General features: G+C 43.0%; 8 protein-coding genes across 13 annotated transcripts in view; 4 read left to right on the top strand and 4 right to left on the bottom strand.

The window, feature by feature from the left end:
- The window catches only part of sik1 (salt-inducible kinase 1), an 11,563-nt gene extending 8,808 nt beyond the window's left edge, over window positions 1–2,755 (bottom strand). Inside the window, exons 1-3 of one of the 2 annotated variants that reach the window (XM_086123902.1) lie at window positions 2,651–2,755; window positions 1,238–1,434; window positions 1,024–1,140 (exon numbers count right to left, since the gene is read on the bottom strand). In XM_086123902.1, coding sequence (XP_085980028.1) covers window positions 1,024–1,140; window positions 1,238–1,393 — 273 coding nt within the window. In that variant the 5' untranslated portion in view covers window positions 1,394–1,434; window positions 2,651–2,755. Of the gene's footprint in view, window positions 1–1,023; window positions 1,141–1,237; window positions 1,435–2,348; window positions 2,592–2,650 lie in introns of those variants that run through there. The other variant, XM_086123901.1, reaches the window with a different exon arrangement.
- An 18,931-nt stretch (window positions 2,756–21,686) lies between these two features.
- Window positions 21,687–38,275, top strand: ankrd10b (ankyrin repeat domain 10b). 4 transcript variants are annotated; one of them, XM_086123383.1, is made up of 6 exons: window positions 21,695–22,049; window positions 23,026–23,178; window positions 25,207–25,298; window positions 33,939–34,204; window positions 35,311–35,412; window positions 37,847–38,275. In XM_086123383.1, the coding sequence occupies exons 1-6, from the start codon at window positions 21,852–21,854 to the stop codon at window positions 38,026–38,028; spliced, it is 993 nt and encodes a 330-aa protein (XP_085979509.1). In that variant the 5' UTR covers window positions 21,695–21,851; the 3' UTR covers window positions 38,029–38,275. The 4 variants fall into 4 exon arrangements, with proteins under 4 accessions (XP_085979511.1, XP_085979510.1, XP_085979508.1 ...); XM_086123385.1 differs by lacking the exon at window positions 37,847–38,275 and having other exon boundaries at window positions 21,687–22,049; window positions 33,891–34,204; window positions 35,311–37,442; XM_086123382.1 differs by lacking the exon at window positions 37,847–38,275 and having other exon boundaries at window positions 21,689–22,049; window positions 35,311–37,442.
- A 1,237-nt stretch (window positions 38,276–39,512) lies between these two features.
- Window positions 39,513–42,453, top strand: ube2al (ubiquitin conjugating enzyme E2 A, like). Its single transcript, XM_086123655.1, has 6 exons — window positions 39,513–39,691; window positions 40,282–40,362; window positions 40,947–40,972; window positions 41,074–41,163; window positions 41,707–41,795; window positions 41,881–42,453. Exons 1-6 carry the CDS (start codon window positions 39,648–39,650, stop codon window positions 42,007–42,009), a joined length of 459 nt encoding a protein of 152 aa, XP_085979781.1. The 5' UTR covers window positions 39,513–39,647; the 3' UTR covers window positions 42,010–42,453.
- Window positions 42,454–43,164: 711 nt separating this feature from the next.
- Window positions 43,165–48,211, bottom strand: ing1 (inhibitor of growth family, member 1). The gene is made up of 4 exons (XM_086123654.1): window positions 48,066–48,211; window positions 44,755–44,922; window positions 44,378–44,526; window positions 43,165–44,178 (listed from the first exon to the last, which is right to left on the bottom strand). Exons 2-4 carry the CDS (start codon window positions 44,888–44,890, stop codon window positions 43,540–43,542), a joined length of 924 nt encoding a protein of 307 aa, XP_085979780.1. The 5' UTR covers window positions 44,891–44,922; window positions 48,066–48,211; the 3' UTR covers window positions 43,165–43,539.
- A 167-nt stretch (window positions 48,212–48,378) lies between these two features.
- naxd (NAD(P)HX dehydratase) lies at window positions 48,379–55,264 on the bottom strand. The gene is made up of 11 exons (XM_086124064.1): window positions 54,243–55,264; window positions 52,459–52,866; window positions 51,900–52,050; window positions 51,766–51,811; window positions 51,601–51,689; window positions 50,694–50,802; window positions 50,054–50,104; window positions 49,861–49,965; window positions 49,661–49,781; window positions 49,440–49,563; window positions 48,379–48,811 (listed from the first exon to the last, which is right to left on the bottom strand). Exons 1-11 carry the CDS (start codon window positions 54,757–54,759, stop codon window positions 48,661–48,663), a joined length of 1,872 nt encoding a protein of 623 aa, XP_085980190.1. The 5' UTR covers window positions 54,760–55,264; the 3' UTR covers window positions 48,379–48,660.
- A 1,872-nt stretch (window positions 55,265–57,136) lies between these two features.
- rab20 (RAB20, member RAS oncogene family) lies at window positions 57,137–62,877 on the top strand. The gene is made up of 3 exons (XM_086124065.1): window positions 57,137–57,282; window positions 57,689–57,915; window positions 61,854–62,877. Exons 1-3 carry the CDS (start codon window positions 57,137–57,139, stop codon window positions 62,441–62,443), a joined length of 963 nt encoding a protein of 320 aa, XP_085980191.1. The 3' UTR covers window positions 62,444–62,877.
- A 30-nt stretch (window positions 62,878–62,907) lies between these two features.
- On the bottom strand, window positions 62,908–108,272 carry col4a2 (collagen, type IV, alpha 2). The gene is made up of 48 exons (XM_086124061.1): window positions 107,946–108,272; window positions 107,737–107,830; window positions 107,605–107,656; window positions 91,741–91,821; window positions 76,798–76,932; window positions 76,661–76,705; window positions 76,476–76,592; window positions 76,330–76,398; window positions 76,195–76,230; window positions 75,071–75,124; window positions 74,897–74,932; window positions 74,772–74,810; window positions 74,570–74,641; window positions 74,439–74,483; window positions 74,303–74,350; window positions 74,185–74,220; window positions 74,075–74,119; window positions 73,492–73,552; window positions 73,058–73,171; window positions 72,709–72,858; window positions 72,551–72,622; window positions 72,307–72,458; window positions 72,172–72,244; window positions 71,538–71,644; window positions 71,270–71,453; window positions 70,856–70,900; window positions 70,491–70,565; window positions 70,304–70,402; window positions 69,994–70,215; window positions 69,478–69,639; window positions 69,238–69,408; window positions 69,003–69,146; window positions 68,769–68,894; window positions 68,503–68,684; window positions 68,338–68,401; window positions 68,180–68,254; window positions 67,973–68,080; window positions 67,774–67,881; window positions 67,611–67,682; window positions 67,349–67,474; window positions 67,136–67,252; window positions 66,722–66,883; window positions 66,503–66,601; window positions 66,270–66,416; window positions 65,976–66,092; window positions 65,483–65,674; window positions 65,115–65,401; window positions 62,908–64,181 (listed from the first exon to the last, which is right to left on the bottom strand). The coding sequence occupies exons 2-48, from the start codon at window positions 107,772–107,774 to the stop codon at window positions 63,927–63,929; spliced, it is 5,016 nt and encodes a 1,671-aa protein (XP_085980187.1). The 5' UTR covers window positions 107,775–107,830; window positions 107,946–108,272; the 3' UTR covers window positions 62,908–63,926.
- A 34-nt stretch (window positions 108,273–108,306) lies between these two features.
- Window positions 108,307–141,380, top strand: col4a1 (collagen, type IV, alpha 1). 2 transcript variants are annotated; one of them, XM_086124062.1, is made up of 52 exons: window positions 108,307–108,441; window positions 124,269–124,322; window positions 125,935–126,024; window positions 126,147–126,191; window positions 126,280–126,324; window positions 126,417–126,479; window positions 126,779–126,832; window positions 126,927–126,953; window positions 127,057–127,131; window positions 127,204–127,266; window positions 127,358–127,393; window positions 127,499–127,537; window positions 128,197–128,286; window positions 128,400–128,435; window positions 128,555–128,614; window positions 128,774–128,809; window positions 129,402–129,446; window positions 129,537–129,569; window positions 129,948–130,008; window positions 130,139–130,174; window positions 130,294–130,440; window positions 130,553–130,636; window positions 130,727–130,810; window positions 131,246–131,316; window positions 131,395–131,586; window positions 131,663–131,831; window positions 131,947–132,039; window positions 132,173–132,277; window positions 132,359–132,456; window positions 132,627–132,777; window positions 132,872–132,985; window positions 133,094–133,261; window positions 133,625–133,714; window positions 134,139–134,291; window positions 134,392–134,490; window positions 134,627–134,716; window positions 134,807–134,946; window positions 135,195–135,321; window positions 135,409–135,489; window positions 135,560–135,658; window positions 135,798–135,848; window positions 135,938–136,123; window positions 136,230–136,363; window positions 136,452–136,524; window positions 136,611–136,682; window positions 136,868–136,996; window positions 137,177–137,275; window positions 137,352–137,564; window positions 137,651–137,828; window positions 137,920–138,034; window positions 138,771–138,943; window positions 139,824–141,380. In XM_086124062.1, exons 1-52 carry the CDS (start codon window positions 108,367–108,369, stop codon window positions 139,903–139,905), a joined length of 4,923 nt encoding a protein of 1,640 aa, XP_085980188.1. In that variant the 5' UTR covers window positions 108,307–108,366; the 3' UTR covers window positions 139,906–141,380. The 2 variants fall into 2 exon arrangements, with proteins under 2 accessions (XP_085980188.1, XP_085980189.1); XM_086124063.1 differs by lacking the exon at window positions 108,307–108,441 and adding an exon at window positions 119,340–119,578.
- The last annotated feature ends 959 nt before the right edge of the window (window positions 141,381–142,339 follow it).

Genomic DNA, 142,339 nt, shown 5'->3' with positions numbered 1-142,339 from the left:
AACGTAGCTGCGATGTTGTTAAAAACATCAAAATAGGCCAAAGCCGTTTATTTCGCCGTACAAATATGACAATAACCAATGTGCAACACGATTTTTACAGAATAAAGTCCGTAATACAGTCTGTATTTTTATTTTACAATTAGAGCTTTTATGATATTTTATTTAACCCTTTGGGGCCTGTTCGCAAGCGGCAAGAAATAGACAAAAAAGAAGTCTGAAGAAAAAAGTCACCCCAACTTGATAATATTTCGCTTGAACACTTGGTAATTCCCCTCCCTGAAAGGACATCCACTTTTTTTTTTTTAAATCTGCCGTTACATTTTTTTTAATTGAATGGACTGTAGAAATCACATTGCTGAGATCGTGAGCATTTCGACATCCATTCTGACCCCGCAAAGCATGTGAAATTGTCATGTGACCCACAAAAAAAACATCCGAATATGATTCCTTGGCCAATAAAACACGACAAAATAACAAAAACAACTAATCACAGTCGATCAAATTATTAACAAACCAGGTACTGTATTGTTCAGACGCTTATAACTGGAGCTTTAATTAATAATCCTCCAAATTCGGTGTGGGGGGAAACCCCAGCTTGCTGGGACAAAAGGCAAAAAGGAAAACAAAGAACGTTTGTTTACATGCTGGTACGTTGCGTTACTCCCGCGCATGTCACACAAAGCCAGCTGAGAGGATTCTCTCTCCTTTAATTCTTCAATTTAATTAGCGAGGGAAGGCCTTCACGTGACGCACAGACACATTGCACTGAGTTGCAGAGGACGCTAATTGGACTAAACGCTCAGCGCCGTCAGCCAATGTGACTCTCCCGTTCCTATGAGCATGATGACTGCATAAAAAAAAATAAAAAATAACATATGAGCCACACATTGTTCCACTAGTTCACATTTGGCAGGTGAAGATCAAGCCACTTCCTGCACTTCAAAGACTTTTTTTCATCAAGTGGACAATAAATATTGTGAAACGGTAACCTTACACCCACACGTGACGCAGCGGCAAACACACCTGATAGAGTTTGATGATGTGCGGGTGGTTGAGCAACTTCATAATCTGCACTTCCCTGTAGATTTTCTCCAAATTGGACGGGTTCAGTCGGGTCTTGTCAATAATCTTGATGGCCACCTGAGCAAATGGTTCACAGTTAAATTTGGATTTATTTGACAAACAAAACAATACAAAATATGCGCAAGTGCATGTCTAAGAAGAATACTCTGCCAACCTGGGTTTTGGTGACTTTATGCTTTGCCAGTTTCACCACAGCAAAATTGCCTTTGCCCAGCGTGCGGATGATCTCGTAGAAGCCCACCTGCAGGGGCCGTCCCTGGGGCCCTGGGCTGGGCTGGGGCACCCGGATGTTGTCTGACATGATCACCATGGTGCAGCAATGCAGGCGGGGGACAGGATGAGGCTAGCGAGCTAAGATATGATAGTTCAGTATTACTTGGATGTCAGTCAACATTCTCACACCATGCTTTGTTCACTCCCTGAATGGCTTAACAGGTTAAATGGGGGCAAGCAGTATAGCAAATGGATGAAATGGATTTCCAATATCGTGCCCAGAAAAGACATAAAAAGCTAATAGATTCCACAGTGGAGATGATCAACGAACACACACACAAGCAAACAATGTATGTAATGCAATGTATACACACTACATACATATTTGAATTAAACAATGTACATTCTTGGAGAAAAGCTATCATAATTTTTTTTTCTTCACCTCGCAGCAGCCATTTTACCATGACGAAAGGATAAGTAGTAGTAGCAGACACTGATAGGATTTTGTTATGAATCCATTTTGTTAACTTGTCTTTTGATGGCGGCGCGGACACCCGCAGCGGTTCCTCTTGTTTTATGTTGAGAGGGAAGAAATTTCATCTGTGCTGTATGTTGCACATACGTACAGCACATTTGACAATAAAGTTGTATTCATTTCAATTCAATTTAGTTGGATCGAAAACATGCTCACTGGGCCATATTACGTGAATGAAAAATATGCGCATTTGTGGTCTTTTTAAAAGAGTGTGCCTTATGTGGCCAATGAGCTGCACAACTCTGCACTAAATACGCACAATTTTCATGAAATTTAAAATGTAATAGACTGTCCAATATTATGCACTTACAGAGATGCAAAGTCAGCATCTCTGGCCCAAGATAGAACCGCACATACAGTAATGTAATTCATTATGTTCTGTTCCAAGTGACTGCAACTGAGTGAGCCTGGAGAACTTTATTTAGCGCGACTTACATGAAACCTATCGTGAGTAAAAGGCAAGTGGAAAATGAGGACTCCTAACTCAGTGACAAATACTGTACTGCATTGCCCTTACCTTACAGCGTGTACATAAATCTCCTCCTCGGGTTCTTCTCGAAAGAAGAAAGCGAAAAAAATAACATCACACTTTCGCAGCGACGTTTAAAAAAATACTGAGCGGGAGCAACTTTGACTCCTCGCCCGTGTAAGGTGACTCGGTTCGGGTCTGTGCGACCGCTGTGTGACGGTGCTTTCCGCCGGAATGTGCCTGAGTGGCTCTGTCGGTACTCGCACGGGGAGGAGGGAAGTCCTCCTCTCCGTACTCGGTCACCTCCCCTTCCTCCACCCCCCTCTCCACCATGACAAATTGATACCTACCTTACTAACGTCACACCAGCGTCAGAGATCCGAGCCGAGTGCAAGGCAAGGCCGGGCACCAGCGCAAGGCGCGGGTTGCCGTGCAACGGAGCGACTCGGTCTCCCGGTGACGTTGGCGCTGATGGAGGGGTTGCTGGGTGATGAGCGTGGTGACGTCAGTAGTGGAGATGTGTCACACGTGATGTTTGAGCGGTAGCGAGCGAGTGAGAGAGAGAGAGACAGAGAGAGCGAGAGCGAGAGGAAGTGGTGACGAACAGTTCACTTTCGCTTTTGTCATATTTCAACTACATATTGAACTATACTGCACATTAAAAATCCCAAAATTATATGTATTATAGTTGTTGCTACTGTTTAAGTCCGGAGTGGCCAAAGTATGATACGGCTCACTGTTGTCATTATAATTCCTGTAAGGTTTTTCAAGACCCACAGGATATTGTGTATATATATCGAAGGGGCAATTCTAGAGAGATTGGGGGTGGCGGGGGTGGGGGGAGGGACATTATGACCTAGTCATAAATTTACGAAATATTCAACATACAAGCATAGATGTGGTATCCGGGAATAAAGGAAACCGATGGAACAATTGCGTGCCAACTTTTGAGTGAGGACCGTTTCCTCATTCCAGTGCTGTGCGTGCAACCTGCTGTCATTACAGTCTCACACTCGTGTCATGAGACATCATCCACATCTTTTCATCTGCAGATAGTGTATCATCACTATGCATGGAATGCTGCAAAGTGCTGAGTAACACTAACAGTCCACATTCTTGCTGCAAATACGTGCCGAAAAGGAGCGCATCATATTGGTCATTGATGGTTAGCTTTGTGCGACATTGATTGAAATCATGGAGTCGTGCGCCGCAATGAGTCACGTGTCTTCAATCAAAAGTCGCTTGGAGTGCTGTCAAACTTTTCTGCAAACAGTAGGAATTTGTATGGCGGGATGTAGCGTGACTCATGCCTTTTGCCAGCGGTGTTGCCTCCATTATTATTTACTGGCACTTACGTGTACCCATTGACAATGAAAAGAGCACAAAGGAAGGCATTGAGCGTGGGGATCTGTTAATCTGCTGGTCTGCAGGCATACTTAAATCGAAATGTCCCGGAAGGGCGCCATCAAGGTCAAGATCACGAGATGCATGATGGCAAAAACAAGATGCATCCATCAGCGGCGGAGAATTGGCACACTTTTGACAGCTTGAGCCACAGGCATAAAATAGCCTATACGGTGAAAACATTTGGTCCCATTCTGATAATTACACTAAGTACAAGCAATGTTTCGCGTGACATTTTAACACACCAAACGGTTGTCAATGTTGTCAAAATAAGCGAACTGCTGCTGCGCTGCACTAACATAACCTTAAATATGTTTTCCTTCATCTCTGGGATCCTTTGTGCAAATGTTACATGAAACCAATGTCAAATACAAGATGTTAAATGATGACGTAGTTTTTGCTTGAGCAAGTGATGTCAATTGCAATTTAATGCCCTAGGGACAATATAAAACTCAAGATTTCCTCTAGATCTAGATCAAGAACACCTTTAGGAGTGTGGGGAGGACGACCGAAATCAAATAGCCTTGACAAGGAGCATGGACTGTATCCAGTATTACTCACCAAACACTGTACCCCCGAACAATACAAGGAAACGAAATAAAACACTCGAGATGATGTTTTAGCGCATCAGCAGAGCTGATTGGTCAGAGCAGTGGCCTGTAGCTCAAAATTGACAGGATGCGGGTGAAACAAACACTCACATATGGGGAGCGAGATTTGAAAACACCAAAATTCAACCTGGCATTTGACCAAAGTACTGCATTTGTGTGATTTGCTTTATGAGACAAGTTTAGTCAAAGAAATGGATTCTACTTTTTTGTCCATTCATCTCGAAAAAGCATTTGTGGGGTCACAGTCTTACAATCTCCAGTGTAATACATCCCAAAGCTGTTTTCCAGTCTAGTTCTTTCACATCAAATTCATCCAAGCATGCCTTTATGGACCTCGATTTGCACATTGAGATCAGGAAAGGACCTTCCCGACAAAAAAAAAAAGGTTCAGGGTGTCCCCCGCCTACTGCCAGAAGACAGCTAGGATAGGTTCCAGCACCCGCCTGTGACCCTTGTGAGGATAAAGTGGATTGGAAAATGAATGAAAGAATTTTCCATAATATGGCCCCTGAGTCACTCAACTAAGAGTATCTCTTTATGATTTTTTTCCCCATCAGACTGGTTTGGAAAAGGCATGATCTCACAGTTGCTGCAGAAAAGCTCATGTGAGTTATTTGATTAAACGCGACGAATCATCTGCAGTAGTCACATCTCATTCCAACAAAACACCTGCAGGAGATTATTTTGGGATGACGCAAGCAATCAATTAGCATCAGCAAAATACAAAGATGGCGTTCACTGTTCCAGAGCACAGCTTCCACAAACCCTTGCGGTTGGATTTTCCCTCCATCGATTACCCACAGTTCCAACAGAAGACTCAGTAAGTTTGGCCGAATAGTCAATGATCTCACTGCAGTGAAAACACAGTGTGAAAAGTATCTCTGCCTCGGCATTTGCTTGCTGTCATTGTGTCACGAAGACACAAGGGGCTCCATTCTTCACCCCTAATTTGCGCCACCGCCATGTCCGCTCTCTGGCACCAGCACGTGAGCCCTTGCGAGCTTGTGCGTCCCAACAAAATCATCACGTTGAGGGCCCTGAGCGTGCTTCCATGTACTTTGTGTACTTTTAAGACTGAACATTCTGTTTTGTTTACATCAGGAAGTCAATGGAAATGTGACAAATTTTTGCTTGATGGTTTTATTTGAAGATGAAAAGCGACCCAATCGCTTCAGGGGAAAAGACGAATCGACACAATGTACTTCAATAGAAGCTGGTCCCCCTTAACACCCACATTAGGTACACCTGTACAATCTACTCTACTGCAATAAGATGCATCCATTCATATTCTATACCACTTTGTCTCCATACGTTGACGGCCTGATGAGCAACTTCAGGGATGGAAGCGTGGTACCCCGCTGGTTGTTAGTCTTTCGAAAGGCCCGTACAGACAAAACACCTTTCCCACTCACATTCACACTTATGACCACAATTTGGGAATTTTTTTTATTGACTCTTCTGAGCTCATTAGATTGACATAACAACTGATATTGCCATTTTTTGGGGGGCAAAACCGGCTTTCAATTTTTGGACAGCAAGTTTATCCTAACAGTTAACCACTGAGAATTATCTTTCCCACCCAATACTATAAAGGCATACGTTCAAATTGAAGAAATAAATAAAGAAATGGACTTCAATCCGTTCTGTGCTTCTGACATACGACACTTATCTGCTTCTATGATCACTTTCTACCAGCGCATTGAAAACAACTTTTTCAGCAAAAGAATGCAACGTCGTGTGCTATCAGCACAACGCATGCTGATAAAATAATCCTGTGGCGTCAGTTACTTATCTTGTGATGTAAATACCTTCCTGCGACTCATGTATGCACACAAGGCAAGACAGAGCCTTTGTGAATGCTTGTGTGCGCAAAAGTCCCTCTGGAGACCAAAGCCACGTGCGTCATAACATGGATCAGTCTATTATCCTAGCTTGGTGGTGGCGGGGGTAGCGGTAGGGGGTGGCGGGGGTGCTGCAGTGGAAGTCTTGTGGGGTACCTTGGAGGTGATGGTGAGAAATATCTGAAATATGAGGATGTCAGCAGACAACGCATGCATGTAAAATGTCAAAAAAAGGAAGGTTAATCTTGCTTACATCGTATTGAGAGAATAGTGCTCCAAGATACTGTAGCTCTATCTTGTGTCAGTCAGATTAGAATGGAAATTATAATGGAAATCAAGTTGCACGAAAAACACCTTTTGCAAAATCAAAACCTAGTCAAGAGTACAAAGTAGTCTAGAGTTCTGCTGACTTCTCTTGCACGCACACACGCACACACGCACACACACACACACACTCACACACACAATCTAAACCAACAGGGGATTTACAAAATTGAGCTGCTTATATTGAAATGGTTTTAATATATTGCTCAGTGGGGGGGGGGGAAAAAAGACTGGCTCACATCTAAAACAAATCAGGCTGTGGAAGCTCCACAAAGTCAGAAGGGTCAAACATTTCGACAGCCTACAATAGAGAACCAGAATGAAATAAAAATAAGAATAACCAAAATAGTTTTATTGAAATATAAACAGTGGTAATCCTTTTGGTATGTAACATTGTCACACATTTATATATATATATTTTTTTTAAACCTAATGGACTTTGGTTAAAATTAGGGTAAAGGGCACTCCGTGGTGTCAGATGCATGATCATCAGGTGTGAAGTTATCCCGTTGAAGATGTAGGATATAAGTAGCATGTGATCTGGATACTGTACTAGTGCAGTGCCGCTGCTCCCTACGCCCATTGTCCGCGGGGTTGGGGTGGGGGCTTAATTTGGCCGAGAGGCTGCATTGCGACATTAACAAATGAGCATGCCGTTGTTGAATGCTGCAACATGCACTTGACATGTCCAAAATTCTGTCAGCACCCACCGGCGACAAATTATTATCGTTATTGTTGCATAAAAGCCCCCACTTGCCTCTGGCCATGAAAAAACAGGAAACGTTTACTGTAGCTCGTGGGGGCAGCCCTGCGAAAGAGCCCTTTGCAGTCCTTTTAACCTGGCTTCAAATCTGGGTTTAGGGTGCTCTTTCCCAGATGTTTCATGGTGTCAAAAACGAGATGGTTCCATTGTGTTACTACTGTTGTGTACATAATCGTCTTGTTAAGGCTAGTTCACCCGGGTTTGAATCTGGAACATTTGTGGTGTCAGAGTCAGGATCACCTGGTGTGAGGCTTCCTGGTTGGTCGGACTGGCTGATTAAAATGGTACACTTGTGTGGGACACTCAGGAAAGATGCTGAAGTGTGTGCTGCACTGCAGTTGTGTACAGTATGTAACATGGCAATCACGCCAGAGAGCCTTTGGCCTTTCTCAACGCAACTGACTCGGTTTCAAAGCATGGGCAGATAGTATCACAGTGTAACCTAATAATCTGTAATGCCCCACCCCCCCAAAAAAACCAAGAGACTTCCACAGAGGCATGCCAAATTCGCATCACTTTTTAATAGGCGTCATTTCCGTCGCTCAAACAGCATGTGGCTATTAGCACTGGCGCTAGTGAATTAAATGTCATTTATCAATGAGGTTCATTTGCGCAGTGGGCAAATTCTCCACCAAATATATGCATATTACTTCACTGAAATACCACCGGCGCACTAAGACACATTCTGCTTGGTATCTCAGTTCGTGACACATTTCACCCTTTGCGCGTGCTTTGTGGATTAGACGCTGTTTGCTCAGTTTTTACCGGTTAGCACCACACAAAAGCCAGGGTTCAAAATCAGTGATGTTACACCTCCTCAGTCTTTCTTGACAACTGCATGGTCATCGTAGAAGTTTGCTGACCCAAAAGGTCCATTTTTCAAGTCCATGTTCGGGGCAGTCCACTTCAAATGTCTTTGGCTTCAGAAGCGAAATAATCAGTTGGGAGGCTACCCAACTGGAAGGGCTCTTAAGATGAGGATATGCGTTGGCTGCAGCTTTTGGCCTTACTAAACTCAAATCCAGTTTACGGTCACCCGTCTCTGATGTCAGAAACAGGGCTGTTGGGTGTAAGGCTATCTATAGTGGACGCAGTTAGAAGAACTCTGCGGAGGTGGTTTCCTCTTTATGGGCGAGGTGCTTGCTTGGTTGGAACAGGCCGTCTCCAGAATGGGGAGGCAATGTGACGGAGTACGGCATATGCCTGAGTATGCAAACTGCACTGAGGTGTCAGAAGTGGGATTGTCTGATTGCGCATAAATGTCGACTACACGCCGGTAGCGTTAACCAATTCCAAGGACAAAGCAAGAGATAGCACTGAAAGTTTACGCTGCAAGAGTCCAGACGGAAAGAAAGTTTTATCCTTCCAGGTGTTGAAGCTTCTGTTCCTCGAGCTTGCCACTCAGCGTCCATCTGGTCTGTCAGCCGGCCCCTTTAAAGCCGGATAAAACTCTAAGCGGCAGAGACAAGGGAAGAAGCAGTACAGGCTGAAAGTAGAAAAAGTGCCTCTTTTTTTTTTTTTGCATCACATTCCAAAGTGATTTTTTATACCCCCAAATGCTGCACTTTTTTTTAACCTTATTTATCGCTTAATTCCCTTGGCATCACCTTTCACATTTCTTCATAGAGGAGGGCAGCAGAGCAACGCGTGCTTTTGATTTGGCAACAGAGAGGCCAGAGAAACGTCTGCCAGAGGAAAGAACAGCTAAGCGAGGATTAGGAGGTCTAATCTGAGTAAAGGAGGGTGTCCGAAAGCCCGAGATGACACTTGGGACATCTGTGTGGCCGCTTGCTCCAGCCATGTGAGCGCTCAGCGCTGGACTGAAGCAGGAAAAAAAAAAAAAAGAGGAGGAGCCCATGGGGATTGTTGTCTATACGCCAAGGCCGAAAAAGGAAAGCAAAACACTGTGGATCAAAGAGGTTGATCCCCCCCCATGTGTTGTGTGTGGGATGAGTCGTACACTAGTAAGATATAAATAAGATATTAAAAGTACAATGATTAAATAAATAAATAAATAAATAAAGCTGTCATAGTCCATTTTTATAGTTTGCAAATCTTCATGCAATAAATCAGCCCAACACAAGCTGATGCGTTGACAAGGCGTTCATGACCGCTTGATCTATCTTCTACACGTAACCACTTGTGCAATCACTCCAGGAGAATGTGCAAATAAGCACACACACCCACAAAGACGTACACACAGTCACTGGGTGCAGCACATACTGTTCTCCTTTCTCATATGTCAGTGATTTGAAAAGTCCTGGAACAATAAATCCAGAGATTGTGCTCAGTTTTCTTTGTCTCCACCCCCCCCCCCCCCCCCCCCCCCCCCCCTTCAACTTTGAAGTGATGATTCGAAGCACAGTCTTGCCCAGTTCGTTCCTGGACTGCTGCTCAACTTTTTGAGCAGCATTGCTTATATTTTCGAAGACATTTTTCCAAGAACAAATCATGGAAACGATCTCTTCGAGTCAAAATGCGAGTCATGATAGTATGACGGTACAGGCAATCTTTTGGGAAACATTTTGCAAAAGTTAGGATGTATGTATGTATGTATGTATGTATGTATGTATGTATGTATGTATGTATGTATGTATGTATGTATGTCTGTATGTCTGTATGTCTGTATGTCTGTATGTCTGTCTGTCTGTCTGTCTGTCTGTCTGTCTGTCTGTCTGTCTGTCTGTCTGTCTGTCTGTCTGTCTGTCTGTCTGTCTGTCTGTCTGTCTGTCTGTCTGTCTGTCTGTCTTGTCCTGTCCTGTCCTGTCCTGTCCAAGTATAGTATCGAGCTACAAAATGTAAAAACAACAAAACATCTTCCTTAGAAGTAAATAAGGCTGGGCTCTTTTTGAATATGGATCCGTCTGCTCTTTGTCACTCCCGCGTATAGTTCCTGTAAGGAGGAAATTCTGTTTCCTAATGTCCAGCCAAGGTTTTGGAACTCTGACCACCTTGTACTGACTTTTTGTAAAAAAATTCTTTAATTCTCTAATTTGTGGGAGTGGTCAGAAAACAGACTCTTAATGGTTCCAGTAGTTTTGTTGGAACGGTTAGGAAAAAAAGGCCATGCGTCAGATACCTTCTTTGTTCTTCAGGGCCAACTGGGCAAACTCGGACCACCCACCTTTAACCACTAACCTGTGAAACAAAGACCCAGCTTGTTTCCATCGCCTTATTGCCTATTGCCTTATCTAGTGACATTATCAACTCTGCAGATAAGTGTGTGTCACATCGGGCAGAGTAATAAAATGTCAGAATAAATACAAAAAAATAAAAATAAATAATCAGGCAATCTACGTTTTCTAAGACTTATAAGTCATGTGCCAAAGATAGGAGGGTTGAAGGTTGGAATCATGGATGGAAAAAAAAAATCTGGACATCGGGACTGGTTATTGAAGCGACGTCATGGCTGATCATCACGCTTCTGACACTGCTTCGGAACCAACTTCTCACCCACATTTGAACATGATTTGACCCAGCCTTACAGTACAAACCCCCAAACTTCTCATTGTTGAACTGTTCTACTTTTCCAGGTCTAACAAAAAGAACAGAAACTTGTATGTTCCCTCTCTGTAAAAGTTAAAAGAGCCTGTTGAGTGAATTCAGAGGTTTGTTTTGAAATACTTCATACATGTTTGCAGATAATTGCTTCAAATGTGATTGTATCATTGGCTACCCGACGCAATTGTGACATGTAGTTCGCTTGCCCATGACGAAAATGCGTCTTTCTTTCGGACAGTCTGCTGAAGTGGCCGCTTTACTCGACGGCTGTGAATGGCTGCGCGCCAAGGAGAGAAAGTTGAAAGACAAAGGAGGGCGGAGAAGTCAGACTAAAGTTGTGATCTACTTTTTTTTTTTTTTTTCACGAACAGAGTCACAATTAATTAGTCACACTGTGTCACGTTTGCGCCTTATACTAAAAAGGACAGCAGACGCAAGACGACACTCTCTTTGACCTCCAACTTTTAAAATCTCCAGCTGCAGCACTACCGTAACATTAAAGATGTCAGCTTGATTGCATCTCTCTCTCTCGCTCTCTCTCGCCCCCTCCATGATGAAGCATCCCTCTGGCTTCCTCACAGTATCCATGCACCCCATGCTATGAGTCAAATATCGTTTTCCCAGCGTGATACACTTTCTTCTGAGTGATTAAAATCAGCACCCCTAATTAGACTAATATGAAAACGGAGGTGTGGGAATAATTATCCTCCTGTAGTGACAGTATAATAGGTTGGTGACAGGGTGGGTGACTGCTGTATTTTTAAAATCGAACGTTTCTCCCCATGATATGACTCCCATTTTCTTTTCAGTCTGCTTGACCTCGCACACCGGGCGTCATAGCGGGGAGCAAATCCACCTCCTTTGCTGCGTGGTCGTGAGCAGCGAGCAGGCAGCTCAGTCCAAAGGAGCAATGATGTCAGCAGCTTGCGTCAAAGTCTCAAGGGGGCACGTTTTACAATCCCCAGAGCCTGACTGAGCCGTCCATTGAAATCACACTTTGCACTCATCAAATCTGCACCACCAGCCTACGGGGTGGGTCTTCAGCATGAACTTGAGTGACATCCGCTGACCAGTTCAAATCCTTTTAATACACAGAGGGAAACCAGTATGCATTATGCGGAATGGACCTCAGTCACACAGTAGCTAAATGCTAAAAGGAGATTATCCAAACTATTTCTTCAGAAAACAAACACTGTACTGTGATTTGCTGCTTTCAAATACACCTCCAAACATCAATTCGCTTAGTGACACGTTCGTTTTATAATCACAATGATTTGTCAGATATTGTATTTGTTGTAGTGTGGAACATTAACTCAGACTGAATTGCTACAGATTTTATTATAATCGAATTGCTTTTAGGCTAAAGCCTCAAATTAATGAAAACAGCAAGTCTCATAAGGTCCATTCAATATTGGCAATTGTTCATTGCTGACTCTGGTGAGCATGTGGCAGTTGAAGTAGTTTTTAAAAAATCCTGCAAACAGTCAAAACAATCTAGATGCATAATTCACTGACGAATATGGTCAAATAAAGACAAAATTGTCATTGAAAGTGACCACAAAAAAAAAAAACACGGACACACACAAAAACAGTTCCTTTTTGATCATCCCACAAATTTAAATAAAGTCATTATTACGTCACTCTTCCAACAAAGCACAATCTAACCTAATTTAGATTAGAACCAAAATTAGAACATAAAAAATTGCCCCCCCAAAAAAATTGTCATTACAAATATCCATTCATTTGTTATGTTCAAACATATTTATTGTCTCAGTGAATCATGCAGACTTCTTAGATGCATGAACAACCAAAAGGAGTAAACATTCCCAAAATGTGTGGACATTGCCAAAATAGTCATTGCATAGTAACAAATGTGTGCTTTACACCTCCCAGTTGAGGGAAGTGAGAACAGCCAAGACATAAACAGCATCCACTGTGTCCTATGTGTTGTGTTGTGTTATTTTTGTTATTTTGACTTCAAAATGGCGCCGATTGAGTGGCTGCCTTTCCAGCAGCTCCTATATTTTGTTGTTCTACTTCCTTTCATAACTTTGCTGCTGTGAATCGGGAATTTCTCCATTGCGAGACTAATAAAGGTTTTCTTATCTTATCACACTTGGCTTGCAGAGTATGTCCTTGAAGTGGTTCAATACAGTGGTGACTGTTCAATGGAGGTGACCAATATCATTTCTGAGCACTGATCGATCATCCCCCTCATCGGCTTATTGCAAAGGCTCGACTTTACTGGCTTGTGCACCTGGCCCAAGATGAATTGCTTACTGACGCTCGCATGCATGGTTGCACACATGCACACACACACAGTACACAGACTTTAAATGAGTCAGCTGGCTCATGTTTCACATTCATACTTGGTTGCATCACAGACATGCACAAAATGTAACAGCGCGTTTGCTTTCACAATGGATATCCACAGGAAAGAACATCCACCCATAAAATCATAGAGTCATTATTCTGGGAAGTCTTAAGCAAATAAAATCCCCATCAAAGAACTTGCGATATTTATGAGGAATGGGTGCGTGGGTGTGCGGTAACGGTTGGATCGCGGGAGGTTGGTTGCTTGAAATGTAGAGCTTTGGTCAAAAAAAGGTTGGACATCATAAAGATGTCATTTCTTTGGGTACATGTTAAATATTTCAATAGCATATACAGTATATTGCCAGATGCAATACACATTGCATGTTTTTCCCATCTTAAGTGACCCTACTTAAAAACCATTACATTTATAATGTGTGGCTTCTTTGTATTTCATTTCAGTATCCCGAGGTCAGGCTGAGTTTCAAAGCAAGTTAAAATAGGGTTACCCTTTGTCTATGGTTACTTGACTTGTTTCACATCGCACAGACAGTGCACCGTTGTTTCCAACAAGTTCACGTCAGGCTGGTTCACATACACTACATGGGCGCTGCTGCCGAAGCGAGTTAGCGTGGCGGGATTGAAGGGAGTGTGAGCTAACCCATTAACCGGTTGGAACTGCGAACACACAAACACTGCGTCTGTATGGTATTTACGTCAGTGCGGTTCTCCCCTCCTGAACACCGCCTGCAATACTAGGAGAGTCAGCCAGACAGGAATCTTGACTGGGAAAAGAAAAACACACGCCACAGAGGATGCACATACAAACAAGGCATACAAATGAGATTACAACGGTGGCCTTTGCACTCAGGTGACAGGGCTAAGATTCATACAAAGCTGCCACAATCCACAACATGACATCTGCTATAATCCTCCTTGGCATTAAGAGCGCAAGCACAGCTGAGCGATGATAACAGGTGTCACGTCATGTTCAAGGCCGGATTAGCCTGCATGTGTCTTGCAAACATGTGCAAAAGGACTCCGAATATTTTTTTTAATTGAGCAATTTCAGGAATGATGTCTACTGTTCGGGATTTCAACCTACCCCTGCTGGAACTTGAAACCTCCGAGTGGATGAAACCTGCAAAAACCAACACATGAAAGCATATCGACCAGATTTAAATGGTTATTTCTGCATGATCTCAGAGATTTGTCCGGTGGTGGGTGAATTTGGAACATGCGTTTATTGCAATTGGTTTGTGCGCAAAGGAAAACGTGTTGACTGACATAGTCAAAGTGTGAAATTAGAGCGTCTTCAGGCTTTGACAGAATCAAGGCTGACTCACAATTGGAGCTCTGTAATGGTGGAGTGCCCTTTTCCCATTAAATGAGGTTGAATGGGGATGGATTAGGATCACAAACAAAAAAATGTGGAGACATTTAGCGGGGGGTTTTCTCCCGGTCGCAATTGCTTTAGAAGTTTTTGTGTGGTAATAAAGATTTCACATTTCTTTGATCTGGGTGAAATTAAGGGAGGAATGTACGGGGCCCAACTCATTTATTACCATGACCTTACGAAGACAAGTGATAGAGAAAGTGGATGGATTGAAGGATGCATGAATCCATGAACAGTTAAAAAAAAAAGATATTTGGCGATAGTGGGCCTTGAGCATGGTAATAGACCATCTTCATAAAACATTTATTGTAACTAAAAACACTTGTTTTGTGGTTATGTTTTATTTTATTGTTTATTTTGCCTTGTCAGCGCCCGCTGGTCCAGTGGTTAGCGTGTCGACCTCACAGTGCAGAGGTACCGGGTTCGATTCCAGCTCCGGCCTCCCTGTGTGGAGTTTGCATGTTCTCCCCGGGCCTGCGTGGGTTTTCTCCGGGTACTCCGGTTTCCTTCCACATTCCAAAAATATGCATGGCAGGCTGATTAAACACTCTAAATTGTCCCTACGTGTGAGTGTGAGCACGGATGGTCGTTCGTCCCTGTGTGCCGTGCGATTGGTTGGCAACCAGTTCAGGGTGTCCCCCACCTACTGCCCGAAGACGGCTGGGATAGGCTGCAGCACCCCCTTGTGAGGATAAAGCGGATCGGAAAATGGATGGATAGATTTTGCATTGTATTGATGTTGTTGTTTATGTCTTTTGTTTAACAAAAAAGGACAGAAAACAAATACCCCCCAACCCAACCCCCCCCCCCCCCCCCAAATGAATCAATCAATCAATCAACCAATCAATAAATAGATAAATAAATAATAACACTCCCGACATCTTGGAGAAAGTTTTCCAAAAAAAATTGGAATTTTGCCCAGCTCAACCCAGACTCGGAGAAGACGCATGGCTAAAGTATGTTCATAGGAATAAGTTACATCACACTGTGTCTACAAAGGCCATACTTGTTAGCTATCTGCCATCATGGAGACTCTGTCGACACAGGATGATCATTTCCATGTTCCGTACAAGGCCCCCCATTGTGTACTGTATGCTGTGCAAAGTAATGTAGGGTTGAATTACGTAACAGTGCAAAAGCCTTAGCTACATGGCCACGACCGATTGACATGGAAACCCCCAAGTGTGGATGTGTTTTTGTTGGGACGCAATTGTAATGCTTTAACCTTTCAGCACATATTTTTCTTTGGCCTTTTCTTTGGTTGTTCGTCTCTGTGTGCCCTGCGATTGGCTGGCAACCAGTTCAGGGTGTCCCCTGCCTACTGCCCGAAGACACACCCCGTGACCCTTCTGAGGATAAAGAGGATCAGAAAATGGATGGATGGAACAGAGTCAACAAACTCTTCTAAGAGAAGATGAAACAAGGGGGAGTTGCGTGGGAGTTGCCATGAGAGAAAATGAAACCACAGGTATTTGATTTTCGTCATATTAAAGTCAACCTAAAAAAATCTCCATCAGTTTTTCAATTCTTACCATACTTAAAATTTGATTAAAATTTATTCACTCCCAAAGACATATTCACACGTCTTTTTAGACTCCACATGGGGGGGGGGGGGGTCAGAAGAAGAAGTCAGAAGAAGAAGAGCATCTGTATATTAAAAAAACAAAACAAAACAGAAAACACATTCTTACTTCCAAACAACGGGAAGGAGTAGGGGTGTAACTGTTCATACGGTTTTCTGATTTTCTGTATGGAATATTACACAGGAGGAACGGGGAGTGGAACTGTCTTGTGATCTACTCACACATCTATTCCGCAAACAAATACAATGCGGCTCAGCCTCTGACTAGCTGAAGTCCGGCTCACGGCATGCCTTTGACAGTATCTCCAAAATTAGAATTTTAATTGTCATTCAATTTGTTCTCTTTCCCACAAGAGATGAGCTCTTTCACATTTTTGTCCTACCCAACTCTGATGTATAATAAACAGAACCGTGATTTTATTTTAGCCTAACGTTAGGCCCCCCCCCCCTTGCAATACTGTACAGACAAATTAAACAAAATTGTGTGATGAGACAGTGCTTGTGTGTAAAACTCATTAAATACAACAACGTCACGCAAACAAACTCTATGGAGGGGGGAAAAAAAAGCTTTTAATCATAATCTCTTGGCATAAGCGTTAGTGCTGTGCTGGCGTCAGAGCCAACTGATGTCAGCCCCAAAGCTGCAGCAGCCCCTCCTCCAACCGTTCTCAGGAACACTGCAGGCTGATGATTGCACTATATATAAACGACCTTGGGGCTACTTGTATATCCCCAACTGTATTGCACGGCTACGTTTGATATGAGGTCATTCGATGACGGCGGCGGAAAAAGGAAAATGAACGTGGCGAAACACAGGACGTGGCGAGGCGGCGCAAGTAGAACAACAGATGGCAAGACAATGTGTGTACGCATGTGGCAGCAGAGCGCGCTTCCTGTCTTCGACGTTGCACACAGTCACACACAAAAGCACAAATGGTGCGGCACATGTTCCTCAAAGCTGCCTAATCCAAAACTTGGCCGTTGGCTGTGTGAGGCATGGAGGGGGAGGTAAGACCTGTCAAAGGGGAGGCAAATCCTTCATATAGTTTGGGAGAACGTGTCATTTGTCCATTTTGTTCTATGCAAAGTGTGGAGAAAAAGGACATAAACAAGAAAAAAAACAACAGTCTGTACCTTTCCTTCCTTGAACCAGTTGGAGTTGTATTCTTCCGACACAGGCCTCGAAGCCGCTGTCGTCACAACTCAAAACCAGTGATAAATGCCTTTTCCCGTCACATGTACCCCTCTCAGAAATCCCGTGACTATTTAGACATAAACAACTTAACTACAAGGGACAAGAAATCTTTACAAGCAGAAACCTTTTGTTTATGTTTTGGTTCATTTGTTCCAGATGAAAGGATGGAAATGAAGTTAAAGCATTGCCATTATAAAACCTTTAACAGCGCAGAGGAAATGCATAATGTTTCAAGTGCGCTTCAAGTTGAAAAAAATAAGATCAAAATTGTTCCAAAAATGCTTGGGTCGGAACAGGGTCAATTGTCTGTTTGCCAGTAGTAGCTTCAAACTACATGCATGCAAATGGAGAGTGATACGACAATGGAAATGCCCCTAAACGCATACCGTCATGAACTGAAAAGCTCTTGTTTGTTTAAAAATGAATTGAGGTCACCGGTAGAACCTTTTCCGTTCCCAAAAAATGTCTAAGGTACAGATGAAATTACATTTCTATCAATTTTAAAGCATTTCCATTGTAAAGGGTCCCAACGAAATGTACAGTGTCATGTATACATGTCAGTTGCTATCACCTCGATGTTATCATCTTTATTGTGTCATATAGGATTGGCTGATGTCTTTCAGTATTGAAGCTTGAGTTGTTCAGTCACACGTTGTCCGAACGTCGTGTTTTCTTCCATGCCTTCTGAATCCAGTCCTGCTCTTTGTTGTTACTTTGGATTTTTGCATTTAAAAGACTTTTTTTATTTTGCCACATCTGTGTCCTAGCTGCTTCTGGGTCCAAATGCTGTTCCTCATATGACATCATCAATACTTTTCTGGTGGTCACATTTCGGAGTGGTACGCTACGCTTCATTTCGCATTTTGGTGGAGCTAAACAATTTGCTGTCCATTGATTGCTTGACAAAAGAATTGCACGCCTTATTCATTGGGGCGATGAATGAAGAGAATAGGAAGATATTGCCACGCTGTCTGCACCCCATCTCTGAAAAGCGAAAGCGGGGTCAGGTACACACAATCTGATAAAGTTAGCTCAGCTCTACTGTACTGAATGAAATATTATTGACATCATTGATCCTACAACTTTGATTCAGCTTTCCTTATATGATAGTGGACGACAAAAAAGATTGTCCATCAATCACTACTGACAACTAACAGTTAGCCTAGCTTCGATTTTTATTTTTACTATTACTACCCTTACTTCCTCTTTGTGTTTTCCGGCATTATGGATGGGCAGTGGCACCATGCTGCCTTTTAAAGTTTGTTATTAGCTTATTATTTCTCCCATTAAACCAAAAGTTATGGCGTTAAAGAATGCTGAATTTAAGCCTAGTCAAGATTTACTGATCAAAATTGTGGAAACGTGGCTTTAAGAAGGTACCACCCCAGTGATAATTAAGCCATTGTACCCCTAAAAATACAATGCTGTCATTTTCTGAGAGAGATTAATGTGTGTATCGACACTCATACTGTAGATTAATTTTTTTCTAAAAAATCAACAGCTTTACATAAGGAAGACATATGATTGAATGAGACAACCTCAGAGGGCCAATCTGCCTGCGAGTCACGTCCTACTCTACATACAAGGTCACGCCATTATGAGGATTACATCACTGTGGACGTTCATCTTTCACAGCTGTCATGTGCGGCACAGCCACACTCCACCTCAAAACCTTTAAGCCCCAAAGTATCCACTCCACCTCCAGAAGTAACAGAGGCATTTACTATGTTGGCTTTAAGTGTAACATATTTTGACTGACAGTTTACACTGTAGAATATAAAATCCTGTACCTGCTCTGGTATGTTTAAGTAGTTTATGCCTGCTGGATAACACATTTGAACGTGACAGTACACACGGCTGACATCACTGGCATCAGCACTCAGCACGGCACAGCATAAAGCAAGGGTAGATAAAAAGGCTCTTTTAATTCTACATCCTGTCTCATTCATCACATGATGTTTTTTTTCAGTCAGGCAGGGAAACATGTTGAAAAGCAAAGAACAATGTCGTCTGTTCTGCAAGAAGATTTATAACAAGAGGGAGGAGGAATTTGTACCGTTGGCCCACACAAAAAAAAAGGCAAAAGCTATTATATATCCCGGGGTTTGTTTATTAGGGTTACACAATAAATTATTTCCATCAAACTTAGTGGGGACGTGGCACATGTCCAGATACTGCAGGTATACTGTAGATATAATCATTGATTGTTTGCAGTCCATTTGCTTTTGAACCAAGGAGTGCAGTGACCAACCAGATCCAGCAGAGGGAATTGCACTTACAAACCTGAAGTGGACAAAAAAAATTAACTTTGTGATATTTGACATCCATCCATCCATCCATTTTCCGAACCGCTTGATCCTCACTAGGGTCGCGGGGGGTGCTGGAGCCTATCCCAGCCATCTCCGGGCAGTAGGCGGGGGACACCCTGAATCAGTTGCCAGCCAATCGCAGGGCACACAGAGACGAACAACCATCCACGCCCACACTCACACCTAGGGACAATTTAGAGCGTCCAATCAGCCTGACATGCATGTTTTTTTGGAATGTGGGAGGAAACCGGAGCACCCGGAGAAAACCCACGCAGGCCCGGGGAGAACATGCAAACTCCACACAGGGAGGCCGGAGCTGGAATTGAACCCGGTACCTCTGCACTGTGAAGCTGACGTGCTAACCACTGGACTACCGGGTGGACATTTTTATTTGCTCCTATATTAAAACAATATGAATTTTTCTTTTTCAAGCAAAAAACTAATTTTTTAGAAGAAAATAAAAACAATTTCTGCACATAAGAGTTACTGGACAAATTTTAATCATTCATGGAAAGAGAAAGAGAAGATTTTTTGAAACAAAATGCATAGAAACATGGTGGGGACAAGCTCTATTTTTTTGCACCACACAGACGAGCCCTCACTGACTATTATGCACAAATGTCTTTGTTATTTACCAAACACCTTTGCGTCACTTCGATTTTGCCTGCGTAGCGTTGACTCAGCGATGTGTTATCGAAACTAAGCAAATAATCCTTTGTAGACCTTCAACACACATCTGATTAAAGGCTGGGGAACAGGAGTTTTAATGAGGTTTGGTGCACTAGGAGGTGGAGGGGGGAGATGCATGGGGAGATTTGAACTGCAGTCTTGTTTTTAACAAACAGATGTATATCGATGCAGGCTCATAAAATACCAGAATGCATTCATGTGTGGGACGGAGGATCAAGGTCAGATTTGAGTAAAGAAGAACATCAACTCAGATTAGAGTGATGGGACGACAAAATAAATAAATAAGCAAGTGGTGTTTGATGATGAAATATTTACCTCGGAGTCTTGAGTGTAATATCTATAAAGTGGTATTTGAACACGAGTGCTCAGTTTTCTGAGATTTTTACCCCTTGCTTTGCTGTGGCGGGGCGGAGCATGGGCCAAGAAAATAATATGATCAGAGCTCTGGAACAAAGTGCAAGTCCAGGATTTTTAACCTATTCAAGGACCTTGAAGAACAATTTCCTCAATTGCTCAGTGAACGGTGAATGAATCTTAATGACAAAATTCAGACGTACCCTAGAAGTGTCTATGAATTTGTCACCTCAATTACTTTTCCATTGGCAGAGGTCCTTTGGAGTAACACAGTTAAATTCAACTTGGCTCTTTAGGAGTGTCAAATGTAATTTTAATAATAAAAATACTGTAGGCCTGCTACCTGCACATCAGTCCAGCACATGAAAAGTTTGTCCTGAGTCTTCCTTTGTGAAGTGTGCATGTTCACCTCGTGTTTCCGTGATTCGGTCCACATGCCCAAAACAGGCATGCTCGGTTCACTGAAGATTCATTTTTGCTATTTTAATGTATTAATTAATGTGTATGGCCACTTGTTTTGCAATTGGCTGGCGATCAGTCCAAGGTCTACCCAGCCTCAAGCCAAATGTCAGCTGGGATAGGGTCCAAAGGAAGAGAAGTGCAAAAAAAAAAGGATTGATGGACTACGTCAAGCATTGATTCCTAAATCCCACGGAAAAGACATGCACTATCAGACACACACTTCCCTCGAAAGAGTGATCTTATGTTATATGTTGTGTGCTGCCATCGCGTGGCAGAGAAGAAAAAAAACGATAGTGCTTTAACTGAAGACGTTGTAAACATGACCTCATCCTGATTTATTTGCCGATCAACCATCCATTAATTTCTATTTCATAGAATATACTAAAATATACTGACAGTTTTAAGAAAAAAAATACATATATTGTATAATAACTGTAAAATAACTGCGTGTGCGTGTGTAGTCCGATCGCCACCCGGGGAGTAGCGCTGTGGTCAATAGTTCAGTTTTTCTAGCTACATAAATTATTAGAAGAAGAAGACAAATTCCAGGAGAAGTTCACTCCTTGTTTTTACATGAGTCCATCTTTTCCGGGTTCAGTCAGCTCCATTCCGCGTGTTGATTTTCCATGCCACGTTTTATATCTCGTTCGGGGTCTCTCAAGTTTCACTCGACAGTGTGCTTTGTGTTGTCAGGCAGAAAGACATACACTAGACAACCGGAGTGCCGTGGGACCTGCTCGCACACTCACTTCATTTTTTACCTTTCCTTCCGTCCGTCGTTTGTACACTTAGACGTTTTCTTAACTATGTCGGTGGGGTGCGAGTCTGGATTCTCGAGCGAGGAGGTTTTAAACAGCCGCTTCCCTCTCCACCGGGCGTGCAGAGATGGAGATGTCGGCGCCTTGTGCTCCTTCCTTCAGGCAACCACGAACCCGGCTGACCTCACCGTGGAGGACACCTTCTACGGCTGGACGCCCATACACTGGGCAGCTCATTTCGGAAAGGTATCTTGACAATTTTGAGGGGCACCTTAATTGACATTTCCCCCCCCATTTCCATTTCATTTCTCCCGAGCGCGCCAAGCCGTCTCGGCCATTTCTTGCTGTTAGCCTCCTGGTTTGTTAGCTCATGAAGAACATAAGCCGCCATCGTTAATTTATTTTACTTGAGTTAAATCGTAATTAAGTCTCTCGCTGCAATTAATATAATCGGATATAACCAAATAGTACAAAGCTACCGTGTGCGAAATGATCATAAAGACTAGTAATGGGGGGGGGGGGGGGTGTATCCCTGTGTGTTTGTGTGGGACAAACGGCGACCGCGCTCTTTTCACTCAAATTATCAGCTTCCAGTTAATTAAATCTCTTAAGCCAGAGTAACACTGGTCTAATGTTCATATCCGTTGCGACATCTTTACCAGTTTTAATATGTCACATGTAAATAATTCCAGCTTTGACGTAACGTTTAGCTCATGGTTTGAAAATAAACCCATTGTTTTAACTGATGGAAAGGGCTAGTGAATAATTAGAATTTATTTGGAAACAAATAACAAGCATTTTTACAATTTGACGAACATTCACGACTGGAGGATGATTCCATCTGTCATCGGCAGGCAGAGGCCTCTCTAACACACTCAACAATGTGTCATATTCTATCCCAAAAGACTGAGTTGTGTGCGTGCATCTAGCATAGACGATACTTGCATGTTTCAACTCACTCCAACACTCAGACGAGAGGTTTTTATTTAGCCCGTGTGTGCATGTACTAATGAAACTTGTTTTAGCGCATCCCGAACAGTCAATTCAATGCTCTAAAAAGACCTGGTAATCATTCTCTGCAAGGAATTTGAAGACAAGCCAAAAGTAGACTGGGACTCCCATGCAAATTAACTACAGATCAGTGACCCAACGAGCTTTTCAAATCGTCTCTCTGTGTCATTAATTACATAATTATGCCAATCAACCCTGTGTCTCTTTCCAGCTGGAGTGCATGATGCGTCTGGTACAAGTAGGCTGCGGCGTCAACATTGTGACCTCCAAGTTTGCCCAGACGCCAACTCACATTTCAGCATTTGGAGGCCATCCCCATTGCTTGTTATGGCTCCTACAAGCTGGCGCAGACATTAATAGACAGGTGTGTGCGTGATCAGATGAGTATGAATTAGATGCTGGAGAGATAATGAAAAGTAAAACTTTTTAACTTCATGAAGAAGTTAAAAAAAACAAACAAACAAACAAGCATTGCTTTCGTGACAAAGAAGCCAATTGAAGCCATTCTGCTAGTGTTCCTGCATGAGCTAAATACAACCTGAATTTGTGTGTTACTCGGAATATGTTGTAGTTTATCACTAAACCCAGTTGAGGCTTAATTTACAGTAGATTAAAAAACAACTCCAGACCATAGACAGAAAACGTGACAATGGAAAAAAAAAGGTGGTGTAGTTGGTACTGACAGTGCCTTGTAATGCCACATGCAAACATTCCACACAATTCATAACCTTGAAACCTAGTATGCTGGGATCATCCTAAAGTGAGGACCGCATCTATTTCATTGGCTTACCAGCATAATTGCTTCAGTCATTCTTGAATATTTTTGGTAAGCAAAACGAACGAACAAATGTAACTAATCAGAAGAGTCCAATTGCCGAGCTTTAACGTTTGGGTATTACTTTGACATGGATGTCTTCTGCATCTACACAGACAGATTTTTCACAAGCACATTGGTATTTTTTGATATTGTGTTGGTAAGTTAAAAATGACATTGACCATTATGCTGTAAGGCTAACAATGCATTCAACTGAAAAAGCATCCTGCGTGTGTGTGATACTCTGCTGCAGCGAAGATCAGCACTGTTGACTGAATCCCCACTCGGCTGTGGTCTAAATAAGAACATGTCAGCGATGCAATTGGTGACATTTATGTGTCTACTGGTAGTTATTTGCTGCGTGTCCTTCAAAACACTTCCCTAAGTCACAGGTAACACGCTGAACATTTTAATGAGCTTTAAAGATGCCATCCCAAAGTTAATTTAAGTGGGGAACCGAAAAAAAACCCGGTTTCCATCTACTCTGATACATATGCATGTTATATTTAATTAATTATATGTATTATAGATAATATAGTATTATTTGAAATTAGTTCAGCCTGTCTCGGCATTGAGTGAAATAAGCAGTGTTGTGACAGCTTGAGCTCAGCCTGATCCCATCAAGAAGGATCACTTAATGACGACGAGCTCCGCAGACCGCTATTGCCTCCGTAGTCCCCTTTCTTATTTCGTCTTCTGTCAAAATGGAGTCGCACTGGTTTTCATTTTTTTCCCAGCATCTTTGTTCTCTTTTTATGTAGATAAACTCAGGCAGAGGGATTATGTGTGATGCTCTGCTGCACTACTTGGAGAAATGAGATTAGTGATTAGTGTTATGTAGATGACATAACACGCTAATGTCATCATGACACAGAGCGTGCAGACTTTTTTTATTTCGAATAAACTGGTCATTCTCTCCTTTTGTGGGCTAACCAGCCAGCTTAAAGTGGAGGATTTGTGTCATTTCCTGTCTACTGAACAGTTGCAATAGACTGCCGGCAGCCTGCATGGTCTGTTATTTGATCATGACTCATTTGGGTGGTGTGTGTGTGTGTGTCTGCGCGCGCACGCGTGTACACGCTCGTTTCCCGCTCTGTTGCATTCTTAATATTAATCATCTACACAAGGGCGGTGTTGAAGTCTGGGTGAAAAGTTCACGCATTGCCTGCAGACTTTCACCCTCTTCTCATGAGTACATTACTCGCACATTGGAAATGGAAAAGTAATGCACTGACTTAAAACCTAATGTGTGTATAATAGCTGGTTACTTTGGAATAAAAACAAAAACACAATTCATCGTCTTGACCCAGTTTAGTCTTTGGTAGTGTTTAAAATTGCTAAAAAGTATGTGCTTGGTAGATGTTAAGACATGTTAAAAATGCGGTGTTTGTTTTCAGTCGTTAAAAAGGCAAATTAAGAGAATGTCTTGTTATAAAGTCAAACTAGTCAAAAAGTTAAGTTCAGACAGTGAAGATACTTGGCATTGGGGACGAGAAATGTCGAGGCGCTCACTCTTGTCCGAGCCAGTCCAAACATGTGTTTCTATGTTTAACTGTGAGCTCGTCTCTTATCTCTCAGGACTATGTGGGCGAGACGCCCATCCACAAGGCTGCACGTGCGGGCAGTCTGGAGTGCATCAACGCTCTCCTGGTGCAGGGAGCAAAAGCTGAGTAAGTCCTGTGGTCTTAATGTTGCAAACTCATCTCTTCCCCTCCCCCACCCTCTCTTCTTTTCCAACTCTGGACGTGACGCCTTTACAAGGGCTCGCCACCAAAAGTTGAATCGGAACAGTGATGATGTTTACAGAGTAATGTTTATGAATTCTGCTGTGATAAAAAGTTAAACTGCTCTGTCGAGCCAGCTGCACACAGAGCGACACGGCTGAATGTAACCAGCCTCGGGGGGGGGGGGGGGGGGGGGACCCCCCAAAAAACAACACTTGGCGATTTCTTGCCGGAGGCCAAAGCAATTAAGCACCGCACACTTACCGATGCGCTGCAAGGAAAAAGCAGCGATCTTTTATCAAATTATGATGTTCCACAATACATTCAGTCTACTGTACTGTATTTTTGTTTGTATTTATTTATTTATTTAAATCGAACCACCAAAAATGCGATTGTCAAGGAAAAAGCCGATATCCACAAAGACAGAAAACAGGCATTAATAAACAAGAGTAAAGATGTTTTAAGGTTGTGCGCAATGATTGATCACCCCCATTCACTTCCTGCACTTTTGCTTTTTGATGATAGATTCTCACATATGAAATGTTACACCTGCGACATTGCAACCCCATTTACCAGCAACTCAAAATTTTTATGTGCAGCAAAACCCCCGTTCGACAGTCACCCACTCATAAAAACTAGTTGCCTAACCCCGCGACCATGTCACTGTATCAAATATAAAGGCATTATTTTCAGACAAAAATTGCCACTGCTATGTCGATGTTATTTCTCATTATATTACCTCTGATTGCGCAATGTACAATTTGGTGGTGTGCCCTTGAAAAGGTGATTCATTTTTGTTCATCTTTGAAATTGTTGTTTATCATTGTGACAATTCTCATCAAATTGCCCCTTGTGTATCTCCCGAGATTGAACATTTACGATCGTTTTTTTGTTTGAACACAATTGACCCTGTATGAATTTAGCTAGCTATTCATAAAAGTTGATTATTAACGGCTCTTCACGGCTTTGAGCTCAAGTACTTTTTTTCCGGTCAACTGGAACACAAGGACAGCTTGATGAAAATGTTGATAAACTGTGATTAACTCAGTAAGCCATGTTGCATGATGTTTGTCATCTCTAGAGTGTGTTTTTATTTCACGTTTGTTTTGGTTCATGTCTTATATACAGTTTTAACGATATGACCAAATGCACATTGCACTTCACTAGGAAGGTTTTTACCAACCAAAGCGGCATTGCATTGTATGGAACTGCATAAATACAACATAGCTGACAATGTGTTAAAAGCTACGCGATCCGTTTTGTCTCTACTTTTTGTGCCGCTACTTTCGACAAATACAATTGTTGGTACCCCTCTGTGAATGAAAGACAACCCTACACTGGTTAAACAAATAACAAAATAATAAATACAAATGTAATTAAAATTAAACAGTGAAAATCCAACGTTGCTTTTTAATTGTGTTTCAACAGGATTATTTTAAAAACGGGCCTGGACAAAAAATGATGGTACCACTAACGTACTATCCCCACCGCCCTTCTGCACCTCTCAGGAATTTTGGCTCACTCTTTCTAAGCAAACTGTTCCAGCTTGTCTCAGTTTGAAAAGTGCTTTCTCCAGTCTGCCTGTTTCAGCTCATTGCACAGATCTTCAATCGGATTTAGGTCGGAGCTCGTAGAAGGTCACAGAATAGTCCAATGTTTTGTTCTTTGTCTTTCAAGAGCCCATGACCTGTAACTGGGACCAAGCTTTCTGACACTGGCCAGCACATTTCTCTCTAAAACACCTTAATCGTCATGAGATTTCTTTGTAGCCTGCATAGATCTAAGACACCCTGTGTCAGATGCAATAAAGCAGCCCAAGAACATAAGAGCCTCCTCCCTGTTTCACAGTAGGGGCAATGTTCTTTTCTTGATATGCTTCATTTTTGTGTCTGTGGACAGAGAGCACCGTGGGCTTTGCAAAAAAGTTCCAGTTTTGTTTTCCATCCACAAGACATTCTCCCAGAAACATTGTGGATTCTCAGCATGCAGTTTGGCAAATTACAGTCTCCATTATTTTTTCATTTATTTTCAACAGTGGTGTCCTCCGTAGTTGTCTTTTCTGACCTCTGACGGATGGTGCCATCCGACACTCATGTGCTTTCACTTTGGGGTTCATCTTAAACTTCTTTGGAAGTTGTTTTTGGCTCTTTTGTTACCATTTATATTGTCTGTCTCTTTCGTTTATCATCAATTTTCCTCCTGCAGCCACACCCAGAGAGGTTGGCTGCAGTCCCTTGTAATTTAAATACCTTACTAATATGTGCAACTGTTGTCACAATAACATCAAGTTGCTTGGAGATGGTCTATCCTCTAACTTGCTTCTCTATCTTTTTTCTTTCTGATCACCTGAGACAACCTTCTCCTTCACTTTCTCTGGTCCATGTTTAGTGTGGTACACACAATCTCACCAAACAGTACAGTGACTACTTTTCACTCTTTTAATAGGCCGACTGAGTGGTTACAAGTTTGAAGACACTTGGGATACTATTTAGAGGGCACACCTTGGTTGAACATGTCCCCTTGGTTGAAATCTTTCCGGTCTTGTCTAAGAGTATCATCATTTTTGTCCAGGCCTGTTTCATGAGTTTTTAGACAATGATTCTGTTGATTGTCGATGTCGATTCAAAAGTATTTTATTGGTTAATTTTAATATTTTTTAAAAAATGTATTACTTTATTTAATATGTATATTTATATATATATTTTTAATTGCTTTATTTTGTCCCCGTGTGTATTAAAGTCAGGAGCTAGCCAGAAGTTTACTGTGACCTCAAGAAGTATACTGTTGTATACTGTACAACTGCATACTGTATACTTAATGTTTCCTTGTCCAGAAATGAAAATAATCATACAACTGGTTGAGGATGTTTATTTTCATACGTCTTGCTATTCAGATAGTCGTGATTCAGTTTTATTAATAAAAAAATGTTTATTCCTGGCTCAAAGACTATGTAAAGTACAGAAATAAGATATTAAAACACAACACCATAAGGAACTTTGATGTTAAGGTGATTTTTAAAATGCCTAAGGATGAAATATCATGAGAATTTAATTATTACTTCTAAATGTCATGCTTTACAAATTTAAAATAGATTTGACTGCTAACAATAACAATGTAATGGTAGTTTTTCAGGCTAACCCCATCTGTTGCTGTGCGATTTTACTATTGTTTGCTCGGAATATTCTCGTCACTTCCAACACAAATAGCAATATCTCACCTGATATTTCCAGTTTATTTCCCTCCTTGTCTTATATTTGACTTGCAGTTTCATACTTTGCATCTGGCTGTGTGGCTGATTGTTGTTATGCCATTTTGACTTTGTCCTTGGATCCAGAGCTTCCAGGGAGCTTTCAGATGTTGATTTTTCAGATTGCTTTATTTTTTTGTTTTTGAAAAAAAATTATTGTTTTAAATGACATGTTTGAGCAAAAAATGTTTTTAATCTTCTGTACTAGAACTGAAAAAAACTTTTCATTTATTACAGATGAGCCATCATTTATGTTGTCGAAATGATAGAGAAGAAAATCATTTACTTTGATAAAGTAACTCAAAACGAATTCCATCCAATAATAACTTTAAAAAAACACACATTTAATTCTGATCTAGTTTTCACAAGGCTTTTTACTCTGCATTGAAATGTGACTTTTCATAGCACATGAGAACCCCTGGTCGTTTTGGCTTCACCAAAATTCATCAATGCTTCATTTCTTGTGATGTGCATTTGGTCATTACCTGATGAGTAAATGTATAAGTGATGAAAATGATGTTATTTTTTTCCCCTTTTAGATCACAGATTGTGTCTTTAGTCTCTACTATAAAGGTCATTATTTGAAGTAGTGGGGAATTTTGGGGGGAGATTTATTGAAATCGGAGGCAAGCAAGTTAGGTGGGAATGAGGCTCATGACAAACCAATTCAAGTCTTAATTTCAGACTAAATACTATTGTACTTAGACACATGCATAAAATGTCTTAACGATGCACTTTAAATAAAAGAATGGTAGGTCGTTATAGAACGGCAAAAACACTGAATAAACCAACCTGGTATTTGCAAATAATTACCTCTACTTTTATATGAAAATGTTTTGCAACAGCAAACAAATAGCTTCGTCAGTAAGAAGATGTCAGTCAGCACTTCACTTTACAAAGTGCAGATCCAATGAAAAATGGACTTGCTCTTATAATAAATATGAAATACCACAAACAAAATTGAACTGCTCACACCATTCAGAGCCTTTATTTACCTTTGAGTTTGACTCGAAATACATTGCCACGGATATAATTGATCATTTCCGCTTCTTGAGAAGAATGTCAGTCCTAACTCTTACTCAAGATTTCTGTCTATCCTGCATTGCCAAAAGCCATCCTCTTGAACTCACAGAAACATGATGTCAAGAGGTAGACCGAAATGGCAGAGAAAGAAAAACAAAACAAAACATTTTCTTAATGGAAGCCGTGAAATACAGTGCAACATCAACTGCTTTGTTACCACACCCGACCAGAAGAATATGTCTGTGCTTCTCTTGGAGGTGCTCATCTTGGACAAAATAGGCCAAATGCGGACAAATAGGCTTACATTTGCACTGACTTGTTTGGGATGGATTGGATTTTGAGGTCTTGGCTTTCGGGCCCGCCTTGTGCTCCGCTTAGCCACTTCTTTGGATCCAGATTCCAAATGCTTGCACTTGATGGCCCTGATCCAGGACAGGACAGGTTTGACGAGTGGATGACTCATTTCCCCGTACTATCCGGCGTCAAAACTGAAGACCCAGGACACGCTGGAGTGACTATGTCACCCAGCTGGCCTGGGAACGCCTCGGGATCCCCCGGGGAGAGCTGGAAGAAGTAGCTAGGGAGAGGGAAGTCTGGGCTTCCCTGCTAAAGCTGTTGCCCCCGCGACCCGGCCCCGGATAAGCGGTAGAAGATGGATGGATGGATGGATTTCTTTCAACCCTTTTATGTTTACGCACTTAAAATAACAATTTATCGACATTTAAAGTCATGAGAGAACGCTACGTCAATGTAAACCTGACCACGGACCAATTTTTGGTCCAGATTTCAATTTTTCAGATTCAACAGTACATTTGTAATGCGGGAAAAAAAAATCTCTATGCATTATTATATCGACTATATTTTCTCTGTTATGGCTAACTTTATAACTTCACAATACTGACTGACCGCTGCCGCCCCTCCTTTAATCCCGAAGAGACTAATGTTCATATTCTTCCAATTTCTTAATTTGTCATGAGCCTTGGGAAGTGGAAAAGCAGCCCGTTAGTCAGTTAGCAGGAGACCGAATGCTGTGAGGGAGTGCAGACACCGAATATTACGACAGCTGAGCGATTGGGAGTTGCTAGTGTTGCTAAGCACCATTTACTCACCTGTTAACAGTGTAATGGTAACAATCATCCTGTGCAATGGTTATTCATTTCTTCACTGTTATGTCACTGTGTCGAATATTTTAACGTCATGCCAAGAAATGTCTTAATTTTGTTCTGTCACACTATTAACCTGATACGATATCCTGTAATCCTTTGTCACCTTTTCCTTCATGAAAGTGACAATACGTGACAAGAAAAAAGACAAACGTTTGCTCACCTGCTAAAACAGAACCGTACATCTTAATTGTTTTGCAGCCATTGAGTTGGAAATGACTTGGTTTTTTCAAGTAATCCTAGAAAGGGGGAGAATAGACACTGCTGAGTCTGCCCCGTTCCCTGGGATAGCCGCACTGTTGTGGCATTGAGTGTTCTCACTATCGCTTCCTATCTACACACTGGCAAACTGTTGAGGTATTTCTTGCGGTGATTGGTTTTAATGCTAGGTTTTGATGTCAATGAATCACAACTGATTTATTATTATTATTATTATTATTATTATTTTCTAGACCTGCATGCTTTGCTTATTACCCATGATTGTTCTTATATCTAGCTTTTGTCTTTATTTTTGTAGCTTATTTGTTTTTATTCAATCTTTATTTTTGTCAACTAACCATTAGGAGCCGTTTATATGGACAGGTTTAATCACGTGAGTCCCATGTCAAAAGCACTAGCATGACTATAGGCTGCCTCTGGGAGGTTAGACGATTAGTTAGCGAAAGACATACAATATGTACATAGGACTGAAAAGCAAAGCATACCAGGCATTTATAAAGAATTAACGCTTCCTTTTGAAAACTTATTCCAAAGAAGTGGACCCTGAAGATGTCATGTCTCACGAAAGGAATACTTACTTGTCTTGTTTTTTTCCGAGATTTTAAATGGCGTTTTGATAGGTGGGTATATTTTGCCTGCATTGAAAGACACCAACAGTAAACGTTCAAATTTGATTCTAGTCTTTGTTGGGGTTGCACTTTACTTCCCACCTTTTAAAAATACATCATGCGTTAGGATGAAATTGAGAGATGCCATACGTAAACGAATGTTAGACAACACAACAATCAAAAAGGCCCCTTTGCCAAGAAGTCGTATGTATGCTCGATGATTCGTAGAATAATAATAAAAGACCACAGCATACTCACTTTTACTCCTGCCACTCAATAAAATGTTACCATTGTGACCTCTGTTAGTAAAACCTCCCTTTGCAAGTATATGTGGATTGTTGACGAATGCGCAACTACTGACAGATAGTGTCTGAAGTCAACATTTGGCAGAACATCTTTGGAGTTTTTGTTTTGTTTGGATTCTCACGGATAAATCAACAGAACAACTCCACTCCTTGTAGGGAGCGCTGGAGCAGTGCGTTTAAGGTCACACTGCTGGAATTGGAGCTGAGGGCCTTAGTTGGAAATGAGTGCAATTATGAGCTTCCGTCATAACACGTTTTAGAACCGCTGCCCTTTCAGCCATTTGTAAAGGATCGAATGATGGTTTATTCCATAGTGTGGATATCTGAGCCTTTATACCACCTATACGCAGTTGTATAATATATACAGTGTAGATAAAAAATAATTTAAAAAAATTGGAATTGTATTCCTTGGCGTGAGACAAGTACATTTACATGAGCACAAAATTTAATACAAATGATCTGATTTGATTAACGTGTTGGAAGCGTTAATTTGAATGGGGGGGGGCGGATGATGTGCAACAAGTTATTGTGTGATTTTTAGTAATATTTTTTGACAATGTTAAGATCCTTAATGTGCACCACTTCTCTAAAGGTTTTTAATGACACGAGTTGATTGAAATGGCTGGAAGTTGTCACACTGTGGAACCCGATGGCACTTGCTTACAGTAAAACTATGCAGGGAACCGTTTGATTTTAAACATGCTTTGGCACAAGTAAAATTGATGGCCTTTTCCAACTTCTGTGGGGTGATATAATTCCTACTGTACATGCAATGGTGCCTCTGACACAGAGCTGCACCCTGGCTCTTTTCCAGAACCTCCATTTAGTTGACAAAGACCTTTCTGTTTGCGCTGAGAACACCATTATGCACTGTGATGACATTCACACAAACAAGTGCAGTATTGTTTTGCAAATGGAGAATTCCGTTCATTAAGCTAAAAGAGTTCCATCCCTCAGCTGTATTTTCTCCCCCCCTGTCAATTAAGGGAAACAAATCTTTGTCGACGACAACTATATTCCATTGGCACTGCATCATTTTGCAATAATGATGGATAAATGGTTTTACTGTCAAGTAACATTGATTCCACAAAAGGTGATGCTCCAGACCCAACACTGTTTGCTCGATCTTTTCTCGCATGATGAAAGTCTGCTGCAAAGAGGCGTGATTAATACAAGTGTGAACAATGCACACACGCACGCACACACACACACACACACACACACATACACACACACACGAGCACGGACGCGTATACTTGCATTCTTTCTGTCAATCTTAAGGCCCGACTTTTGACTTGAAAATCCAGATTCATTTTGTCCAAGACACTTTCGTTGGACAATTGCTTTCAACGGACTTACCCATGTCTTTGGTACTTGCCTCATCCTCAGGATCTTGCACTTATCATGGAGCATTTTGGAAACCCTACCTTGTCTTTTTTGGACGCATCATTATCATTTTTAGCAACTTTCCTTGGAACAGGTATGTTTTTGACTTGGTACTTGAAAACCAGACTTCAAACTTCGCATATTCTTGTCTTCTGGTGCACTCCATACTCGAATCCTTGCACGCATTTGGATTTGGAGTTGATCTTCTGCTTTTTCGCATTAGCTTGTCTTGTATTTCAAGAACATTGGACACCAAGTCTTTTCTGGATCATCCGCTCTCATGTCGGATCATTTCAGGTACACTTAAAAATATTACACATTGCTTCCATTGTTTTAATCCTGTCTCTTGTGCAGCAGACGTATTTTTCTTCTGAATATTTGGAACCACTCAAAAAATGATGCAAACGATCCAAAAGGGTCCATCATCATCTGTCATGATGATGACAAAGGCAATTTATTTCATCGTTGTACATGTCTGTATGTGAGTGTTTGCCTGATAAGTCTGTCAGTTTGTGTGTGTATGTGTGTGTGAGAGAGAGAGTGTATGTGTGTGTGCGCGTCATGTTTTCTTTTTATTTGTGTTCAAGAAAACATGCAGTAAGTCCCACTGACACTCAACGTTTCCCGTTGTGCAGTGTAAGGAATGCCAGTGGGCTGACCGCTGCCGACCTGGCCCACGCGCAGGGCTTCCAGGAGTGCGCTGAGCTTCTCTCCAATGCCCAGAACTTTCAACAAAACATGGCTCAGTTCCATAATGGGGCCTTTCTTAATGGCACCAGCCAGAATGGGGGCCACGTTCACCCCACTATCCAGGGCCGCAGCTTCTTCAAGGGCATACCCAACAGAAAGAGGTCATTCGATGACCAGGAAATCAACCCAGTCAAAAAAGCAAGACCTAACGGTGAGTCAAAATCAAAATGAGACCACTTCCATTGTGAGTGACAATAGAATTTGTTTTAAAGTACTGTAGTTGATTGAGGAACAAGAGTTCCCTACTCGGCAGCAACCAGCAGAGGGTACCATTGATTCAGGTTCAACTCTACAGTAGTGGTGTCAAACTCATTTTTGTAGCAGGCCACATTGTGGTTACGGTTTCCCTGAGCGGGCCATAATGACTGTGAATTTTGTGAAACCGTGTAAATGTTTGATCACCTCCACATATTACATATAGTGCACCACAAATAGGTGGATGACTAGTTTTGAAATAAGAAGTCAAGAATAATGGTGAGCTCATGTAACGAGTACGTAATGAGATAATGCTTGCAATATCTCTATGTAATGATGGATTTCATCCATCCATCCATCCATTTTCCGAACCGCTTGATCCTCACTAGGGTCGCGGGGGGTGCTGGAGCCTATCCCAGCTGTCTTCGGGCAGTAGGCGGGGGACACCCTGAATCGGTTGCCAGCCAATCGCAGGGCACACAGAGACGAACAACCATCCACGCTCACATTCACACCTAGGGACAATTTAGAGCGTTCAATCAGCCTGCCATGCATGTTTTTGGAATGTGGGAGGAAACCGGAGTACCCGGAGAAAACCCACGCAGGCCCGGGGAGAACATGCAAACTCCACACAGGGAGGCCGGAGCTGGAATTGAACCCGGTACCTCTGCACTGTGAAGTCGACGTGCTAACCACTGGACTACCGGGCCACCCATGATGGATTTCAGATGACAATTTTAAATTTTGGTAAAGACTTTAGCAAGCATCATGGAAAAGTTGACATGCTTGATTTGCTGTTGTTGGCCACACAAAATGATGTGAAGGGCCAGATCTGGCTCCCAAGCCTTGAGTTTGACACATGTGGTTTACAGGTTAGCATAGAACTCTCTATTGCCAAATAGATATTGAGTGTTAATATAATGTGAACCTTCGTGAAGCAAAAGAAGGTTGACACTTAATAATGCTCACTGAATGAACTAGCATGTAAAAAAAACAAACAAAACAAAAGCGTGTGATTATTCCATGCGTTACCTGTTTTTTTTTGTTTTTTGTTTTTTTTAGGTCTGTGCATGCCGGTTGAACTGCAGAACGGCAATGGGCCACTGGTCGGTGCTGGAGAGTCCCCAATGGAAAGCATGGAGTTGGCGTCTGCTGTGACCTCAGGTGGGCCAGGACCCTTTGCATTGGGGCTGAATGGGCTTGCGCCAGCGAATGGGTCGGGGCCCATGGATCAGTGGGAGGACCAGGGGGGACGGGCCACTCCCAGCCCCAAAGCTAAAGAGCTGGAGGTCTTCAATGTGGCAACCATGCAGACTCCCTGTCGCTGCACCAACTCGTACGCTTATTTGTAGAGAGGCTGCCAGTGAATGTGTGTCTCTTTGTGTGGGTGGTGGCACACTACAATGTTCACATTTGTGTTGTATATATTATGCAATTCTTAAACTTTGGTTGACGGTAATTGTTTGCGTCTTACATGGATAAAGGAAAATATTACGGTACAAAGGTGTAAAGCAGTGTGCGTAAGCTTTTAAAAAAAAATTATTTTCTTTACCCTCCGATGTTCCTGATTCCCAACAAAATTTTAAAGCATTTGTCCAGTTGTACTGGAAATTTAAGAGGTTTCTTGGAAAAACAATTGACTTATTTTGCATTTTTTTATAGGGTATTTACAGATAACGGAATCATTTGTGGTTCCCTGTCTCATCGGTTGAACAGTGGAAAGAGAATACTCTCCTTGGTTATTAGTCTTAAATAAAATTAAAATGACTCTTGCTTCACAACATAATCAACTATCATTTTAATTGTTGTATGCTTTTTTTTGTGTGTTGTGGCTTGAACTAAAAATGTTGGTAAATGTGCAGTGTTAATTTGCAACGTTGAAGGGAAACTTGAATTCTATTCGTAGGCATATGATATCAATCATTTAAGTTGGGGTTCTAAAGTTTTATTTAGCATCATCTCACCTCCCTCCTCTCTAAGCTGGACCTGCTGTCGAACATTCCTTGTACGTTTGTCTTGAATGAAAACCTGAGAGCACTGAGGTATTCACTGGCCTTTGTTGATATGATACCGTTAAAGAATTTAAAACTGCCTCATGTCAAAGCAATTCCCAAAATGAATGTAGCTCGTGGAGGTTTAACTCATACACAGGGCGGGTTTTCTCCCGGCTTTTACAGTTTCTTGATGTAACAAATTAAGACTGTACAGTGGTACCTCAAATGTCGACTATAATTTAACTGTGACGCTGGATGAACTTCCTTTCGCATTTAAAAGCAATTGTATTTGAAAGCATTTGTTCAGGCAATGTTTCAAGTAACATTTTAACATCATAAATGTTCATACAAGTGACAAGTGCAGGTATGTGGCAGCTAACCAATCAGCGTCTACAGTGATAAGCGCACTTAAATCATCGCTCATTTTTTTTTCCTTAACAGCACAGGGAAGGGCTCAATTGCACAACACCAATACCAGAATGTTCAACTCGGAATCCGTTGTTGGCAAAATGTTTGCTAATAACTGCTGAGACTCCTATCAGATTAACAAGAATGGGAATTTCAAAACAAGAAGTAGAAACCGGTGAAACATGGCTGACCAAAACCAGCACTTCTGCTTAGACTCCACATGACAACCGATCATCACTTCTGACTATCCTTGGCACCAAGGTTAATCCTGCCATGCTGGCTAAAATTAGGTCTTGAGGTGCATGGAGAGCTCACGTGTAATCAGTTTTAATTTCTCCTGAAAAATTGGTCTGACTCTCAAATTACTTTAACGTCTATGCCATTCGACTTTGAAGGTACCAGTGTATCCTATCCCATTAACTTTTTTTCAGATTTGTTGCTCAAGTATGACGATCAATGTTTACTCTGTTGGCAATGTTGCATATTACATATTCTATAATGTTCATTTAAAGAAGAAAAAGTTGAAAGGTAATTTTATAATCCATTAGTTAGCTGCCCAAGAAGGTTTGCATTGGTATGTACAGTTTGCTAAAAGGGTCGGGGGGAGGCTTTATTACTTGAGCTGATAGTGGAACAAATGTGCTTTGTTTCCATATTGCATTTACATTAGTGTCGTATTTTATTGTGTGGTGATATAAGAAAGTTGCAGTGTGTGTGTGTGTCGCTGATGAGCAAGTGTAGCTTTGTAATTAAGGATGTGAAATCATTAAATGTGCAAACTTTTTACAACCATTTTTCTTTTCTTTATTGCAATACTGTACTTGAATCAATGTAAAAAGTGCCGATCACACCTTGTTCTGACATGGAGCGTAGCAGTAGACAATTAGATGTCGTAAAATTCGAATCTCCCGTCAAACTGACACCAAAGAAACTTGTTCAGCGTGTCATTCAGCATGCACAAATCAGGCTGTGACCTATTTAGAAGCAGGCATGGGCTTGTCGCTTGCGAGATTTTGTCTGAGTCTTTCGCAATTTATTGATCACACTTCCACATGCCTGGTGAAACGTACATGTCGAAGTTTGCATAGGACTTGACTGACCCAAGCTATTTGGAACAGGTCACCTTCGGAATCAGGTCTACATTCACCAATGATTCATTTGCACACGCGCTTGACTGTTTGTCTTCTCCCTCCCAGTGTCAGTGGGCATTTCCTCACTCGGTCACTGTCAACCGCAGCTTCCCTTCCAGCACGATTTGACTGCAGTCTACAGGGGGTCGCCCGAGATCAGCCAAGTGGAGCACCAGAAGTCTGTTAAAGCGGAGCAGTTCTACGACAACACCTTCTTCAGCACCATGCTCCTCTACCATGGAGCCTAAAGTTTGAGGAGCAGGCTATTAGCCTCACATTTCTTCATTTGCCTTAAAAGCCATTGAGTGGTTTTCCGCTAGTTAATGGAAGCGTTTCCTTTTGCGATGGGCAGGCCCAGTGTGGCTGTTTTCTGTTGTTCATGTGACGCTTGAAGAATTTTGGTCCTTGTTTGCGTTGTTAAAGTGATTGTTGTTTGTAACCTTCTATCTTTGTAAGTCAGCATCTTTATTAAAAAAGCACTGCCAACGTTCAAAATGATTCAGTTTGATTTGTATGAAATTGTATTCGAGGCCACACTGACAAGGAAAGTAGTTTATAATTTCACATATGTACAGTTTTGTAAATTTCAAGTTTTGTGGACAAATCCAACACTTTTGAATCAAAAATAAAGATGTGCTTGTAATCTCAAATTATATCTTGCAAAATGACAACTTTTTGCAACTCTCACTAAATTGAGTTTTCTCCGTATTGCAACATCAGTTTACAATTTGTAATGTTCGATTTTTTTCCCACTCAAATAATACAGCTTTATTCAAACTTTTCTGGCAAATATGACTAAATGCTGACTCTTGTAATGTCAAGACTTGATTCTTACATACGTAGAATTTGTAACATTACAACGTATTTCTTGCAAGTACAACCTTCTCTGGCTATCGGTCACTTTACAACTTAGAAAAATGCATTTGTTCTCTCAATATTACCGGTACTTTTCTCTCCCCAAAGTTCTCATTTCTGGGTTTCCTCACATTACGATTTAAAAAAAATCTCGCTGAACAATTAAGTCTTGTTAAATGTCTCTTTCTGCTAGTGTTAATTTTAGCCTTGTAAATTATACTTTTTATATTTATTTCTTCTCCACTGTGGCCCGAACACACTTTAGTTGTTTTGTACATTAGATCAACTATATTTTATTTTCATTGCATTCTAATATAATTGAAACGAATAATTTTAATTTGGGGCAGTTATAGAGGTTATACTACTGCATTCTGTTTTACACCTCCAGTGGAAGGTCGTCTTATTTAAAAGTTGTTAGGTTATTTTGTAAGCAGCTCGGTTCATGAAAGCCTGGCAAAGTATATCTTTTATTAGTGCGAATGGGGCTGGCAAACACCGGACTAACGTGTTTGGCCTTTCTCGATGTGGGTGCTCGGAGCCCGGTCACCTGTCAGGAGCAGAACCCGCCTTCACCACCACAGTACGGCACAAACAACACGTCATTTGTGGCCCCGCCCCGTGGCACGCTCACACTAAACGAAACGGGGGTGAATATTCTTGTCATCAAAGAAAAACTGCTAGTTTGTAATTTAAGGTTGGAGTTCTGGAAACCGACTAATATATGTTTAACAACAATAAGGTTGCTATAATTATGTGTATCTAGTGCGAGATATTTATGGCGTTTATGTGTCATTTAATATATTACCCCCCCCCCCTTTCACATATGGTATCTTTCATTAAAAAGGGCTGGGCTAACCAGACCGGGTTATCAAAGATCGACAGGAACTGGAACTTCCAGGCAAGCCGCCAGTCAGGATGCTATCAGCTGAACGTTAGCGGCATTTATCACAAACGTTCTCACCAAAACACGAGTGATAATACGACTTAACTAGGCCGCTCATAACGTTAGACCATGTCCACACCAGCGAGAAGAAGACTCATGAGAGATTTTAAACGGTGAGTTGTTTGTTCTTTTTTGTATGTACCCCGTAATGAGTTGTCAAAAGCGCCTAACATGAAGAGCAAAGTCCACTCGAAACCCGGAGTACTGATAATTAAATTCGTATTATTAAAAGACAGTGTGAATGTGAAAAGTATATTAAATTTAATCTTCATGTACACTAGAAACAAGTCGTAGAATTAATTCAGAAAACAACAACCTTAGCCGTTTGCGTTTACCCAAGTTTCACAAGGACTAACATTTAGCCAGTGGTAAGCAAGACTGCAAATATTTGATAAGTCTGGTTTTTAGCCTATGTTGTTGTTTGCGTGTTCTTTCGTTGTGAACTCTTAACATTTGTCAAGTAAACAACTAAACAATGGCGGAAGTTGTCAGAGAACACTTTGTACGTGGAATGTGGATCATTTTAACTTTACTTTTCGTTCGCGGTCTTAACTGAAGCATCGCGTCGTCGTTCAAGTATGTAAATGAACTTAATGACATTTACCACTCACAATCCACTATTCAACGAATTAGCAAGTATTTTAATTTGTACTGATAACTCCAAAATACAGATTTTTAAAATTTTGTTATTTGGGTTGTTCAGGTTACAAGAGGACCCCCCAGATTTTGTCAATGGAGCCCCATGTGAAAACAACATAATGTTGTGGAATGCTGTCATTTTTGGGTAAGCCATAATGGACTGAACACAGTCATGCCTTGATTTAGAAATTTAATTCGTTCCTTAACAAGGTTGAAACTCAATTTACCTAAGTCAGGTCTATCGACTATCGAGGGGACCTGACTTGCAAGTTTTTAAGAAATAACCCATCGCTTGGCTATTTTTTTTTGTCTTGCCTTCTAAGGTAAAACAAAAAACTCTGTGTGCGCGCTACTCCAGCGATGTTGTTAGTGGCTACATATTAGAGGATGAATTGGTTGACATGTGGCCTCGCCCGAATTCATGAATGAAACTGAATACACTGACAAATTGATGTAAGCCCTCAATTTATTGCAAAGACGTCACCGTTCCCTGACTTGTTTTTATTTCCATTTCACTTGAGTGATGGCATTTGTTTGGCTCGCTCCTCACTGAAAATTTGGCTCACGACATGAAGCAAAAAAAAAAAAAAAATCTACCAAGTGACGACTCGGTACTTCAAAAGCTCTTAAAAGGTGTGGAACTTGTAAGTTAAGGCACCATTGGCCTATGTTTTGTCTTTGAAACTTAAAATAATGAAATTGTTGATCCACAAATGTCTTGCTTTTCAGCCCTGACGCAACTCCATTTGAAGGTGGTAAGTGTTTTGATTTCATGGGCAATGACTGATGCCTGAGAGTTCAGTCAGAACTGATTATGACATGACGATGAATCATCGTTGTCTGTATTTGCTCATAGGTACATTTAAACTCATTGTCGAGTTCACAGAAGAATATCCCAATAAACCCCCAACAGTGCGCTTTGTGTCAAAGATGTTTCATCCTAATGGTAAGAACATTGCTCTGCTCAGTGCCTGACTGTCTTGCGCATGTTTGGATAAAGTGTTAAGACCATGCAAACAAAAAAAACAAAAAAATAGCAATAATAAAGGCGACGTTTTCCGAAAATGGAAATATTACAAGAATAAAATCACAATATCACTGTTTTAGTCGTACTTCAGTTTTAGTACTGAATCAGAGAAAATGCGGTCTTGTTAAAGGAAGAAAAGCAAATTTTAAAACCCATTTTCTCCTTTTTAAATATGGCCTTGTTGCCACAGAGTTTTTCTCCAAACATAACTTTTTACTTGTAGAATGTTTTACGAGAAATATGGCATTTTATTTTTGTAACATTGACGTTTTCCCTTGACTACTTAATTTCAAAACTTTTAGATTTTTCTTTTTTACGACTTGACTCTCATTTTACAATGTTTTTTTTCCCCTCTAGAAAAATGTTACTCTTCTGTAGCAATACAAAGGTTTGCTTTTAATATTAGTTTTCCTCTTGTAAAATAATATTTATATCTCAATCGTCCTCCAACCCGCCCTACAGTCTATGCAGATGGTAGTATATGTTTGGACATCCTCCAAAATCGATGGAGCCCCACTTACGACGTCTCTTCTATTCTTACGTCCATCCAGGTAAATAATAAGACGTGATATTTTCATGTTGACACATTTTCAAGTGAACAAAATAAACGTCTGTCCATGTTGCTTGTCCCTGCAGTCTTTGCTGAATGAGCCCAACCCCAACAGTCCGGCCAACAGCCTGGCTGCTCAGCTGTACCAGGAGAATAAGCGCGAATATGAGAAGAAAGTTTCAGCAATTGTAGAGCAAAGCTGGCAAAACAGTTGACCTGGCTGAGGGTATGTGCCCAAACGCTAGCATGGAGAACCCTCATAATCTCCTCACTTTTTTTTTTTTTAAACGTTTTAAGACCTTTACCTTTGATGTATGTGCCGTCATAGGATTTTATTTTTTGTTGCCTACCAAGAGGGATTTATTTTCTCTATCTACTCAAGTCTCCCATTATCCCAGCAGCATTTGTGCGGAATCCTTGCCTTGTTTGTGGGCCACCAGCATACTTTGATCACGTTTAATGTCCCGGGTGCTTTGCCGATCACGTCCTTTTTCACTGTGAAGTTTGCCGTCGTGGACTCCCAATATTGTTTTGCTATCTCTCCGTTGTGTTGTGAACCGTTTGTAGCATGCATGACACAATGAGCAAACCTGACCTCCTCCCTTTTCGATAATGTATATATACGAAACCTGCATCTGAATATATGTACAGATTTTGCACTGGTTGTCTCGCTTGTTTTTTTTCCCCCTCACATGAGAAAAAAAAGATGTAGGTAAATGAGCTGCACTTGCATTGTTTCACCTACAACAGATTCACAGTGACCTTCTGGTGTAATTCGAGTGTCTAAATTTAGACTGTTACATTTACTTTACCAATACTTGACTGCATTATGCAATGTGTCAACATGACCACAATTAACAGGCATGTTACACTTCTTGGCACCACATCCAGAGAGTATTGACCAGCTTTTTGCAGGCAACTGACTTCTGTGGATGGCATGTGACTGGCGTGATGCATTTGAATCTTTATTCTGTTTGATAGGGGCACTAAGTGACAATGTAGACTGCTGCGCTCGTTTCTCACGCCACAAGCTTGTCACTTGTCAAAGGAACTGTGTTTATATTTTTATTGAATTGAATACAACTTTATTGTCAAATGTGCTGTACGTATGTGTAACATACAGCACAGATGAAATTTCTTCCCTCTCAACATAAATTATTGGCTGAACAGTTTACACATGAAATTAGTGTTAGGTATATTTTATACTTGCGTGACAGCAAACTGCAAAGGGGAGGACAAAGTATAGCAAGATAATTTTTTTTTTTAAATTGGAACAAAATGGAGGTTGACCAGTGTCATGAAACAGTGGGCCAGACTAGAAGGGCCATTGGATACTTAATACCACTAAAAAGCCGATTGAAACAAAACAGTTAAGTTGATCCAAGGGTGGTTTATTTGTTAACTGGACACAGTTGAATGGGAGATGCCGCATGCATGTGGTAACAAGATGGACAAGTGCAGGATATCTGCTTACGAACATGCCCATTGTACAAGGGTGAGGAACCTGTGAGAGCATTGGATCCACCTCGTCACTATCGAAACAAATAACACCTCTAAAGAACCGTTAAAACTGTGACTCCACAAATGCTCAGTTCCCCACCCCTGCTTCAGAACAATGCCCTGACAAGTGTGAGGGCAGTCTTAGAAAAATAACTATTTACACAACTATTCAGTAACAATGGATAAATCCTAGTCGTAATAATAATACTTCAAATGTCGAAGTGTTCTTGGACCGCTGTGGTCAGCTACCTGTTGTATGCCCGCTCCTTCTTAGCTCTTTCCAAGGCTTTGTCCATGGTCTTCTCGTTCTCGCCACGACACTTGGGGCAGTACCACTTGCCCTTGGGCTTGTGATGGAGGCCGACGCAGGAGAAGTGGAACCACTCAATGGGACACTCGTCATTGTCGCAGCCGATCATCTCGCCGTAGGACACCTGCTCGCACAGGCAGTACGTGGGCTCGTCAGGGTCGATGGGCAGGTCCGGTGGCGACACCTCCCGCTCAGACTTCCCCTTGGACCTCTTTTTCTTCTTGGATGACGTTTTTGCTCTCTTCTCACGGGACGCTCCGGCGCCAATGTCCTCTCCGGTGTCCAGGCCGCCGTAGCTCTCCCTGCTCTCGCCATTCTTCTGCCTCCTGGAGCGTTTGCCGCTAGCCTTGTCTCCCCCTGCTGAGCTCGGCGTGACCTCTTCGCGTTTCTTGTCGTGGTGGCTCGTTTTGCTCGGGGTGGCGGAGGACGAAGACGAGGATGACGTGATCATGGACGCCGCCACGGTTGTCAAGGATGTTGGCGTGGCAATCTGGCTCTCTGGAGCTTCTTGGGAGGAGTGAAGGAGTTGGGAATGCCAGTCTAACTGCCGGGTTCGATTCTCCACCAACTCCACCTGGAACAATGTATATTTACTCCTCATCCCAAAAAGATATTTCGAGTTCAGATACTCTTCGAACATGTTAATTGCATGTAAGGCTGGGCAATATGGCCTTAAAATACAATGTCTCATATTTAAATGAAAATTTAATTTCCAATTAATCCGATCAATCACCAAGCTCGAATTGGTGGTCCATTTATTGTAACATACTAACCATTTGTCCAGCAATCTGAATCTTCTCATCTCCGAGCTCCTGAATGCGGATCAGCGCCCTCTGGATAGACAACTGCAGTTTGCGTCTTTGGGGAGTGTCCGATTCTTTGCGATACCGTTCGTAGGCATCCTCGAGTTCCTTCAGAACATCTAATAAAAAGTGGATGACATCATTCTTGAATACAAGTCTATATAGTGGCTGATTGTCCATGGCAGAAGTTTTTAAATATCTCGATAGATCACATTCAAGTGAGACATTCTAAATCTGTCTGTACTGTGTTAAATTTAATGTGTTAAGAGTGGGTTAATGTACAGGTATACTGTATATGTAGGACCCAAAAAAGATGATTTGAATTGGTGAACAAAGTGCATTTTTACCTTGATATCTGGCATCAATTTCCTTCATGAGGGACACACTTCTCTGCAAATCAAAGGGCAGTGATTCCACCAAGTCCAAGTACTCTTCCACATAATTTACAACATGGCCAGGGTCGCCGTTTGTGGCGTTCAGCATTGTGCCTCCACTCTTATCACACAGACCTCCACCTGGAAGAAAACGTGGCGAGAATACTGTAATTTGTGTACAAACAGCCTCTCTAATGTAGTTAGCATTATGAATAATCATCATATTGTAATCTTGTTTGTTCTTGCCTTAACTATGGCGTTCCTGTCATGTTTTCAGATGATTAACAGGACATTTTCTCATTTTACTTCTGTGAAGATGAACCGAATTTGGATACATTTCCACCAGTGGTGTTCCGTCAGGGCCAGCAAGGCCTTCTTTGCTGGCCTAAACATTCTCAGAAAAGTAAATTTAATAAATTTACTTTTCTGAGAATAACAAATTTAATTTGTTATTTTGTTCTCATAAATATGTCAACAAAATTATTATCTGTATTCTTTACGTCATATTATTTCCACTTTGTCGAGTGGAACGCGATAAATAACTGATTTATTATGGTAGAGTTTTTAACCAATCATATTTCAGATAGCTTGTGTTGCCAGGTAAACTAAATTTGCCTTCAGATTAAACAGAGCAGGCCCCTGTGCGCTGTAAATGAACAGTCACAGTCAGCTTGCAATAGCCAATCAGATCACGAGTCTGCGTACCAGGGCCAGCTAGAAGGCCTTACGTCAGCCATGTCCAGCCCCGGGCCTGGAGGGCCGCCGTCCTGCCTGTTTTCTATCTCTCTCGGCTGCAACACACCTGATTCACATGATCAGCTCATCAGCCAGCTCTGAAGCAGCATTAGAACATTCCTGATTATTTGAATCAGGTGTGTTGCTCCTGGGAGAGCTGGAAAACAGGCAGGACAGCGGCTCTTGAGGACCGACTTTGGACACACCTGCCTTACGTCGACACTGGACGTGCGCGTTCGGTGATTGGATTAGCGCCTGCTAGAGGGAGCTGTTGCTGCATTTTGACCCAAAATGGCCGAAGGAGAAGACGTTGATCTGGTTGCTGGACTACTTTCCACACAATTTTCAAGACTGACCTTCCACTGGATTTACCAATTTAAGTTGTTTTACCAAGGCAGCAAGGAAACATCAGAGCACGGCTGGGCACTTACAAGCTACGGTGCGTTTAAAAACGTTTGGGGACACTCGCGTAGATCTGCAGCTCAGTGAACAGGCACTACATTGGTGAGTAAATGAATTTTATTTTACATTTCTTCTTATTTTATTTCGTTAGTATTAATGGTTACGAAATAAAATAACAGATACAAAAATGTATCAAATAAATCAGCTCACCTGCCATTTATAATGGCGCATTGTAGTCAGCTTCGTGCACTAAAATTCGTTCAATCTCAGCTGCTCAACATTTTCAATTATTTGCTGTTGTATAGCCTATTCTCAAAATGCAAATGATCTGTTAATTTTATTTTCAAAGAATAGTTTGTTATTGTGTGGTTGGTGTCTTATATGAAACTGCGACATTGCGCAATTTATTGGACAGACATGTTTATGATCACACAGCGTAATTTGGGTGGCATTTTATTTAGTATTTTTTAAATCTTTTTATTTTTGACAATATCTGTAAATTTGGTTTCCTGCTCTTAATTGTGAATGCATACTTGATGGTTTTAAATGCTCCTGAAATTAAGTGCTGTCTGACGAGCCTATATTGTGTTAATATAGCTCTCATCCGCCCTTACACACCTGCCTCAGGTCTGTGGACCAGACATTATTAGAAGTACCAAGAACTAAACTGAGGCTCTGAGGGGATCGTGCCTTTTCTGTTGCTGGTCCCTCTCTCTTGAATGACCTCCCACTGAACATTCGGCAAGCCTCCTCGCTGCCCATCTTCAAAACTCACTTGTATTTGTTGGCATTTGACTCGGCATGACTTAGATTTGTTCTTGGTTTTACTGTTTGGTGCTTTCTACCGCCTTTATTGCCGATGTGTCTTACTGTTTATTGTGCATGTTGGGTTGCTCCATGTACAGCACTTTGTGTGCAGCGATGGCTGTTTGAAAGTGCTCTATAAATACTGTTGACTTGACTTAATGTATGTGACGTCACTGAAGGTCTAAGGTTGAAATGCACGGCCCGCCACTGATTTCCACTGCAACTGATGAACAATCTGCTGCGTACCAATTTTGGAAAAACAACCTACTCTTTCTAACTAGTTTTGTGTATTTTTCAAAGATCAGTTCAAACAAATTGCTTTAAAACTGCTGGTAACACGGGGAACTCTGCTTTGTAAACGGATGGCAGTGAATGAGTTAATTCCGCAGTAGTACTGCAAGTCACCAAAGCATTATTATTGCCGACATTATTACAGTATTGTAAATACAACTGGAAAGGCGGTGATTTGGAATTATATAAATAAAATGTAATTGAATTTTTCCGAAGGCGACCTGGATTATATTAAACACCATTGGAGGCGGGGCCAAGTGACGCGTTCATTGAATGTACGCCATAGATACAGTAGGTGATGGCAACATGTCAAATAACGTCGCTTTCAACACAATTCCGACTCAAGACGGTTGTAATGACAACAATTGTGTCGTAGGTGGTACTTTGTATGTACGTGTATGCACCCTCAAAGTATTTCCCCTTCGAACCAACGACAAGATAGCGAGGCTAGCGTGATGCGGTTAGCAGGTTAGCCCGTTTTCCCGGCGATTTTACACGAGTTCGGTTTACGTTCACAAAGAATAAAAGCAACATTTCGCTTTAATTACAGACCTGACGCAAGTTAAAATATCATGCTGAAAGTAGAGATTGTGTGCCACAGCGTCGAGTAGTCAGGTTGTGTTGTAATTAGGGTATGCAGCTCGCCCCTTCGGCATGTTGACTTAACATCAACACCGTCAAATGTTAATATGTTAATTTGACGAGTCAACGTTGTCCCTGGCAACCGATTTGAAGTATTCCAACTCTGGATAGTGTACATTTTAACCATGTTTAACTTGTAGCGTTTGCTTACCCAAGTTTCGTATGCACTGTCTTTAAAAAGTCAGTCAAACGTTGAACGGAACAAGAAAAAAAAAATACTTTGGGGCGCTAAACGCAACGATCGTCAATCCTACGGAGATTTGATTACAAACTTTCACACTTTGAATCTTATAAACTTGAACGTTCCTGTTTTTTTTCTCGTTTCTCCGTAGCTAACGTGACGCTCTATCACTGCAAAACAAACATCACCGTTCTATTTCGATCCCGCAAATTAAAGGCATGCCTACCTGTGCGTGTACATATATTGGTACTTTTGCAGTCAGTTCTCCGCTCTTAGCGTCAAATAAAAAAAAAAGACCTTGATGAACGTTAACGACATGAGTCGTGCAGTAAGTGAGTCGGCAACCGGAGCAACTAATGCTAACCATTAGCTCGTGGCGGAGGGCGGATTTGCGCATGTGCGTAGCGTCAAAAGCCGCCATCCACTCAAGATTCAACTGATCCGTTTGTTTACGTACTAAGTCAATGCTGCCACCTGACGGCGAATATGAGCCGTTTTCTTTTTACAGTGCAGTATTTGAACAATAATTGTCATATGAATTGACTCACACAAGGTCGTATTTTTATTTTTATCATAAAAAAACATCAATTACAACTACGTTCATATTTTTCTCTATAAACGTGATCTGGGAAGAACAAAGTGTTTGAGGGATACTCATGTTTACATACACAAAGAGGTATAGTCCACAAATCTTGAGCCTTTGAGTACCTTTATTTTTCACTAACCCCCACCCGTTCATGATAAGGACTGAAAGTAATAGTTGGGAGCACAGATTGTAAAATCAACCAAGCGGCTTTTTTTTGGGTCTACAATGTTGGTTTTCATCTTTCAAATAGATTTTTGAAGACTGTGCCAATTTCGTGGATCATGTCGGAGGTGGTGGTGGACCTGCCATGTTGCTGGAAGGCTTGTTTGTTGCACTGTCTGGTGAGTGAAGAGGCCCCCATCGCTGCCACCATCGATGGGTTTACACTGCAAGACAACAATGATTGACTTGGCAATACTGTTTTGCATGTTACTTCAAAAATGAAAAAAAAAAAAGGTTAATACTGCTCTATTGATGTAATGTATGATATGGTTTCAATATATTTGTAGTTTGTACAATGAGATAGTTTTGATTTACCCTCTTGGCCTCACTGAGGGGTGCTTAGAGAACGAAAACATACCCAAGACGGTAATGTGAAGGAGACTGGCCCTCAAAATCGTAACACTAGATCTTCACGTGCACACGCGCGCGCACACACACACACACACCTCCAAGTACTGCGGCTTCCTCATGCCTCACATTGCCCAAAAAAATCCATCAGGGTTCTAAATTGCCATGAGTGTAAATGGTTGTATGTGTGCTCTGCAATTTTCAGGTGACCAATCCGAGTGTACCCTGCCTCTCACCCAGTGTGAGCTGGGACATACTGCAGCTCACTCACGACACTGCATTATTAAAATTAAAAGGGCATCATTTTTAACAAGCTCTTTTATGAGAGAGACTAATGTTTTGGCTGAGCGTATGATTGCCCACCATATCAAGCTGACTCGAGACTTATCCATATTTAATACATATTACCAGCAACATGTCCTATCAGGTTTATGGAGCACCCACCCTGTGATCAGTCCTGCTTGAGAAGCAGTGTGGGCCCAGTGGGCCAGTACACCAGCAGATCCAGACAGAAGATCACCTTGTCCTCCACATCGCCTCCCACTGCCCTCTGTACTGCATGCGACCACTGTAAATAAATAAATAAATTAATAAGCAAATAAAGGTGACGCGTCACAATATCAGTCACTGACAAACACTCATCCACCAGTAGGCTAAATACAAACCTGTGCTACCATCTGCAATTAGATCCTTCTCTCCTTTGAGCAGCACTGTGATGTTTCCCATCGTTTCGCTGAGCTGCAGGACGCCACTACGGTGATCCACGCTGTCCACAGCCTTGTGTTGCTGAGACGACAACATGCAGACGAGATGAAAAAAAACTTTTGAGCGCAGACTGGAATGTGTCACTTGCCAAGAGACCCACCAGTGTCTCGTACAGCCGCGTGAACTCCATGAAATTGGGTGTGATGATGCCCTTTTGGTAGCCCTGAATAACAGACGGCTGCTTTGTGACCAGCCATAATCCATCCTTTAGAAGGCAAACAGAGAAAAACACCGCAGTGAGTCACGATGACTTTATAAAACACAAGGCAAAGTTGATCTGGACAAATACTCACTGCATCGATGACGATTGGAATATCTCTTGCTTTGGACTTTTCGATCACCTCCTTCAAGGGAGAAATACGTTACTTGTGGAAACATTCTGGTTCAAGATCCACTTGAGGCACAATCTGCTTGTCGTCATAGATCTTATCTCGAAACATATTTGAAATGCCCCCCATTAGCAGATAATAGCGGATGATGGCGCTGCAAGAATCCTTTCAGGAGTGCTTGAAGGCTGGGAAAGTGTGTGAGCCTCCAGGTGCGCTACTTCCAAGGGAAAACTTGTACAGTGGAACCTTGAGTTATGAACGACTCTTTTTACACACTTTTCAAGTTCCGCACAAGATGTTTGTAGAAATTATGCCTCTAGTTAAGATACACGTTTCCGTTTATGCTTCAGTTGCTTCAGCAGATGTGGTATACATTTTTTATCCACAATAGGAAGAGACTGAATTCTGATCTGAAGATATCCACTTTTAATGCTTTTTTTTTTTTTTTTTACTGTATACAATGCCATCATCGTTGTGTTACTTTGCATTGCGAATAAATCCAATCTATGTAACAGAATCCCCAGCATGGAAAGAATCAACTGTTTTATCTTAATGCCCTTAATTCTATGTTGTAGTTAAGTGCATGCAAATACACTGTACGTGCCTTGGCTGTTTTTAATAAGAAGTCCTCTCTCCCTAGACCAGGTCCCACCACAAGGCTGTGCAGTCTCGGGAGCCATTTTTCGATCTCCTCCACCGCATTTGGGCTGTCACTTTCAAAGGTACGCACACACAGACAATTGGTACAAATGTTACATAATGAAGTAAAACCTCAAGTTGAATGCCTCAGAATATGTCAAAAATATGCCTTAAGGTAAGGTTAAAAAATAAAATATCCAGAGGTCATTAATTGTGGTGCATGACATGAAGCAGGACTTCATCTCGTTGAGCATCTAAAAGATGCAACCAATGAGTATGTTTTGCTTTTGCTTTTTTTTTGGGGGCAGGGGGTGGGTAATACCACCGCATATAGGTACCAATAATGGCAGAGAAAAAACGTGATAACTACTAGAGGTTTACATCTCTCCAATAAAAGACGATCCGATACGCATCACACGTAGGGTAACCGTATAATTTCAGAACAGCACATTTTCAAATGGAAAAATTCGGCTTGGCGAGACACAGCGGGATTTAAATATTACTTGACATTTGCCTGTACCAGTTTCTTCAGAGTTTTCAGGCAGTTTGAGCCTGTTACAAACAAAGTTATCATAGTTAACAAAAACTACCAAAATAACTAAAACAAAAATAAATAAATAAACATTTGTGTGAACAAAATTAAATAATGAGAGGGCTTTTCAAAAACAACTGAAACTACATTTTATTTTTGTAAGACTAACTATAGTTAGTCTTACAAATAGTGATCAGTGATCAATTACTGCATAGATAAAGAGATGACACTGGATCATTATAGTTTTTAACTGTGACCAAAGTGAGGCGGAAACTGAATACAGGAGTTTTTTTTCCTGCCATCTGCTCTCATGATCATTTTACACAAATGGTCTACTCACAGGACAGGATGAACTATGAGCTCAGGGCTGTAGGATTTGATTACAGCGGCAGCGTCTTTGGTGCAGAACACGTGAGACAAGTCAGCACCCTGCAGACGAGACAAAGACGGTGCGCCAAGGCTGCATTCAAAGAAAGAATAGAGAGCGAGAGGTATTTTATCTTACCACTTTCAGTGCCGAGATGGCGGCAAAGTAGGGTGCTCCAGTGTAGCTTGAGGGGGGAAGATGGAAGCATTAGTAGGTGAAATCAAATATGATCAATACGGGAATGAAATTGGAAGCTGGTGTGTGCGACATACTCTTGGCATCCGCCAATGATTCCGATTCGGCCGTCTTGTCCCTTGTGCTTGTGGCCGGACAACGGAGGGACTATCTTCTTCACGAGAGACAGGATGTGCTCCTCCATGCCCCCGTCAGACATCGGGGCCAGGCTGTAGCGGCGCTCAAACACTGCAGTCATAAAACAAGGTTTAAACACTGTTTGGATTGAAATAAATGCAATCTGAAATCATATGAACAAAATACACCAACAGTAATAAAAAGAACAGCTCATTTGTCCCCCCCTTTAAAAAAAAAAATTTGCAATGTCAGATCTTAATAGCTGAAAGGAGAATTTTCTCTTCGTATTTTCCGCAAACTAAAATAAAAACATTTGAATAACTACCTCTTATAAACAAGTACTTTTTCATCAAATAAACCAACAAACAAACCCTGCTTGAGGCAACCATCAGATTCAAGACTCATTCAGAAACAAATCTCAAAGCATCATTGACCGAGAGCTCCGGCACAACCTGTGCTCTGCACAGGTGACAGCCACGCTAATACCAAATGGCCGAGTGTTTGGCTTCAACAGCTGACCTTGCTTGGCCAAACTGTCTCTTGGGGGCGAGGGCTGGCGGGGTGTGCACGACAGCAAGGCTTGGGAAAACACAGTGGCGTGGGTGGGCACGCTGGTTTTCAAGTGAGGAGGGGGCGCCGCTCCCGAGCCCGGCCTGGCGGAGGAGATGTTGGAGAACATCTGACCGAGCATTTGGAGCATGTGCAGCTCCCTGGAGTGCTCCGCCTCCCGCCGGTTGTCCTCGGCTTGCAAGCGGCGCTCCTCCATGCGGTAGAAGTTGTCTTCGGCCTGCGAGCTCTGCTTCAGGAACTGCTCCATTAGCCTCTCCATGGGGAAGTTAGCGCGCCGCCGCCGCCGCTGCTGCTTGGGTGTGGAGGCGGAGCAGTTTGCTGCCAGTTGGCTGCTGTTGGGAGGTCTTTCTGATGTACCTGAAGGGGCCACAAGACAATTTGATTTCATTATACATGTAGCAGTCCCAGATTTTTGACGGCGAAGGTGCTAGTCAAGAGTGATCATCCACTACCACACAGCTCTTGGCGCTAGCCTCAGGTTGCCTGGCTAGCAGGTTTCGTCAAATAAAAAAGCAACAACAAAAATAAAGGACAACGTGGATGCACTTTTTTTTTTCTTCATAATGCATTTTTGAGGCGTCTGGCTGAGACTTCTTCAGCAGACACTTAAAAACAAATGACTCAGACTTGGGTGCAAAAAAATAATAATCGGGGCATAAAAAAAAACACTGTTATATAATATTGTTGTTGCTGTTATTATAACAACACAACCATATCTCTGATGTGAGACGGTGTTCCAATTACGTCAACCTAAACTGCGTAAATGTTTGTTTTTCTATTTGTGCCCTATGATTAGCTGATAACCAGTCCAGGCTGTACCCAGCTTCTGTCAAACGTCAGCTGAGATAAACTCCAGCCGCAACAGAAATTGGATGTTTGGATGCATTTATATCCAACACGGAGTATTTTTGTGATGTAGTGTCACTTGACATAATTTCTAGAGGAATTTCTGTAGTGCAGGAGACCTCGATTCAGGACAGGTTCCATTCCAGTAGTCTATCACTAATCTACAATAATGATTGATTTATCCTACCTCTAGCCGAATTTCGGCTGAGACAGGCTCCAGCTCACCTGTGACCCTAATGAGGACAGGTGCTATGGAAAACAAATGGAAGGGTGATTAATTAAGTATTGCAAATAATCAATGATAAATAATCTAATCCCCAAATGAGCCAAATTCACCCAATGAGGCACATTTTTTATATTGGATTAAAAAAAAAATCACGGCATACCACCAAACAAAAATGTCACAAAAGGAGCATGTGCAGGTGAATTTTGTACCTTGTGCCGTCTTGCGGAAGAGCATTTAATTGTTGTCATTAAATGTCACTGATATAGAAAGGTGAAGCTACATTGATAGTAATTAAAATACTTTCTGACCAGTTACATGAATTTGTATAATTTCCTGTGGGGCACCTGGAGATCTCTCAGGGCACACCGTTTGGGAATCGCTGGTTTAATCCGAGTCACTAGTCTGTACAGTTAATAGAGGTTTTACAATGTAGACTCTGCAACAGATTAATTCTGTCAATGATTTTGTTTTTAAATCCAAAACAATCCGGAACGGATTGCGTTAAACCAGATCAACCGAGTTCATCTGTTCTGCATCTCATCATGTCCTATGTATGGTATTCTACCCATACTACCATGAATATGTAAGTCTGGAGTATTTTTGACCCAACACCACAATAAGCATGAACTTTGACACATAACAATGATGGATGTGCACTTACTGTTATTACCCACTGTGACTTTAACCGGAATGGGGATGGGAATACTGGGGTACTCCAGCTTGACTTCAGTCTCAGCAGGGAAGGGACAGTCTCCAGTACTTTCGGAGTAGACGTCTTGAGCATCCTCCGCATCCTCATCCAAGCCGTCCACGGCCTCCTCCCCTCCCGGCCCGCCATCTATGAACTCTTGGGGGTCAAGGGCGGGCCGGTTACTCAGGATCCTCTCCATGGTGTCGTAGAACTTGGCGATCTTGTGATATTGCCTGTTGTTGCGCAGATTGCCCTCCTTGGCGAGCAAGTATTGTCTTTTGAGGCTTTTAATCCGCACCCTGCACTGCTCCGGCGTGCGCTCAAAGCCCATCGCCGCCAGCCGCCGGGACACGTCGCGGTAGACGAAGCTGTTGCGGAAGTTGCCGTCCAGCGCCTCCTGGACGTCCTGCTCCCCCCAAATGTTCAACAACGTCCTGGTCTCCGCGTCCGACCACAGAAAGCCCCGCGTTGGGGTGTTGAGTAGCATAATCGAGCCTCGGATACTTGGGATGGATGTAGCTGGCCTGGTTCTCTACCTGCGCGTCGTCTCCAAAAACCTCAGGCGGGGTCGCTATCCGACCGTTCAAGTGTCTTAAAATGGTGAAAGCGTGTGTATTGTGCAACTGGGGGAGCATTTGCACGTCGAATCGCGGTGTTCTAGCTAAACCTTGCCATGTTTATCCCTTTACGTCGTTCGCAAAAATGCCTAAGCTGGGAAGTTTCGCCAAAACTGAACAAGGACCAGCTTTCTGAACCAATCCACGTCGTTAGCTTCATTTTGGTGAATTTGAGAAACTGACCTCTGATCGGTCCTCTGAGGGAGACACTGCGCGGCCACCCCGCGCCTACGTGATGTCTGCCGGGTCCTAAAGACCACCAAATCAATTTCCAAGCGAAACACCATGGCTGTGAGCTGTCAATACCTCGACCGGACAGTGAATATAACAAAAATAACGCTATAACACGGAGATGAAAATATATTAAACACGTGGTCCCACTTTACCTTCCATGTTCAAACAGAATAATGTGGCGAGAATCGCCACCGTGATGGTGACAAACAAGAAGGCGAGCGTCTGAACGGGCTGCGGCATGTTGTTGTCATTCATTGTTTACTGACATGCTCGCCGCCGAAACGAAGCTTTTCCCCGAAAGGAAGATCCTTTGTGGTGGATGCACTTCTTACCTAAACTCCAATTGCGTATCAACGCTGTCAACTGTGTACATTTCCGTCTGGTCATGAGGCTTTACTTAGCCACAGGAATACAGGAAGAAATAGTTCACGATGCCTTTAATGACTACTCGGAAATTCCTAAAACCACTAAAAACTCCTCATATCTCTACGACGATTGTAGGACATAAAGCTCAAGTCCTAACGGTAACTGTTTCTTTTATCTGGATTGCCTGACGTATTCATTTAGACTTGATAGTGGGACATATTTGAGAATAATTGATATATCAATATGGAGATGTTGTGATGACTCTGCGTAATCATCAGCGATGTCAGTAAAACTCGCGAGGCTTCATTTTAGTGAGCATTTAGGAATCACCTTCAAAAGTGTATTTGGGTGTTTCTGTCTTTTATTTTTGTGACGACAACAAAAGTGTATCAGCGATGCCAAAGATTACATTTCTTTATGCTGAAGTGCTGTAGATGAGAATTGTATTAATTATTCCAATGCGAAAGCTATTACTTTAGAATTACATTTGAATGATAATGTATGTATCCAATTCATGTCCATTTTAATTACTTCATGGCATGTCTATGGATCCATCCTTTGTTCTATCTTTCCATCCATCCATCCATTCATTTTCTATACGTGACTTTTTAGGATCACGTATGAGAAGGAGCCTATCCGGACGGACATGTTTAATGGTACAAAATTAAGTCAAAGCAGGTGCTAAATATAGGACAGTAATTCTCAAATCATTGTGCTGCAGCACTTTTGTGTGTAGTTTTAAAATGTTTCTTTATGTACTACAAATAGTATTGTGACATGAACATTGCAAATTGTCATCACTTTTAAAGGCGAAGTGAAGGAAAATAAATCTTTAAATACCGACAATATGTTATATGCACCCCAACCCAACACAGCATTCTACGGAGCCCCTAAGGGGACATGGAAGAAAAAAAACTTTGCGTTTCCTCGCAAACCTTTGCATTCCCTCGCAACGTGTTGCGTTCCCTTATAAAAGTTTGCATTCCCTCACATAGATTGCATTCCCTCGCAAAGATTGCAAGATAAACAGTATATTTTTTTCCTTCCTGTCCCCTTAGGGGCTCCGTAGCATTCAGATTAATACAGTATAGCTTTTGTGGAACATGAATTAAGCAGCAAAATACTTGTTTTTCTCCATCTCAGGTGCGGCGTTTTTGTCCTGGATTGCCACTTGCTTTCGACTGAAAATGACATCACAGTGCGATGTCATTCTCAGTTAACAGCAAGTGGCAAAATAGCCGCTCCCTGAGGTAGCTAAAGACAAGTGGGTTTTGCTGCTCAATTCATATTCCACAAGCGCAGTGTTAATAAGAGTACCGTGTTTAGACTTGTGGGGCCGCATTGAACATATTATTGTAAAATTAAAAAAAATATATATACACTGTATATATATATATATATATATATATATATATATATAGATGGTAATGGCGAACCAACCAGACATCATGATCATAGATAAAGGGCAGAGGAAAGCCGTTGTAGTGGATGTAGCGGTCCCAAGTGATGGAAACATCAGAAAGAAGGAACACGAGAAACTCGAGAAATACCAAGGGCTAAGAGAGGAGCTGGAGAGAGCCTGGAAGGTAAAGGTTACAGTCGTGCCTGTGGTGGTCGGAGCACTCGGGGCAGTGACCCCCAAACTTGATGAGTGGTTGCAACAGATCCCGGGAACAACATCGGACATCTCAGTCCAGAAAAGCGCAGTGCTGGGAACAGCAAGGATACTGCGCAGAACCCTCAAGCTTCCTGGCCTCTGGTAGAGGACCCGAGCTGAATGGAGGACGGACGGGGTGAGACGAGAATTTTTTTGAATATATATGGATATATCCAGGAATTATATTTAACTTGACTTACCCTTTAATAACTTTGAGCTACTGTAAATATTTCATGACGTAGAATAGAAAGCGCCCTTGGATACTATTGCTGGATCCTCGTAAAGAGGGAAGAGCGCCTTGAGAGGGCGGGGCCACGTTTGAACCTGCGAGGCGTGATTGAAGACCAAGTTCCCCAATTTCACTTCCTGTTTCACCTCACTTGTGGTTGGAACCACTTAAAAGTGCGAGCATAGATTTTAGGATGAGCCGCCTATAACAATCACCACTTTCGAATTTGCCATGTCAAAATGGCGTTTGTTTACCCTACGCTCTTGACTTCTACGAGTTAGATCGCCCGTAGTGATTATTTTACGTAACGTAGCGTAACTCCGGCTGGGCGAAGCGGCGGCGAACGCAACATGCCCGAGTCTTCGAAGATGAGGAAGCCCGACGTGAAAGTGGTGCTTCTGGGGGACATGAACGTGGGCAAGACGTCTCTTCTTCACATGTACACGGAGAGAAAGTTCAAAGACACCATCAGCACCGTCGGAGGGGCGTTCTTCCTCAAACAATGGGGGCCCTACAACGTCTCCATATGGGACACCGCTGGTAATACCTCCTCTCAAATGTATTTGTTTTTTATGAGCGTTAATGCCCGTGTGTTTACGCGCTGGGGACTGTCAAAAACGTTAAATGTACGCGTATGCAAGCTTAACTTCACGTGAGGTCAGAAAACTGCTGCACTCGTCACGAAAATTCACTTACGGCCACTTCAGCCTCTGAAAAAAAATCAAAACAATCATCACAGTATTTTTACTTTATTGGCATTTTTCCTACCAGAGACATTCATAACAGAAAAAGGTATACGTCGTTAGAAATGACGCCCAGTCCCCACCAAAATTAATGTTCACATCACATGCGACCACACAACTCTTTGAAAATATAGAATGGAATTTTATGGACATCAAGCGTTTTCCTCATTAAGCGACATCAAGGTAGAGTGCATGTGCACCGAGAGGAAGACTTAATTAATGTCCATTAAAACCCAAATATTAGTGCGCTCCTTTTAATAATTTCAGAGATTGATGTGAGTACGTGAGGAGATTTTGGTAAAGATTCATCGCAGTTTTATGACATCAAGTGACGTTAAGCTTTTTTTTAAACGGAACGTGCACAAAAATCAGAAATATTGGTGCGACTGTTTTGATATTTACAGACATTGATTTGGGCTTTGGGAGATGTGCACATACATTTTGGTGGCGATTGGTTGTAGTTTTGTAACATTAAGTGCTGTTTTCAGCTTTTCCTCTATTAACATCTATGGGCAGAATAAAAAAGGTTCAATGCCTATAGAATCCAAAATACACCAGCGATTGTGTTAATATTTTCTGAGGTTCAAGTGAGCAATGCTTTTTTTTTTTTTTAAATGAAGCTTTTTTAGATGGTATCTTCTCTCTGCACTTGCCCAGTGATGCATGATTCCCACAGTTGAGGCAATCACTGGCATGTGATCAGCAGTTTGGATAGAAGCAAATGGGGACTCGTCTCTCTCATGCGGACTGTTGGCACAATTCTTACCTGTCCAACAAAAAAAACCCCCAAATCCTTGCTCAGAGTTTGGCCTTTACTGCTTGCTTTACTGACTGCCTTGTGTAACGTCATGCCCGAGAGCAGTTTGAACTTTTGTGTTAAGTACATCAGCTCACCCAAAGTATTGGCCTAGCATTCCAAATTGTCCCGGCATTCAATTCCATGTAGCGTATTACAGTAATTATCCAATGACCATCAGGAGGCACCTCCTTCACAAGCGTTGCCTCAAGAAAAATGCCCAAAATTGAGCAATTTGAACGATAGTTGTTGTTACAAACGGTTGCGAAATATTGGAGTCCATGCGGAAGAAAATCCAAGGCCAGCTAACTGGAAGAACAGATTTTTTATCCCGATAATGATGTCATGTCATGACGAAGTGATAATTTCCTATCTTGCTATTATATGCTGTGATGTCACAGACCTTTGGTGCCCCTCGTCGTCCAAAATCTCTGGGGAATTTTCAAGGTGGCCACAAAGAAGTAGAGCCTTTCCCCAGCTACAGTCTGAGGTTGAATGAACACGTTGTGGGTGATAAACTGCTTACTCAAGTCTTGTCTATCGAATTGAGATTCAATTCGAAAAGCTCTGTGACAAATCCCTCCTCAGCAGTCAGAAACAGAAACAGGCATTGTTCACTTTCGCTCATGCTAACAATTGATTATTCAAGTTGACTTTTTGCATTTGTACAGCGCTTGTGTCCCGCCCGGGCTAATCTGAAAGATAATAATGTACCGTCATGATGTTGACCGAACGTGCTCGCTGTGACGTGAGTCATTACGAGGAACCGCTGCGTACACATGACTTACTCAACTATTTCAGTAAGGTGGGATAAGGAATGGTTGGCCTTGGCCAGTCACTTCCTGTCTGCATTTCCATGACCTCTCCCAAGACTTAATCACTCGCTTTAGTGGGTCACTTACGAAATGCAAGATCAGTGCCATTCTGTTCAAGAAACCTTTTATGTGATGTTTTCAAAACAAACAAGTTGCCCACTGCTCTTTTTGGGCATTTTTTTTTCCCTTCTGCCTTTTTCATTTGGACATCTGGTTTTGTTTCAAATGCGTGTTTTTCAGGATCTTGCCCTGTTCCTCTTAATAGTCACATGATGGTGTGATGACAGGAAGACCTTATGCCTCAGCCAGCTATTTCCAGCAGCACAACAACGTCTTTATCAGTTCCTCGCAGCATGTACGAAGAGAAATACTCTCGCGTCTTTAACAGCTGTACCGTATTGCCGAACATCATAGTGATAGAGTGTAATTATTATCCCCGGATCAGGTGATTCCTCACATTACATTGTTGTCTGATCTGACGGTCCACTGAATCATAATCAATAATCTTTGGAGAAAATGGCTGGTGTTGAAAGGTGGCGGGGGCGATTGGGTATAATTGATAAATCATGTGAGGGAAATTATCACAGAAGTGCCGATGACATTGGTCAGCAAATGTTTACTAAATGTTTTAATCAAATTTGGGTCCATATTTTTTTTTCTTTTGCGTTGATTCCGAGTCTGCCCTCGTTTTACTCTTACATATCCGGTATTCATGATAATAACAATAAACAAATAATACCAATCATATTTATGAATTTAGAGGTACGTTCCTTAACAGGTGGATTTTTTTTTATCTGACATCATAGCTATAAATGACACGACATGGGGTATTGCGTAAGATAATGTGGGTCAAACATACAAACAACAAAAAAAGGAAATGGCTCAAAAACCTGATGTGCAAAAATCAGCGTAAAAAACACAGTGAATGACTCACAAAGCCGCCGCTGATTAAAATGTTCTGTTGACCCGTGGTATGAATCCTGTTTTCTTGGTGGCGCCGGCGAAGAAACAGTTTGTGCGGCAGAACGTGGTTACAGAAAGAGAGATTGTTTTTGTTTCAAAACAGCCGACTTTTTCCTACGCTGGACTCTTGAGACCCGTGCAGACACAGTTCAGTTGTGCTTCCTATCGTAGTTCACCAAATACACGAAGAAGGCCATACGAAGCGCTAATGGGGACAGGATAAGTCGACATGGGAGACCGCTGTGAAAACATCAAAGGGGGGTGCCATGTAACTCTTCCACAACAGACGAATGGAGCGGCTGAGCCGTGCCGTTTGACCACTCCTTTCCACATCGAATCATGATTGTGAATGTTAATTTGTCAAGGATTGTGTTTGCGTTCATGTTTTCACAAAAGAGAAAGTGCTTTATTTCCAAAATTTCATGCAAATTAATGTGAAAACTACTTCGGCAAATCCCAGAAGGGAAAAAGAAACGAAAGCAAAACGTGTTCAGAATAATGTCTTTGTCGCTTTCGTTTTCTATCAGCAAAGGGGGAAAAATAGATTAAAATCACAATTTTAGGCCATACTGCTTAGTCTCACTTGTCATTGCAGTTCACAAAGAAAGGTGTGAAAGGGACTACATGTGCATAAAAAAAGGAACAGATTTAGAACTTGGAACTTGTTTCGACTAAATTTGTTAAGTAATAAGTCCATTTAAGGTTGGTCCAGTGGTTAGCGCGTCGACCTCAGAGTGCAGAGGTACTGGGTTCAATTCCAGCTCCCTGTGTGGAGTTTGCCGGTTTCCCCGGGCCTGCGTGGGTTTTCTCCGGGCACTCCGGTTTCCTCCCACATTCCAAAAACATGCATGGCAGGCTGAGTGAACACTCCAAATTGTCCCTAGGTGTGTGTGAGCGTGGATGGTTGTTCGTCTCTGTGTGCCTTGCGATTGGCTGGCATCCGGTTCAGGGTGTTCCCCCGCCTACTGTCCGAAGACAGCTGGGATAGGCTCCAGCGAACCCCCGCGACCTTTCGGTCGGTTCGGAAGATGAATGAATGAGAGTCCATTTGAATCAGCCCCTATTCAAATGTGGGTCAAAATCAGGCTTGAAGTGTATGCACATCCTGTAATTTTATTTTATTTTTTTCCATGGCCTCCAATTTTGAATCTTCCTCCACAGGGCGCGAACAGTTCCATGGCTTGGGCTCCATGTACTGTCGTGGCGCCGCCGCCGTCATCCTGACTTACGACGTCACCAACCGGCAGAGCCTGGCCGAGCTCGAGGAGCGCTTCCTGTCGCTGACGGACACCGCCAACCATGACTGCATTTACGCCGTCGTGGGCAACAAGGCTGACCTGACGGACACCAAAGCCTATCTGTCTCAGGAGACGCCCAACGCAAATCAAACGGAATCGGAGGAGCACCGATCAGACGTGCTGTCCGCTTGCCCCACGCCGCCCGCCTCGCCCGTGTCCATCTCCGGCGTCACATTTCCAAAGCAAGTCACCCGCGAAGACGCGTTGGCGTTCTACGGGCGGATTCTTCGCTACAAGGGCTCGGACGAGAGGACCAGCCTGCCCGCAGAGAAGATGTGCTTCGAGACCAGCGCCAAGACCGGTTACAACGTGGACGCTCTGTTCGAGGCACTCTTCGACCTGGTGCTGCCCTCCATGCTGAGGAAGAGGAACGAGAACCAGCAGTCTGCCACGGTGGACTTGGAAGTGTGCAGGAAGGGCGGCGGCAAGCGGGGCCGATCGACCTGCTGCTAAAGACCGAACGAGCAAGACCCCTCAGGAAGAAATTTAAACAAGCGGTGGCACCAATGAATATGTGAATTGACAAAGAAATCACAAGCCTTTGTCGCCTTGAATACCTTCTTCATACTGTGAAGCAGCATCTCTTTGACATTGTGGAGTCTTTGCTCTGACCAAAAATGGATGTCTGCGGACAATAAACACACTTCAGAATCCCCCAAAATCATTTTCATGAACCTGAACTGCACTAATTCATATGATTAGGTAGCACATTACACTGTCTTTAATAGCACTTTTCATTTGAATGTTTCCACGGATCAGACTAAAATTCTTGTTCCATTCATTAACGCCGATGTATTTTATGATATGTGACTTCTCACTTTCTGTATGGAACGGCACGCAGCCATGTTGAATTTTTTAAATGTCATGATAATAAAGATTTTTATTTAGCTGCGGTTCGGTAATGAAATCACACGAGGACTTTTAGAAACAACATTTAATCTTTTATAATGCAATAATGATGTAGTTCAATGAATAAGTGTTGTTTTAAACAAATATGCGGTGTGTTTCCAAACTGGGATGAAATGGACCGTGCCTTATACGGAGGACTTGATCTGACCTACCATACACAAAAACAACCCATCAGTGCTCATAACTTACAAAAGAGAACACATTTTCAATCTTTGCATCAAATTTGTTCATAAACGAAATATGGCTCTTCAGCGGTCATTGGATCAGCTTACGAACAGCAAAAATCCACATATAAGTGACGGCCATTGAAATGCGATGCAAATGCAAAAACAATTTCTTTTTTTGTCATCCCCTAAACCGCTGATAATCAGTTTTCCACCAAAAATTGGGGGTTGCACCCATCCTCCCAATAAAACACAACAAAAAAAATCCAATCTGGGGGTCCACTTTTGTAGATTAAAAATTTTGAGTTGGTGAAAACGAATCAAGTTGCCCTGCAGTTGCCCATCTCTGTCCTTGGATGGCTTCATAAAAACGGCAAAGTCTCCTGATAAGGAAAAGGTTACCCAAGGACCTTGGATCCAGGCTGTTTATGTTCTATCCGCTGGGCAGGTGAATTAATCATTAGCGGATTTGTCAAGTGGAAAGTGAGCCTGAAAATACATTTCGCTGCACTCAAGTTCATGTACTGCAGACGCTTAACCTCAAAAATAGAATCAGTGCGTTCTGTGGATTGCAATGAGCGTTACAGGTAATAGAAGTGCATATGACATGGAAACGACTCGTTGGAAGTAATCAAAAAGCATAAGAATAGTGAAAGCCTGGTGGACAAGAAGAGTTAGTGGCTTAAAGATAAGGTTGGATGCAGTGCAATAGTAGCAATGAACAGTCTCTGTGTGATTGCCTGAGGTAATAAGTTAAAACAGTAAGCACCATTACACATTTAGAACGAACATACTTGTTTCTCAAGGCACCAAACAGTCACTGCGTATATGAGCTTTGTGGCCAAAATTATACAAGGAATCTTTCACAAGTTCTTCATGCAGACTTGGCAGCGGCTGATGCGCGACAGGAGCTGGCCCGCTTTGAGCGTCTCTGATGCCGGCTCGGCGTGGAAAGACTGATCGATGGAGGTGAGCCAAAAGCTGTGCTTGTTGGCGAAGTAATGACACGTGCCCTTGGCGCCGTTGCACTCGATGAACGGCGACGTCCGGAAGTCTTCCAGACACGATCCGGGCGATGACAGCGACTGACCCCCGCCTTCATTACCTGCTGCCGTGTGCTGCGAGAAAGAGGTCAGTCATTTTTCATTCATTTGGTGGTGACAGATTTGTGTAATATTTGTTGTATTCTGTAATTATGATTAAAATCCCCAACGTAGTGACTATGAATTTAGAGTATATTTGTATGTATTTTAAATCTCTTATGCATAACAACAATACATGTGAGGTGCAGGTATTATTTTTGTCCACTTGGGGCCACCATCCTCACGTTCCAGACTGTTGTATCTGTGCCTTTGAAAAGCGGGGCCTGGCCTGTTGCGTGATCTGGGAGTTAGCGAATGAGAGTGTTGTTGTTTCAGGATAGTAGCTGGCTTTTAAGTGGCTAATCGACATTAGGTGTGGCTTTTAGGCGCTCGTTCCTCCTGGCTAGCTCTTATTGCCAAGTGAGTCCTCAGTAACTGTGTGGAAAAATGATCACTGCAACATTTGGAAAAGATGTCATCACCCCCCCCCCCCCCCCCCCGAAAAATAGGACTATATTGTCGAAAAAAATGTCATTTCTGTACTAGTATACATGCCTTTTGTTCGATGAAAAGGGTAAAAAAGAAAAAAAGATTTATGTAATATGTCATAATCATATTGGAGGTTTTAAGCTAAAATAGGAAGGAATAATTTTCTGCTAGTCACCATATAAAGGTACCAATGTGCACTTTTTTCGATGATACAATACGACTTAATGATTCGAACCACCAGGCTGGGCTCGTGGACCCTCTGAATGACAGTTGTCTCCTAATACAGAATATATGTATTCATATTGATGCTTTTGCTTTGGTACAAACATAGGGGTAGTATTCCGGCTTCCTTCGATGTTTCAAAAGCATGCATGTCAGGTTAGCTGTTCTCGTTATGGCTATAAGCTGTTGGCGGAGGTCTACGCTCGCAGTTTTGATAGTGCTCGTGTCATGGATCTCATCAGAATGCACACTATTCACCATGAGGAAGGAGTAGCCAATCCACAGGCTGCGCCATCCAGCGGGACACTGCGGAATGGTGATGTCCTGGCTGTGCACGGCGATGGCGACCGACGGGGCCTCGCAAACCGAGCAGCGGCTAATGTAGGGTTTGATCTCGCCCTCCTCCACGGGCATCATGGGCAGGGGGGCGGTGGTGGACAGCCAGTAGGACTTGTCATTCCTGCTGGCGTAGTAGCAGATGTCGCCGGGGTTGCAGTACAAGAAGGGCATGGTGCTGAAGCGAGGAAGGCAGGAGCCAGCCAAACCTGATGAGAACAGCCCAAATGTAATACGCCTCGATTTCATATTCATCAAGGATGACGTCACTTCCGTTTCACCAGACTCACCAAGGTCCTGGTTGTGAGCCTTTTCCTGGCCTTCCAGGTACAAAAGACTGTATCCGTCCCATATCTTTGACATGCCCACGGGGCACATGGGAGTCTTCTCGGACTGACTGTGCTTCACGAGCAAGTAACCCACGCTAACACTGCGGCCGGGCATGCCAGGTAAGCCGGGGACACCTGGTTTTCCCCGGTTACCTTTGACCAAACATAATGCAAATACTGTATCAACAAACTGTCACAAACAGTTCCCTGAAGCCCCAACAACCACCTTGACTATAATGCGGCAGTAGTTTAATAAAACAAGAGTACAAAGATACATTCCGTTGTTCTCAACTATCCGTTGATCATTTACGGCTCTCAGTAGTTTCTCCGTTTATCAATTAAATGAACCTTTTACAAAAGAAGAACCAGTTCTCTGCATAAAACTGCACCTACTTTTCAATCCTTTAATCCAGGACTATTAACACTAATCCTCATCTGCCCCGATCAGACGTACCTTCCATGCCTTGCAGACCAGCGTGGCCCACTTGACCTGCCTCTCCACGGAACCCAGGCGTTCCCGGTGTTCCACCTATTCCGGGCATGCCTTTCTGTCCAATGGGCCCAATAAAACCTGAAAAGTAACCGAGCTTGTCAATTTGATCTTTTTCATCAACTTGAATATTTGTCAATATTACAGAATTAAAACGATTGGTTTATGTTTTAATGAATTTAAATGTTTCCATAATTTCTTGAAAAAAAATCACAGCAAATGTCAGTGTTGCAAAATAAACAAAAAAGAAACACTGACCAGCATCCCCAGGGGGTCCCCGTGGTCCTGATTCGCCTTGAATACCTCTTGGTCCCTGAATACCCTGTCGTCCAGGTAGGCCCCTCTCTCCTGGGACTATGTTCTGCTCTGCAAGTGGACCCTGGTTTCCCGGGAAGCCACGTAAACCTGCAGCCCAAACAGATCATTTCAGACAACACCAGGATTAACTGGACACTAACCAGTCGGAAGTCTTCATACAATTAGTATTTTACCTGGAGGTCCAGCATCTCCTTTGGGGCCATATGGTCCTCTCTCTCCCTTGGCCCCAATCTGACCAGGAGTCCCCATTGTACCTTGTTCCCCTTTCTCACCTGTCAGAAATGCACGAAACTACAAATTCACTGTGATGTAGACGACTACAATATATCATGAAGGGTGTGGTGGATGTGGATTTCTCCTGCGGTAATTTGGGCAATGTAAGCATACTCTACCTTTCTTTCCCGAAATTCCATTTGGTCCCCTATAGCCGCCTGGACCTTGGTCTCCTTTGAACCCTTTCCTACCGGGGACTCCGAGAAGCCCAAATGTTCCAGCTATACCCTTTTCTCCAGCTGAGGCATCGAAACCAGGAAACCCTCTGGTTCCAGGGTAACCTGCAAAACATCATTTTAGTCTTAGGAAAAATACTGCGGGATTACCATTCACAACTATTGTCAGTAGTTCTTTGCAGCTTGTACTGAAACCATACATTTTGGATAAATGTAATAAATACGCATAAGCTTGTTCGCCTCTCCAATTTTTAGGCCCGTGGGTCAAGAGCTCCATCAGGAGCATTTTAAGTAGCATTCAAATAAACAGCGATGGCAATAATGATGCTTTTGGTTGTTGAAACAGTATGTGCTTACCTTGGAATCCCTGTGGTCCAGGAATGCCCTTATCCCCAAGGGGTCCTTGTCGGTCTGGTTTCCCATCAGGTCCTACAGGCCCGCGGTTTCCTGATGGTCCAGGCTGACCTTGGTCACCTGAACAGATCCAACATGGGTACAGTCATTAGCCCAGTGGCTCACATGAAACCACAGAGTTCAGCTGCGAGTTGAGGAAGTGGCACAGAAACATACCAACATCTCCTTGGAAGCCTTTCGAACCCGCAACGCCCGGCACACCCGCCTGGTTGTTGGTGTTGCCATCATCACCCTTCTCTCCCTTGGTTCCTGGGTTGCCAGATGGTCCAGTAGTATCCAAACCTAGCAAGATCGCAACCAGAAGCAATGTTCAACTCCCACAAGGGCTTTCCTCAAATTGGAATCCTGAAGCATCGGATTTGACAGTTACCGGAACACTGGCTATTCATTATTATGGGATAACATTCTGCAAAAATACCTGCGATTCCAGAGAGACCCTTTTGTCCTTTCAGCCCATCTAATCCATAAAGACCAGTGAGTCCAGGGAAGCCTGCACACATTTGCAAATAAAGAAGGAATGTGACGGATAAAATTCATACCTGCTGAAAAAGGGCACAACTGAATTGATCTGTTCCTTTAACCTTTTGTTCCCGGAACGCCTGGGAAACCTGGCTGCCCGACTTTTCCGGGTGTCCCAGCAAAACCCTTATAACCTTGGTTGCCGGGAGTTCCTTTCTGTCCATCGAATCCTGCACATTTTGGAAACAATTTAATGGAATACAACTGCAATCTAATTCGGTGTAAAATAGAATAATAAGGTCTAGAAGGTAAACCTCTTACCTGGAAACCCCACATCACCTGCATCACCTGACTGCCCCCTTTTCCCTTCTATACCATCAAAACCAGGGAGTCCCCTCTCCCCATCCACCCCAGGTAATCCTCTTGGACCTATTTTGATGACACCAAACATTTAATAACAGGACAGTGATCACCAGAAATGCCATTACGCACTACAGCAGATATGGCATGAATTATAGTTTGCTGTACCTGGGTCTCCTGAAGAACCAACCTCTCCTCTCAATCCAGTCACCCCTGGAATGTCGATGCGAGGGCCGCCCTCACCTTGAATCATATAAAAATATCAGGTAATGATGAACTATTGTCAACAAATATTATTGAGTTGTAAGTCAATTCGGAATTTACACCTTTGATTCCCTTCCTGCCCGTGTCTCCTGATGCACCATAGGCACCGGGACTTCCTTTGACGCCCTTGGAACAAGAACAAGACATTACAAATGGACTGTGACAAACAATGTATGATGTTAGAATGGAACATTACATTTGATAAATGACAAAAGATTCCAAGTCACCTTTTTACCACTCATCCCGTCAAAGCCAGAAATTCCTTGACTGCCAATATATCCTGGCATCCCTTTTAACCCTGGTAGCCCCTGTGCACCCGGATCCCCTTGGAAACCCTTTTCATGACTGGGCTCTCCAGGAAAGCCATGACCTCCCTCACGGCCCGGAACACCAGGAAGGCCCTTTGAGCCTGTGGAAATCCATTGTGTAAGGAAGTAAAATAAGGAAGAAAATGCAACATTTTTGGGAGTGCTGTGGCGACTATCTGATTCACCTCTTGGTCCGACGAAACCTTGATTTCCTCGGTCCCCAGGTTCTCCCTTGGTTCCTTTCATGTCTACTATCATCTGTGCAGGGATCTCTGGCTTCTCGCCAGGTGGGCCCCTTAACCCGCGATCACCTGACAAACAATGATTAATCAGCAAATGAGAGTGAGTAAAAAAAAAAAAAAAGCAACAATTCTGAAATAACGGCTGAGATTGCATTTTAGAAAAGACGGGTCCTGCACCTTTTTCTCCAGTTTTGCCTGTCACTCCTTTAGGGCCAATTTGTCCTGGCAATCCCAGGTCTCCTTTTATCCCACTGACTCCTTTAATGCCTGTATTACCAGAGACACCGCCAAAGCCAGCCATGCCAGGGGACCCTTTGTAGCCTTGAAATTGAGAAGCAGTGCCTTATTGAAATGCTCAAATCCTGGACATTTGGGTTAGAATGTTACAGAAATGAACATCTGTGGAACTTACCTTTCATTCCTGGAGGTCCTGGTTTTCCATCTGGCCCAGGCAATCCTGCGTTACCTGGCGAGCCGTTCTCCCCAAGAACCCCATAGTTACCAGGTTCCCCTGGGAAACCTTTAATTCCAAAGAGACCCGGAGCTCCCGGATCTCCTTCTGTTCCCCTTTGACCAGTTAAACCTGGATATCAGGGTATGTTAGATACAAACAAGGATGTTTCAAAGATTGCACTCATGGATAGGGTGTCACCTGGTTGTCCGACAGCACCCTGTGGTCCTGGTGGTCCAGCATTGCCAGGATCACCAGGGTAACCATAATTGCCTGGTGGTCCAGGACTTCCTTCAAACCCTTGCGGGCCTGGAAGGCCAATGCCACCTTTGGGACCAATCATACCAGGCATGCCCCCCATTCCTGGAGCGATAGGCAGAATGCAACATCAAATAAAAACGAAACCATAAGGTCGACCGAAGTTTACACCCTCCCTTCCCAGCATTTCCCTGGGTTTTTTTTCCTTTTGTGCCTTGTAGAACTGGAACCAACATGAAATGTCAAAGCCAAACCCCCTTCCACGCTGCCTGTCAAAGCTGTTTTTTTCTTGTCTTGTACCTGTTCTACTGTCTTGTGTGAAAGGTTATTACTGGGGATAGATGGGGGTGAGGCAACTTACAAATCCCTCACCTATATTGTGTAGTGTCAGAGACCTTGACCTTGCTATATTGATTCCTTCATGGGTATGAGTGCAGAAATTGTCACTATGTGACGTACCTGGATAGCCCGGTTCTCCTTGATCTCCAATGAAACCCTTGCTCCCTTGGAGCCCATACAGTCCTGGGTCACCAGGGGGTCCCTGAGACGCGCCCAATACTTCTCCGTGGACACCTTTATCCCCGGGTGCTCCCATCCTTCCGGATAATCCAGGCGCACCTGGAGATCCAACGGACCCATTTCTGCCCGGCACGCCCAAATCACCGCGGGGACCAGAAAAACCTATCACAAGGGACCAATGGAGTTCATAGAACAATCTGGCAGGGTAGTAAATATTAGGTTTCACAAACTGCAGAGCTATATAGCTTACCTGGTGGTCCAGGTTGCCCACCTGGGCCATAGTCTCCTCTTTCTCCTTTATCTCCCTTTAGTCCAAATAGACCTGGCAGACCCTTATTACCTGGAAGACCTAATAGTTGATGAGAGAAAATAATAGTAAATCCAGCAAACTAGTCGTCCAAAAAAAACAAGACCTCTCTTGTGCTTCTGGTCTTTACCTGTGAGACCAGGTAATCCTCTGGGACCAGGAGAACCTTGCAGTCCAGGAGGGCCTGGGAAACTCCCACAAGGACCTAAAAAGAAAGTTTAAAAAAAACCCGAACAAACAAAAAAAATCACAATTAACTCATGTTTTTTATCATAGTTATATACTGAACAAACTGTATAGTGAGTAATATAGTGACTTTGTCTGGTGCCCAGCGTGGATTGTGTTCATAGATGCAATAGCATTATCTTCATAATAGTGACTTACACAGTTGTATTTTTATCGTCAAATTGAAAGCAATTCACTTCTGCAAAAAAAAAAAGTCATGCACACAAGGCAAAGCACAAATAGACTTAAAAACATCTTTATACCCGCTACCTGTTACATCCCATTGTTCTCCATCTCCTGCTGGACTACAGCCGCCTTTCAGTCGCGAGAGAGAGAACGAGAGAGGCATTCGGTACAAGAGTTATTCAGAAGCATAAGCATTATTTTGCAAACAAGCTCGGCCCGAGCTGGTTTGATGCTGCAGGCCCTGCAACAAAGGAGGCACTGGAGGAAAAGTAACAGTACAACAGTCAGATATACTCATCATGCGGCCTTGCTTTTAATTCTCAAGCCATAAATCCGCATTTCAAATCTTTTTAATTTTTTTTTTTTTGCAAAAAGCATTGAAAATAGCTTATTTGAGGATTAAAATAAGTGTTAAGACTTTGTAAAAAGAAAATTAGATGAAGCATCAAATGCAACAGTGGAGCGTATGTGTCATTGACTGAATTGGATGCCTCTTACCTGGGCTACCGGGTGTTCCTGCAACTCCAGGATAACCATCAAGACCCTCATCACCGGGTAAACCGGGCTGGCCTTTGAGACCCCCAAGCTCCGCCCCTGGCTCTCCTCTAAGTCCAGGTGCACCAGCTTGACCTGGTACACCAGAGAAACCTTTTTCTCCTTTCTCTCCTTTGGAATCGTCTCCCTTTTGACATAAACAACACCTGGTATCACCATCCTACGGAGAAGATTGAAGACTACTTTGGGAATGGATGGAGACTGGACTCACTGGAAGACCACGACTGCCAGGGAACCCAGGCAGACCGACTCTGCCCGGCAATCCTTGCTTTCCGAGTTCACCATCTTGCCCTGAAATCCCAGGGTCTCCACGATAGCCTGCAGAAATTATACTGCATCCACATAAAGGAATACACTGGACAACAATGTAACCCTTTCATACACCCTGTAACCTGATAACATGATAAGCTGTTTTTAGATCAGTTTTGGATTCCAAAATCCAAAACTGATCTAAAATCCAAAATCCAAAACAGCTGTCAGACCTAACTCAATAACAATTGTGTTCCCCAGTGATATTGACACAGTGTCGATTGTGTGGGTCTGATTGCTGATTAATCATGTCTTAAATCCATTGAGATGCAATTATTACTCGCCTAAAACTATTAGCAATTCTATGAATTTACTCTCATCCACTTTGCTCTTGAAAGAAGAGGGACATGAATCTGCTGTGGGAAATTGAGCGACATGTACGAAGACCTCCGCTACGGCATAGAAACAGGAGGGCAGAACATTTCATTCTTGAAATATTTTCAACCTCATTCCTTTATTCAACAATCTATTCGCTATTATATCCAGTGCGGCTCTTCAGCCTGTTATGGCCATTGCAATCTAAAAGTGAAGCACACCTTTTAGTGTCGCCACAGCTGTGTCTCCTTTTCTGCCTCTTGGACCTGGCTCACCAATGAGCCCCGCAGTTCCCTGCAAGAAGACATCATCATGGAAAGTGAGCAGTCACTTGAACGATGCCGGATTTCTCTTACTGGCAATCCATCCACTCCCGCGGGGCCCTGGTCTCCAGTTTCACCTTCCCGTCCAAACTCTCCAGTCATCCCAGGGTCTCCAGCATCACCAACGGGCCCGGCTGGCCCCGGTGGAGAGTTGTTCACGGTGCATTCACATTGCCCGTGATCCCCTAAAAAGACAGAAACAGCAGATTCACCGTAACCTCAAAAACAACCCCCCCCCCCTTTTTTTTGTTTTGTTTTTTTTGTGCAAAAATAGTACCTTTGACTCCCTTGAAACCTGCATTTCCAGGCCTTCCTCTACCACCAGGAGACCCCTTGAAGAAATCTCCCCCTTGATATGTCAGGCGGAAACATTGGACCTTTAATCTGACTGTCACAACCCATGGTGGTGATCCATGATGATGATCCTTTACTCACATGATCCTTTGGGCCCTGGGGGACCTCGAGAACCTGGGCGACCAGGGTTACCTGGCAGTCCTGCACTGACAGCAGGACTTCCCTGCTCCCCCTGTTGGCCCTTCTCTCCTGGCTCCCCCTTTCTTCCAAATGGGCCGGCGTAATCAAACACTGAAAGAGTTAAAACAGTACATTTAACTTTTGATCCTGGCTTACGTTTTTTTGGTTTTGTTTTGTTTTTTTTCCAACTAGGCAACAACTTTGGTTGTGATTTATTTGAGGAAATATGGCGTATCCATAACATGTTTGTTGTGACTTATTTGATAAGCAGTATTGTCATCATTTTTTGTTTTTAACCGGTAGCCCAAACCTTGTTGCTGTGCGTACGAAGCGGTGCGTCCTGGTGGCCCGGGAAGGCCTTGATCTCCTATTGGTCCCCTCTCACCTTGGGGACCTTGCTCACCAGGTGGACCAAGGGCACCAGCTTTGAAGGTTAAAAAACAAACAACGACAAATCCAGTTTTCATTATTGGCATCTGGACTTTTTTTTTTTAATTTTTAAATAAGTCATCATAAGATAAGAAAACCTTTATTAGTCTCGCAATGGAGACATTCCCGATTCACAGCAGCAAAGTTATGAAAGGAAGAAGTAGAACAACAAAATATAGGAGCTGCTGGAAAGGCAGCCACTCACGCGGCGCCATTTTGAAGTTACATTGGCTGCTCTAAATGAATTACAAATGTCCAAATAAACATGGTGACTTCTTGATTTGTTAATTATTTCTCTGGAATCTATTTTCATACCCGATGAGGACCAGGGCCATAATCCAGATGAAATCAATTCCCCGGCTTCGCCTAGCACTCCCTGAAATACAAAATTAGCACAATTCATGTATTCTCCACACACAAACAATCAGTTTTGGTGCGTTTTAAGGATAGCCATACTATTAAGCACATTAACTGATCATTAAAAAGTTAGTGTCCGAAACTGAGGTGCCGTGTCTTACTTGGGTGCCACTAGCATGTGTGTTGTTGATTGAATCCTACTAGTTTGTGGCCTGAAAAATATCTTTCCTCTGTATTTTTTATTTTGTTGCCCATTTTCTAAAGTTAACAATTTCTCTTTCCAGTTTGCACAACTCATCAATTCTTGATCTTCCCCAGTTATGGTCTGTCAAAGTAATTTTATTCAACGCCTTAGCGTGTCTCCAACGGATGCTCCCTCATTAGTACATAGCGTCACTAGCGGCAACATTTTGTCATGGATGATTTTCGTTTTATTTTACACACAAAAAATTGAACATTTGTGATTGAAGATTTTATGCAAATTTTGAATGATGTCTCTTTGATTCATGTTGAATTTCACAATCAAAATGAAAATATTCACCTTTGGACCCTGTCTGCCTATTGGTCCTTGGTCCCCCGCATCTCCCTGAAAGGGAGACTCGTTAATGACATTGTATTAGACTACCTCATCATTGAGTGTGCCAAGCGTACCCTTGGTCCAGGCCTCCCAGGTGCACCAGGTAGGCCCTACAAATGAGTCCAATGATGAGGATAAAATGAAACTCTGGCCTGAAAGAGATCTGACTTGAAGATACAGAAAAGTTCTCACGCGTGATCCGGGGAAGCCCGTGATTCCTGTTTCGCCTTTGTTGTCTGCCTGTAATCAAGCAACAAGAACACTGCCTTGATGTACAAAGTAATGAAATAAGAGGAATAACGTGCAAGGGGCAGCAGCGAACACTTACCAGATCACCTGCTTCTCCTTTCACGCCCTTAGGTCCAGGAGCACCCTAAAATGATGTGGATATTTTCACACCTTCCAATCAAGACACAGTTCTTTCAGGCAAAGGAATGACACTGGAGCAAATGTACCCACCAAGGGTCCGAAAGGGGGCTGACTGTGGGGATGAGTGGAGTTTCCTGGGAGTCCTGGGGGTCCAATATCCCCCTGTGGTGCAAGAACGATGACACACACACACACACACACACGCAAAGAATACGAAATTGATCGACCATATTTACTCAACCAGTCATCTTATTTGAAGTAGGCATCTAATGGATAGGAGACTTCGCCTAACCTGGTCGCCCTTCATCCCCTTTAGTACATTTGTCACGGCCTGTGCAGAAAACAAATTGTGCCAATGAAGCATATTGAGTGACAGATGTCTTCCACGTGCAAAATTAACAACTGAGTCCGAGTTACCTTTGGTCCACGAGGACCCGGTGCCCCCGGTGGACCCTAGAAGAAAACATAAACAGCAACATTTTAGGCCTGACATGTAAGAAGTCTTAAAATGAACACAATGTGAAATATGCAAAAGTGCATGCATGTTATTGTGAACATATTTATCATTTTTATATGGTTAGATTGTTATACCTTTGGTCCTGGGATCCCTGGGTTTCCCTGCCATCCTCGGTTACCAGGGGGGCCCTGTTAAATATCGCATCAACAGTCAATAGGTAAGTCTACAACTTGTTTCACTACAATATCGAGAAGACCCGGGCAAACCCCAGCCACTGGGTCACATCTGGCCCAACACCAGTTTCTGATTGGCCCTCGCAGCCTTTATGAAATCAAAACCTTTAATACGTGTGCTCTTATTTAGAAAGTGGTGCATTTGTTTAGATGTGGACGGTACAAGCGAGGCAGCGAGCGGGTGCTGCAACTCTGCTGTGCTGCCAGCTTTGTAACATTTTTGCAAATTTTTCTGTGACTTTTTGTCCTCTCTTGTGACTATATTTCAGAAAAGGGACAGAAAAAAAGTGCCAACAGTTACCTTCCCGTCTTTCTACAAATCTAGCTAGCTAGCTAGTAAGGATGGTGTTTCGATTTCTTAGTATCTATATAACAAGACACTCATATCTATCAATTGGGTATCAAGTACACTCATAAAGTCATTCGTGAAATGATGTCAACAAAATCAGCCCACTTTGGTTCTATCTAATATGATTTTTAAGAAACCACTGTAACCAAGGAAAAACAACCAATCAGGGGCAGAAGGCGTGACCGATGAGATACTAATCATTTGTGCAGAGACTTGTGGATACACGTGTCGTGGGCACACTCCTGCAGCCTTGTGCTGACCAGCTTGGGCTTCAGGAACTTTGCTGAAACTATGCTGGAAAATCTACCTTAGGAAATCTTAGCATTCACCTTTTTTTTTTTTTGCTAACAACTGGGCATAAGAATGGCAGAAGCAGAGCGAAGGGCTCTCAGGCAGATGAGGATTCAGAAGCCCCGCGAAATTTGTAAAATTCCCACTCAACAGCGTCGAACATGTTCATCTGCCTTTTGTACATTCCGATGATAAAATGTCAAACTGCTAAAATTCAGTGTTACTGTAGGACTCCATTATGAATGTGTGGTTTTGGTCAGGACACTGGCGGCCTGGGTGGCATTCAAATCTTGCTTGACATTTTCAAATTTAAAACTCCCTGGTATAATATATGAAATATGAAATATCGTCATGCATGAATACAAATCCAACAATCGTGTCTTACAAATAGTCCGTTGGCTCCTGGTGTTCCTGCGTCTCCCTGTGGAGAGATGATCAAAATATTCATATGCTCTGACGACAGCAAAATGCGGGTGGAATGTCAACATCAAACAAATGCTTCATGTGATATATTCTTCACCCTGAATCTCTGCATGTAGACGGTCACATCCAAGGTGTCACCCTTCTCCCCCTTCCTGCCCACTTGTCCCTGAGAGGAAACACAAAATCAGCTTCTGAAAGTACAACTTGCATGTTACTATCAAAACCTTATTGTTGGATGCTTACAGGAAAACCAGGTGCCCCGTTACGCCCGATTTGACCCGGGATGCCCGAATCGCCGGCTGTCCCGTTACAGCCATCTGCACCGGCCTTTCCCCTGGATCCCGCTTGTCCTGGGTGGCCCTAACGAGAGGAATAACCAATTCAATGTGTTTCTATTTTAAAATGTGTCCACAAAAGAAGTTACTTACGGGAATTCCATCATTTCCAGCGAAGCCAGGTACGCCTGTCATTCCCTGCGGACAAATGATTTAGCATGAAACAAGAGTATATGTCGGACTTTTTTTTGTTCTTTTTCTAAAAAAAATTACATTTATCAACAATTTACCATATTTCCTTTGGGCCCAATGTTGCCATGCCGTCCAGTGTCACCTTTGTGCCCCTTTGGCCCTTGGATGCCTGGTTCTCCTGGACTCCCCGGGGGTCCCGTGATGCCTTGGGGACCAACGGGGCCATGTTGACCCTGATGTTGAAGGAAAGAGTAAAGAAAAACAAGCGTGAATAATTTCAATGTCCAGGATTAGAACAGACTGGAATTACATAGTCAAATCTTTCAGCATTTGTTTTGAGTTTAATGATAGCTAAATTTAAACAAACAAACAAAAAAAAAAAAGAGGAAATAGCAGTCTATAATATTGTAAAACATATACTGTAGTAATACAGTATCAGTAGGAGTAATTGTGTGTGAGATTTGGCTACCAGGCGGCGATATAATACAGCCATGCAGGTAAACGAAGAAGACTTTCAGTCAACAATTTTGTGTCTCTGTCCAAAGTCACAGAATGCGTTCTCCAAAGGCCGCATTTTTCGGCTGCATGACATCATTTCAGCGCGACTCAATCGCGCGTGGTTTCCGAATTCTACAAAGACAATTCACAGGCTGGGTCCTTCGACGCCTTCAACGGCTCCTCTTCAAGCAGCCTCTCTGGACAACATAAACTGTGACAAATTTGGATATGCTTAATTTGAATTTGGACACTTGTGGTCGAGTTGCGCCAGAAGAGACGCCACCCGGCCGAAAATGCGGCCTTCGGAGGACCCAACCTGTGAATTTGGATAGCCCGTTACTCAGTAGTCTGTAGTAGTACTATTTGAGGATAAAGAATATGTTCCGGTGAGTAGTGTGATCTTGCAAGGCTTGACTAAGTGGTATTTTTCATACAACAGTCTGTTCCTTAATTTTTGATATTTTGGGGTAGAGGGATAAATGGTATTTTAAAGAAAAGTTATATTAATTTAAATTTACTTTAAATTTAATTCAGCTAAAATTAATTCAAATGTTTTTTTAAATGATAAAGTCTGGTACCTGTATTTTTTAAAAAAAAATCTATTTTGGGCTTTGTAACTCTAAGAATGTGTCGTTAGTTGATTTTCATTTCATTTTCTTCCATGCATACAATTTTATTTCATGTATTTTATTTCAAATTCAATGAAGTCAGAATACTTTTATTAATGACAGAATAATCACTCGTTTTAGCAACTTTGAGAGCTGACCTCACGTGCACTCTCTTGGAGCTCTTTCAGCATTTAAAGCTCTTTACACCCATCTAGTGGCCAACTTGTGTTACTACATCAGTCACATGCCGCTCATTGAGGAGTCTTTTGTAGAGCAAAAATAGCCATTCGAAGTCAAGAAAGATAAATACAAAGATTAAAAAAAGAACAACATTCTTGTTTACATTCCTCTGTTTGTGTCTCTGCTGGTGGCGATGGTGTTGGTCTGAGACGTGGGTTGAAGTGTTGGACTCGGGAGACACAAATGACTTTGCAAATGATTGCGAAACTTGTGGTCGGTGATATCATGGGAAACGGCGTTGTTTGTTTGGTCTGACAGTCCGAAAGGTCAGCCAGCGACGACCGCTGAGGTCAGGGGGCCTGAACGTGTTCTTGTGAGAACCAACAAAAACACCCACGGACAAATAGTTTGGGGGCTTGATGAGCAGGACTCCAGCCCAGTGTGTGTGTGTGTGTGTGTGTCACAGATTGTCACCATCTTCACTTTATATTTGTTTATGACTTGTGCACATCAGTGGTGGCAAGTCATGAAGTACAAATACTTATTCCTGTATTTAGGGATTCTTTTTCCTTCTAGATATCACTCTTATAACGTTCGAATACATTTTTACTTTTACGACCTACATTTGAAAACAACTACTTTCTTCTCAAGATGGTGAGTCAGAATAAACTGACAATATTGTTGCCCAAGTGGAAACACCGACTTATAATTTCGATATGTCTATGTTCAAAATTAATCAAACACATTTAAACTTGCATTAAAAAGGAGTCGGGTATTTGGTGAAGCTCAACAAAACTTGAAATGTTCTATTCATCTTTTTCAGATTATTTTGTTATCTAGCAGAAGCCTGAATGTTTTGTGCTCACACTGATTGCTATTTCAAATTGTTTATGATTCCCTCCACCTTGACAATGGCCACAGTTCAAGCTGAAGTAAAATAACCCAACGCATGGTGCTGCCACAGCCAATGCTTTGGTGCAGGGGTGCCGAATACCAGTCTGCGATCGACCGGTATTTCGAGGACTGGTCCCAAGTCGATCGCGATAGAGGTCGAGGGAACAATAAAAGCAACCCAAAACAATTTGTGTGTGTGTGTCTGTTATTTATATTTTATAAATTTATGTTGGTACACTATGCACCCTGAGCATCCTATTCGTCTCACTTTCACGAAAAGTATTTTGAAAAAAACAACTTCAAAACAGGTCACCTTTAACCTACGGTGGCGCGTGAGTTTGCATCACCGGAAGTTGTTTGCGTCAGTAGTCTGGAATTGCAGCTTCAACCCAGAGCTGTAACTTTTCTTGTTATTATTATTCTCATTCAGAGTTTGTTTCATTTACAATTCAGCGAGGCCACTGGCAAAGAATGGGAATCTGCAGTGTTCGGAAAATCTTTTTAAAACCGTTAACGTGAGCTTGGATCATTAACGCGCTGCGAAAGTGCGTCCCTTGGCTCCGTGTCACGTCTCCGCTAAGGTAGGCAGTCATTTGCTTTCACAAACTTTTCTGTCGACTTCGTTTTTCTGTTTGATTCATCTTAGGGGCTGTTATGGCTTTTGCCCATGGCATGCGTGTGTCAGTGCGTGTGGTAACGGCTCGATAGAAATGCCAATCTGAATACAGTTTTAAATAATTTGCTTGAAAAAAAATATTTGCACCCAGATTTCATTTAAATATAAAAAGAAGGACTAAATACTCAGATGACTGAATTCTATTGTGTATGTGCGTGTGTGTTTGTTTTTTGTGCGTCAAGAGAAGTTGTGGTCTTTGCCCGGCATTTCGAATGTTTGTGTTTTGTCTCGCATCAATCTGGACCGTGCAGCTGTTCAGACAAGACCAACACTATTTTGCCCAAACAAATTCGACCAAAATCCGTCTTAAGGGGGCGCCATAACAACACGGATTCCAAGTCATGCGCAGACCCGCACCTCTCAATTTAAAGGAGAAATCTGTGGAAGTCGCCAGAAAATCCATCCACCCAAATAGCCTCATTAGGGACAGCTTCGAGTCTTCAATTAACTTAACATGGATGTTTTTGGAGTGTGGCTTGAAGCTTCTCCATGCAAACATTAGGAGAACATCCATGTATGATCATAAAATATCCAAGAAAATTTGTATTCTTCTTATCTGGTTTTATCTTTATCTTTATCTAAAGTGGATGAAATGTGAGTGTAGATGTGCTAAACCTTCTCTACATCAGAACTGGGCAAATTCCAGGCAAGATTAGGATCAGACCGTTATGAGGGCGGTCAATGTGTAAAGAAACAGATGTGCCTACCTATTGTTGTGTTGGAAAAGTCCCTTCACAAGATGACGCGTGACGCACCACCCCACTCGGACGCATTCATAGATTCAATCAAAACCCTGATTTAGATCAGATTTTGTGAGATTAGTCATTTCATGGAGACTTTTGGTGCGGTCAAAGTACAAAGTAATACGTGGGGTGAGTTGGACTTTTATAATTCAATTGCGTTTGTCTTCGCAACAACTTCATTAAAAAAAATCAATCAATCAATGACTGATTGCCAATAAGCATGGAGAGGAAGCGATTTCCCACAGTTTGTACTTGAGCTCACACAACAATGGCGGTGCCCATTGTGAATGCAAAATGTCAATTCAAGTCTTGATGGCAACAAGAAAGGCGTACGTGGAGATGACCATTGGCCTTGTTGGAGCTGACTTCACTTTAGAACATTCTTTCGAATCGCTCTGCTGTCACCTCGTTTCCTTCATTCTTCGGCCTCGGCTCGCCATTGTTATCTGCCCCTCACTGGTTCCATCCAGCATTTCCTGCCTTCCTCTCCCTCAACTCTCCTTCTAAATCGCCGTCAAAGTCTACTTCCCCTCATTCGGACGCCAAGGGGGACAATCACTTGACAAGGAGAGCGGATAACAAATAGACGACATCCTGCTTGTTGTCTGTGCTCGCTAACCCCGAACCCAAACAAGTTCATGGCAGTCGAGCGTAACCTCGACGTTTGAATCCTCCAAATGTCTTACGAGTTGACCCAAAATATTTGGGGTCAAAACACAGATCAAAGGAGCACTTCTCCTCTTTTCCGATGGAAGTCAGCAAAGACCTTAAGAGTGATCAGTGCTTTCCAATCCGCTGAGAAAACGGTCAGGACTGATAATCGTAAAAGCTGCTCGATAATTCTGATCGCAGGCATCAAGACTCACGAGTCATTCACCACGAGAACAAGATGAAGAATTTGAAGTTCTTCTCCTATTTCCTCTTCTACAACTATTCTGTCGGCAATGAAAGCTCCGTGGCACCGCGAGTGACACTACAACAGGGGGGTCTCAAACTCCGTTCCTCGAGGGCCACTTCCCTGCATGTTTTCCATCTCCCCTGGCGGCAAGCAACCCACCTGATTCAACAATGAAAAGCTTTGTCAAAACACAATGATTGCACAATTAGACCAGAATTAATTCATTTAGCAACAGACAACCCCCCCCCCCCCCCCAAAAAATCACGCAGCAATCTGAACGGAGCAATAAAACTCAAGTTTCACAGGAAGGTCTGGTAACTGGCGTCTGCTTTTTATCCATTCACTTCTCACCTCATTTGGACAGCATAAAATGCCACACACACACACACACACACCAGCCAATGATGCTGAGGTGTGCAGTGATGGAACGCCAATACTGAAAATGTCCTTCGGGAAGTCAGCAACAGATAAGACGTGGGTTATTTCGCCTTCAAAGATGAACATCGGGCAGCTGGAATCATGCGGGGCAAGGTTTTCTTTTTTGGAATAATGTCCTTCAGCTGAACGTGACACGCAAGAGTGCCGATAGATGAAAAGAAACGGAACCTCTGACCCAAATGTGAAAATACCAAAGACCTGCGCAAAGGACATGTGGTCTGACACGTACTTGAATAAGCCACTTCATTAGGGACCCCTGCATGTTGCCTATTGAAACCCGATAAGACAAAAGCTGTCTGAAAACTTCACGAAGATAATAATGCTCACTTTTGATTGAGAAATTAATCGGATTTAGTATTGTGGTTGTTGAAAGGGAAAAACGGGGATCAAAACCTCTTCACTCGGAGCACATGAGGCTCTCAACTGTGTAAAATGTGGCGAATCAAATAAAGTTGATTGTCATCATTTCTCTGTTTCGAAGGGAACCAAATGCAGTCTAAAATGTACTCAATGAAACGTACCGCGTACGACTGAAATATAATATTGAGCAACGCATTACTCGGTAAAGACGATTCCATCCCACAACAGCGCAAACGCCCCGCTAACACCCAATTCTACCGGCGTGGTCGAGCAAAATACTCCGCCCACGTGACTGCACTTTGCCCTCCATCTCTGCTTGAATGTACTGAACTCCTGTTTCCATGCCAGTGTTGTATTGAGCAGAATAATGCTTGCCATCGCAAAGGATGTAGCTCAAGTTTGCTAAGCTGATGTCACGTTGTGCTTCTTGAGGCAGCAAAGAAAGCAAGACGTACAATCTAGGCTGCAATTAGCTTTCTCATATTACTCACACAACTCAAAGTGGACATGCAGTTTCTGCGAAGCCTCTGAGAATCTGACCAAACACTGCCCCCCGCCTCCCCAATCCTCTTTTGTGCTTTTGTGTTTGCATTTTTGCTATTCTTAAATTGCACATCTATTAGTCGCTCCGTATGACGCCGTAAATTTCATCTGGGCCCGGGAACTGTCTCCCGGGGTGTACGTTTTGGGACAGGCCCAATAAGAGCAGGATGGGAAATACACGGCCTTGCGTTCCGACCTCTGACGTCCAAGAGAAATAAAAATGAAACCATAAACAACTGTCCGGAAGCACGCTTAGTTGAAAAAAAAAAGAGAAAGAGAAAATTAGTACAATTCAGCATTTCACAATCAGCACTTGCAAATTTTTCACCTGCTACTTTAAATGTTGTTATTATGATATATTTGATTAAAACAGTTGCAAAATGCAAGTTCCTTTGGTGCTACTATTGTACATTTTTAGATGACTTTAGATTTTTTTTTATCCGTCTATCTATCTAGCTTCAGAAAACACGTAAGCCGTGATTGTTCGTCACTGTGATGTCATTTTCAGTGGACAGAAAATAGCAAAATGGCCGCCCCGCCAGATGGCTAAAACGGGTGGTTTTTGCCGCTTAACTCGTATCCTTAAATGCGATATTAATCAGAATGCTGTGTTTTGACTAATGGAGGCACACTAGACTTTACTGTAAAGAATTTTTCGGGAGTTGACTTCCCCTTTGACAAGGTTAGCAGCCTTTTGAGAAACGTGGAAGAGTCATGAGCAGAAATTCTCATAATGGGCAGAATTGAACTTGAAGGAGAAAATTCTCCTGAAGGAATTTTAGTCCCCTGCGACAAATCCGCAACCCCATTTACAAGTTTGTATTGGACGGCACTTTTGTAAACTCATTTCCTGAAGATCTCCGTTTGCGCGATGTCTATGGGGGGGGGCTCAGCTTCACTGGTGGGGGGTTGCAACGAATGCCCCAAGGAAAACTCAGGCAGGGTAAATAAACATCCGCAGATGATGTTTGAATATCTATAAGAGTGTGTTTGTATCAGGGGTGGGGGTGCGGGGCTTCTCCATGCCCCCCCCCCCCTCGTGGCTGAAGCAAATCGTCAATGACCCCGTTGGATAGGCACAGACTTCAAATCTACATCGGCGGGGCAGGGAAGGACACATTTGAGAGGCGGTCGTATACTTTTGGAGTCTGTGACGACTTTTTGTCCCTTGTTTTGTTTCTCACCAATCCCCGCTGACAAGAGTTGGCTCCTTTGAGCCCCGTTTGCATGAGAATTCTCATTTGCGCCAAAGTACCCGCATGCATCCAAATTACTGACCATGGCGGCTGCACTGGACTCGAGGGGCAGATCCAAGAATTGCTCGGACTTCCCGCTATCCTCCCAGGCTTGTCCACGCCCGGACACCTGCGCTCTTGCCTCAGGTCTGAGGAATGAGACGTCTGCGGGCCCAAAGCACGCGTGTGTCGAAACAGGACGCAGCTGCGGCGTCCGCGCGTGGGAAAAAATATATAATGGCGCGCCGTCCCGAATGAGGTGTTGCCCTAAACGTGTCGATATAGCGTGTCTGCGCGATGTCTGATTGTGTTTATGTGTCATGTAATCCATCACGGGTGTGTGGCCTTTTCACTCCGACTGATATATTGTAACGTCGTGACTGATTCTTTGGGGCGCACTAATCTTTTTAGGGAGTTTTTACGTACCTCTTGCATTGAAGGATTGGGGAAAACTTTACCCCGGGCTAGCGCAAAAGGGCTTGACATATCGTTTTTGTCGTTAGCAGCATTCTGAAAAACGGTCCATTCAATTTCCTCGCAATTCAAATTCAAACGCAGACTCTTACTGATATCGTATCCGCCTGAAGTGCAACTCCCTTCCGACACTGTTGACATTTTGACATGATGTAAATCGCGGCAATCGGGTCTTCAGTAGGCAGATTGTTATCGCTTTGGGGTTTTCCTTTTCGTTAGTTTTTATTTCATATTTGGCTTTAGTTTTTTCAACCCTTTCAGGGACAGCGTAGCTTTAATATTTTTAGAGTTAAAAAAATATTTTTCAAAAATACCTTTTTAAAGTTTAGTTTTTATTAGCGTTATTTATTTATTTTTATATGGGTTCTTTTGTGAAGTGCAAGACAAAAAACCCCCCAAATTGTTTGACCTTGGTTTACATTAAATGACAAAGGTGAAAACAAAATACATTTTCAGTATGACTATGCAGCAGTTCATTTGTGTTTGTCTCATCAATGTACGATGTCATTTCAGTTGCGCATCATTTTTATGAATAGTCTCGTTTTTATTTTATTTTGTTGACCGTGTTTTTTTTTTTCTCGAAGTATTTGTCATATTGGAACAGGAGTTCAGAACTTTCAAGGACGAATGTGAATACCCATCCCACCCAAAAAATATGTGCGTTTACTGGTCATTAGAAAAGCAAAAACAAAAATCAAACTCGAGGTGTGTTTACAATTCCAAACTAAACTTGAACGAAACACCTTGATGGAGGATTACATATCAGTCATTGGATACCTCACCGCATTTGACCCTGACCTTATGTCGAGCGCGATCACTCAGGGCAGCTCTTGTAAACGTTGAGAAAAATGGAATTCAGGAGGGAAAGGGACGTATTTACGAGAGCTAATTGTTTCCTGTGCGCCCGTCCCCTCGATGCGGCTTTCACAAGACCACCTGATGGGGAACATATGGCATCACACGCTTAGTCCTCCTGCCTGAAGGACGCTTTGGTAGAGTGTTACGTATCCTGACTCCTGTGTGTAAATCAGATACCATAGTACATTCCACTGGGTGACCCATGTGGATGCCATATTAAAAACCATTACTCTCATGAAACTTTAACCTAAAAATGACGTCTGGTTGAACCACGCAAAAGGTCTGCATTGCCAAATAAATCACCGTTCAGAGGTCGACTCTTCTTAAAAAGCCGACAATCCCCCTTAGCACAACAGGAAACCAAAAATCCGTCGGGTCTTCGCCTTGTCTTTGTTAACACTGTTTGTCTTCGGCGTGTGTTCTGGCTAAAGATTAAAAGCACGCGGGATGCTTCCAGAAAGATAGTTTCTGCTTCATTGGAAGTCCGTTGGACTTCGACTTTCAGATGCAAATTTCCACAAAGATCAGGAAAAATATGCCCCTAAAGTCACACAAAAACCTGGATTTCATACGACAATTGTTTATTTATGGTATTCATCACATGGGGCGTCATAGCTTGCAAGATTTCACCTGAGTGAGGAACTGAAAGATAATTTCCAAAAGCTTTCATTTTGTTGTTGTTGTTGTTGACGTGATTCCGCATCGGGGTATCACTAATGGCAATTTGTGACCTAACAGTGGGAGCAACAAACGAAGTTTTTCCCCTTGTCTCTGTCCTGGCTGCTCAGTTCAATATAGCAATAGTAACACAAATAAAAGAGGAACGGAATGTGCATCAAAAAGCGGGCCATGCTTCAAAATACCTGTTTTTGCCCTAAATCCAAAAACAGTACCTATCATCTTAGAAATGTGGGTGTGAGTCATTCTACATTCGCCACACAGCTGGCTGAGCACCGTGTGCCAAACAATGGAATACAATTTTTATTTTTTTCCCAGATAAGGATTCTAATTTCTTTGTTGCATGTTTCTCGTGAGTCATCGGCAGTCTGGACTAAATGTCTCCAAATTCTTGTCTGTTGTGCCCGCCAATGTGGGCTCGTCTTTTCTTGGAAAGCTGCTTGGTTTCAATAAAAACGAAGCGACTATGAATAGTGCAAAGGGGCTATTCTCCTATGTCGGACTCTTGCCTTTTCAATTGGGGATTGTGTTGGTAATTGAGTCATTCCGTCACAAATATGCTTGATTGCGGGGAATCGATTGTTGAGTCGTGGTTTGAAGATACTGGCTGGAGACACTAGAAATAACTTGAAAAAAGTTTTACCTCTCGCACATGCTTTAAATACATTTTGAGTTATTAAAACCCAGGTCATTGGATTAAAACATTTTTTTAAGGATTATTTAGAACCCGCTTTAACTACTTTGCTCGTACACACACAAAAATGTTAAAGCCTGCTAGCTTCAAATGTTTGATTTGTCACTCCCTGTTTAAGTATACTGCAAAAAGGACACATACCGTTCCACAAAAGAGAATCAAACACTGTATATTTTAAACAACAAAGTGCTATTACACCAGAATCCTATAATTCTGTCGAATGAAAGCCTGCTAGCTTAATGCTAGCTTGTAGCGCAAAACTCCTTGTCATGGTGTTTCTATTCCTTCAATCAAGTGCTACTTTAACACACGTGGCTAATTATGGCTTATACACTTCTGTTTAAATGCAATTGGCATTTTGTTGCCTTGTTCTAGAATGTGGCACTTTTATTATTTGTACAATTACCAGTTCAATTCTTCAGAGAGCGCTTTGCCAGGTCATGTTTCTTCTATCTTGAGAAAAGATTTCTTCAAATCCCCCACCTGTTGTTTAAATGTGTCCATGGTGCTTCATTCCATCCTTAATCCTGGTACGTCATCATATCACACAAGAAGAGCTTGTTACTGTCTAATTCCATCATGGAGCTAATCCAAGTCCAGCAACAAACTATCCTTCTGTGCACAACTTAATGACGGCAACAGGTTTGCACTACCCGGACTTCCCTTTCCACCATTTTTGTTCGCTGCCAAACAGTTGGGGGTTCTCTTTGCCAGGCCTTGTTATGAGTGATTTAGGGGAATAAATGAGGCCGTTAGAGATTCAGTTCAGGGATGTGGCGCTAATGTGTGAAGGTTTTTCTTTTTTTTACGCAGTGGTCCCAGGACTTTGTTTTTGGATCTTCTGTGACTGGTATTTGAATCGGTACGTTGCGCTATGATTAAATTCATTTGTTTCTACGGACGTCTGATGCGACCGTCTGTAGCAATCCAGGAGGTGATCCAGAGTTTAAGTTCAAGGGTTAGTCGCCCAACTACAAAACGGCGCATCCTGTTTGCTTAACGTTTAATGAGAAGCGCTCTTGAGTGAGCATGTGGGCGTCATGCGCTTGAAAGTTTTAAATTGTTCTGACATGATCTTACGCACCCGGGAGCTATAAAGTATGGCCGATCCAAGTGGTCGCGAGCCCTTGGACAGAACCGACTTGCATCCTTTTGGTGAAAACACAATCGAAAGGTCTTTGAACCTTGCGAAAACCTTAACATTCCTTTTTGGGCTATTATTCCAGGGAAGTACACGATATTCATGGGCAATGGAATCTGAATGTCGGCGCAAGCCTGTTTTCATGGAACAAGGAAATCTCTGCCATTTATAGACGCTGCTGGCAAAAAAAAAACAAAAACAAAACACAGGCGATCTTTTTCCCACAAAAGCAGAAGCCATCCATATAGAAAAAAAAAAAAAAAGAGATCAGTGGTCTGTCATTGTGCTCCACTTCCTGAGACATGTGTCATTTCCTGCTCCAGCATCAGCTGTGCCAGTGTTTCCCAGGATCGACCAGACAGATTTCCCCCGGCATCTGTATAACATCCAATGATGCCCAAACCTCATCAAGGAGGACACATGCAAACAGGCGCCACTGTTCTCCGAGCACTACAGCAATATAAAAATCTTATGGCCTTTTTTTTTTTTTTAGCGCCTGAGAAATGAAGATCATCCACAAAAGTGCCAACACAAAAGATGGCATTCAAGTGCGAAACATGCTTTCGGGCCGAGCACAGAGGTTGCCTTTTGTTTCGCTTTGACTGCTGTGAGTTTTTTTTTCCCTTCAAGCTCGTCTGACCTCTATCAAAAAGTCGCCTTTTAAGCGTTCCTATCAAAAGACTGCACCTCCACTTTTAGGTCGTCACGACACGGCTGATAATGTGGAGTAACAACAAATAATATGGAAGAGTACGAGATGTTTTTCTGCATTCCTCTAAAGATGATCTCAGCCAAGGGAGTGGGTGGCCAAATATTTATGATGGTAGCATATTTATTCCCGCCAAGGCAGTCTTTTGTCTTCCTCTCAGGGTCTCTTTCCGTTTCATTCCCTTGCACTGTATACTACTCATTGGGGACATTCCAGGATTTACTTCAAATGCACAACAAACCTTTGCATTTACATTTGCATGAATTGACCAATCCAAACTTTCTGTTTGAATTAGAATTGGGAATTCGACGGCCCTCCCTGATGCTGGTCACATTTTGACATCACGAGTTCAAGATGACATCTAACAATTGATCAATAGTACCTCACCAGTGCGACATTACAAACAGGGTGTTCTTAAGAGTGTCATTTGACGAACGTTCACTGGAAGACTCACAGAAAGGCACGGAAGTAAAGTTCTTTGGGAATTTTCATGGCCTGTTGTGAATTCTGCCGTTCCGCTCCTAGTTAGCGAACAGCATCTTATGCAAAAAAGAATTGAAATAGCAAACAAGTGGACATATACATCCAAATATTTGGATGAGGTCAAATTAAGGTCCCCTGTAAAAAGCTATCATTTGAGGTTCATCCTGAAATTTCTCAATTGAGAAGTGTATGTCTCCAAGTCGTCATTTAGCCGTTGGAGGCATCCAAGCATCACAGCTGAGTCAAGTCTTTGCCAAATGAAGCAGCTGCAAAGCATTTGGCATGAACATCATTGCCATGGAGATTTGGGAAGATGGATGCATGTCGAAGATAAAGGGGGGGGGGCGAAGCACATCTGTGAGGAAACATCTTGTTTTCTGTCATCTTCCCAAAGCAAAAGGCTTGGGTGGCGCACAAGGAGAACGTGTTCGAAAGAAGTTCAGATCTGGCAAGGCCTTAAAAAAAAGGGAGGGGGGGGGGACCCAAGCAAATGTTTACATGATATTGTGTTGATCGCCATTTGTTCATTTGATAACGACGTGCTAACCAGGCGATCGCCGTGCCGCCCTCATTTGCTCTTTAATTAGCAAAACTACAGAAGACAAATTATTACCATGCAACTTCATAAAGGGAAGAGAAGCAAAAAAGAATTTTTCCTTTTGTGTTTTTCGCACAAAAAATCCATTAACTGCCATCTCCTGCTTCGTTCTTGTGAGCGTGCAGGCTACTGATTGCCACTCGCCAACACTGACGGAGAAATCCCGTCCAGTGGCGCAATGTAAACCTCTCCTCACACCTTTGGCACGTCGTTATCACGTTTTTACGGCATGATGGAAATCCTTTTGACGCAGATAGCGGGGCGAGCGAGCGAGAGGTGGAGGGAGATAAAGTCAATCTATTGACCCTTCGTCGCAATCCCTCGCATTACTCCGACGTGGAATGCGGGACATCCTCTCTGTGCCTCGCTTCACCTTTTTAAGGGCTCTTCCTGTATCCTCCTCAGTGAGCGTAGAAGGTCAAGGGCAATGGCTACTGTGCAGTTGTTCTTGTAAATAGTCAGTGTGGCCAATGTACAGTAGCTAAATCATTCCAGCCGTTTTTATAGTTGCCCCCTGATCAGGTTGCTCCTGAACTTTGAATGAGTCTTGGGCTTTACTGCGCGTCAATAGCTTAGGTTCCCATGAAGTCTGGTTCATGATTGGTGAAACAAACATACGCAAAATGAGAATTTTTTTTTTTAGTAATTTAGCTCAGCAGTTAAAATGAGTAAGAAATTGGACATCTTTGAGGGACAGTTAATAATGGTCAAAATGACCAGATTCTCTTCTGTTCGGTTCAAAGTAAGTGGAAAGAATTTGTCCCGTCAATGTCAATGGCATGTAGAACTGGGATTCACGTTAAAAAAATCCGCATTCAGAACCTACATTTGCATTAGTCACCACCAAATTCCCAAACAATTTTAATAGGTTACTCAATGTAATTTTCCTGAAAAACGTCATCGTCAAACATAATGAAAAATCTAATTTGATCAAATTGGTAAATGGTGTGCATTTATATAGCACTTCATCCGGATCATACGATTGCATTCAACTATCGGAATGCAGCACGCCGGCATGTTGACCCAGCATGTCAATATAGAGAAAGATAAACCTTTTTAGTTTAAAATGACTTACTTTAACCTTGAAGATCCCTTACCCTGGCCAACTGCAGACCAAAGGATATTTGGGGGGGGGGGGTTCCCTTGGTCCGATTTTAAATCAATCTTCATTGCTGCAAGCCTCATCCTAGCTAGAACGAAGCTAGTCCGTCTCTCAGGTCCAGCGTCCATTTTTGAAAACTCCCTTTGGTTTATTGCTAACACGGCATTAGCCGGCCAAATATTCCCGTTGCTTGGATGGCATTAGCAGGCCAAATAATCACACGACTACCTCTGGGCATCCGCATATTCACGAGAATATGTTATGATGTTATGACTCGAATGGGAAAATTCTGATTCGGCGTCTCAAGTCAATTGGACTCGGCATCGATTTGTGCACATGCGTCATGGCAACTCTTTTTGTACTTATTTGTCAGAGCTAAAAAAAAAACAAACAAAAAAACAGAATGGGCATGTGTCGTTGAGTTGCAATAATGCCATCATTGGTTTGTGCAGGAGTGCTCGACGAAGAATATTTTTCTCCAGTTGAAGAACAGATGGAAATCTTCTCGCATATGGCAAATAAGTGTGGAAGTAGGTGCCGGCTGTCCAATTTCAAAAGTTACCGAGCTCAGAGGATCCCAACGTTATGTACTGATATGGACTGCACGTGTTTCAAGTTGGGGGAAGCAGTCTGTCGTCATTCATTCTGAGATGATTATCCTAGCGTGTTTAGTCTATGTCTGTCTCTATGGGCTTAAAACCTTGCATCGGGTTCCTCACACTTGTCCGTGTCTTTCAGTTCTGGCCTTAGTTTCTCTCGCGTACTCGACACACTACATCCCATCAGACCTTCTGTTTTTACAGCGATGAATGGTGTGAATTCCAAAAGCTTTAGCTGCGAGGAGGAGCGGTATTTCCAAGTCACGGGCTTCAGCGCACGTTTTTCTGTCTCGGTCAAAAGCCCGCGTCATTCTCAATGTTGTGATTCGACGCAATGTTGCGCTTAGCTTCATAAACAGAGACAACTTTGTCTCGAACCCGCGAGATAAACAGCATTAGATATACAATGTAGACGTTACGGTATGATGCCACTTTGTTGATGGGAGAAAGGCTGAGTCGCCACCTGAAGCGTTAACACGTGAGCCAATTTGAATGATGCGCCTTCGGCCGCAGCAACTACTTTTGAATGAACTTTCAGACCCCGCGGTGCGCCGTCTTAGCCTTATTTGGTCGTCCAGTGTGATGACCAAGAGGTTTATTTATGCAGCTATTTAGAACAGTAAGGAACTTACCCTGGCACCCTTCTCGGGAAAACATTTACAGCCTCCGCTGCAGTCTCTTCCTCCGCAGGGACCGCTGTGCTTCTTCCCACCCTGCAGACACAAACATACAACACGCAGCTATCAGCAACCAGGGAATACACAGCAAACGTTGAGGAAACTGGGTCATTTTATACTTTGTTTATTACTGCACGACAATATATTTCTGTTCGCTTCATCCCGCCGCGGCACGCTTTGGAATAGTAGCAGCCTGATAATTCATCAACAATCGAGCCCATGCAATTGCCTACATTTTTTTCGATGCTCATCACAAGTTGCTTCAGCTATGTAAATAATGTGTCAACATAGCAGAGAGACACAATATATACGAAGTAACCCACCAGCAAATTCAACACAAAGAGAAACCTTCGACGTTTCGTCTTTCCGTTCTGGAAGCTGACTGTTATTATTTGTTTGAGAAAATGAACACTATTCGAATCCTGGTGTCATGAAAAGTTGCTCAGTTGACTACTATGGAAATTAGAGGTAAATAATTGGGGCTTTTATTGTGAAACCTAGAAAAAAAAGTGGAGTAGGAATGAGCTGAAACTGTTTTAATCACTCCAAAAAAACGTGTGAATCAGAGGTAACCCTTCCTCCCCGATTTTAAATTTGGAGCTTTTATTTGGCTGCTGAGCAGCCCAATGGACGAATGGTTAGCGCGGCCACCTCACAGTGCAGAGGTTGTGGGTTCGGTCCCGGCTCTGGCCTTCCTGTGTGGAGCATGTTCTCCCCGTATCTGCGTGGGTTTTCTCCGGGTACTCCGGTTTCCTCCCACATTCTAAGAACATGCATAGCAGGCTGATTGAACACTCTAAATTGTCCCTTGGTGTGAGTGTGAGCGTGGACGTTTGTTTGTTTCTGTGTGCCCTGCGATTGGCTGGCAAACAGTTCAAGGTGCCCCCCCCCCCCGCCTACTTCTTTGAAGACAGCTTGGATAGGCTCCAGCACCCCCGCAACCCTTGTTGCGGACCCTAAAGCGGATGAGAAAATGGATGGATGGATGGATGGCTACTTGGCTGCTGACTGTTCCAACGAACTCTTCATCTTATTCATCCATCCTTCCATTTTCTGATTCTTATCCTCACGAGGGTCACGGCCTTGCTGGAGCCAATCCCACAGCTGTCTTCGGGCAGTAGCACCATGACCATTTACGCTCTGCACCTCTCCACTATGAATCGGAAGTGCTAACCAGTGCCACCGTGCCACCCTAATCAGCTTATTCCAATTGGAAAAAAAAAATAACCTCCAAATTGTTACCGTTCTGTAGTCATAATGAGATGAGACAGAGAATGTTGTTATTTTATTTTTTTTTTTTTTGCAAGCTTGAGTCTGAGGGTGCCACAAAAGGTACAGGACAGATGAGTTCTTTTGGTCACTTTAACAATTGTTCTTCAAAGTGGAAATAGGGCTGATGCAACACAGATGTTTGGTAGTCTGTTGAGTAGCGGAGGTGTTGTTTGTGTGCATTGTGGTGTGTGTGTGTGTGTGTGTGGATTTAGCTGCTGTTTACGCTGCAACCGGAGCGCTTGAATGAGTCATAGACACGCAGACATGAATGGTTAGCATGTGTCTGAACAACTCAAGTAGCCGGTTCGGTCTTTAAACGTCTCTGTCTGACAAAACCACCCACTGTCTCTGTGACAGACTGCGTGAGTGTCCCTGATCATCGAAATGCAGAGGTCAAGAGGCTTCAAAAGTCCCTCCGCTCGCTATAAAAGAAAGAAAGGAAGCTTGTTTCATAGTTCAACCAAACCTCTTTGTGTCTCATCAGGGCCGCATCGCTAGCGCCTAAAGGCCAAAACAACGTGGGGTCTTGATCAAACTGTCGGGACGATACACAAAAATTCAGATTCGTAGCTCAAATTCGATGTGGAGTCTTCAGATTGATGCGAGTGTTCAAAGCAGTCTGCAGTTAAGAAATGCCACCGAACTTGTCCGGCATACAGTAACGCTCAAGGGCAATTCATACTAATGGAACACAGCTCCTTCCACACAGAAAATGAAGGAAATTCAACTCTAGCTTTTCCACGGATTACTGAATAAATTGTTCAGACCGACGTCTTCCACCTACACAGTCATACCATAGTCGAAAAGGCTGCCAAATGTCCCTTGTTTAAATGTCCAAACTGCCCAATTTGTGCCCACGGTGGTGCAAGGAATCAGAATAATCCCCCCACTCCTCAATCTGAGAACATCCCCACTGACAAAGGGCCACATTGAGACCTCACAACCTCACAAAGACCTTCTTTTACCAAAGACGCGCCGTCCTCTAATGATCCCCTTATCTTCCCAACAAAAAGACTCTTTTCGTCCCCCTTATGGAATCCACAAGGCTGCATTTCTTTCTCAACTGTCTGAGGGCTCCTTTCAAAGTGTTACTTGATATTGCTGATGCCGTGCTTTCACGTTCACCACACACCGTGCGGGTAGACACTCCGAGACGTATGTTTCACATACATCCCGAATTGGCGAGCACATTGCGTGATGGAGGATGTCAAGAAGCAAACATCTGCACGGCCACCGTGCGGAATGGAGACTAAAGACAGGGAAGTCAGTTCATCCCAGCGAGGCTGCGGCACAGTCGCTACTTTTTCCACACTGAGGCGACGACTAAATCCCACAATAGTCTGCGTCATCTCCACAAAGGAATAAGATCCCTTAAAGGCAGTCCTTCGTGACCATCAGTCCAAGTCAAACCAAAATAGCAGGTGACCTGGTACAAGCGGCAGTACAATCACCTTTTTTCAATAATATTGCAAACATCTCTCATATGTCTGTTTCACAATAATACACATGTTGTTCAATGAATACTGTACCAAATCCAAACTAAGCATTGTGGTTTCCTACCAATTCTCAAAATGTCATTTTATTTTGTGTACATAGAACATAAGTCAACGTTTTATTCGGATAGCAAGTTTTGTTTGAATAGCATTGATTGTAAAATCTCAACAGAGGCCATATACTGTATTAGGGTTGTGCATGAATCGGTGGAGACTCGAATTGAGATGAAACTTGGTCGTTAAAGGTTAATGCTGAGTCTGAATTTTTGGATTCAAATGAGAATGAATCATAGCATATTGGTGTCACAAGAATGTTTGGATGGCAACGTGTGCGTGATGTAGTACGAACATCGTGTGACCCGCGCTCTTCGAGACCCACACCCTATATGTAAAGGAATGTTGAGCTGGCTAATTTGCGTTATATTAAACTGTTCAGTAGTCAGTCAATAAAGCTCATCTCGGCAGTGCATCAACTCCTCTGTCGCGAATGTGCTGTTTGCCTCTCATGCTGTGCTAGCACAAAGGGAGTTTGCTTACTAGGACCGGAGAAAATGTTTAACTTAGCGCTAGCTAGCTGGTACAACGTAACATGGATGGATTTAAAACTTTACCAAGAGCAAAGCCCCCCCCAAAAAAACACCCTGGGTTCTGCCGTTAGCCAGTGTACGGCGAGGGATCCTGGGGGTTAGCATATGTAGCATATGTACGCTTTGGTATGTTTTCAAAAAAGTGAATGAGGTTTGGTAAAACACTTTGGACAACATATATCCCGCATGATGAACGGGGGGGATTCATTGTAACTAGCTTGAGATTTCTGTCTGACAGGCAGAGGCATATAAATCCCTATTTGGAATGCAATGTGAAAACTACCAGGGCTTATAAATCTCTCATGGAAACCTAGAAGAGTGTATCACACTCCTCAAGGCCTCGCTGTGAAATTAATGGCATTTGTCACGAGGAATGTTGTTTCTGTTACCTCCCCATCCTTTACGGCTTCACCCCAATGTCGGCAGATGGCTTGAGATCATGTACAATAAATGAAATCAAAGCATCTGGGTCAACAGCGATCTTTTTTCTCACGGTTACTTATTCCTCTCTCGCTCTCCTTCCCTGACGCAATTTATGTGGCTTCACGATGTTTGTGAGCGCCTCGGTCGTTTGAGCGAGGGATGCCGATACGACAGCTGTACACACTGCTCATCTCCCATGGCAAATGACTCATCAGAACCATGATGCGATGCGCTCACATTTCAAGATAACATCACTTGGGAGACTTGCGGTGACCAATTGATTTTGGCTTCGGGATGGAAGAACGCCGCCACGACTGTTTCCTCCTTCCTCTTTATTGCATGTTAAACACTGTTTTTGCTTGTAAAACTATAGTTTGTTGTATAAACACTCGGGGTTGTCAGGGGTCAGCCGTGATGTCACAAGCGGTTGCTGGAACGCTGATCACGGTGATGCTTGTGGGGGAGCGTTGACAAAGTGTCCCTTAGAGATGGATGCTCTGCTTTCAACATGAAACCGCACGGCGGGGCATAAACAGTGCTTGTGGTTGTCGTCGGCTCAAATGTATACAAGATCATAAAGGAGGCTCCGTTACTCATTTGAACGCCTCTCTTTGTCGATAGGTTTCGACATGTCCAAGACATGATGAAGTGGCTAATTACTTCAAACGTAAGCATTTAGTTCATTAAAAAAAAAAAAATTGCAGCACCATACAAGGTAAAGGCGGGCTGCAGAATGGTGTTGCTGCTCCTTGAGCAGTTTTTTGGGGGGAGTTTGGTCCCTTTGCTCAAGAGCCCTTTGGCATACTCGGGAACACAAAATCAAGCACATTGAAACGCATGTTGATCATAGCAACATACTGTGCCGCTGCTAACAAAAGACTCTTGCCACCTGGATGTGGGGAATGTGGATTTACAGCCAACCCCATTGTGTTCACTTCGGACATTTGTGAAAAGAAAAAATCCTTCACGCAATTGTATTAACGACGCTTGGTGTGTTTGCGTGTACCCGCGCGTTTTCAGCGCGGGCACAAATCTTCATTTAAAAAAGATTTGTCTGTTCGCGGGTTTTCGGGATAACAGCTGACACGTTTTACACTAATGATGCAGTTTAAAGAGCGGATTGGCTGGATGCGAAACAACTGTTCTCTCACAACGAGACATGTCACATCTGTGAAGGAAACACGGTGTCTTGATACGTCAGTGTGGGTGTGGAAGACTCCCTTGTGCTAGCTGATAAACATGCTGACTCACTGATTGAACAACGGAAATACTTTTCGTCAAGATGCTCAAAGTAAGAACGTGGGATTATTCCCTAGGTGGACATTGGTCAACTCTTAAAGGGTATGTCAAACCAAAAATATTAATTTTAAGTTGACAAAAAGTGACAAAATGGCCACCCCGTAAGACGGCTAAAAATGGCGGACTTTTACTGCTTAACTCATATTCCACAAACATAATATTCATCAGAATGCCGTGTTGAGCCTATCAGGGCAGCATATAACTCATCATTTTTTTTATTGTAAAGAACATTTTGGGGTGGACTTCCCCTTTAAGGTTAGCATGTATCCTTTCTGCTTCATATTTAACTGCATCATTACTCTTTTACTGTTCAATGACGTTCTTGGTAATTATGTCATCATTGTGTCCTATCACCACCGACTGTGGCATTTGATTTAGTCCACTTACTAAAGCAACAACACGTATTTTTAGATTGCTCTCGTGTTTTAAGGAGCATGCACATAATGGACTCTACTTTCACAAAAGCACATTTTTAAATTGATCCCTGCTGAAATGGACCTCCAAAAACATACACGAACAGAGCTAGCAAGGAATTTTCCTTTCAAAATTCCATATCAATATCTTTTGAGGAATGAATGAATGAATGAAGGATTACTGTTGAAGGCTGAAAGTCTGCAGAACTTTATTATCCTGTTTAATTTTTAACCCTAAATTTAGTTTGAACATGTTATGCGTTTAAATGTTTGTATAGTTGAATACCAGGTTGAAAAAAAGTGCTTCGAAAGATGGCCGACTGGCATTTTCATAGTTGTATAAAACAGCAATTGAGTGAACTAAAGCAGAGTTCCGCCGCTTGTTGTTACAGCCTGTTCATGTGATTCTTGTATGAGTATTCGGAAATGTTCCCCCTGGTGCATTTGTGAAACAGTACACGGAAGTTCCTTCAACCAAAAGACCTTCAAAAAGGAGGACAGCAACATCAAGTGGGAATATTTTTCTGTTTGTCTTTGTCCAGCAACAATAGCCCAAAACAACTCAAATCAGATCTGTAAACAAGCACTCGAAAAAAGAAGTAAAACACAAGTAAAGCTGAGAAAGCAAAACGCCAAACATAACCATGTTTGTTTTGGACTTGCCATCCTAGCCGAGGCGTATCTTGATTTTACACCAGATCTCCCAAAGGCTTTCATTACGGCGATAAGGAACTTTCTGGAAGACATGTCTTCACCGTGGCTTTATTCGCGCAAGTTCTACATCCTGCCGCGCCACCATCAACTTCCTGTTGAAAAGCCAATCTATCATACCAGCCCTGATATTACATGTGCACGAACGGAAAAAACAACAGGAAGCCGGCAAATAATTTGTCACCAAGTTGAAAATTGGGCCAAGGCCTGGTGGGTGAATAAGACATCGGATAGCGACACTATGAATCTGATTGGTTGAGTCAGATTCGAGCTCGGTCACATTGTCGCCGTACATACCAAAACCATTTGCGCACTCCATGTTTATTTTCATCTAACTAGATCAATAAGTACAATACGATACAGAAGAGTAAATAAACTACGGAGGCTTCATGACGTCCCGATTCAGGGGCGACATCATTTCGAGGCTGCGTTTGAAAGCCAGCGACGTACAAAGGCTTCCCTATTTCATCTGGCTTTCTTTTCATGTTTTTGGGAAGATGCCTTGCCTTTATCTTTTGGAGACTCCCATATCCTACAATTGATTTATGACGAGTTTGCACACCTAAAGCAAGATATATTGAACCTTAAATCTTAACGGTGACATGGCGCCACCCGGCACTTCTGACATAAGTCGAAGGGTGGGAACGTGACATACTCGGGAAGTCTTCATGAGCGTAGCGTTTTTTTTTCTGATGGGTTTGTTGGAGAGTGACAAGATTTTCTTTTTTTTCCCCAGCAGTTTTGGAGGCTTACAGAAAAAGACCACCAACTGACCAAGCGATTGTGTGCTGAAAAACGACGTCCACATTTACATATTTTGATGATCTATGTTCATCAACATGTCCACAGCCAAACGCGTACATATATTTTGAACAGGAATTTCCTATCCTGAGAACGCAGATGGTTAGTGTGGGCGCCAAAAGACCCTCAGTCCATTCGGCGACTACCTTCCTTCTTCTCTTCAGAGACCTCCCACCCCCTTCGTCACCGTAAACATACTACGCTCTTTTCCTTGCTGTAGAAATAATGTGGCTGCTCTTGTTTGAAACGAAATGTCACCGCGACCATGCAATATTCATGAACTTGAGCAAGAATGCAGAAAAAGTGGAACGGGGACTCCAATCATCAATCAGTGGGAGAGTTCCGTGAAATATGTATATATTTTTTACTGCAATGGTTTCGCCCTCATGGCTTCCTGAGAACCATTATTGAAAGCGAGTCAGACTGCTTTCACATGAAAACTTGTCCTCTTGTCCTCATATTCGTCTGTGATTTATCACCATTCAATTTTAAACCAAGTTTGGGGGTGGTGAAAAGGAGGTCGAGAGACTCATAAGATCAGGTCACGTTGCAAAGAGCGGGTTCATAACTTGCGAAGGCGGCATGTTCTTCAGTTGAAGACACGACGCAGAACACCGCTAACTCCCGCTGTGCTCCTCTGGCAAAGCTCCAGTGTAAACACAGCTCTCATTTCTGCCCTTTTGCCCGACACAGCTGGACCTTGCCTTCCCGTGCGCTGGCTTCAGGTCATACACGGACTCCACTTCATTTCCCAGTGGACCGCTCTCCTAATCAACACTTCCTGCGGTTAGCATGAGCTCAATGGAGATGGGATTAGATCCAATTTAAATCCATTCTGGACCCCGTTGCTCACGTTGACCTGTCAGATGAGGTTTGGGGGGGGGGGGCGTTGCGGCTCAATCCCACAATCAGATGATGAGTGACGTCCAAAATGGGACGATCTGGAAGCGTTTACAATCTGAATGAAGATGTGAGAGGCCTGACAAGATTGAAAATACCAAGAAAGCCTTCTGAGGTTGAACAAAATCGGGTTTTAGATTGGTGTTCGACCTCTAATTTGTTCAAATTCCAAAATCATTTCCTCAGAGTAATCAATGGGAACAGAAAATGATAGTTTAAAAAAAATCATCTTTGTGCTTGTAAAACACAATTGAAACCTCTCAGGTGCATACTGAAACAACACATGGTGCCACTGAATAACTTCTACCCACTAGGCCACAGGTGTCAAACTCAAGGCCCGGGGGGCCAGATCCGGCCCGCCTCGTCATTTTACATGGCCCGCGGAAGCAAATCAAGCATGTCAACTTGCATGATGCTTGTGAAAATCTCGACCAAAATTTAACATTCGCATATGTAATAAATAAGAGACATATTGTAAGCCTTTTCTTGGAACCAAACCCCTCATTAACAGTAACTTAAACAATAGTTGAATAAACTGTTATTATTGAATTTTAAAATTTGGTTTCAGTCTTAATGGCCCTCCAATGGAAATGGTAACTAAAATCTGGCCAACGACAAAAATGAGTTGGACACCCCTGCACTAGGCCATTTCAGCCCATCAGAAGCCTAAAGAAAGCAACCAAGGAAAAAGAAACGTTGCAAATTTAGGTAAATGGGTTTTTTGTCACAGATTTTTAGTTTGAGTCAGTATTTTGTCATCAAAGCAACAACAATGTGGTTTTATAACCTCTTCCTATGAAGCTATCTTAGCCAGAAATCCAACAAAAGTCATCTCGAGTAAATGTGCGGGAAAACATGTTTTTGGAGCTTTCCATCACAGTTCCAGTGATTTATCTGCTTTCAGAATTACATTGCCGACACCATTAAATGTTGTTCCGGGCTACGATACGGTTGCCCGTCCCCTGTGTCAAAAGGTCAAGATGACTGAAAAGAAAATAAAGTGCGGCACATGAGACTTAGTGAGGAGGCTCGGTCAAGAAGTTATCACCAAATGTGCATGTCAAAACGAGTTAACATTTCTCTCGTGACATAAGATAACTCGGTCAGTCTCAGCAATTAGAGCGCGACTGGTGTGGAAATAGGAAGGAGGATACTGCACATATGCAGGAGGACTTTCATACTGTGCGAACACGAATGGTTGTTGAAGGCTGACATTACATCCGGATGGAGTTGGACCATCTGCAGGCTGACCGAAACAGTAAATGTTAATAAATCCACATGCTTAATCCTGAGACACACGAGGCTGGAAATAATCGGTTTCCCATCGCAGAGGCTGCGAGGCAAATTTTGCATTTTGCACCTCATCAAAATGTGTTGAATATAAAAAGTGAGAATCAACCACTGAGATGATCATTAAAAAAGGTAGAAGAAGAACTATTGAAACGGTCACAAAAAATGTTTTGCTGGGCTCATTTTTTTGCGGGTCGTCATTGGTTGAGGGATGCTCAATGCTACTAACGCAGAAGCAGCGATCTTAAAAAAAAAAAAAAAAGGATTACTCCACAACATTAGAAAGTTGTTTCTCCCATTATTGAGCAATTGATTTGCAAAATTGCTCTGCAAAGGAAAACAAACAAACATATTTCGAGCCTGGCACACACGTGACGGCAACAGATTTGAAATGTGACCGACTCCTCAGAGCAAAGGAGGACAGCTCCGTGGAACGTCCTTGATCGAGATTAAAGAGCAGACGAGCACACAAGATAACCGCGCTAGTGACGAGCTGCTGCATGAGGCTATAAAAGGAAGCACGAAAACAGCAAATAGGACTGACCGCTGGGATGCCTGATTGGACTCACTGCGGAACAACTGTACGATCAAACCAAATGACAAATTGACACATATAAGACAGCACAAAGGTGCTCCCGGTCAATAAAGGGTTAACAATGCCACTCATCTGAAGTAGCCAAAATATGTGAGGTCCAGCAGGGCTTGTAAAGAAACTCTGACACATTGAACTCCACCCGCCTTCCTTTTCCTGTTTAGAGACCTTCTCTGTATAATCTATGTTGTCGTCACACAATGCTCGGCTCAGGATGTTCCCCATAAAAGTGACATTTAGCCCGGATAAACACACGTCACACTTGGTTTCACGTGCCAAAAGGAAAAGTGGACTAACGCATACATAATTAGGCCATCGTGACTGTGATTTTTTTTTTTTTTGTGTTCAGCTTTTGAATCGGGGTTGAGTTCAAGTTGTAGGACGATATCTCGTATCAGTGTACGCTGGAACGAGGAGCACCGGGTAGTTACTAGTTGCTTCTGAAACCCTTTCATGCACCCTGTAACCCATCCATCCATCCATTTTCCGATCCGCTTATCCTCACAAGGGTCGCGGGGGGTGCTGGAGCCTATCCCAGCCGTCTTTGGGCAGTAGGCAGGGGAACACCCTGAACCGGTCGCCAGCCAATCGCAGGGCACACAGAAACGAACACCATCCGCGCTCACACTCACACCCAGGGACAATTTAGAGTGTTCAGTCAGCCTGCCATGCATGCAGGAGGAAACCGGAGTACCCGGAGAAAACCCACGCAGGCCCGGGGAGAGCATGCAAACTCCACACAGGGAGGCCGGAGCTGGAATTGAACCCGGGTTAACCACTGGACCACCGGCCCGCCCTACCCTGTAACCCCGGGGTGTCAAACTCATTTTTGTTACGGACCACATCGTAGTTAGGGTTTCCTTCGGAGGGCCATTCTGACTGAAGTTCACAGTATGAAGTCAAATAAACACACGGTCGTCTTAGATTACAAACGCGTAACAAATCTATCAACGACTAGTTTTGGAAATCGGGGACCAGTAATCATGTTAAATTCGTTACCACAATTTTCATGCAGGTCATATCATATTTTTTTGTTGTATTTATCCGCCACACCTTAAAGGCCGGTCTCTGAAAATATTGTCTGACATGAAACCGGTCGGTGGAGCAAAAAAGATTGGGCACCGCTGATCTAAAACACTTGAAACTGTCCTCCCTGAAGATGACCACAAGCTCTTCGATCGCTTGCGCTGCGTCCACGGACGCGCGCTCATCGGCGACAGCGAGGCCGTATGCTAGCGCGCATGTCTTTTGGCTTCCCGCCGCACAGTACAATGGGCTCTTCCCCCGATTGTTGCGGCTGACTTTGTATCACCGACACTTATTTGGGTTACGTTTGCCAGTTTCCGTGGCTTTATCGCAGGCAGACATCTTGCTCTCAACTCAAAAGCATAAAACAATCACGCACAGGAGGTGGCTCACGTGTCGGAGGTGACCCCCTTTCAGATCACACGCCACATGTTCACATCAAAAAGTGATTTATCAGCCGTAAGATGAATGTTACTTTTTTTTTTTTTTTTAAACCAAAGCCCTTGATTGACAATTGGGAAAATGAACATTCAAAAAACTGGTCAACAGCAAATTTGAATCAGCGATGGCTTTATGTATCTCTTAAGATGTTTTGACACTGATTTAAAAAAGGCCTTTACTGTTTTTTTTTCTTTCTTTTTTTTGGTCTTATTAGCACATTAGGTTTTTGAAATATTAGAATTTTTGGTTTTTAAGTCTGACCGATTAAAACTTGCACTATATGGACTTTATCATGCGGATGACTGGAATAGCTATGACGTTTCAGAAATAAATTCCAGCCGTTGCTGAACCTAACCCTGAATAATAAATATTATGTTTTATATTGCTACGCTACGCATCATATTATTTTTATGAAAGCATAGAGAATAATGGGCAAATTCGGAATCGGCGCAAAAAAATAATCATAGAAAAGTCGACTTGCATCTCTGATTAACCCTTCCATGCACAAATAACGATAACCTGATCACCTGATACGGTGTCCACAGTAGTAACCACTGTCCCTTAAAGTGTTAAGAAAACAACAATAACTCCAAAAACTAAAACAACAAGAAAATGGAGGAAATTTGTTGACCAGATCTTTTTATCCTCATTTCAACTCTAAGGAAATGCTTTATCCACGATGACATCATTATTTGAAATCCTCAACTAGTGGAGTCTGAATTAACTCGACCTCTGCTGCTAACATCCAAATACTGGACCCCATTATGCTGAGTGTGATCAATCAACAATCAATACCAATTATTTTTTAACACCATCAATTATATCGCGTTTTGGGTGACCATACCTCATCATGTTTTCCCTGGAATGTCTGCCTGGTTGTTACATTTTTTGGGAGGAGATTTTGTCAGAGTCAGTGGGAAAATCTCTTATTATATTTGACGTTCATTTTTGGAAGTGGCGCTTTGGTTGTGAAATCCCAAGTGAATCCACTCATTTTGGGAGGGAAACCCCAAATGTGGTAAACCGCATTTCATTATTTATCATTTATTTATTTTTGTCACCGTCCGAGTTTATTGTGCTTTGATCACCGACAACCATTCTGACGATATTCATTTTAAGACAATGTCAAACGGAAGATCAATACGTGCCGTTAGCGCCGTGGTTTATTGGCCCAATAACATTTCTGTTATTGCTTCATTATCATCATCCAAGATTTTATCAAGATGAACTGCTCCTTGGAACACAACACCGGGCGTTTGGGGGGGGGGGGGGGGACAACGCAAGCCACAACAATCAATTAGCGAAAAGTGAAGCGGTTCAGCAGATGCCGCCCCGCTTGGCCGCCAGGTACGGTCGTAAATCTGGAGCACGAATGGCTTCTTCCTCCCACACAGATCTGATTCCCAAAACATCCGCTGTCAGAAGCCCGCCGAGCCACCCGCTCATTCAATCCCGCTCCAACACATCTTGAAATATCTTCTCGGACGCACGTGAATCAAAGGCTCCGATTCAATACATCCTGTTAGCGTTGGTCGTCTCGAGAGCTTTCCTTCCTCCGACTGATGAGGGCGGTTCTGTGTGCGCATTGGGAAGTCTGTTTATGCGCTCATTAGCTCAGCGGTTCGGCTTCGTTTATCCTCAATCGAGCTCCTCTAAAGCCTCATAACAAGTGTTACGTTTCCAGATTACTGCTGTCGAACTTTGCGCTGGGGTTTTACCACCGTTTTTTTTCTCAATTGTTAAAATGTCAAAAAGAGTCTTAAGAAAAACAAGCCTGGTGAACATAAAACTAGATTCTTTCTCGCATGCCAAAGCATCAGATTGCACTTGCGATTGTAGAAACATTTGCAAGAAAAGGCGATGTAAATAAGATTTAAAGGGACGAGTGTGAATTGCATGAACTCTTCACTTCATACGTGTACATTTTTTTTGTTCCCCTTCTGTTTGTTTACAGGCAGGAGGTTGGCAAATGCAGCGTAAAAAGAGACGATCAATCTTAAAACGGGAAACATCTTGAGCGGGTTATTCCCAACGGGGAAGATGGGGAACCCCGATGTGAAACATCGCGTGGAGGACGGATGGTGGGAAAAAGTTGTTACGCGGAGGTGCGGATCTGGACCGGCAACCTCCCACGGGTGAGATTGGGATATGAAATTGAACAGAAACATATGTTGCAATGCGCACCTCAAAAGAGATGCGTTATGAGTTGCACGTTTCCTGATCAATTGTTGCATTTGAAAACAAAAACCTCTCTGCTTCATCTCCTCTCAGCGATGATTTAAATATGCGTGGGTACAAATTTTCAAATTTTCATTCATGGGACAATTTAACGTCAGTCCAAACTATGTACGTAACTAAGAGAGAAATAAACAAGTTTCCAAGCAACTCTTTGTTGCAATTCAGGAAATGAGATTTCCAAGGCATTGTTCAAAGCACCGCGATAGTGAATGGAGATCACTGGAAAGTTGGTGAATTGGACATGTAAGACCTGGAGTGTCAATATCGCCTCAGCTTGCATTACTCACTGACTTCTCAGTACTTTTCATGTGAAATTTGCCTAAAAACAAGAACATTGACCCAAACTAAAGTGAGTTCACTGTCCCTCTTAGCGCAGTCTTGTGAGCAGGACTGCACAATACACAGAAGGGCCTGTGCTGTGTGTGTCACATGCTGTTAAAAGCAAATCTGATTTAAAACACACACACACAAGACAACGACCCGCCTTTTTCACGTGAAAATAACCCTTCAGCTGAGAGTCTTGAAACCTGTCAACATCCAACGCTCTGAAAAAGCTGCCAAGAAAGCAAATTCGAAAACACGCAGAACGTGCACGCAGCTGCCGAAATGATGCGGCAAAGCATTTCCTATCCATCCATCCATCCATTTTCCGAACCGCTTGATCCTCACTAGGGTCGCGGGGGGTGCTGGAGCCTATCCCAGCTGTCTTCGGGCAGTAGGCGGAGGACACCCTGAATCGGTTGCCAGCCAATCGCAGGGCACACAGAGACGAACAACCATCCACGCTCACATTCACACCTAGGGACAATTTCGAGTGTTCAATCAGCCTGCCATGCATGTTTTTGGAATGTGGGAGGAAACCGGAGTACCCGGAGAAAACCCACGCAGGCCCGGGGAGAACATGCAAACTCCACACAGGGAGGCCGGAGCTGGAATCGAACCCGGTACCTCTGCACTGAGAAGTCGACGTGCTAACCACTGGACTACCGGGCCGCCTGCATTTCCTATCCTGTCTGTAAAATAATATAAAGAGCTGGTGCTAGCTCGGGCGCTAGCTCAGATTTAGCGGCGGGAGCCACTTTTTGGTGGAAACCAAGCGAAATGATGTGGCCGAAATTTGAAATATGTTACTCATCGGAGTCATATTGTGAACTTTGTGATCAATGAACATTAAAAAAAAAAAAAGGCTCTATCTGCCTGGTGGTTATGGACAAATATCCTCAACAACCAGAGCTAACTGCACATCTTGATTTCTGTGGCTAGTTTGGCAGAAGTGGCTCCAAATAGCGATGAAGTGTGGTCACAGTGTTCTGATTTTAAATTTAGCCACGGAAGTTTCCCCAAACTTCTGCCCGCTGTAGTTGCTGTGCTGGCATCATGTGATCAAACTGCAGCGAACATCAGCTATTCGCGGCGGATAAGGAGCCAGCCCTTGCGCCAATAGCAAAAAAAAAAATTAAGTAAAATAAAACCATGACTGGTTGATGCCCGTCATCTTGTGGTAAAACTATTTTTTAAATGTTACAATTTTATTCGCCTAAAATGATTTTTTTCCCCCCCAAAGTCCCTTCAGCCCTCTCTATTTGTGCAATATTAATTTGACAATTTTATTCTCCCATAATAATTCAACTCTATACTCTTTCTAATGATACAATTTTATTTTTATAAAGCAATTATTTTTATCTCATCCTATTCCAATTTTATTCTGTACATGTCCCCGCCTCCTTTGCAAGAAAAAAAGCTTTTTTCCCTCCTGAGAATATTCTGACTTCCATCTGCTCTTTCTCTCGCAAATTATCCATTTAGCACATAATCTTGCAACTACATGTATATTCTGGTCCAATCTAAGAAAAGAATAAGTCTCTAACTTTCATCTTGAACAATTATCTATCCATCCATTTTCTAATTTGCTTATCCTCACAAGGGTCGCCGCTCGGGGGGGGACACCCTGAACTGGTTGGCAGCCAATCGCAGTTGAACAATTATTTAAAAAAAATAAAAAATAAATTACAGTAATATATAGTAAAATTGTTTTTTTCCCCTCGCAATATTAATCTTTATTCTTGCAAACATTGAAGTTTAAAAAAATATCCAGAATTATTTTCTGCAGTCAATTGGCCTGCAGCAAAGGTAGCTATGCCAAGACCAAACACCCCCTTTGCTTGGAGATCCTCCCCACGCGTGCCACTCCCACTCTGTGCGCACATTTCCACACATTCCACACGTGCTCACGCGGAGAACCTTACGGCAAAAACACCGTGAAACTTTTTAACTTTTGCAAACCACGCATTAACTTCGGCACCTCGTCAATAGAAACAGTCGTAAACACTTACCGCGTGCGCTCCGGCGACAAGGGCGGCCGCGCAGGCGCACAGCAGCAGCAACCTGTAAAATAAACGGATGAGGAGGAGAAAGGATGAATTCTGAATAAGACGTATCAAGGTGATCTTTGTGCACACGCTCACCTGAGATGCGTCACGTCTCTGTTGTGATGCTCGCGCATAGTTCCAAAACAGCCCGTCAACGCCACGCAGCTCTCAAAACATGACCGTAACCCACCTAGAGGACACGGCAAAAGTGAACTAAAAACGGTTTTACGCTCAGCTACTTGCGGCTAACCGATCTCCAATGTTACACCGGATTCCTTAGCAGGACGCATATAACGCGCACTCACCAGAGTTTTTTCGTTTTTGCGCGTAACGGAGCGATAAGACGTCCGCAGCAACAACAACAACAACAAAAATTCTGGAGTATTCTCCCCAACGCCAAGTAAAAGTTGCCCGAGTGGATCCTCTTCTTACGCCGAAAAATCCAAAGTGTTTGCACTGGTGGTGTTCGTTCGCATGATGGGCGAGGGTGGTCGTTGGGAGTGGGTGGGAAAGGTTTTTTTTTTTTTTGGGCGTAGTTAGTAGACTTGTGGTGTGGCGCAAGCCCCCAAACTAAACCCACTCGCATTGATCAGAACTTCATATCGCTTCTGGACACAACATGCAGGCCAACGTGCAGAGCGCGCTCCGCCGCTGACTGAGTGGAAACAGAGGCCGAGATTCAAGTGCTTGTTTGCGGACACACCAAAAGTCGGCGCGCCGCAAGAGATGCTGCTGCTTCCCGCCGCCGCTCTTCTGCTCCTGCTGGCCGTGTCGTCAAGCGTGGACCGAGCCACGGCTGAGGTGAGTGTCACTCTTTTGGAAACACGTGTTTTGGTAATTATGTGCGCTTTTTTATGCGGGTTATGACTATTCTTACTCGGCAGTGGCTGCAACCCTGATTTCTGTTTTTTTTTTTTTTATGGCTGCGGCGTGCTGCCACTTTACTGTTTGAATTCAATTACATGCAAAGGTGGAGTTTACGTCACGAGCCCGTTCACTGTACTGTACAGTACTGTCAAGTACTTTTTCTTTCTGCTGTCATGCATGCAGCTCTGAGCTCCCACTCACCCCCCCCCCCCTCCCCTCCCGCCCTCCACTCCTACCGGAGACATTGTGGGGGTGGGGGTGAGGTGGGGCTGAAAACTCCTCTGTGGACATGTGCGTAAAAGATTTTCCCTTTGAAACACGTTCGTGTTGCCATGCTCCAGATTTGCTTTCCAATTTTTTTTCTTCTTTTATCCGAAACACAAACAAGACTGGTTGTGTGTTGGTTCTGGGGAAACACGTTTCAAGAGTCACACTTGCCATTGGACGCGATGACATCATTAATTGTACACACGAATCAAATCACTAACCTTTGCAACCGTAATAACATTTTACCAACAGCACAGGGTTCTCTTCGAGGTTCTTCAGCTCAAGACAAAATTAGAAATGTGGAATTCCTCCTGATCCAAACTTGCATGATAATCACACCCTAGGAAAATACACGACAATCCATTTAGTGTCCTCGACTCAAAGTTTGGTGAAGCCCTGAGGTATCACACAGGACAAACATAGAGCAACAGAATGGCCCATATTCTTTATTTTTTTCCCTGTCTTGTCCATCTACTTGTTGCTAGGCAGAGTTCAAACGGTACAACCATTAAAAGCCCCCATAGGTCAATGAAAACAAATGGTAATTGCCAGTCAACCCATGAAGCTGCATCAAGTCAGAATGAGGCACATTAAATATTCGACTCCATCAAGAACGTCACTAAAGATGATGTTATTATTTTAAAGAAATACATAATTTTTTTATTTTTATTTATTTATTTTTTTTACATTTTATCATTGAATGGCTGCTGTATAGGGTGGTCCAGTGCTTTGCGCGTCGACCTCACAGTGCAGAGGTTGTGGGTTCGATCCGGGCTCCGGCCTCCCTGTGTGGAGTTTGCATGTTCTCCTTGTGCCTGCGTGGGTTTTCTCCGGGTACTCCGGTTTCCTCCCACATTCCAAAAACATGCATGGCAGGCTGATTGAACACTCTAAATTGTCCCTCGGTGTGAGTGTGAGCGTGGATGGTTGTTCGTCTCTGTGTGCCCTGCGATTGGCTGGCAACCGGTTCAGGGTGTCCCCCGCCTTCTCCCTGAAGACAGCTGTGATAGGCAGCAGCAACCCCCGCCACCCTTGTGAGGATAAAGCGGTTCAGAAAATGGATGGATGGCTGCTGTATAAGGCATCAAAACTGAGTGAGTCAGAAATAAACAGTGTCATGAGGTGGGTCATGTCACCATTTTAGAATAAAAAGTGGAGCACACGGTTCATTGTTGGAAACAAGTCTTATCAGGTTTTCGCAATAAGTGTCGTACCATAATCAGTATTTCTTTATTCGCACCTTTGCTATGCTAAGTGACAGTGAGAGAAGCTTGTCCAAACAAGATCCTTACACCCCCTTTTAGTAACCTTTCACATTGCCGGTCTAACCTGACTTTTCCAAACTTTGTGAAAGAGACCAAAATGGAATGGGACAAAGAAAGGCAACATACATTTGCTGGTTTCAGACGCTGAATGGAAGCTGCGTGAAAGGGAATCGCGGAACGCTGTTGTCGGAGTAGTTGCGGGTACAAAACGCTTGTGGCACTTGGTTCTACCCTTTGCGGGGATGGCCGATGGTAAGAAGCTGTCATTGAACCGTTGGGTTTGTTCGGTGGTCCACAAGACTTTGCCGAGCATTGGGCCCTGAACCTTTATCCCTCTGGTTCGTTAGAAAGTCCCCCTACATCAAAGTCTGAACGATTTTTGAGAAGCGATCCTGCTAGCTTAGCTTATAATGGCAAAACAAAATATGAAGAGCGTCGTCTGGTCGCTGCGCATTCGTGGAGGATGAAATGTAGCAGAGTTGAAAAGTCGGCCTCAAGTTTTTTGGTACCATCAGAGCTGAAGTCTCCAGCAAGTTCAGGACCCACACAGACGCAGCAGAAGTACAGGTGAGGGGGGAGGAGATGTCAGAGGACCAACTGCTGTCAAGATGATGACGAACAGACTCTAGTGTAGCACAACGAGAGGAAGTGACACCGCATGAGGGAGTCTGGCGCTACCGCACGAGCCCTGTTCATCATCCACTATATTTCACGTTCTTCTCATCAAACTCAGATGAGCTAATTTGTGGTCTTAAATAAAGTAGCAGAGGCGGCTTATCCACTTTCCAAGAAACACAACCGTGACACACAACATCTGGACTGATTAAACTGGAGAACATGAGGGACGAGGGGGCTTATGTTTGGCGGAACATCTTGCGGCCGATCCGATGACACCAAACAGGAGTATTCGGAATATTGGCTCAATAGTTGGGAGTAACGCTGCTGCCCACGATATCAGAGAGGCGGGGGGGGGGGGGGGTCATCAAGACAGCCATAGTGGCGCATATTTGAACTCAAACATTGACATGAGCTTGCATGCATTTAACTTTTCACTGATTAGTCGTGCTTTGTGTGGCCTTCCACAGAACACAACTGCTTGTTTGGTCTATGTCGCCATCGCCGCTATTGGACTAAGGCCATGAATGAGATTGACTGGACTGACTTTCAGAGAGCAATAATGCAAGATAATGTTTGTTGTCCTTCCTTTAACCTTACGCTGAGTTCTAACTGGTTGCTCGCAGGATCTTGGCTCTCTTATTTTTTTGTTTGTTTGTTCGTGAAACCGGATCCTGAATGAATTTTACCATCGGAATAGTTTCTCTTCCTTGGTGGTCACTTAATGTGGCCACAATGAGTCAAGTCCTTAAGAAGAAAGAGGAGGAGGATTCCAGTTTCGGTGATTAGCGGATTCCTGCCGGGTGTTTGTGTGTGGGATGAATTGGAAGTTTATCCGGTAGCTAGCTGGCGGTGTAATGTAAGTCTCAACTTCTGGTTTGGCCCAGGAAGTTCGGACATTTGCTAATCCTCCCGCAACCTGCGGAATGCGTGGTCGAGCGTGTCAAAATCTGTAGGACCTCGAGGTTGATGGGCCAACGTTTGGCGGGCGCTCGCAATTTTGGTTAACACCTCATTCTCAGGATGAACGAATCAACCCCCCCCCCTCCCCCCGCTCGCACTGAGACAACAGCTGGCCTTCTCACTGTTAACAGGCCACCAGCCAAGCGCTGCCGCCTGGGGAGGCGCAACCTTCCTTGACCCTCTCTGTTCTCAGCGTTGTAAAAATGCCTACATTTGGAAGAGTTGCGATCGTGTCGGTCGTCTTTGTATTTTGACAGGCGCTCGTTGGCGACAAAGATAAAGTCTCCCCTGACCCTCATGCTCAAGCAGCGTGGCAGGTATGGCCCGGTTTTTCGCCTTCTGTCTGTGTGCTCGTGTCAGGGCTAAGTGAGGGGCCACTTCGGAATTACGGCTTCCCTCAGAGGGCCGGTGCAAAATCTCAACGTTATTTATTACCTATGACAATTTCACATTTCAGTACAGATTTCAGCAAGAATCATAAAATTTGACACACATGATTTGCTCCCGAGGGCCACATAAAATGATGTGGGGGGCCGGATCTGGCCCCCGTGCCTTGACTTTGACACCTGTGTTTTAAACAATAGAATGCCTCCCTTAGTATGACTTTCGGCAGTGAATCCTCTCATCAATAAAATGTTCTTCTTTCCGATCGCTGATACTACCGAAAAAAAAATTGCAAAAACATTTAAAAAATGATTTTTTCTTCCGCTTTGGTTCCGGTTCTGAATTCATGTTTTTATGAAATTTTGGGTGAAATTCCCAAACAGTTACAAATTTTGAGGGTCCACTGTTGTTTTACATGCCTGGACACAGAATCTCGTTCACAATACATATTCACACGCACTTGCAGAAACTTGTCAGGGCGATAAATCAATCGGGCCAGGTGTCGCAACCCAGCTGCTGGTCCCGTGCTTTGCCCGTTTCTTTCCAGAAACTGACCTTGATTTAAGTATTCGGACGATTTTGAGTCTACGGTCCATTACAGTCCTTAAACCTGTGACCCTCTGGCTACTCATCCGCCAATTTTTTTTTTTTATGCATCGGGCTTCTGCTGCCAAAGGCTTTCCTGTGGTCCAAGCGTTTCACTGAGACTTGTCACAGCTGTGTTCTACTTTTCACACACAAAACTTCCCTCTGGTCCAAGGCTAATAATTCTTCCACGTTATCTCTCTGAATTGTCACCCTCTCCATTGGTTGTTTTTGCTAAAAGCGGACTGTTTTTATGGTCGCCGGGGTAACTTGAGGTGTTAGGAGTGGTTCGAGGAATGATGATTTCTCACAAATAGATGGAAGCTGATGAGACAGAGGTGACAATGCTTGGAGACGCAAAATTGATGGACCGACGGACGATGACAAAGATGACGGATTTATTACGTGCTTCCTTTTTGCACAAAGAAGTTTTGGCTGCAACCCATTTCAAGCTCTTCCCGGCAAACTTCCATCACCGCGACAGGTGCAAGATTAAAAAAACAAAAAACAAGGTCTACTCAAGTTTTCCACAGCGGATGTTTCGCTATGTTCTTGTATCTTAAGTTACAGTACATTCTATGACCAGCCACAATATTTATTATTATCACTATAATGTTAGCATAATCGAATCCGGTGCTCAGTGTTAAGTTACATCAGATTGAAATGGCTTTCGTTTGGCTAAATAATGGAAGTACTGTCAACTAAATATGAGGGCAGCCTAGCACAACCACAAAAACAGACCTAATTTTAAACTCATACTTTTCTGACAGTGTCACTCACAGTGGCTGCCCGCCACAGTTGATGTTTTACCCAGCCAGAAAGCCAGTCCAGATGATGAGAGTAAAAAGTCGACAAATGAAATATTGGTTGCTTTTCTAATGATTAACATGAACCATAAAATAGATTTTCTCCACTCAGTCAAGGAAGGCTCATTTGTCTATGCCGCCGTGGATGTTGCTCATTGTTTGGGTGTGCATGTTATGTGGACAAATCATCTGTGTATACTGATTCAACCAGCAATGGTCTTGAGCAACGGGATGCGTGCGTCTAAGCCATCATCAAGGTCTGTTATGACCATTTACGTCTCAACTCTTGATTTGATGGCTAAGCCAGAGTCAAGTCTGACTCTAATTCTCAGAAACCAAGAGTACCAAGTACCCGAGCTTCATTCATGAACCTTTCAAGAAGAGCAGATGCTTTTCCCACCTGTCGTTGCCGCAGGCTCCTGACAACCCCCAACCCTCCGCGGCAATGTTTTTCCTTCGAAAAAAACGTAATCAGATCACTTCCATGCAGGAAATGAGTTAGGCAGGTCACATGACATGGCTCACATGAGGAGATCCTTCGAGCCGACAGCACATCTGCCATGATCAAACGAGCACGTCGGCCACTTTTCAGGTTCAAACGGTGACATGTCGTCACTGTGAGCAGGAGATACACCACAATTTGACATGGAAGCAAAAATAACAATAGAGAGCTGTTTTGGCCTGTAGATGTTTATCATCACAAGTGCTTTTCAGAGGATATTGGGATGAAAAGGCTCCTTCGAAACAAGTTCCTGCTATTTTCCGGTTTTCTCACAGTTTTTCGTTTGATGTAACCCATTTACCGGGGCTTATAAGAGATTTGGTGAACTACATGGACCAGCCATAACATTAAGTACAATATCTTATGAGAGCAACAACAAATTTCCCTGTAGGAAGTACAGTAATTAAAGACAAACACCTTTGAACAGTCTCTTAGGTGAATGAAAGCGTCTCACAGCCATTAAAATCATTGTCACGACGCCTGGGTAAAAAGTGTAAAAAGAAAGTAACTCACTAATGTTATGGAAAACCTGAACAAAATAAAACATCTTAACTTTTGATAATGAGTGATAATGCATGTAGCGGCTAAAGGTAGTTGGCAGGTAGCCAGTGGCTAGATGCTAATTTTCACGGTTCACTTTTTTAAAAATTTGTTATTTTTTACTTCACCTACCCCACTCTAAAAGTCAAAGAAAAAGGAAATAAAAAGTCTTAACTTTTCATAAAGCGTGATAATGCATGTAGAGGCTAACGGTAATTTGCAGGTAGCCAGCAGCTCGATGCTAATGTTCGTGGTCCACCTTTATTTATTTAAAAATGTTTTTTACTTCACCTCACCCACTCTAAAAGCCAAAGAATAAAAGAAATGAAAAGTCTTAGCTTTTGATAAAGAGTGTTAATGCATGTAGCGGCGAAAGGTAGTTGGCAGGTAGCCAGCGGCTAGATGCTAATGTTCGCGGTCCACCTTTTTTAATTTCTTTATTTTTTACTTCACCTCACCCATTCTAAAAGGCAAAGAAAAAGGAAATAAAAAGTCTTAACTCTTGATAAAGAGTGATAATGCATGTAGAGGCTAAAGGTAGTTGGCAGGTAGCCAGTGGCTAGATGCTAATGTTCGCGGTCCACCTTTTTTAATTAATTTATTTTTTACTTCACCTCACCCACTCTAAAAGCCAACGAAAAAGCCAAATGCACAACATTCTTCTTCTGAATTTGGCTCATCTGCTTTAATGCGGTATGCACCTCGCTACCTTTGAAAGCATGGAGCCATGACCCTGCCCTTCAGTTTTGGCATTGAGATTAAAAATTGGGATTGTAGAAGAAGATATATTGACATTGGAAATCAATTGGTATTAAAAAAAACAAACAAACAAAAAAAAACCAATCGGATAGCAAAATCCGCCCGTTTTTAACCATCTCCACGGGCGGCCATTTTGCCATTCGCTGTCGACTGAAAATGACATCATTGTTGCTCAGGGCTGAGGTAAGGACCAATCACGGCTCAGCTGTTATCAGAGTTTGGTCAGGTGGCCTTCGCAAGCTGTGAGCCATGATTGGTAGTTACCTGAGACGTGAGCAATCGTGATGTCATTTTTCAGTCGGCAGCAAGTGGCAAAATGGCCACCCTCAGAGATGACTCGAACCGGCTACATTTTTCTGCCTACTTCATATTCCACAAATGCAGTATGAATCAGTTTAGACTGGTTCGCTGTCCTCATGTGTTCCAGACAGCAGAGCCCTCCCGAGGAGGCGACCCAGCCCCTTCTTGTCTTTGTGAGCCTAAAAGGCAAAGGAAGAGAGGCCTTCCTCTTTGGAGAAAGAACGGCTTCCTCCAGGCGACATCCTGTGTCACATTGCCGCACATTCACAGGGCCACGGCTCGAGTGTTCTTCAAGTGAACAGAGCCTTTCTCACAGGGAACAAGTGCTTGAACCAAGTTCCCCGCTTGCTCTCACACCCACCACATGCATACTATTCGTGACTGTTCTATGACATCACAGCACATTTGTCTCCCTTGACTACACATAGTGTATACATCAGTTTCTGGAAATGCCTTCCGCTAAGAAGATGGCCACCATCACAGATTCTCAGAGGTATTGAGGCCAAACTGAATAGCAAAATTGTGAGTGGAATGTAACGCCACAGGGTTACATTTGTGCTTTTTCGACAGTAAAGCCAAACATTAGGAAAAAGGCATCGTTTTATGAGACGGTGGGTGTTTTATGAGAAGTTTGTCATGTGGCAAGAAATGACAAAGAAAAGTTGAAAAGGAAGAAGATTCTGTTTTACAAGAGAAAATTTGTAATTTTACGTGGACATGGTTGCTTTATTACAAGAAAACAAACGATAATCATCATGAGAAAAGAAAAAAATTCAGACAGGGTTGTCAAATGAGGAGAAAGTCATAATTTTCCGAAAGTATCGTCTAAATATGGAGAAAAGTCTTTTTAAAATTAATATAATTGTTGTGACAATGGGCGGCCCGGTTGTCCAGTGGTTAGCGTGTCGACCTCACAGTGCAGAGGTCGTGGGTTCGATCCCGGCTCCGGCCTTCCTGTGTGGAGTTTGCATATTCTTCCCAGGCCTGCGTGGGTTTTCTCCGGGTACTCCGGTTTCCTCCCACATTCCAAAAACATGCATGGCAGGCTGATTGAACACTGAAAATTGTCCCTAGGCGTGAGTGTGAGTGCGGATGATTGTTCGTCTCTGTGTGCCCTGCGATTGGCTGGCAACCGCTTCAGGGTGTTCCCCCGCCTACTGCCCGAAGACAGCTGGGATAGGCTCCAGCACCCCCCGGGACCCTTATGAGGATAAAGCGGATCGGAAAATGGATGGATGGATGGATGTTGTGACGATCGATTTGTAGAATTAGCAGAAAACAGCCCTATTTTCATAAAGAGTCACAATATTATGAGAGAGAATTGACAATTTTTCAAGATGCAAATTCTAATCTTGTGAAAATCAAAACCTGAATACATAAGCACGGATTGTTGTCTCTGCGTGCCCTGCGATTGGCTGACGACCAGTTCAGGGTGTAGCTAGCCTACTGTATGAAGTCAGCTGGTATGGGCTCCAGCACACTTGCGACCCTCCTGAGGAAAAGCGGATTGGAAAATGGATGGAAGGGAAGATTGTTGTCAAGTTAAAGGTTTAATTCTCCTTTTCAAGATGAGGCAGTGTCCAACTGTGGTTAGATGCTCTTGGGTGGAGCACCAGTGTTGTTGTGTTTGAAATAGTTAGGGCAGGAAAGCACCCCCTTGTTCCCCCACCACCACCACCACTTTTCAAGGTGCAGTGATTAGAGTCTTCCTTAATTTGTGAAACAAAGTCGCTTATCTCACGCAGCTGTCGCAGCGCACAGCGGAAGAGTGCGCCGATCAACATGAGCCTCATATTAAAGGGCTGTTCTCTGAACCCTGAAATCCTTTCTAATGACCTCATTGGAGGTGAAAGTTCAACAGGATGAGCCCAGGAGGGTCATGTGACTGGTCAACATGCGATGCAGATGGAGGAACTGATTAGGAGGGGTCAAAGACCCCAAGTCAAATAGCTGCATTTTTCTTCTCTTGGGGGGGCCTTTGATGCGGCTTGTTCGGAATCTGCCCAAAATGTGACTGTTGTTTGTCAATTGAAACCTTTCAATGAGGTACTGTACTTTCATGGAACAAATTGAGATATCATATCATATGCTTTCTCTCTCACCTCCTCATCCCCCAAATCAAATCCATCGTCGTGTGCAAGGAGCAATTTGCCACTTAAGCGGAGTGTAGGCCAATTCCGTTCCCTGAGAAATCGCTTCAATTTTCCCATTTGCCGAGTTCATTTTGGATTTGAGAATTCCGGCGTGGACTCTTGGGGTCCTGCCCAATGTCCCTGTTCAAATTACGCAGTCGCTGACACATTGTACACTTTTCTGCAGTCCCGGTGATTGCTTTGTAACACCATTCAGCGTCTGTGAGGGTAACATGGCAGCAAAGAAGGATTATTCCTTTCTGCTTCCTTGGTCCCATTACAATGTTGAACTGTTCATTTTTTTTTTAAATTCTCAGTTTCAGGGTGGCCCTCTGGACATCATCAAACATTTATTCTTAACAACGTTTTAATATTCTGCACTCTTTTAGTCTGATGTTTTTAGCATCAGCATTAGCTCTAACACACACACACACACACACACACACACACAAAAGGCACTGTGGGTGATCCAGAGTCACCATGGCAACGACAGAGGTGCTTCTGTCCTTGTTGCATCATCCATTGAGCCCATTTAGAAATGTATCTTTTCAAAGGCACATGAGTGTATGCAGTTGCTTTAACTGCAAATCACTCACATTGTATTTTAATGACAGGTCGCAGTAAATATGGTCCCGCATAAACCAACAATCAAAGACAAAGTGGATTTGTTAACTTGGTCCATTTGACACTATTGCATGGTATGTGGTAGGCCGACACTGGGGGAGTCCAGCGCATTTGATCTGAGAGCATTACACAATGTCTGGCATTCGTTTGCCTTTCTCTCATGTTTACATCCCATGCACGTATATTTCAACTCATGCATACTGTATTTTTTTTTTCTGATTGTGTGTGAGAACATCTTCATGCAGAGGCATCTGCTTTTAGTTTACAGACGGCACTGATTGCTTGTAGCGGACGCAGCCTGAAGCAGAACATGTTTTACATCATTTGGTTCTCACCAAGTCGGATCTGTTTGAATTTAGAGGCTCTCGAGTTCCGTCAAGTATGATTCAGTTTGGTGTTTTCTGGCATGCTGATGTGGTCCTACTGTGTATGCCTGTCCTTTGTAATCAAGTATAAAAACGTCTTTTTTAAGTTATGGAGACTCCATCCAGAAACATATAAAATGTGAACCACTGTTAGAATACTGAAGTTAAATAATACAATTGTTTTAAGTACAGTAGTGATGTAGTAACACTCCTCCTTTCCTTCAATCCAGACAAGTAGCTAGTGGTGGCCAAACACTTTTACACTTGAAAAGAATATTACTGCTCAGTAGAGACTTAAACGTTATGACATCATCACTGTCATCACAGCATTCCAGCTCACCTCTCGTCACACACACACACACACACACACACGCACACACACACACACGCGCACACACACACACAGAGTTCCTACTGTTTACAGAGCGATTTGTGCTGGGAGGCCAGTCTTCCAAGTATGGCAGTCAGACAGAAAATTCCCCCCAGTCTCCTCTCATCTTAGCCTGTCAGTACCAGAGAAGGTCAAGAATGTCCCAGCAGCCAACTTACCAAAAAAAAAAAAAAAAAAAAAAAAAAACACAGTACCTGACTTCTTACATTTGTATGTTTTCCTTTTGGGGAAAAAAAAAGCATTTCTGAATGCGGCAACTGAAGACATGCTTCATTTCCGACATGGATGCAGTGACGGTTATCTCAGCTGACTCCATATGGGAGGCCATGATGTGTGGTTTACCGTTGCGAGCTTATCTTTATTGGGTCGTTTCCAAGGTTAAGCAGCTCAGACCATTGGGGAGCTGCTGTGGCAAATTAACAATAACAAGAGCGCAAGCCTACTTGATGGCCCGTAAATGAGTGTGAAGAATACGTGTGGTGTGTGGGGGATTTCGAAGCGACTGCAAAGGAGAAAACGGGAGCTTGAAAGACTTCCATCAATTATTTTAGCGGACCTCACAAGAGCATACACGTGAGCATTCACGGACATGTTCAGGTTAATAGCAATGTTTAATATTTACTGCAGGTTAACACTGTGCCAGACTCTATTATGACCAATTAGTTGCGCAACTCAACCAAAATCGTCAAACTAAAGAAATACAAACTCGACCTGAACTTTGACAAGAGATATGAAAACAGTCCACGGTAAGGCTGCTTCTTCTTTTGGAATAAGTGTTGAAAAAAAACTTCAACTTGAGCGATGAAATCTACAAGCTGAGAGTTACAAAATGTTCATGTTTTCATCTTGTCCATTCGCCTTCAACCTTGCCACTAACTTGTGTGTGTGTGTGTGTGTGTGTGTGTGTGTGTGTGTGCGCTGGCAATGTTGAAGGCCATGTCATGCCAAACAAATAACATGTGGGAAGTTTATGTAGAATCAGTGCAAGGTGCCGGAAAATGCTTGTAAAACGTTGTTTTGGCTGTAAAATCAAAGCAGTGAAGTCAAATATGCTCAAAGACCTACGGAGTGTTTGATGTAAAGGAATGACTCACTTAACACTGACATTCTCATAGACCACCACCGAGGCTGAACTGTTAAAATGTTTTTTTTTGTTTTAAAATTCAGGAGTGAGGTAGTTTTGCTTATATTCACATTCATTTGTTAAGAGCCCACCCACTCCCTGGTTGGAGTAGGGTGATGTCATACGGTACGAATGGACAGACCATTTTAACCAGTGTGCTTCGAAAAAGCAACAGTCAAGTATGCAAGTGATTTTAAAAAGTTTTGTGGGACGACAGATATCTGCAATGATGTCGGGAGGCAAAATCAAGAGGCAGCCAAACACTGTATTTTCTTAACAGGCTATAAACAGCACAACACTAGTTTGTCCAAGTCACGATAGTCATCAAGTCAGTATAGTCCTTTTTTCATCTCAATAGTATTTTTATAGCAACACTGCCACCTAGTGTACAGTGAGGGAAAATAGCAGAAGTGATGCACGTTTTTGAGACAAATAACGTACACTTCAATCGGAGACTTCTAAGTTATTTTCCCAAGCCACGCAGAGCTGCAACATAAGGATGAAACAGCCGCGTGCAGCCCCAGAGCCGCGGGTTGCCGACCCCTGGCATATACTTTATGGCACAAGTGCTAATACAAGTGGCCATTGGGGAGCCTGTTCTGTAAATTCTTGTCAGGGGCCCACTTATCCAACACTTCCAAACACTCAGACGTGCTTTCTCCATGTCATAGTTGTGTTAATATTACTTATGTTTTTTTTGTCCAAACATCTCGAACCATTAGACAAGCTCACGTCACTGGCAGAAATGATGTCAGGTTTATTCTGAGAGTGCCGCTGAGCCTCTTCATACACACATTCCTGTGCCGGTGCACACCTCCGTGCAAATTTGGCCTTTTGTTGCCATTTTGGGTCGACGTCGGAATGTGCTCCATTCTCAGTAAACAAACACACACTGTGATTGCCAGGAAACTTTTTGGTTCTTCACAGAGGCAGCCATATTTTGGCATGACAAATTATGCTTCATCTCGAGATGCGTGAGGATATGGACATGCACTCGATGACTCATCAGTCACCATCTTCTTCATAGCTTTGTTAAAAAGTCGTTATTCCGCAATTTCAAAGTACTCTATTTTGCCAAAAGAAGCAAATCCTTGTCTTATACCATCTGAACGAACTGATATACAGTATACAGTACATTTATTTCTATTTCGCGGATTGGTTTTGTTCAATTCATATCTCACGTTTGTGACCACTGGGTGACATCACACTATTTTATTTTGCCACGATAAATTTAAGTAAAAGAGCATATTGAAAATGGTATGTCAGCTCAAACTATGTTTTGCTGAAAATGAATGCATGCCCATCCTTTTTAATACTGCTTTTTACACCGACAACTGTAGGTTAATTTCATACTTTGGGCATGATTATTGAGTTATATTGTGACATGATGCGTTTGTTAGTTGAGGAAAAAAAAAAGTAAACCTATAGAGGGCCGGTGCAGGTCCAGTGCTCTATTTGTACAATATTTTCATTTATCCATTGCTCTTAAACACTTGAACAAAACACATGTTTTTGTGTTATCTGAAGGGGAATTATGATATGAAGTCGAGCCAAATAGTGTTGTATTACCATCAACACTCAGTGGACCCTTCATTAGGTACCCTTTTATGTATCAAAATGTATACCTTTACAATGATATGAATATTAATTTTAGGATGTAACAAAACACGTGGCAGCCTTTTTGGTGACCGATACCGAGATGTAGACGTCCGTACCACAGGAGCAAAGAAACTTGGCATTTGTAAAGCTGGCATTTACGGTGGGGTTGAAACAGAAAATATATCGACGATCGTAATTATGATCACATTTTGCATTTGTAACATTAACTGTGGGAAAATGATCAAAATACTCTCTCTGTATACCGTATAGGATTTGAATATGTATTTGTACGAATAAAGGCCTCCTCTCCGGCTGGCTATCTTGAAAGGGGGCTTTTCATCACTTTTCAAGCCTTGCAATGTGCTGGAACAGTACAGCGGTGATATAAATGAGTGGTGCTGATGATAGGCACGCATATTCTCTCACGGCCCCCCCACCCTCCGGCCCCTCACCCCCTCCCAAAAAAACATAATCTTGTTAATTCAACACTGGGAGCTCAGATTGCCGTGAGCCACAATTTTCTTCCATAATGAAGCACATATGCGGCTCATTTTCAGTGCATATGCTCCCTGTCCGCACTTTTTAAAAGATTTTTTATCAGCAGCAGGTGTTTCTTCTGCACGTACGCAAAGAAGTGAGATGGAGTGAAGGGTGTTTAAGAGGCTCAGAATTAGTGGGGGGGAAATGACGCACCTTGACGTGTGTGAAAAAGGGCGGCGACAGAGTGGGTGAGAATCCCATGATATTCAGATCACAGCTTGGTTGACTGAGTGGCTTAGGCCTGTTGTGGAGAACGGCGTCTACTTTTTCTACTGAGGGTCACAGAAGTCGAGAAGTTGAAGCAAGCGGAGCATTCTTGAGTTTTTCAGTGTGGGAAAGCTCTCGATGCCTGGAACTGGACCAAAGAATCCGTAAAACAAAGCAACATTCAACCGCTGGGGTCGAGTTTCAAACAAGGTTCATTAAATTTAACGTTATGGTTTCAAAGTGGGGTTTGAAGCCAGGGTCAGTGTTTCAAACTTGCGTTAGGGTGTCAAACCAGGAGTAGGGTGTTGAGATTTCTAATGAGGTTTTCAAATCAGGGTTAATGCTCTAGTTAAAGTTTTGAGGTTTCAAATTAGGGGTTTCAAACCAGGGTTGAAGTTTAGAATTAGGGGTTCAAGTCTCATTTAGGGTTTTTAGCAGGTGCTTTAGCAAGGATTTAAAATCACAGTTTCAAGCCAGGTGTAGGGTTTTCAACAAATGTTGTGGTTTCAAATGAGGGTTTTCTCACCAATAAGGGTTTCAAGCCTTAAGTTAAGGTTTCAAATTAGAGAGTCAAACTGGGTTTAAGGTTGTAAACACGTGTTATGGTTCAAATTAAGGTTTCAAACAAGGGTTACGGTTTTAAAATCGAGTTGCAAGCCTTGGTTAGAGTTTCAAACTAAGGTTTGAAGCAAGTGTTGTTTCAAATTAGATGTTCAAGATCAGGTTAGGGTTTCAAATTGGGCTTTCAAATTTGGGTTGTAATCCTGGTTTATGGTTTCAAATGATGGCTTCAATCTTGAGTTACGGTTTCAATTAAGGTTTCAAGGCCCAATAGGGTTTCAATTCAGGAAATCCACTTGTGATTTGAAGCCTGAGTTATGGTTTCAAGTGAGGGTTTCAATACCGAGTTAAGGTGTCAAATTTGGGTTAGAGTTTTTTTTTTCAGGAACTACATTTTGGGTTTGACACCTGGGTTGTGGTTTCAAGTTGGGGTTTCAAATTAGGGTTTGAAAGTTAGGATTCTAATTAAGGTTTGAAGCCTGCGATAATGTTTCAACCAGGCCACAGTCAAGCTCAGTCCTGACAGGAAGTGAAGTTTCAAATTCAGCCTGGAGGTGTCCTGTTCATTTGCGGTCAAGCTGTTCATTTGTTGCCGCTGTGAGAACGAGCGAAATGTTTCTTGTGGTCTTCTCGTCAAGACGCGCTGAGCCTGTCCGGGCCTGCGCCGCAAACCCCCTGACAGGCTTTTGGCCGGACGCCTGCCACGTGAGGCCACAAACAGCTGCACAGTGGAAGGAACAAAGTTGCTCGGGGGATGGATGAGGCGCTACATGCTCGTTCTCAGGGCTCAGCCTCTCGAGAGCCTAGAGGAGAGGAAGCTGGGGAGAGGGTGGAGGGGGAGCTGGCCAGACCAGCTGTGTTTGTGTCACGCGTGACGTAGTCAAACACAAAGAGACGACGGATTGATCATAAATCGCATCGGATTTATTGGAATATTTCTGTTGTCAGACTTTTTATCACTCAAACCGGGCCTCTCTTTGAACTACTATTTTTGTCTGTCCTGTACCTCCCAAGACATTTTATTAGGAACACCTGCACAGTTTGGTATTTTTTTTTATTTTTGATTATCACCAAAATGTAGGACATAAATATGCATGATTTTTCTTTGTGAAAATTGACAAAAGTTTTTTTATTTTATTTTTTTAACTATGCTAAATATGACTTCACTCACGCCTAGCAAATGAACACCAAATAAGAGACAATATGAATCTTTCTCTTCTTGTTCTTTCCCAGGGCTGTGGGACATCATGTGGAAAATGTGACTGCAGTGGTGTGAAGGGAGCCAAGGTAAGAACTCTTATCGTTCCGTTGGCAGAGGTCACTGCAATTTCATGCATTTTGGTCTTCTGTTGGTCCTGTATGCAAATGCAAAGCAGTTGTACTGGACAGTTAGGAAGCAGTGCACTGGCCACTCAGTGGGGATAACTATGGATGAATATCAGTCACCAAGCAGTGTCGCAAATGTGAGCGAATGTGAGCTGAATGAGAGCATGTCAGGATCTACACTTTGAAATCCTCACAGGTGCAAAATAAAAAGTGGCACATTTTGCCCTTCTGAGAACATGTTTCCATTTTCTGCTGTGGTACTTGAAGACAACAACAACAACAACAAAAAAATGTCTGCACATACAAAGATGGTTTTAATGTTAACAGTTTGCTATCCATAGAAAAATTCATGATTTTCATGTATTATATTTGTCATTGAATTCCTATAAACTGAGCACTATGTATATTAGTAACAGCGCTTGGCGTGATAGAGTTGTACATCACACTCATTGGATTGTTATATCCTTCACTATCACGATAATTATTATTTTTTCACTCACGCATACCATACATGCATTATTTGGGGTTCTGATCAACTATTGGGCTTTAGGCTTTAATTGATTTTCAGACCATTTTGAATGCGACTTTTGGGGTTTGTTTTCCTGCGTGCTATTGGCTCACGATAGTGCACTTCAACACTTGAGAGGAACAACAACGGGTGACTGGTGTGGTCCACTAAATTCCTAAAGATGTTCAAAGACCAAGCACATTTGCTCAATATCCCCTGAGCGTCCCCTTACTCTCCGATGTTGCTCAACAAACTGTTGTTGTGTCAACTGCAGAATGATTCCCCCGGGACTGAATACTGAAAACAACATTGAACACAACAGATGCAAGTCAGGTGCTAAGTGTGCCGGGAGAGATTTTGTTCCACTGTGAGTTAAATTCTCACAGTTTACAGTCCAGCCAAGCTCTCCAGTTCTGCGTGTGTCCAGGCGAGGCAAGGGTTGCATCATTGTGCAATGTCTTCCCCTTCTGGTAGATAGTGGAAGAACATATCAAAACATTTTCGTGTCTTTGTTTTGCCCAATACCATAAAAATGTTTTCTTTTACTTCGTACAGTCATTAAAAGATTGTTCAAAACATCAATAGTATATCAGTTATTTTACCATGCATGATTTCAAAGCTTTTAACTGAAATTCCATCTTGTTACTTTTTTATTGCCCTCTCTCCCAAAAGGGGAAGTCAATCCAAAATTTTCCCTCTAATCAATATGTGATCCAATCGTCAAAACACGGTATTGTTATTTATATTGTGTTTATGGACTATACGTCAAGCAGCTTTTGACCATCTCTCGGAGTGACCATTTTACCACTTGCTGTCGACTGAAAAGGCGCTGGGCTCAGGTAACAACCAATCATGGCTCAGCTTCAGAAAAGTAGGTGAGCCGTGATTGGTCATTACCTGCTGCCTGAATTTATATCACACAAAGATACTAATCACTATATATACAGTATATTTCATTTTTAATTTGTGTAACACTTTTTTTTGACTGCATCATTATGTTGAGAAGTGCTATATTCTGTACTTATCGATTGATTGATTGAATTGTGCACAATTATAACCTTTCAGGGTGAGCGTGGCCTCCCTGGTCTTCAAGGTAACATGGGATTCCCAGGAATGCAGGGACACGAGGGGCCACCTGGGCCAATTGGGCCCAAGGTCAGTTTATTCACTCACATATTTCCACTGAAAAACACGTGTCAAATTGCCTTTATAACACAATGATGGTGACAGTGTTATTATTTTGAATTTATTGTTTCGGTGTATTATTTGTTATTCAGGGAGATCCAGGACAGTTTGGCGCTCCTGGAATTAAAGGAGTCCGGGTAAGTGTCTTGGGAAAAAATTCGCCATCTTGTTACATAGAGGAAAATGTCAATGAGAAATGATATTGATGTGATTGTCGACTTGTAGGGTCCTCCTGGTCTTCCAGGTTTCCCGGGAAATCCAGGATTACCTGTAAGTACCAGATTGTTCTTCCCTTATTTTTTTGTTTTCTTTTCTTTTATTTTAATTGGAAAAGACCGCTCATGTTGCGCTTGTTTTTACAGGGAATCAATGGGAACGATGGGCCACCCGGCGCTTCTGGTATCCCAGGATGCAATGGGACCAAAGTAAGAAACTCGTACTTTTGACAAGCTACTACACCCCTGATTTCTCCAATCTTTTTATGAATTATTGAAATTTTGCCCACTTTAAAATGATGACTCGTATTTGGAGATGATACCACAGCATAATGGTAATTTTGTAAAGCAAATGAGTATAAAATGAATAAAATAGCATCAAGTACAATACAATACAAATTGCATCTCCCCATTTGGCGATTGAAAAATAAGACAAAGGAAATTTTCCTTAGTTAAATGTAGATCGCCCCCTAACCCCCAATTCTGATAATGTCGTGTGTGTGATTTAGGGTGACAGAGGAAGAGACGGTGTTCCTGGTTTTGATGGTCTTCAAGGACCTCCTGTAAGCACTCACACTGACTCAATCAGGTTATTCCAGGTGATGAAATGTCATATAAAAAACATTTATTGACTTTTGCTTTTTCCTCCTGTTTCAGGGCATCCCGGGGCTTCCTGGAATTAAGGTTTACTGGCATCATCGTGTTTGATACAAATATGTCTCACATCAGCTCCACGCAACATCTGGATGAAATGAATTTGACGGGAGCAATATTTGGACTTTTGCAGGGTGATCCAGGTGGTGGGATTGGCAATATTCTCCTTAAAGGAGACAGAGGCTTCCCGGGCACACCTGGACTTCCTGTGCGTATTTTGTGCGTGTATGCGTGAACATCGGAATTGGGAGGTTTTTCATCACACAGTCTGTTTTCTCAGGGATCTCATGGACCACCTGGGCCTATCGGTCCTCCAGGGCCTCGGGGTTACATCGGACCCAAAGTGAGTTATCCCAACGCAAACATTTTGAAAGCCAAGAAATTCATGGGAGGGGACAGCTCAGAGCGTTTGTTTTTTTTTGTTTGTTTGACAGGGTGATGTCGGTCCACCAGGCCCTCCTGGAGAAAAGGTACAACCCAGCATAGGAAAACATGCCAACCAAGCACCGTCCTCTTTATTTGTTATTCGAGCTACAGTATATTGATTGAAACATTTTTTTTATGCTCTCTGACAGGATGACAAGTTGTCCTTTGAGAGTGAGAAAGGAGAAAAGGTGAGATTTCATCATTGTTATTATTATTATTATTGTTGTCTTCTCAGAATCAATGAGAAGCATCTGCATGATGTTTTATAGAATTTGAATGAATATGAAAAAACATGACTAATAACACACTTCTTCATCATATTATTTATTCTTGTTTTCATTGTGCTCAGTGTTGGTTCACATTTCTTCTTATTTCAATTGCACACTCAAAAGCACTAAAGTGTACTTCATTGTTAAACTGCCAGAATTTTCATTTACAAAAATCCAAATTTCTTTCTCATTGAATTTCATTCAATATTTTTAAAATCATATTAAATATTTTTTAAATTGAGTGCTATCATTACAATTTGAAATGGATCATATTATTAATAATTGTCTTTGCTGGTGGGGTAGCTGAAATAAATCAAGTTAATGACTTGTAGTGAACAAGTTCTTCACTGCAACTACAGCACCACCACAGCAATAAACATATACTGAAACTAGAGTAAATAAAAACGGTACTAATGATTATTGGGTGATTACGATCATTAGAATTAGAACTATCATTATGGCTATGATGATTCTGCTGATGGTTACTTTGTTAGGGCAAATATTTGAATACCACTCTTGTGTCCTGAACTCAGATGTACCTAATGAAGTGTCTGACAGTGATGGTGCTTTCTGTGCAGGGCGACCGGGGCTTCAGAGGCCCACCCGGCCCTCCTGGACCCCCTTCACCGGGTGTGGAAGGTCCTGGCACAGAGTTTATAGGACCACCGGTGCTTACTCACTCATGTGTCTGAAAATCCACCCATTGTTGCATGTAACTCAGAAGGTACATTTCTTGTTACTTCTTCTGCATTCTGACTGTGTCATGTTTCTATCTCCAAAGGGAAAGAGAGGATATCCAGGGGAGAAAGGAGAAAAAGTTTGTCATTTTTGCTTTCTATGCTTCTGATGTAATTTAATGTACTTAGCATATGGCTACGTTACACACACACACACCCACAAAAAAAAAATCCGTTGGAAATGTGATTTTCTCTGCAGGGCTATTGCAATATATCTTTGAATGGAGTCAAGGGTGAACCGGGCCCACCAGGAACACTAGTAAGTCACTGAAAATGTATTTGATGGTGTTGTACATGTATTGTATTATCATTTTCAAGCAGCATTTAAAAGATTAATACTTGTATTATTAAAAAAAAACAAAAACTCTTACCTATTTTTTTAAAATTAATGTGACTGTTTTGTTTTGCTTCGTTTTAGGGCAAACTTGGCAAGGAAGGAGACGAAGGACGAAAGGTAAGAAAAATAAAAATAATCATAATAATTCAAGGCTGTGTATCCTGTGGAAAATACATGTATTTTAGAGATCCCCAACAAAGCCCCCCCGCCCCCAACTGGGAAAAGGTGGAAAAAAAATTGCCCCCAACACCAGTTTCTGACTGACCTGACATTTGATGAGCTCGCATGTGAAAATGTCATCAGAGAAAATCAATGTGAATTTCAACAAAGTAATTCACCTAAATGAGCTCCAATCCAATACAGGTATACAGAGGACACATTAACCCTTTCATGCAACCTGTAACCTGATAACATGATCAGCTGTCAACTGTAGTAACCGCTGTTAAAGGGTTAAATTACAAAACTTATTTCACCCACGCCATCGAATGTGGCCAAGGTCATTTTAATGATTCGCCATGAAAAAAAGTGATGAGAAAGTCCAATTCCCGCTGCACCGAAGCTTTATTGTCCCTGTGTCTCCACATTTTAAGAGTGAGAGTTTTCCAGGCCAATAAAACGATGAAGCGCGAGATAATAAAACTATCAACAAATTGATCATTGGTTTATATTATGGTGACCAAGGAAACATCAAAATCCTTCTGTCACATAGGGAGAAAAGGGCTTCCCAGGAAATTATGGATACCCTGGACCTCAGGTAAACAATGCAACTTGTCTATATTTACTCATCATATAGCAAAACCCTTCTTTTAAAAAATGTTATTATCATCTTTTGTTTCGTCTCTAGGGTGAAAAAGGAGAAAGAGGGCCTCCTGGATATGTACGTTCAGATTTATTTATTTATTTGTGTATTGCTTTTTCTTATTCGCACCCTTAATTTAAATATGAAAACATTTTATCCTAATTATTATTGTTCATGTGAAGTGTTGGTATGATTCTGTTAGTATATAAAACTGCTTTTTCTGCTCATTATTATCATCAATGCCTTTTTTCCACTGTGATTGGCTGCTTTTTTTTTAATCCAGTTGACTTGACGATGAAGCTAAACCCCCCGTAATATTAAGAAATCACCTGATAAATGAGCTATACTACACCACTTAACAAAAGTCGCTTTCGAGCACGTTCAACATGCAAATATGGCTGTGAAGAAGTGAGTTGGAATTGTAGTTTGTGAAGCCGTCCTTCTGGTCGTTTATAGGCAAGTGGCGCCCCCGGTCCCCCCGGTCCCCGTGGCCTCCCTGGGTTACAAGGAGAAAAAGGTCAAATAATGCCAAACAAACACGTACATGGGAAAAGACACACACATATCCACTCTGCTAAATCTACAACAGTACAGTACATTAGCTCCCTTGACTGATGGTTAGTCCCCATTGTGTTCTGTTTCAAAAGGTTTTCCTGGACCTCAGGGAGAAGCAGGCCCACCAGGTAAGACAATGATGTGTTTGCTTATGGAAAAAATACATACACGCATGCATGCAGGAACACATGCAGCACACCTGTGTAACACACACACACACACACACACACTGTGTCTTGGACTTCAGGACGCTATCTTGAAGGACCTCGTGGAGAGACCGGCCAAAAGGGGGATGTGGGTGAGAAAGGAGACAGGGGTATTGAAGGAGAGTCTCTAGTTGGACCCCCAGGGCAACCGGGCCCAGAAGGACCCCCTGGGCTTCCAGGATTACCCGGTATGCTTTCAATTTATATACTACTCTGACTGCAGGGTGATTTCTACGCACACTGTTTGACGAGAGGTGTTTTAAATTCCCCATTTTATGGATTTTGTGTGTGTGCCCACAGTTGACCCAAATGAATGCACCAATGCAAAAGGTGCCCCTGGCCCACCCGGACCTCCAGGACTTCAAGGAGAACTGGGACAGAAAGGTTAGGACAATCAAATCTACGAGTTCTACGATGGACTGTACTTGATATGCACGGTATTTTTTATTTTTTTTTGCGTGTGAATCCAAACAGGTGACAAAGGAGACACTTGCGTACTGTGTGAGGGGTACGGACCTGCGGGATTACCTGGTCCCCAAGGTCTTAAAGGGGAGCGGGGTAAGTAAAAGTGGTGTTGTAGTATAGCGTTTCACACAGCAGAAAATCCATTGTGGGATCATTTCCCATTTCGTGACTGTAGGTATGAATGTGATTGTAAATTGACTGGTGACCAATCAAAAGGCTGTGGTCTGCCTTTCAATCAAAGTCAGTTGGGATAGGCTGCAGCTCCCCGGACCCTTGAGCAGCATAAGCAGTAAAAGATGGAATGATGGATGGATGGAAAGTATAAAAAAAAAAAACTGGGGTCTGAGATAATGATGTCCGCATGCAATATGATTCAGACACTAATATTTGGCCATAGCTTGTAATTGTATCAGCGTCACTGTAAAGATCACAACAGCTGTGCAGGTTAAAATAAGACACACCGTAAAAGTGGGGTGGAGCTTGACGGTGGTGGGGAGTATGCTTGAAGTATCCCTCATTTGTTTTCAGGACCTCCTGGTCCAGTGGGAGGCAAAGGAGACAAGGGTAATTCTGGACCCCCAGGAGCTCCTGGAAGACCTGTCAGTAGCACAGATAAACTTTCATACAGTAACTACAGTCGTTATTTCTCAAATCCTTATAACTCAACCTGTACATAGGGCATCAATGGCATTCCTGGTTTGATTGGGGCCCCTGGTCCAGTTGGAGAGCCTGGAGATATATTCATTGCGCCGGGTCTGAAAGGAGACAAAGGCTTCCCTGGTCCTGGTGGTTCACCTGGACAACCAGGTGTAGATGGACACCCAGGGAGGGATGGCCTACCTGGTGTTCCTGGCCACAAAGGAGAACCTGTATGTATTGTGTCATTTGAATAGTTTAAGTGGGAGAGTGTAAGTCTTCATTCTTTTTTGTCGACTTTGCTTGCAGGGCACAGGGGGCCTCAAAGGTGACCGTGGATCAATTGGGGACCCTGGTCTTACAGGCCCACCTGGGGAGAGGGGTCCCCCAGGTCTGCCAGGCTTTGGGCGACCTGGGGTCCCTGGAGACAAGGGGACTCAGGGGAGGTCTGGCATCCCTGGATTACCTGGAACACCTGGTAAAAGATTGACATGAAAAAATTACCTACAACCCTATTTAAGAAGCTTTAACAAATGAGTCTATTGTTCTCGCAGGCAATCATGAATTCACTTTGTAAACTTTACATCTACCAGGTGCGAAAGGTGAGCCAGGTCAAGGTGTGAGTATTCCCGGACCGCAGGGCGTACCTGGACCACGAGGAGAACCTGGCACAGATGGACCTCAAGGTGAACAGTGACATTCATTCTGTAATTTTTCATCTTCTACCAATCCAAAGAAATTGTTTTGGTAATTGTAGAAGGAATAGACTTCATGTGGGGGGAGGGGGGGCATCAATTTGATCAGACCGTGTTGTTGCAGGTCTAACGGGTCTCCAAGGAGACTCGGGAATAACAGGTTTTACTGGAGAAAAGGGTGATCAAGGACCACCAGGAATTGGATTTCCAGGCCCAACTGGTGCAAAAGGTTAATTAGCAAAACATGCCCCGTATTCTTTAACAAATTCATGAAATACAAATACTATAGAGATTTCATTCGTGCTTCTAGGAATCAGTGGAATTCCGGGTTCTCCGGGATTACCAGGAGAGACAGGAAGGCCTGGACAAGATGGTCTTTCTGGACAACCTGGTCCACAGGGACAAAAAGTGTGTATATCTTTGGTCCTCTCAGCCAAACGACTGACGAGTGGAATGATGTTCTATAAAAGCAGGACCCTAAAGCAACTTGTTTCAGTTCATTTAACTTGCGTGTTTTGAAAGTGATTGTGTGTCTAAACGTGAGCCTCACCACTGCATCGTATCGTCCTATGTTACAGGGTGAACCAGGAATGGGACTCCCGGGGCAAAAAGGCTCACAGGGTTCTCCGGGTATTATTGGCTTTCCTGGAGAGAAAGGTAACACAGGATTACCTGGTATTCCTGGGCAAGAAGGCCTGACAGGACCACCGGGACCTCAGGGAGTAAAAGGTATAAATGAACGGCTGCAACAGCAAATATAGGATTCAGTCAATGCCATCTCGTTGAAAGACAAACTTATGCAAATATTTATATTTGGTCTTAGGTAACATTGGGCCCCCTGGACCAGCTGGAGTTGTAGGATTACCGGGTGCTCCAGGTAAGGGCTTGCCAGGAGCCCCAGGACCACAAGGACAACCTGGAGAGCCCGGTCCATTTGGTAAGTAAAAGTCGTATTTTTATAGTGTTGACTACAATAGAATTGTTACCAGATGACAAATTGTATATTTACCGCGTTGTTTGACTTATCGTTTGCATTTCTTTGTAGGTAGGATAGGTGAAAAGGGAGAGAGGGGCTATCCAGGTCCTCCCGGCATTGGCATGCCAGGGCCTCAAGGAGAAAAAGGACTCACTGGGTTACCAGGAGTCCCTGGTGTAAAAGGTTTGCCAGGAGCAGCGGGGTTGCCAGGAAGGGATGGACTGATAGGAGACCAAGGTCAGAAAAATGATATAGTATTGATTCTCTCTCTCTGTATATATATAGTGAGACAAATAAAGGTTATTATATATTATTATTGTTATTATATACAGTATACATATTTTGTGTGTGTGTGTGTATGCATGTATGTATGTATGCCTGTCTATCTATCTATCTATCTATCTATCTCTCTCTCTCTCTCTCTCTCTCTCTCTCTCTCTCTATATATATATATATATATATATATATATACTGTATATATCTTTTTTGTACCTCGTCAATGCATCCATCAACGTCCCCGCTAATTGGTAGCAACATTAAACTAATTCTCTTGAACTCTTTTGAGTCATAGTAATTTCATTCTGTCTCTTTGTCGGCCAGGTATAAAAGGTGAAATGGGGGTCATTGGCACGCCAGGATTGCCAGGATTTCCCGGACCACCGGGTTTACCAGGAAGTCAAGGCTTGAGAGGTATGGAATCAACTTATAAGATAAATCCTACTTTTTATCAGCATGTCAGTTTCTGACTGTGAGTGGGGTGCAATTATTATCTGGATTCCCTGCCGAAATGCTTGGCCTTTTGGTTGTCTTGGTCAGTCTACAACTTTTTCGGTCTGATCGAAGTGTTTCTGTGAAAAATGCTATCAGAAAATGATTTGTAGCTATGAAGCCATTCCTAGGAGAGGTGACTGTTGTTGGTCTGGAGATGGCTGAAGCACTTTTATGATTCCAAAATACTTTGATTTTGCCCTTTGATTTTGTGAGTGTACATGCATAATCCAGTTTCCTTCTGGTTAGCTGTTCGTCCAGTTCTGTCAACATAAATAGATCGGGATTGAGGATCCTACTGTTCGAGTTTTGTGACAAAGGCCCCCATTAAATGTCTCATTCTTAGGTGATCCTGGTCTTCCTGGTTTGCGAGGACAAGACGGAGCATCTGGACTTAAAGGAGAGAGAGGGGAGACGGGTTTACAGGGGCCTCCAGGGAACATGAGTAAAGTTGACATGGAGCACATGAAAGGACAGAAGGGAGACCTTGGAGATCCAGGTGTGAAACCATGAAACAGCAGGGCTCATTCATGTCTCACTCTCATGCACAAGAAAGTAAAGTGCTATTCAATATAATTTAACAATGTCTGCCTCATCAGGAAACCCCGGAATAACAGGACAGAAAGGCTTTCGCGGACTTCCTGGAGACCCTGGAATGCCAGGAAAAAATGGAGAACCTGGTTTACCCGGCCAGCCAGGTGTCCTGCTTAATCAATCACAAAAATATCCAAAGTTAAAAACATCAAAGGGACAACCAAATTCATGTCATCCACCTCAGTGGAGGAACTTGTACTTCCAGGTAAATGTTGTTTGTATTTGATCACTGTGTTGCAGGTAGGAAAGGAGACACTGGCCTTGCTGGAGAACCTGGCCATATGGGCCCACCTGGACAAAAGGGAAGTGCAGGCGAGATGGGAATACCGGGTAAGGCGAAATGCAAACAGAGGTGTAAATGTAACAAGGTGAACATTGGAAAAGTACTTAAAAAAGTTTTTTTTAACTTATTGCGTGCAGGTCCAGTTGGTCCAAAGGGTCTTAAAGGAGACTTAGGTACACCGGGCCATCCTGGTTTTAGAGGAACGGATGGAGAGAAAGGAGACCGCGGAACACCTGGTGAGCCAGGAATCGGTCTCCCAGGATTTCCAGGAGAAAGAGTAATCCTCTATCTTTATTTATCTTATTTTATGTTGTGCAAATGACTTGATCTTGACTTGAAAATTTAGACTCCCTTTTTTTTGAGTCTTGCTCCAATATAGACATATACATATCAATTAATTATAATGATCCAATAAGAAGTGTTCCAGGACCAGTTTTGGGTCTATGTTTGGGAAACCCTTACCAGCAGTATGTTCTGTGGTTTCAAAGGCTGGACTGCCTTTATTTATTGGACTTTCTCTTCTAGGGACAACCCGGTCAACCAGGATTCCCAGGACTGCGAGGAGAGAAGGGTCTCAAGGGTCACATGGGAACGCCCGGCATGCCCGGATTGCAAGGAATTAAAGGAGACAAAGGCATATTTGGCACACCAGGTCAGATTTCACGCTGTGTTGTTGCATTCATCCACAAGGATCCATGGACAGCATGACTCACGATATGTAACCATACAATCCATGTAGGCCAGCCAGGAATACCTGGTGAGAAGGGTGTCCCTGGGCTACCAGGGTCTGCAGGAGAACCTGGTCAGGATGGTCGGCCAGGTAAGTACTGTGTTGATTCTGCTGATTTTGTGCGCTGCAACAAATCCAGTTTGAACTTGTTTTCCACCAGGTGAGAGTGGTTTGCCAGGACCCCCTGGTCCATCTGGAGTGAAAGGAGAAGCGGGTGTTGATGGCATCCCTGGGCCTTCAGGGGAGAGAGGAGACCCTGGTTGGTTCCAGATGATAATTTTCAACATTTTCCAATTTTTCTGCATGATTTGATCAAAACACTACAGTACTAGTCAAAAAAAGATTCCCATCCCACACCTGTAAGAATGCATGACTATTCAGTAAACTGTGTTTTGCAGGTTTACCTGGTCTTAGTATTCCAGGACCCCAAGGGGAGCTAGGCAGCAAAGGTGAGATTAACCTCACTCACTAATTAAATATTTCACAGATTTCAAGTGATCTTAATTGTGAAATGTCTCCCGCTTGTCTTGATATCCAGGTGATAGAGGTAGTCCCGGCTTCCCCGGCAGCCCGGGCTATCCTGGTGTGCCTGGTATCAAAGGTGACAAGGGACATCCTGGCTTTCCGGGACGCCAAGGTGAGCCCGGAGAAATCGGGCTCCCAGGATTCTCTCTCGAGGGCCCTAAAGGAAACCAGGGAGAAATAGGACAACCTGGAGAACCAGGTACATGGCAGTTTACAACAATTTACCATGTACAAGGACGATTTCTGAACAGTCTGATTATATTGTACCATAAATAAACGCAATTTCAAATTACTTCATATTACAGGGGTCATTGGCACTCCAGGACCTTCTGGCGTGGCAGGACGAGATGGCCAGAAGGGAGACAAAGGAGACCAGGGTCTTCCCGGTTTCCAGGGAGAGTCAGGGCAAAAGGGTGACTCTGGAACACGGGGATTTCCCGTATGTAACAATGCCATTGCTATATGTGCAGTAAATTGTTACTTAATTGGAGCAAGTTCTTCAGTATGTGCGTATTTTTGTTACACAGGGGCCGGCTGGTCTTCCAGGTGTTCATGGTCCCAAAGGAGAGAGGGGACTGCAGGGGGTAGCCGGGTTCCCAGGTGGATAAATATGCATCTTAGTCTTATCTGTGAAAGACATCGTGTGCTAAATCCGTTCTCCTGATGTTGTTATCATGGAAATCTAGGTACAAAGGGTATTCAAGGTGATTTTGGATTCAAAGGAGAACTTGGAGACAGAGGATTCCAAGGAGAAAAGGGTAAGAGGAATCAACATAAGGTTGAGTCATTCCACTGCCTGTCCATTTTCCATACTGCTCTATTCAGTATTAGAGTAACGCTGGAATATAGGCTAATTGATGAGAGACACCAGGGACATATAAATTACCAGTTATAGGTCTTGATGGATCTGCATAACATTAAACAATATTCCATTGTATTTCAGGTAATGTTGGGCCACCTGGTCCCCCTGGTCCACACACCTTCATCAAAGGAGACAGTGGCCTACCGGGTATCACAGGCTTACCAGGACCGCAGGGGCCAGCTGGGCTCCCGGGGCAGAAAGGACAGCAAGGTAACTTGATGTTGATTCTTAAGAAGTCACTTGTTTGAGTGCAATTGATTGTTGACCCTATTAATCACAGCTTGAGGCGAAATAAGTCCGATGTCTGATGACCATCCCGAGTTGTTGCAGGTCCTCCCTACTCCCTTTAAAAACTTTGCTTCCATTTCATTTAATTTTTTTTCTTTCCAGGCCTAACAGGTATTTCAGGGCCAAAAGGAGAAGATGGCCTCCCTGGATATCACGGTCAGCCAGGATCCAAAGGCGATGCTGGTCTGCCTGGGCCTCAAGGTCAGATGTCCACAAAATCTGTGTGTAAGGATATATCCCGTTTAAAGAAACAACCATGAACAAATCATATTGTTAGGACCCAGAGGGTATCCTGGCCCACCGGGACCTGATGGTGTTCCCGGCCAAGTGGGACCACCCGGCCCCTCCTCTATGGATCATGGTTTCCTGGTGACTCGGCACAGCCAAACAGTGGAGGTTCCACTTTGCCCCGAGGGCACCTCCCCCATCTATGATGGTTACTCTTTGCTCTACGTGCAAGGCAATGAACGCTCCCATGGACAGGATCTCGGTGGGAATCTTACAGAGGAAACAATGTACGGAAGTCATACGATGAAGGAGCTCTGTAAAGGAACACTTTATCCCTTGGGTTTCCAGGTACGGCAGGAAGCTGTCTAAGAAAGTTCAGCCCGATGCCCTTCTTGTTCTGCAACATCAACAACGTCTGCAACTTCGCCTCCCGTAATGATTACTCTTACTGGCTCACCTCGCCAGAGCCCATGCCCATGAGCATGGCGCCAATTACCGGTGAAAGCATCAAACCCTTCATCAGCAGGTGTGTCTTCGTACTGTCCATCAAATTATTCAAGTGCTATCACGGCACTTACATCACATCTCGGGCAATTCTCATACACTTGTTTTTAAAGGTGTGCGGTGTGCGAAGCTCCAGCCATGGTGATTGCCGTTCACAGTCAGACAATTATGATCCCCCCATGTCCTTACGGTTGGGACTCTCTGTGGATCGGCTACTCTTTCGTCATGGTGAGACACAACAATATCTTTGCTGGACTTTATCATATCATTTATCGTATCATGAGTTCGTTTGCCTCACAGTTTTGGCATTCAGGGTTCCAAAACTTTTTGTGTGGAGTTAGCATGTTCTTCACGTGGGTTTTTTTCCCCAATATATGAGACACCTCTTCTCACATTCGAAAAAGATGAATGAAAGATTTATTGATGACTGAATTGTCCAGTTGTGAGTGTGAATGGTTGTATGTCTATAATGTATTTGCCGTGCGACTGGCTGGCAACCAGTCAAGGGTCTATCCTTGACTGGTTGCCAATGGTCGGCCAATGACCAAAAGGGTCAGACCAACTGAGCCACAGCGACCCAGTCATGTGAATGTATCCTCATAGCTTCACATTTCCGTTTTTCTGTGAGGACTTGTTTGAGAAGCTTTCTTGGTGTCAACATGAAAAGCAGAGAGCTGCCTATTACTGAAAAGCAAGTACCGGTATTTGTAAAGTAGAAAGGTGGAATTGGGCAAACTATTGCCCAAACATCAGTTTTCATGTGTAGATTTCCAGGCCATTGTCTCTGTCTGTCATGTTGATAGCCGACTGTGTGGTTTATTTTGTGTTGTGTGATGCTGCAAGCAAAAAAAAAAGCCTGTGTTGCCAAACACTAACGAGAACTACGTACCTGAAAACTCAGAAAGATACATACTACCCATATGGCCCCCATGACCATATTCTGTGTATGTCTGGGTTTGTGTAGCACACTAGTGCAGGTGCTGAGGGCTCAGGTCAAGCTCTGGCCTCTCCTGGTTCCTGCTTGGAGGAGTTCCGAAGCGCTCCGTTCATCGAGTGCCACGGCCGAGGAACCTGTAACTATTACGCCAACTCCTACAGCTTCTGGCTTGCGACAATTGAAGACAGTGAGATGTTTACGTAAGTCAGATGGACTTCACACACGTGCCGTTTTAGAGATTAATTTGTGATATTGTCTCACAATGTTTTGTGAGAAACTGATTTGGACTGTCAACAGTAATGATGGTGCATTTTGTCAACCATAATACTGCGAACGTAAAGTGGACCCCTCTCCGTGAGCCGTCACCTTACCGTGGTGGAGCGGTTTGTGTGTCCCAATGATCTAAGTTGCCTGGGGCTGTATGCACCTGGCAGGGTCACCCAGAGTAAAAAGGGCTTAGGGAAGGGATCGGACAAAGCACGGCTGTACAAACGGCTTATGATGAATGAAATGTTGAATGAAATATATGGACCTTGGTTTCCCTTGCCCGGATGTGGGTCACTGGGGATCCCTCTGAAGACAAGCCTTGAGGTGGGGCTCGCTGGCGAGCGCCTTGTGGCCGGGCCCTACACCCATGGGGCCCAGCTGGGCTCAGCCCAAAGAGACAACGTGGGTCACCCTTCCCATGAGCTCACCACCTATGAGAGGGGCCAAAGGGGTCAGGTGCAAAGTGAGCTGGGCGGGGGCCAAAGGCGGGGACCTCGGCGGTCCGATCCTCAGATGTCGAAGCTTGCTCTAGGGACGTGGAATGTTACCTTTCTTGCAGTGAAGGAGCCAGATATTGCCAACAATAACAATAGCATCAAAATATCGTGCCAATATTTCACCACTGATGTTGTATGTCACAGTAAAATCGTTAGTGACATTTCATGATATTTACGGAAATTAAAAAGTTATATTTGCTGTATCGTGATACCGTAATACAGGGATGTTGATACAATATATTCCAATATCAATTTACCCATTTGATTTTTCCATAAGTTGAATGGTATCATGGTTTTGCTCTCTCTTGATCTCCAGGAAACCCGTCCCGACGACGCTAAAAGCGGGAAATCTGCGAACACACATAAGCCGCTGTCAGGTGTGCATGAAGAGGACATAAACCCTGCCTGACTTGCGATCACATTCACTTGGCTTTAAAACTTCCTAACGCCCGAGGATGGTGCTATTCCCCTGCATGTGTGAACGCAGAGGGAGGTTTGAACGTTTGCAAACCGGAACAAAAACCAAAAACAAAGACCAAGTGCCTCTTTTTCCACGCGGAACACTTCTACTAACAAAGAATGGCGCCCAGTTTACCGCTGCACTGAGTACTTGCCCCCAAACTGGTAAACTAGTGTTCATTTTAAATGGGTTGCTTATGTAAGCCAGGTGCTATTGAATCGTACTTATCTGCCGTATCGCATTTCTTCTCTGAAAGATAAAAGCTACTTGTTTATAACACACAGCCACACTCTGTTTTTCATCTTGTTTACACACACTGATATTACGGATGGGACTTGCCACTGATTCTACAAATCATTTGCTAATGCACGACACGCAAATGTATAACCATTACCCTGTTGTAAATATAATGCATTCCTAGTTCAACATACTCTCCTCAGGTTATTATTGAGTCGACTTTTGTGTTATTAAATCCCTTTTATTTATAAGATGTATGAGACTTTGTTGGACTCGAGTGAATGCAAGGTTCAATGGACCCGAAGACATTTAGCGCCTTAATATCGTGTAAAACAGCATTAGAGTAGAAATGACCGATCACAATGTGTATGTTTGGCAGATAACTTCTCTGGTGCAACAATGCTTCGTATCCACAAAAACAAAACAAACAAACAAATACAAATTGAAAATGCCACAGTTAGAAAAGCTTACACCATTTGTTGTGAAAGTAGCCTTGTTGCAACAGAAGAAACTCTCCCCACAACACATTTTTGTTTGTGTTGTTGCTCTTGTTGATGCTTAAACAAAGGCACTAAATGTAATTGAAATAACCCAGCTTCACTGCTTTTCTGCCTTACTCTCCTCCCCTTCAATCTTTGAACCCCCCCCCCCCCCCCAAATGCACATGTACAGTATATACCTGTATACATACAACATATATTATACTTCCACATAACGTGTACTTGCTATTCTGCTTTTGGCCTTTATCGTGATTGATTGATTGATTGACTACAAAGTCACCCATATGGATGCTCCTATTTATACTGTTCATGCTAAAATTACTGGTAACCTGGGAAACTTGTTTTTTTTTTTGTGTGATATTTCCAACCAGACATCACCCATTCAATTAACACAAATTGACTACAACTGAAAATATTGCAAATGTTTAAATTATTCTGGGCTTACCTGTAAGGCTTAATGTGGTAATTATTCAGATACAATGTCAGACAGTCCACTACAATGAAGACTATCAAGGTTTTGTACTGAAAAACGAAAGGTATAATACCACTAATAAACTGACTAGAGCATGCATTTGTTAATCAAGTACAATGGAAAATGACGAGTGTCACTGATTAAAATCATTTTATTTTTTTTCCAATTTTGTGTAACTCATGAAATAAAGGCCTTTGTAGAACATTTTCTGTTTGTGCGACTGTGAGAAGGCGGTCATGCTGTAAACATGATATTGCAGTACTTCTCTGGGCCACAAGAGAGAGCCAGAGTGAATTGTCTTGATGATTTGGGATCTTCCGAGTCCTGGGGCTGCCTGAGTTTTTATGATATCCATCCATTCATTCAGTCCTTCATTTCCCGACTCGCTTTCTCCTCACAAGGGTCGCGGGGGGTGCTGGAGCCTATCCTAGCTGTCTTCGGGCAGTAGGCGGAGGACACCCTGAACTGGTTCCCCAGCCAATCGCAGGGCACGCATAGGGTTTTTATTATATTTTATTTTAATTTTGTCCTTCCAGACAGAATGAACAGATCATAAAAGTTATCAGCTTAATGGAAGGGCCTGATCAGAAGTAGAAGACACAGCCACTGGCTCAGCATTTCAACTGGGACGCAGGCCAACAAACCCGTTCACCTCTCCTTCCTCGACGAAAACACAAACAGATCGATGGGCGCACCCCCCACCCTGTTCCGTGCTCTCATCTTTCATCTATTACCGGAACGCGAGCCGCTATTTCCGCTTCTTGTCACAAACAAAGGCCTTGACCTCGCCTGTCTATCATCATAAATGTGTCCTGCAAATCTCTGACCTCGCTCTTGCCCCGGGGTCACTCAGGTGGGGATGGGTGGCTTCTGGGAGTGCATACTGGGAACAATGGTAATGATGTTGATCTTTTTAACCAGCAGTCCTTTATGGACCTTGCTTTTGTGCACTGAGGCCATCATTCTTGTTCACGAAAGTTCTGTCAACTTTCGTGAACAAGAAATTGGCCCGCTAACAAACATAAATACACACTTTTTTCCCCCCACTTTTGTTAAAGAAATTGACCAACTGTTCCCCTTGCTCCAAAACCCAAAATGGGAGAGTTTCGTCTGTCTCCACACAAAGGCTACTCATTTTTAACATCTTTAGCGATGGTTTGAAT

The sequence above is a fragment of the Hippocampus guttulatus genome, chromosome 11, assembly GCF_054856545.1.
Source record: "Hippocampus guttulatus isolate MCC_2025c chromosome 11, RoL_Hgut_1.0, whole genome shotgun sequence".
In the NCBI taxonomy this organism is placed as follows: domain Eukaryota; kingdom Metazoa; phylum Chordata; class Actinopteri; order Syngnathiformes; family Syngnathidae; genus Hippocampus; species Hippocampus guttulatus.
This window is presented reverse-complemented; position numbering and strand designations above follow the sequence as displayed.

Coding starts and splice junctions, on each gene's coding strand:
- ankrd10b (XM_086123385.1), top strand. CDS start 21,852: ATGTCGGTGGGGTGCGAGTCTGGATTCTCGAGCGAGGAGGTTTTAAAC. Junction 22,050..23,025: donor GGGCAGCTCATTTCGGAAAG/GTATCTTGACAA, acceptor GTCTCTTTCCAG/CTGGAGTGCATGATGCGTCT. Junction 23,179..25,206: donor GCGCAGACATTAATAGACAG/GTGTGTGCGTGA, acceptor CTTATCTCTCAG/GACTATGTGGGCGAGACGCC.
- ube2al (XM_086123655.1), top strand. CDS start 39,648: ATGTCCACACCAGCGAGAAGAAGACTCATGAGAGATTTTAAACG. Junction 40,363..40,946: donor TGGAATGCTGTCATTTTTGG/GTAAGCCATAAT, acceptor CTTGCTTTTCAG/CCCTGACGCAACTCCATTTG. Junction 40,973..41,073: donor CGCAACTCCATTTGAAGGTG/GTAAGTGTTTTG, acceptor ATTTGCTCATAG/GTACATTTAAACTCATTGTC.
- ing1 (XM_086123654.1), bottom strand. CDS start 44,890: ATGCTGAACGCCACAAACGGCGACCCTGGCCATGTTGTAAATTATGTG. Junction 44,527..44,754: donor AATTGATGCCAGATATCAAG/GTAAAAATGCAC, acceptor ACTTTTTATTAG/ATGTTCTGAAGGAACTCGAG. Junction 44,179..44,377: donor TTCAGATTGCTGGACAAATG/GTTAGTATGTTA, acceptor ACATTGTTCCAG/GTGGAGTTGGTGGAGAATCG.
- naxd (XM_086124064.1), bottom strand. CDS start 54,759: ATGCTACTCAACACCCCAACGCGGGGCTTTCTGTGGTCGGACGCGGAG. Junction 52,051..52,458: donor AGACAGTTTGGCCAAGCAAG/GTCAGCTGTTGA, acceptor TTATGACTGCAG/TGTTTGAGCGCCGCTACAGC. Junction 49,782..49,860: donor CGCGGCTGTACGAGACACTG/GTGGGTCTCTTG, acceptor TTGTCGTCTCAG/CAACACAAGGCTGTGGACAG.
- rab20 (XM_086124065.1), top strand. CDS start 57,137: ATGAGTGGTTGCAACAGATCCCGGGAACAACATCGGACATCTCAGTCC. Junction 57,283..57,688: donor CTGAATGGAGGACGGACGGG/GTGAGACGAGAA, acceptor TACGTAACGTAG/CGTAACTCCGGCTGGGCGAA. Junction 57,916..61,853: donor CTCCATATGGGACACCGCTG/GTAATACCTCCT, acceptor CTTCCTCCACAG/GGCGCGAACAGTTCCATGGC.
- col4a2 (XM_086124061.1), bottom strand. CDS start 107,774: ATGCGCGAGCATCACAACAGAGACGTGACGCATCTCAG. Junction 74,933..75,070: donor CAGGGATCCCAGGACCAAAG/GTATAACAATCT, acceptor GTTTTCTTCTAG/GGTCCACCGGGGGCACCGGG. Junction 66,417..66,502: donor AGGAGATGCTGGACCTCCAG/GTAAAATACTAA, acceptor TTTGGGCTGCAG/GTTTACGTGGCTTCCCGGGA.
- col4a1 (XM_086124062.1), top strand. CDS start 108,367: ATGCTGCTGCTTCCCGCCGCCGCTCTTCTGCTCCTGCTGGCCGTGTCG. Junction 127,132..127,203: donor CGGGCACACCTGGACTTCCT/GTGCGTATTTTG, acceptor CTGTTTTCTCAG/GGATCTCATGGACCACCTGG. Junction 128,810..129,401: donor AAGGAGACGAAGGACGAAAG/GTAAGAAAAATA, acceptor TCTGTCACATAG/GGAGAAAAGGGCTTCCCAGG.